The sequence below is a fragment of the Meriones unguiculatus genome, chromosome 2, assembly GCF_030254825.1.
Source record: "Meriones unguiculatus strain TT.TT164.6M chromosome 2, Bangor_MerUng_6.1, whole genome shotgun sequence".
Taxonomy (NCBI): domain Eukaryota; kingdom Metazoa; phylum Chordata; class Mammalia; order Rodentia; family Muridae; genus Meriones; species Meriones unguiculatus.
This window is the reverse complement of record NC_083350.1, coordinates 11,908,641-12,012,257: the sequence shown is the minus strand read 5'-3', so window position 1 is coordinate 12,012,257 and position 103,617 is coordinate 11,908,641. Positions and strand designations below refer to the sequence as shown.

At 42.3% G+C, this 103,617-nt stretch overlaps 1 protein-coding gene across 3 annotated transcripts; it reads left to right on the top strand.

The window, feature by feature from the left end:
• The first annotated feature begins 7,017 nt into the window (after positions 1-7,017).
• Epg5 (ectopic P-granules 5 autophagy tethering factor) lies at positions 7,018-102,491 on the top strand. 3 transcript variants are annotated; one of them, XM_060377010.1, is made up of 44 exons: positions 7,018-7,168; positions 17,899-18,822; positions 20,158-20,401; positions 23,499-23,635; positions 24,082-24,189; positions 25,279-25,352; positions 27,583-27,688; positions 30,734-30,848; positions 31,348-31,498; positions 32,552-32,707; positions 35,118-35,275; positions 38,986-39,140; positions 40,907-41,047; positions 41,305-41,469; positions 43,356-43,475; positions 44,244-44,503; positions 47,098-47,238; positions 48,358-48,502; positions 48,703-48,900; positions 49,554-49,664; positions 50,848-50,967; positions 52,451-52,617; positions 53,822-54,046; positions 55,543-55,666; positions 57,639-57,783; positions 61,806-61,977; positions 63,040-63,202; positions 72,865-73,007; positions 75,249-75,405; positions 78,097-78,291; positions 79,436-79,649; positions 80,200-80,348; positions 81,203-81,404; positions 81,939-82,011; positions 82,890-82,993; positions 84,647-84,822; positions 86,751-86,936; positions 87,415-87,624; positions 88,130-88,274; positions 94,085-94,327; positions 95,397-95,613; positions 96,283-96,498; positions 98,046-98,160; positions 100,572-102,491. In XM_060377010.1, exons 1-44 carry the CDS (start codon positions 7,109-7,111, stop codon positions 100,752-100,754), a joined length of 7,713 nt encoding a protein of 2,570 aa, XP_060232993.1. In that variant the 5' UTR covers positions 7,018-7,108; the 3' UTR covers positions 100,755-102,491. The 3 variants fall into 3 exon arrangements, with proteins under 3 accessions (XP_060232993.1, XP_021501163.1, XP_060232994.1); XM_021645488.2 differs by having other exon boundaries at positions 82,887-82,993; XM_060377011.1 differs by lacking the exon at positions 47,098-47,238 and having other exon boundaries at positions 82,887-82,993.
• Positions 102,492-103,617: the final 1,126 nt, after the last annotated feature.

Below are 103,617 nucleotides of genomic sequence, written 5' to 3'. Positions count from 1 at the left end.
TGGGTATGGCAGGCTAGCTGGCCTTCAAGCTTCTGGGGATTTTCTTGTCCCCACTTCCCACATGGTAGAAGCCCTGGGATTACAGGTGTGCCTTAGGCTTTTCTGTGCGTTTTAGGGATCCGAACTCAGGTCCTCACACTTGCCTGGCAAGTACTTTACTCACTGAGCCATCTCCAAAGTCCCTCATCTCTTCCTCTTCTCTCATAGGTCTAAAGTGCTTTCGTAGGGTCTAATCAAAGATACAATATACCTGCCACATTAAAACTTCATGAGAGTGGCAATTACCTAAGTGTTTAATAGAATGACAACAAAGAATAATTGAGAAACACTAGTGTAAGGTAATGTTAAATAGAATTTCATATGACATATCAGGCACTCTATATGTGGGACAGACTCTGTAGACTAAAGGGTAAACCCATTCTTGGGGTCTGTCTGGCAGGGAGGAGTCATTACTGTTTCCAGAGTGGAAGAGATTTGATGGGTTCAAGTCATTGGTTGATCTTTTGGAGGGATGGTAACAGGTTTAGAGTTCAGCCTCAGCACAGATGCTCAACAGTATAGAAATAGATCTCATGGGGTTTTTGTGTAGTCTCATTACTCTAATCTTGACCATTCTGTTCATGAATCTACCAAGGAAGCCCTGGAGTGGCCAAGAACAGAGTTCAGTGCAGTTGACTGCATGAGTTAATCCTAGTCACTCGGTTCTGCTTCCCCCTGCAGTAGGCGTGGCGACTCCCTTATAGGCACTAGTAAGATACACAAACAGACTCTCTCCATCAGTCCTGATTCGACTTAATGAACTGGGGTTGGTGGGTAGTGGGGGCTCCCCTATCTGAGGGATAGGAGAGGCGGGTGGGGAAATGGAGGGGAGCATGATTGGGATATAAAGTGAATAAATAAATTAATTAAAATTAAAAAAAGGTACAGACAGTTGTACATTTGTTGCACATTTGCATAAGCCCACCCACTCACTTCCTCCCTAGCTCTCTGCTTTCAGTCTTCAAACTTTCTTCCCTGTCCAGGCCACCAGTCTATGCATCGTTCCCCTTGGGTGGTGTCTCCGCCCCTCACTGTGTTGGTGACCAGCTGCACTGACTGACACAGCGTCTGCTTGTTTCAGCCCATCCTTGTTTCAGTCACTCTGGAGTTTTGCAGTTTGGCAGCAGGCCACATCCATGTAAACAGTGAATGCAGAACCAGGCTGTTCTTAAACTGTGCCTGAGTCCTTTCCTTCTCTGTCAGCTGGGTTGAAGGGAAGAGGCATAGATGGAAGAAAGGAAGGTAATGGCTGCATTTGCCTCACCTGTTGAAATAATGTACCCAAGGCTTGCCCACCACCCCCTTTTTGTGAAACAGGCTCTTGCTGTGTATCTGAGGCTGACTTTGAACACAGGAGCCTCCTGCCTCTGCCTCCTGAGTGCTAAGATTACAGGCAAGTGCCACCAGGCACAGGCAGAGTGCATGGCTTCTCTTACGGGACGGACTGCTGATGTGTTTGACTGAGGACTTGGGATCTGAAGAAAGCTAAAGCAATGTAGAAGTGACATAATTAATTTTCATATTCATATTTACTTCATGCTTTTTACAAAATCCATATCTTTTTTGGTGTTTGTTTATCTCTTTAAATGCTGCCACAGCGGCTTTCTGGCTTCTCCCTCATTCTCTGGGTGTGGTGCTTATGATTTCCCTCCTTGCGGCAACAGCAGCTGCTCACGCTGCCATCCTTAGAATTATGCTTGCCCTGGGTTTTTTAATGCTACTGATGTTGCATAAGCTCTTTAACCTGAATTCTTCCCTGACGATGCTTTAGAGGCCGCAGTTGTGAGGCTGTAACTCAGACACCATCACTGTTCTCCTCTGCGGAGAACCGAGACTTCTGGCTGGGTGGGAGCAACAGAAAGATTCTGTTGAACACTTCCAGATACTGCTTTTGGTGTCAGATGTCTTAGCTTGAAGTCACCTAGAAGGAAATCCTGAGAGGAGGATTTGAGAGCACAGAGTGTGTTTAGGAAGTGAGTACATAGCACAGCACTGGGAGAGGAAGTGAGGTCAGGATTAGAAGGGAATGGATAAAGAATGTGCTTCTCAGGGCTGCAGAGATGTTTCAGTCCATAAAGGTGTTTGGCAAGCCAGTCTAATGACCTTGACCTTTGGAACCTATGGTGGGAGGAGAGAACTGATTCCTGAGAGCTGTCCTGTGAGCTCTGTGCACATATATGTGCCAGGCTGACACAGACAGGCACACACACACCTTTTTTGACTTGTGCTGTTAAGTAAGTTGCCCTTGTGGGAGCCTGGGCACAGTCTGGAGAAAATTGGAAAACAGCACAAAGCACAGACCTGAGTTAGTCTGACCAAAAAATAACAGTGCCAGGTGCTTGTGTTAGAAAGTTGGAGCTTAGCCAGGCGAGGTGGCACATGCCTTTAAGCTCAGCACTCTGGAGGCAGAGGCAGGCGGATCACTGTGAGTTTGAGGCTAGCCTTGTCTACAAAGCAATCCAGGCCAGCCAAGGTGACACAGAGAAATACTGTCTCATGAACAAAAACAACAACAACAGCAACAAAGGTGAACTCTGAAGTACTATCAGTTGGATCACTTAAACAAAAGACATTCACTGTCACAATTCTGGGGCCTGCCATGAGCAATCAAGGTGTAGGCTGGTTCAGTCTGATTGATCACTATCATGGAAGGGTATGTTTCTCCTTGACTTATAGATGGGCACATTTTGTCTGTTCTCTTCCACGTGTTTTTCTTCTATGCCTGTCTTTCTTTCTTTCTTTCTTTCTTTCTTTCTTTCTTTCTTTCTTTCTTTCTTTCTTTCTTTCTTTCTTTCTTTCTTTTTTCTTTTTCTCTCTCTCTCTCTTTCTATCTCTCTCTCTCTTTCTTTTATTTTTCTTCTTTTCTTCTTCTTCCTCCTTCTCCTCCTCTTCTTCTTCTGGACAACAGTTCATCCTTAGGATCTCATTTTTCTCTGGACCACATCTGTAAAGATCCCATCTCCAAACAAAGTCTCACTTTGAGGTCCTAGGGGTTTGGATTTCAACATAAGCGTTTGGGGAGGAGACACAATTTAGCTCACAGACATATTTATATGTCACCTCCTAATGCCATCAGTCAAGGGTTGGTCTTGATTTGCCTTATTTTCCTGACGTACCCAGCCTGCCCTACCTGTGGCTGAAGTGGGCTATGAGGTAGAGTTGTTGGGCTGGGTACTGCATACTCAGAAAAGTAATGCTAGCTAAGTGTGGTGGTCCATGTCTGTAATCCCAGCATTTGGGAGCTTGAGGCAGGAAGATTAGTAGTTCAAGGTCAGACTGGGCTTCATGAAATCCTGCCTACAGAGACAGAGAGAGAGACAGAGAGACAGAGAGAGAGACAGAGAGAGAGAGACAGAGAGAAGTGTGGAGCAGGGATAGAGAGAATAGGCATGTAGCTCAGTTGTTAAGAGTCCTTGCCCAGTATGCATAAAGCCCTGGCTTTGATCTCACCATCGGTGTGGTGATATACACCTATCTCAGCATTTGGGATGTGGATCCAGGAGGGTCAGAAGTTCATGGTCTTTCTTTGCAAGTCTGAGGCCAGCCTGGGGTATATATATATATATATATATATATATATATATATAGAGAGAGAGAGAGAGAGAGAGAGAGACAGAGAGAGAGAGAGAGAGAAAGAGAGAGAAAGAGAGAGATGGGGAGAGGTACTTGCTGTGTCTGCCCCACCTTTGATGCTTTGAGGATGTAAATAACTTTCTTTTTTCCTCTCTCTTTTTCTTTCTTTCCTTTTTTAAAGTGGAGAAGATTGTGAAAGGGAGAATAATAAAAAGGACACTTTTATATGTTTTTCTTACTGTGGAAAGAAGTCTGTTAATGGAGGAAGTCACACCTGTGTCCGATAAAATGAATATGTGAGCCGGACACTTTTAATTTACATGCTAATTGACTCATGACACTGAAAACATTTTAGCTTAAATTAGTCTGATTCCACATCAGTTTCACAACATATATTTAGTAATCAGGATGATAAAATAAGGTCTCCCACAGGGAGCTGTACTGGAAGAAATTGACTACAAGACTAACTTCTCCGAAATCCTCCGTTGAAATTGTCACTACTGGGGAATGACACCAGAGATCCTGGCTGGGAACTTGGTAGAGGCGCTTAGGAAAGTTTCAGCCAGGCCTCCATCAGGAGCGCAGTAGCCTTCCTTTGAACCCTTTCCGATAGGCATCGGCTGACTTCCACATCATGCTCATATTAAAGTTTGCAATGTCATAAAGTAAGATTTATAGCCTTTTTATGAAAGACTGACTCCTGTTTTCAACTGGTTGAAAAATTTCTCTTGAGGTTGAAAGTGTTTTACTGTCTCAAAAGTTGAAATGAAAAGTAATTCAGCCTATTTAGAGGGAAATTTGAAAAATATTTCTAAAAATTAAGAACAAGACTGTCTGATTGATGAACAATTTTGCATCTATGATCTATCTTATAAAAATAGACCTACAGACTGGGTATCATGACACATGCTTGTATTTCTAGGACTTGGGTGGCAGAGGCAGTGGGATCTCTGTGAGTTCAAGGCCAACATGATCTACATTCATAATGAAACCCTGTCTCAAAGCAAAACAAACAAACAAAAACAAACAAATAGAACACACACATATATCTCCCCCCAATATACACAAGAAAGTAGGAGGACTATTTGGTAAGTGGAGAGGGCTCACTGGGGTTAGTTCTGCTTTGCTGGACAAGTCGTAGGTGGCACTCAGAGAATCTTAAAGACCAAAAGGAATAGAGGAAGGCAGTGAGGGTGTTGCAGACTGGGAGATGACCAAGAAAACGCAATGGATAGTAGCTAGGAATGGTGACATCTCTGTGCAGTTGCAGGTACTCAGGAAGCTGAGGCAGGAGGATGACTTGAGCTTAGGGAAATGATAAAAACTTTTGGATAAATATATCTGCCTTACTCAAAGTGTCATGTGGTAATTCACAAACATACCATCCTGTTTTCACTAATGAAATAAGGAAAACAGAATATATATATTTTTTCATAGGTTTCAGGAAGATACTGTGCCATTTTATATTTTAGATCTGAGTATCTGCATCTTGGTATTTGTGAAGATGGAGTATCAGAGGTGTATGGGTCCTGGAATTAATTCTCCAAGGATTAGTATATACAAGTGCCAGGACTACCATATCCATCCACTTTCTAGAGAACTTGATAACTTTTATCATTGTTGAGGATTTGTAGCTTTATGGCACAGAACTTGCCTAGCTGGAGTCCTGGGTTTTGTCCTTATTACTGTGAAACAAAATAGCTGTTTCCTCCAAAACTCCCACTCCAACCTGCCAAACTATTTAATATAATTCAACAACAAGACATCACAAGGGGCCAAATTAGCTCAGATAGAGAGTGTTTGCTTGATATACACGAAGCCCTGAGTTCAATTCACAAAGCCCTGAGTTCAATTCCCAACACCACATAAGACACTAAGTAAAGATTTACCTATAGGAAAAAAAAACAAAAACAAAAACAAAACAAAACAAAACAAAAAAGAAAAGACATTGGGAAAAGTGGTGCTTTCCTGTATCTCTAGCACTTGGGAGGCAGAGACAGGCAGATCTCTTAGTTCAAGTCTAGTTTGGTCTACAGAGTGAGTTCCAGGACAGCAGGGCTACACAGAGAAACCCTGTCTTGAGAGTTCAGAAAAGGAAGAGAAAAAAGGCACCACACAATTTGATTTCTGAAGTCCTTTTCTTTCCTTTTTACCTTTACTTTTTTTTTTTTTTGAGACAGGGTTTCTTTGTGTTGCCTTGCCTGTCCTGGACTCACTTTATAGATCAGGCTGGCCTGGAACTCCCAGAAATTCACCTGGCTCTGCCGCCATGAATTCTGGGATTATAGGCATGTGGCACGGCGCTTGGCTCTCAATTTTTATTTTATTTTATTTTTTTGGACAGGGTTTCTCTGTGTAGCCCTGATTGTCCTGTTACTAGACGAGGTTGGCCTTGAACTCAGAGATCTGCCTGCCTCTGCTGGGAGTAAAGGCATGTCGCCATCCCTGGTCCTTTCTGTTTTTCATGCCATAATCCTGGATTTTTCACCTTAGCGTACATCTGCAGAGTGGGTGGTTAGTCTTTTCCATGCGTTGTCTTATTCCCCGATGAAACAACTCATATCCATGCATTCCATTCATCAGATATTATCTACTGTTGCTTTGGCGGTCCTTGGAATGCTTCAGAGAAGGAATTAACTGAGCCCCAGGAGCTGACCTTCCAGGAAGGTAGACAGACTAATAAAGAGGAAAGCAAAGCATATACTTTAAGAGGTACTGCATGCTCAAGAAAAAGAAATCAAAGCTGTGAAAAGGAGACGAAGCCAACTTCACTTTTCCTTTGATTAAAATCTGGAATTGTCAATTGAAATAAAGTGTGCAGAATGTACACTAATTTTTCCCCCTTACATCTTTCAACCTTTTTGTCTGTCTTCTTCTGAGTATATGTACCTGTACTAGCCTGAAAATCTGTAGAGTAACAATAATATCGAGATGCATGCTGTTATCAAGGGGCTTTCACAAATTAACCCATTTAATCCTCATGACACTCGAAATGGCAGTATCCTCGTCCCGTCTACAAAACAGACTAGGGTGCACTTTGCATGCATATCAGGTTTCTTTCCGGAAACGTAATGTGGATTTAGGCTGACTGGAATTGGTTATCTAGGGATCAAATGCCAAGGCTTCTTCTGGCACTTCACGGTCAGACTTGAGCGCCTCTTTGCGGAGCTGCGGAGGCAGAGGGCAGCTCTGAGCGCCACCCAGCGGCCAGAGGCGCAGGCGCACGCGCAGGCCGCGGTTCCCAGGGCGTGGCCGGAGGCGGGGCGCGGGCTGGGCTAGGGCCGGGCCTCCGCGGGAATGGGCGGGACCTTCTCCGCGCAAGTAGTCCCCGGCTAGTTTGTTCCAAGCCGCAGTCCGTACCGGCTCCAGTTGCCGCCTCCCATGCCCGAGTGGCGGAGGACCGATCACGTGACAGCCAGGAGGCCGGAACTGGGCGGCTTGCGTGAATTGCAGGAGTTTGACAGAAACAGACGGCGACGTCGCGGAGGTAGAGTGTATGGCCGAGGCGGTGAAGCCCCGCCGGGCCAAGGCCAAGGCCAGCCGGACCAAAGGCAAGGTGAGGAAGCCCACGCGGGCCCTCTGCTCCCCGCGCGTCCCGTGGGGTCCCGTGGGGTCGGGCGGCTGCCAGGCCACTTAGCTGTCTCCCTGTCCTGACCTCACTGGGCTTTTTCTCTTATGCTCATTTTCTTGGCTTCCCACACCAAAGCCTGGCTTCGTGCGCCGGAGCAGCTTTTTTTCTTCTTAGCTCCATCTTTGACTTCCTATCTTACCGTCTGTAACATGGGAGCATTCCCAGCCTCTGGAAATGCACGGAGAAGGGAAGTCCTTCGCTCGGGAGGTATGGTTTGTGGATAGCAGCGATGTGTCAGTTCTCTTCGTTTTCAAAATTCAGGGCGACAGTGTTTTTCCTGTGAACCTGGTTGTTTATAGTGTGGCGTGAATTTTCAGAAATCAACGCAGGGCAGAACCCTCAGAGTAGGGATGGGTTTGAATTTTCTGGAGTGTTGCATGTCTTTAGTGTGGTTTTAAGTTGGCTTGTTTTTAGGCGCATTTTAGATTTTTCACTTTGCTCCTATATATTTGCTGCAGCGAACAAATTAAATTCTACTCAAGGTGGTGGTCAGACCTAACTATATCTATAACTAGTTTTTCGAGGCAGGGTTTCTTGGTAGCCCTGGCTGTTGTAGAACAGGTAGGCCTGGAACTCACAGAGATCAGCCTGCCTCTGCTAGGATTAAAGGCCTGCTCCATCACTCCTGGCCTATTTCTATAACTCTTATCTGTATGTTTAAATAAGGTTTTAACTCTGTAGCCCTGCCTGGCCTGCTCACCATGTACACTAGGTTGGTCTTGAGCTCCTAGAGATCTGGTGTGCCACCACAGCTGGCTACCAGTTCTAGATAACTTTTCCTTATCAAAACCTGAATTTGCACGAACTAAAAAGAAAATGAAAGTGGTATTACTGGTGTAGGAAATCTCCTTCCCTAGAATTGGTGATGTTCCTGAGCCCAAAGTATAACTTTGAAGTGTGTGTAGGAACAAGTTTTAACAGTGAATTATAGGAACTTCATTTAATAGAGTGTAAATGAAGTGTGTGGGTTCCTTTCTCTAAGGTGGTATGGAATTAGGCACATTAGAGTCAGAATTTTCTTTTTCTTTCTTCCTTTTTTATAGAGACAAGGCCTTGACCTCACTGTGTAGTCCAGGCTGACTTGAACCTGCTTTCTCATTCTAGAAATATTACTTTCAACACACCTTTATCATTTACGTTGGGTACTATAATCATTTAAAAAACAGAGAAACCCGTTCTGTGTTTCTTTCTGCTTTAGAATCTGCATATGCTGTTTCCTCTGCCTTATACCCTCCTAGTCCCTCTCTTGCTAACTACTGCCGCTTTTGGTGTGTCAGTTTAAACTGTGCTTACTCAAACCTTTCTCTTATCCTTGTGTCGCTCCCTCCCACAGTAGCATTGTGTGCCCGTTTTATGTCCCTCTTCGTATCTGTAACTTTGCCAGCCACTCTCTGCCTTAGACTGGGAACTCACTGAGAGAAGGATAGCTCCTGTTCATAGTGCCTTTTCATTACTTCTGTAGTCACCTGATAAAAGTTGGTTGGATTAAAAAATTAGGGCCAGCATCAAAGCACATTTCCAAGCTCTGTCCCTCAAGAATTTAGTAGTTTTTCTTCAGACTTGTATAAAAAACAAATAGAAATGTTCATGATACCAGCAGCAAGATATTCACACTTGCCAGTCTAAGAAAATAAATTGGTTTAGGGTGAGTAGATGCATCTGTTAATGCTGGCTGTTGTTTGGCCACCGTAATGAAGTCCTGTATCACTGAAACTTTACAGTGATATCTTTTAGATCCATCTATTTATGGATCCATGAACAGATTTCAAGGCTTAATTCAGAAGTGGATTGTCATGTGCTGTTGTGTTTGGGTTGCTGTGGCTTCTGGATCTGTCCTAGTACTTGGCCTACATTCCTCAGTGTTACATAGGTGACTCCAGGATGACAGGTTGTGGTTAGGTATCTGGTATTTACTATTGAATGCCCCAATAATGGTTTTATTCTTTTAGTATGATCCTTTGTAAAAACATTCCCCCAACTCTCAGTATCTGGACTTAATGTATCTTAGTAAATTTAGGTTTAGAAGAACAGAATCTTGGATTTGGATGTTCTCTGCAGGCTTAATAGATTTTGTAGTAAGGCAGAGTGGTGATACATGTGGTAATCGCAGCCTCTGGCTCCTGGAGAATTGTGAGTTTAAGGACAGCTGGGCTACATAAAGGGTTCTCAGTTAGTTTGGCACTATGTAATGAGTCCCTGTCTCAAAAAAGGTGTATCAAGTTGTGAATTCTAAAAACTAATACGAGCCCCTAGTTATCAATAGGATGGACTAGGGTGTTTTCTGCTTAACCCTTCTCACCCATCCTGGTGGTCCTTTTTCCCCTTGCTCTATCTTGTCTAGGTAATGGATTTCTTCTTTTGTTTCTTCTAGGCACTAATTGTTGTTGGAATAAAGTTGGGCTGTGCTATATACTTTTATTTAGCTTCTTTTGTGACTCCTGAGATCCAGTCATTATTGAATACATAATGCCCACTTAATGTTTCCCTCAAAATGATTCTAGGCATTTGGGATATAGGAGAAAACCCTCAGGCCTCAATGATGCTTCTAGTGTGGAGAAACCAAATAAAACCCAACTGAACACCACCCATAGGAATTAAGATATATGTTAAAAGGTGATAGTAGTGCTATGGAAAAAGAAAAATCATAATAAAGATTTGTGGAATATTTGTGAGAAGCTTGGGTGGATTGCAGTTTCAAATAGGTGGGCAGTGTAACCCTTATTTATAGGGATGTTTGTTTTGTTTTGAGACAGGCTCTCACTGTAGCTCAGGCTGTATTGGAACTCACTATGTAGACCAGGCTGGCCTTGAACTCAAGAGATCTGCCTGCTGAGTGCTGAGATTAAAGTTTGTTTCTCCACCATGCCTGGGATAAGGAGACTTGTAAATGAGGGTATTATGGATTAGAGTAGTTTACAGACTGTAAGGCCACTGCCTGCTCTGTTCTTGAGATTGTAATGAGGCAGTGTGGCTCGCTAGGGTGGAGTGAGTGAGCCGGAAGTAGATGAAGTCAGAAAGGCAGGCCCTTGTAAGGACTTTATAGTTTTTATTTTGTGACATTAGAATCATGTCTGGGCTTGAGCAGAGGAGGGTGACACATGACTTACGCTTCAAGGAAAACTCTGCTTGTTTGAGAACAAACTGTAAGGGGTATTAATGTGAAAAGAGCTCAGATTTCAAAGGGAATAGGAGATTCATTCTGGAATCCAGTGTAAGTGACTGTGGCCTAGGACCACAGATTTAGGTTACCTAAAATACTGTGTTCTGGTGTGGTAACAGTTTCATTAAGGTTTTCTAATTAATCAAAGAAAGTCATAAATCAAGTCATTTAAAAAATGCACCTGTGGGACACTAGGCAGTGAAGGGGGGAATTTGCTGTAGGCCTCAGATGACACTCCCAGCCTTAGGGGTGGTGGAATCCAGAGCTATGTAAGTTTTGAAATAAAAGTTTGTCAGTAGCATGGAGATGTAGCATGAGATATGTGAATCTAGTATTCTGGAGATAGCCTGAGGCTGAGATGAAAATTTGCCAGTAATTAACATAGTTTCAGGAGGTAGAGACCTGGAGGATCCAGAGGTGGAGACAAAACTGGACCACATAGCCCTTCATATAGGGCAGGGGTGTAGGTCATTTGGCTAATGTGTGAAAAGCACCAAAACAAGAGCAAAACAAACACAGGCATTCAGATGGAACTTAAGCAAGGAGCTGAATTGTTTCATTTTTGGGTTAATGTCTTTAAAAGATAGTAAGAAGGCTGGTAGGATGGCCCAGTTGCTAAGGGCATTTGTGTGCAGGCCTGGTGACCTGAGGTCAAATCTGGGAACACAAAGAAAGGAAAAAAGAGAACCAACTCCTGAAAGTTGTCCTCTGGCCTCCAGGCATGTACTGTGGTTCATGTGCCCCTCCCCCCACCTCGGTACACATGAACACTAATAACAGATCAAGACATTAAAAAAGAAGCGATCAGATCCAATTGCCCTCCATTACTAAGAGGTTGGGAAGAGAAGGAACAGAGAAATGGGCGTGAGAGCAAGCAGCTAGTGAGGTAGGCTGTGCTCCCACAGCCTTCTTGGGCAGCCTGGGCCCTAGAGCTGAATGAAGAATGTAGGAGGGAGAGATCAAATCAGCCAAATGCTGTGGAAGAGGGAAACGGGATTGGCAAGTGACAACAACAACACCAAAAAAGTAGCAGCCACTGGGACAGTGCTCGTAGTAAGACGCTCCACCCTCATAACACTTGGAAGCTGCCTTCAACCCAAATGGAGTTGCAGTATATTCCCACCTTACCATGAAAGTTCACTTCTGAATTATTTTTGTACATTCTGAGAATTAGGCAAATTTCTGAATGTGCCAGTGTCGGTATTTGTTGGGTAATGTAATAGCTTCATCTTGGAATTCCAGTACCTGAGACAGAGTTCAGTGTGCAGCAGTTGATTCTTATTCTTGCAAACTGCAGGTGGTTCCGTTAGCTCAAGAAACACTTACTAATCACAGAGTCAAAAATCGGAGGAAGATTGGATCCAGAGAGTCCTGACCTAGTCTCTGCTCTCTAGGTATCTGTCTGTTTGGGCAGGCAGAATGTAGATAGCCATCTGGGAGGGAGCTGGATCTGGCCTGACTGTCAACCCAGTATGTCTCTCTAGTAATCACTTCCTTAATTTTCCTTTTGAGCCTCAGTTTTAGAGACCTGCTTATTCCAGCAACCTGCTGAACATCACATTGACAAATGGAGTTTCCTTACTCATTAAAAAAAAAAATTCATATACTGTTTTCTTATTTATTGTTTTTGGCAGTTTGGCAAATTGCCTTTTGTTAGAGCTGTACTGTTGGCTGACCTGGATCTAATATTCAGCTGTTCCCAGTGTAGAATTTTGGAGATGCATATTGAGCCTTGAAATATCAGAGTATAAATTGTGGACAGAAACACAGGCAAATTCCCAGAAAGAGACAGTTTTGCTCCTCTCTGAGGGAATAGGGTGCATTAATAACAGTTAAGAGAAGTTATGAACACCAGATCTTCAGAGGCAGGCAGATCGCTGTGAGTTCAAGGCCTGGTCTATGAAGTGTTTCTAAGACAGCCAAGAGAAACCCGGTCTCAAAACAAAAACAAAAACAAAACAACAACAACAACAAAAGAGATATTATATGAGCTGGGTGCGGTGGTGCATGCCTGTAATCCCTGCATCCAGGGAGCAGAGGCAGGGGGATCTCTGTGAGTTCAAGGTCAGCCTGGTCTACAAAGCAAATCCAGGACAGTCAAGGCTACACAGAGAAACCCTGTCTTGAAAAACAGAGAGAGATGGGAGATGGGGGAAGAAGGGAGTTACATGGGGTCTAGAGAGGTGGCTCAGCAGTTAATAGCACTGGCTGCTCTGCAGAGGACCTGGGTTTAGTTCCCAGCCCCCACATGGCAGCTCACAACAGTCTGTAACTCCAACCCCAGGGGACTACACCCTCTGCAGCACCATGGTGCAAAGGCAAAGCATTCACACACATAAAAATAAATACATATTATTAAAGTTAAAATAATAATGAAGAAGTTGCCTGGCCCTGTGTCATGGGTGTTTGTGTGGCTGCTGAATGTTGGTAGCTGTAATCCTTTCATATTCTATTTCAAAAACATTTATGTTTTCTTTCAAGTATATCTAAATAACTTACTGTTTTGACCATTAATCTTTAAAAAAAATATTTTGCTGGACATTCAGAATAGAACTAATTAACAAACACAGACAATTTGTTTGATTCCCTTTCTTAAAATTTCACAGCAAAAACTAACCATTTCAGTGATTGCATTCAGGTTTCTAGTTTGTTTGAATGTAACAACTTTTTTGTTGTTGTTTATTATTTTTTGAGACAAATCTCTCTGTGTAGACTAGCCTGCCCTGGAACTCACAGAGATGAGTCTGCCTGTGCCTTCTGAGTGCTGGAATAAAAGTATAGCAGTACCATGCCCAGTCTTGACTGTAATAGCATTTTACAATGATATTTAAATAACATTTTCCATATTCTTTCTTTCTTCTTTAGCCTGGCCTACTTGGTTAATTATTTTTATGTGTAGTGTGCATTTTGTCCTTCTACCTTTGTGAGGGTTCTGGGTGTTCACTCAGGCCATCAGGCTTGGGCAACAAGTGCCATCTTGCCCAGAGGCATTTTTTTTTAAAAAAACTTTAATTGTAATTGATTGTTTAGTTACTTCTTTCCTTTGTGTTTTTGAGACAGGAATTCATGTAGCAGAGTGATTTGGAATTCTCTGTATCTGAGGATGAGTTTGAGCTCTTCATTATGCCCTTTTCCTCCCAAGTGCTGGCTGCACCACAGTGTCTTACTCATATACTTTAAAGGTTAATTTTTTTATTTTGAGACAGGGTTTTTTTCTGTGTAGCCTTGGCTGTCCAGGACTCTCTTGGTAGACTCACAGAGATCCGACTGCCTCTGCCTCCTGCGTGCTGGGATTACAGGTGTGTGCCACCTTGCCTGCCTAGCTTAAAGGTTAATTTTATTTTAAGATGATTCACTGATCATATTTTTTGTTAGCATTATTAATTTTACAAAGTAACGTGATATTTTCAAATGTGCATGTAACATACTTTGATCATATTTACGTCCTGCCTATCCAGTAGGTAGGTATTTTAATTTTAATTTTTATTTAAGGCAGGGTCTCACTATGTAGCTCTGTCTAGCGTTGAACTCACAGGGATCCACCCCTCTGCCTTCTAAGTGCTGGGTTTAAGGTATACTCCACCAGGCCTGGCTCCAACTTACCTCTTTTTTTAATTGCCCACTACTCTTGTTAATTATCTTTTTATATGACCATATCTTCTGTGCCACAGAACGTTTATCAAAACCAAGAAATTAACTTGAGTATAATAATGTTAAACTGAAAAATAGAACGTATTTGGATTTCAAGTTTTCTCCCTAAAACAGTTTTTATTTGTTGTTCCAGGATCCAGTCTAGAATCCCTAGCTGCACGCAGTTAGCACATCTCTAGTGTCCGTTAGCTTCTGACAGCTACTTAGCCTGTCCTCCTCTTCATTTCCATAACAGAATCATTCTGTAGATTGTCCCTCAGTTTGATTTTTCAGCTAGCATTTTCACATGGTAGCTTGAGGGTATGCATTGCTGGGTAAGACACGGAAATACTGCCTCTCTTGTAGTATTGTATCAGGGAGTATCTGAGGAATGCTTTACTGGCGATGCTAACCTTGGTTATTTGGTTGTGGTACTGTTTGCCAGGATTCTCCATTGAAACTCACTATTTTTCTTTTTGTAATTAAGAAATACCTACGACTATTTTTCTTTTGCCCTGGTTCTGGCTTGATCTCTGTAACATCTGTCATGCTTCTCTTTACTGTCGATTTGGTTTAAATAAGTCCCCCACGGGTTCAGATGTTGGAAAGTTGTTTCCCAGTACAGGATATTAGGGGCATGCCTTCTGAAGGAATTCACGTAGTTCTCATAGGACCCTGGTAGTCCTCAGGAGGGTTGTTATAACAAGCCTCTCCTCTTTGCCTTCCTGTCTCATGTTATAATCTTTCCCTGTTTCTGGAACTTCTGATGTTGTGATGCCTTTCAGCATTAAGTCCTTACAGATGAAGTACCATGTTTTTGAACTATGGTCACAGTAAACATAAGTACCCAGCCCTAAGTATTTTAGTGCCAAAATGGAAAATGGGCTAGCACATCATGGAGGTGTGATGGTGATTTTCTGTTTTTTTTCCATGCCTTGTATGTTTATCAGAGTTCTTCTGCATAAAGGAGTTGTTGTGTCCTACTCGTTTGATTAATTTTTTTATTGGTTCAGGTAAGTATTTATTTTAGATTTATAGGTACTTCTTTTGCAGGTTGTAATCCAGTGCTGTTGTTTTGTTTTGTTTTATTTGTTTGTTTGGGTGCTTGAGTAATTGCAGCCTTTTCTGAGTTTGGGGTGAACATGTTAGTCAAAATGAAGACAAATGTACTGGGTCTATGGCAGTTAAAATTGTTTTACTTTACTTAGCCTCTGGCAGATAATCCATTGAAACATTTCCTCTTCATTTTTTGGATCGTAATTTGTTGCTTATGGTGATATCTTTTTCTTTTCAGATTATACTATTGAATGTCCAAATTTAATGCACTGAAAAATGGGCAATACAATATATTAGAGCATTTCATGAAGTGGATCTACATTTCCTTTATTAAATGTGAAAATTTAGATTTTTTTTTTAAGGAGGAAGGGATTTTATTTTGAGTCACAGTTTGAAGGAGTTGTGTATGGTAAAGTAAGGCCTGGTGGCTGTGCTTGTGGCGGGAGTACGAGGCAGCTGTGGCGCCTGCAGGAGGGAGGGATCTACAGTGGACAGTGCTGGTGCTCAGTTTGTTCTGTTCTGTACCCAACCAAGGACTTTGCGCATGCGGTGGCCCTGCCCACGTTCATTACCAGGCCTCCCACCTCAGTCAGTTCTCTCTGTGAAGTCCTCACACACTGTGTACTGTGCCTGCTAGAGTGAGTCTGTCCCATCACCAGCCTGCTTCTTCTCAACTTGTCAACAAAACAGCATTTTAAAATCATAGCATTTCATCTGTGCAGCCTCCCAGTAGCTCATGGTCATCTCATAATTAAGGATGTATTAAATCAGTTAGAAATCTCCATAGTCTTGATCACTTTGAACAATATTCAGAAGTTGAAAGTCTTCTGAGAGTCTAGGCCATCCGTTAACTGTGAGCGCTTATAAACTAAAAACATGTTAAAGCCTCCTATATATAATGCATATATAATGGTAAACAGTCCCATTCCAAAATAGAGGAAAGCAGGCATAGGTCCAAGGAAAGATTGGTTTGTCCAAAGTTAGATATACATGAGCAGATCAAACACTAAATTCTGCAGGTACATCTCCCGCATCTGGGGCTTGTGGAGGAGCCATCAAAGACCCATCAGAACCAGCTTCAGGGACCCACCAGCTGTGTCATTTAGAGTGCATGTGACCTTACTCTTTGGCAAGCCCCAGTCTATAGGCTTGCTTAGTGGATATCTCAACTTCCTGGCATCTCCGTCATGCTGGAGTAGCCAATGTACCCAGGCTTTACCTACACAGCTTCATGCAATGTCATTTTCATCCCACCTCCAGGGAATTTATCCCTGTCATGTGTGTCGACAGGCCTCAGCTTTTCAGAATAATGGTACAAATCTCTATGACCTTCACATTCTTGCTTTGTTCACACCTGCAAAACCATTGCATTGTCTATAAAAACCCCATGGATAATGTTGCCGAGTTTGTGGCCAGCTTAAGATGGAGTCTCGTCACTTTCAGGTTCAGTTGCAGCAGCCTCTGTATGCCTTTGAGGCTGCTCAGTGAAAAAAGTTAGTGCATTGTTTTGAAGTTGGGAACCCCTGAGTTGTCATTTCTAGGTCAGGCTTTCTTTTTTTGGATCAGTTTACATGTTTATAGTTTGGGATGTCCCACAGCTGGGTTATTGTCCTTAAGGAAACTTTTTATATTGTCCCAGTGAAGTGAGGGAGGCTTCTTTCTAATGGCAGCAATTCCCTCGATTGATTACTGGTGCTTTCAAATCCAACTTGTGTATGATTCTGAATTCTCTGTCACGTATTCTCACTGAAATGTACATTTATTTATTAGGGAACTTGCGCAGACTCATGTGGAGAAGAGGAGGCATCTTTGGGAGGGCACATTTCTGTGAATGCATTTCATTTAAAGTACACATTTCTGAGTATGCTCAGTTAGGGTCATAGTTCAAGAAGAAAGCATGACAGAGAGAAGCACCCCCATCTGTGTTGGGTGATGTTGTAAAGGCAGTGAGGAGGTGGATTCCCTGGGTACATGACAGCCCATGTTACAAATGCTCAAAGGCATGGGGACTTGGCTGGTTGCTTTTGGTTTACATTATCAGTTGCTGACAACTGTGGTGGCCAGGCTTAACACTTTAGTCTTCAGAGGAGCTTCTTTGGGGTCTGTTCCTGGTTGTCACATGTTACTGAGAAACCAAGGTTCTCTTATTAATAAAAGAATTTAGAACTGGACTCAAGGGAAGCTCAAATGGCTGCTTAAATGGCTGTACAGATGGCTGCACAAATGACTGTGCAGGTATTTTCACTGTGTGTGTCAAACTTCAGAGCTTGGGGAATTGGTAGTTGAGCTGCCTTTCCCATGGTGCTGTCTAGGATTCAGTCTGTATGTTAAACCTACACTGGCCCTGGCTCCATCAATCCAGGGACCACAAGATCAAAAAGTTTTATTAGAGTAAGGAAAACTAAACCACAGGTTAGGTGACAGTCCCAGCAGCTACCAGGAGAGATAGAGAAAAGGTAATGTCTTTTAAGTTAGGCCTGTGATGGAAAGAGCTTATTAACAAAGGAAAAAGCACTCCTACGAATGGAGGTGTGACCTGGACACAGTGGTGCACGCATGTAATCCTAGCACTCTGGGAGGCAGAGGCATGCGGGGTCTCTGTGAGTTCGAGGGCATCCTGGTCTACAAAGTGAGTTCAGGATGGCCAAGGCTACACAGAGAAACCCTGTCTGGAAAGACTGGAAATAAAAAAAAAGGAAGTGAACTGAGGAAAGAGCCCGCAATATAAAAATTAGATGCTTATATATAGTTTAAAAATTCTTCATGCTAAAACCATTGGCTATTGTTATATTTTATACCTTGCTTTTAGGAAAAGAAGAAATATGAAACCCTTCAGACTTCTGATGAAGTTTCCCTTCCAGAGCAGAAAATCCCATCTCTAGCTTGTGAACTCAAAGGAGATGATCTGAAGGTGTCGGCTGATTCACAGCTCCACAGTGATGATGTCAGTGGATATAACGAAAGTGAAATGTTTGATATACCACTCACCTCCCTGACTGTAGGTGATGGAGGACCCCTGATATGCGACACAGAGGACCTAAAAGATAAAAGAGAAATTGGAGCCCATGATGGAGATGATGAAATTAAGTTGAAAGTCGATCCTAGAGACAATGTTAAAACTAAAGGTGATCCTGCCAAGGACTTTACAGAAGCAGAGGAGTGCACACCAAGATCATGTGGGGCTTCAGGAAGCACACTGCACTTTGATGCTCCCTGTCCTCTGCAGGAGATGGAAAGTTCACACATGAGAGAAGCTCAGACTAGGAAAGAAGATAAAGAAGCCCTTGGCTGTTCAGAGGTGCTTCAAAATGCCAGCTTGCACAGTTCTTATGAAGCCAAAGAAGTTTCTCAGCCACTCAGGGTGAAGAGACTGTATCCCGAGCTGCCAGCTGAGATTGCTGAAGTACCAGCCTTGGTGTCAGTGAAGCCCTTGCTCTGCAGTGAGCGACTCTACCCAGAACTCCCATCTCAACCAGAACTAGTACCCTTTACTAAAGAACAGCTAAGACTCTTGGAGCCTGGCTCATGGCTGGAAAATGTTGAGTCATATGTAGAAGAATTTGACAGCATTGCTCATCAGGACAGGCATGAGTTCTATGAGTTGCTCCTGAATTACTCACGATGCAGGAAGCAATTGTTATTGGCTGAAGCTGAGCTGCTTACTCTGATATCTGATTGCCAGAATGCCAAAAGTAGACTGTGGAACTTTAAGGATGAACAAATGGCTGTGCAGGTATTTTGACTGTGTGTGTCAAACTTCAGAGCTTGCGGAATTGGTAGTTGAGCTGCCTTTCTCATGGTGCTGTCTAGGATTCAGTCTGTGTGTTAAACCTACACTGGCCCTGGCTCCATCAATCCAGGGACCACAAGATCAAATGGCCACAGACATATAATGTGTGGGAGGGGGGCTGGGTAGGGTGATGGTCAGCAAAAAGCACATGCCTAGTCTAGGGGGACAGCAGCTCTTGATATACAGGTGACTCTTGTGTGTGATTGTGATGACTAGGATTGCTACATCTTAGGATTTTTCAAGAGAAGCAGGCATCTGGATTTTTGCATGAAGGATCCTAATTGGCAGCTAACTAAATACAAACATATGCAGGCATGCATTCTACACAGAGTCTAAGCCAGCAAACCATGTCTCAAGGTAAATTTCAGCCCATAGATTATTAATTTTAGATTTTGGCATAATGTTACAAATATGTAGTGAGTAGACTGTCCTGATTGAACAGTGATAAGGAGATAGGAAAGTCCATTGGATGTGACCCACCCTGGAGGTCAGAGCCACCATTTCCTAAGGGCCTGGGAGGATAACTAATAAGGGAAGCTGGAGAAGATACTGGTGACAGGTGTAATTTGCTGTCCCCCTTCATTTGTGAAGAGTCTTGTGTGTTTTTTTGAAGATTCTGTGGAGAGACATTTGTAAGCTTTTAAAAAGGGAGGATGGAGAGAATTAAAAGAACACTTTTAATTCTTGCAGAGGACCTTTGTTCTATTCCCAGCATGAATTTGGCAGCCAGTAACTCCAGTTCCAGGGCATCCATTGTCCTTTTTTGACAGGGCAGCTAGGCATGCATGTTGTGCACATACAAATGCAGAACAAACAGTCATACACAAGATAGATCTAAAAAGAAAAGAGAAAGGACAGAGAAGATTCCTTCTGAACAGAGCCATAGAGGTAGAGAATGAGGCAGATCTAGAAGAGCCATAGAGGTAGAGAATGAGGTGTCTAGGGCTTGGGCTATTGTGAAGTTGAGGGCATAGCACACTGGACTTGCTATTCTTATCACAGAAGGTAAAATAGAGTTGTGAGGGTTTTGTTACTGTTTCCCTGCTGGCGTCATAGGGTCAGTCTTTTCAGAGCTGGTCATGGATTCACGATTGGTAATGTTCTCTGACACAGCCGTTGTTTGCTAGTACTGTTTTGTGCGTACACTCTGTATGTACAGCATCGTCCCTCACTGTGACTATGAGCTCTTTATGGTGGGGAGGCCTGTGAGTCTGACTCCTGCTGCCCAATGGGATCAAGTGCAGCTGGTTTCATGTTTCATCCTTTATCTACCGGTAGGGCATCTGTGCAGATCAAGTGAAAGTGTATGGTCATCACCACTACCAGAGAGTAGAGATGAATGAAAATGTTCTGGGAGAACTGAAGAAGCTATTTGATGCCAAATCTGAGCACCTCCACCAGACCCTGACCCTCCATTCTTATACTTCTGTGCTCTCGAGGTTGCAAGTGGAGTCGTACATCTACACGCTGCTCAATAGCTCAGCTGGCCTGAGGTCTTTGGCAGTTAATCAGGCAGACCAAGGTACGTAAGCAATGAAAGCGCCCTCTACACTTAAATGTGACAGAGAATTGAGGGGCACAACCTGAGGGAGTTGACTAGATACCAGTTGCTTTCACAGGATCATTGTGTGCTGTTCTCCTTGCCCCTCAACTGTACTTTAGGAGTCAGCTCTGTTTACTGAGTAGTACAAGCCTCTCTTCCCGACAGCTAGTATTTCTACCCCTCAGCAGGCTGAAAAGCCGCCTCTCTGCCTTTGCCAAGTAGAGCTCCACTGGAGTTTCATCCCCAAACTAACCATCAGGATACCTTTTCTTTCTAAAACATGTATCATTATCATTTTTGTTACTATTAGGTTTACTTATTTTATGTGTTTGACTGTTCTGCCTGCATGTATGTCTGTGCACCACATGCCTGGTGCCTGCAGAGGTCAGAAGATAGAGTTGGATCCCTTGGAACTGGGTGGTTGTAAACTGCCATGTGGGTGCTGGGAATCAAACCTGGTGGGTCCTCTGCAAGAGCGGCATGTGCTCTAACCACTGGGCAAGCTCCAGCCCCTGAGCTCCTTTTCATTCTTCTGTTTTCTCCTGTACTTTATTTATTTATTTTGTTCACTCAGTTTCTTGTTTTCTTGTTTTTTAACTGATGCTCTGTAATGGTCTGAAATAGAGATTCTAATTTTTCTCTTTCTTCACGGTACTTACTTGCTTCCCCCTGAGCCCCACCCTCAGTCTTAGCATGCTTGCTAAGACAAGTACTCTGCCAACGAGTGCATCTTCAGACCACGTGTCTGATAGATTGGTAGAACTTTGTGGGGATGGTTTTGGGAGAGGGAAAGAATTTCTTTGGTGTATAGTTCAAACAGATACAGGATATAATCTGCTGGTCACGTAGGATCCTCATTCAGGATGTAAAACCTCAAGACCAGCCTCCGGTGGTCCACTTCCTCTAAAGAGGCGCCACTTGTACAGGTTCCATACCTTCCAAAAACCACTATCAGCTGAGTGCCAAGTGTTGAAGTAAATTAGGGAACATTTTTTGCTCTTGGCTATCTCAATTCAGTATGCATTCAGTTCAACTTCAAAAGTCTTTGACAGTCTCAGCATTGTTCCTGGCTCATCTAATACAGTTTCAAGAGCATGGTGTCTCTGTTTTCCTCTTTAAAAAGAAAAAGAATAAAGCTAAGCATAGTGGTGTACGCCTTTAATCCCAGCTCTCAGTAGGCAGAGGCAGAGGCAGGTGGGTTTCTGTGAGTTTTAAGCCAGCCTGGTCCACAGAGTACATTCTAGGACAGTCAGAGATACATAATGAAACCCTGTCTCAAAAAAATAAAACAAAACAAAAAACCCAAACAATAACAGAAGAGTGAGAATAAGAGAGATAGGGGAAGACAAGTGTGTGTGTGTGTATGCGTGCATGCGTGAGAGTTCCACAATGAGCAATGGTAGGGAGGCTACCTGAGTATCGTCAGAGTGCTTCCCTGACAAAATCCCCCAGAGAAGTCTTTAGAACAGTCCCAAGAACAAAAGAAAAATTTTGATATTTTGTAATATTTTATAGTGATGGGAAGTTCTGTGTGTGACAAAGAGCAGGGAGGAGCCAGGTATCATAAATTGAAAGCTGTTCAAATCATAGCACAGATTGCTCAGTTCTCTGTCCCAGACATGGCTGCCAGGAGGCATGGCCTGATTCAGGCTGTAGGATCTAGCTTGAAGGTATAAGACCTTATTCTATCAAAACCAGCAGGGTAAGCATCAACTCCTGTTGCTCCATGTCTGGGCATGTGGGGCTTGAGGTAGAATCACCTGGGCTCCAGAAACCCTGGGTAGCCCTGAAGTCTAACTCGACTACCTACAGCACTCAGTCTCTGTATTGACTGGCTCCATCTGCTCTGTGCCTGTAGCTTTCTGTGGTGAGGCCCCTGGCATCTTCGGTCCTGAGGTCTTCTTGCAACTTAGGCTGCACATTTCCATCTTTATTTGATTGATGGCCATGTAGTTCCTGGTTCCTCCTTGCAAGGAGTTTGACTTTGCCTTGTATTGTCCAGCCTTACTCGGCAGCTTTCAGGAACCCTGGAGCAAGACATCATGCCTCTCCTTCACTGCCAGCCTGCAATGTAGCTTGATGCACTTCTCTCACAACACAGCGGCTGTGCACCTCAGCTTACCCAGCATACACTTGCCTAGGGGGTTATTACCAGGAAGGAGGCTTATTGGCATTCTAATTTTTAGGCTCTCACCTAAATACATGAGCTTTTCACAAGGCAGAGTGTCTGATGTTTAGGGCTTTGCTCTCACTATTTTCTGTTATCTCTGTGCAGAACACTAAGTTTTTCTTTTTCAGCACTGGCTCACCTACAGCTTTAAGCTCACCTATTTCCTGGCAAGCCCATGTATTGTTCAAACCTTCTGCTTCCCTTGTTGCTCTCTTTCCCTGTTGACTTGGATAAGAAAAGTGAGCACCAGCTATGCTATATCTTGAATACTGCTTGTCTTGAGAGTTTTCTCTACCAAACGAAATAGTTTATCATCTTTTAATTCAGCCTTATTCCAGTTCTAAGGACATGGATAGATGGGCAGATTCTTTGCCAGAGTATCACAGGAGTGCCCTCTGTCCCAGTTCCCAACAGAGTCCTTGTTTACTTCTGAACACCTCATGAGCCAGGTCTTCATTGTCTATCTCTCTCTTAATACCCTGGTCTTCCAAACTTCCACAGAATGGCCCTTAAGTTCTGCTAATGTCAGTTCAAGACTTGTTCATCCTGTGGCTCTAAAATCTTGTGTGTTTATTTAGCATGTTACTTCCCAAAGGCATAAGGACCACGTTTATACTTATTACAGCAACAGCTCTGCCCCTGGCTGCCATCTCTTTATGTTAGTTGCTCTTGTGACAAGAGACAGCTTAAGTCAGAAGAGTTTATGTGGTTCTCAGTCCAGCGGGATACAGTCCATCACGGAGAGGAAGGATGGCAGCAGGAGCAGCTCAGTCAGGAAGCAGACAGCCTCTTGGGTTTTATGTGAACTAAGTGCTTTAAATATTTTGGTTTCTTTGCTTTAAGTGAAGAAGCTAAGGTCCACCTCCCCAATGCCATTATAAGGACTTGGTTAATCTCTCTTTATAGTTTCTAAGCTGACAGAAAGCATGCCCACTGATGTGTGTCAGCTAAAGGAGTGCATCAGCGTGTTGTTCATGTTCACCCGGAGAGTGAATGAGGACGCCCAGTTCCATGACGACATCCTTCTCTGGCTGCAGAAACTGGTAAGGGAACAGACACAGGTAGAGAACTCTTTCACTGCTTGGGTTCTTTAAGAATCATTTCTTATTTCATAAATTTTCTTCTACAGCTTTTCCAGCCAATTCATTTAATGACTTTTCTTTGATGACGACACATGGTTACAGGTTACTTTGTCTCTCTAATGAACTCTAGCTTTCCAGTCAGAGTTGAACTCAAAGGAAATGCCTGAGGGAAGGATGCCACACTTGAAGACTGGTTTCTGACTCACCAAGTGTCTGATTATGTTTGATGATGAATTGAGTCATACTAAACATGAGAAGAAAAGTGTCAGGATTTGGAATATTTAGGTGTATCGCAGAGGGACTTATGTCTGGGTACCCAAGAAATATCGCCTGCACTAACCACTGAATAAATGCTCTCTTAGCTTACTGTGTCCATGAACCTGTTACATGAATCCTTTCTTGTTCAGGTGTCAGTGTTACAAAGAGTTGGCTGTCCTGGAGATCACTTCTTCCTCCTGAACCACATTCTTCGGTGCCCAGCAGGCGTTAGTAAGTGGGCTGTTCCTTTTATACAGGTATGACGGTGATCTTTTGGCTCTTGGGGTGGGGTAGAAGCTTTACTTTTATTTTATTATTTATTTTTAAGTTTTCCTTAAGAAATATCTAAAACAGCCTACCCCAAGGTCTAACTGAGTGCTATTTAAATAAAAAATTAGAAGATTTATTTCTATTACATGTATGCTCTATGTGTCTACATGGGTTTAGGTGTACTGTGTGTGTATAGGTGTCTGCAGAGCTCATACAGTATTGATCTCCTAGAACCTGGAGCTAAAGGTGGTTATGAGCTTCTAAACTGAGTGTGGGGAACTGAACCCCCTCCAGAGGAGCAGTGAGTGCTCTTAACCACTGAGCTGGCTCTCCAGTTCCCTAAGTAAAGCCTTTAGGCCAGGAGTATATGTGTATAGGGGTTAGTGCCAGAACTGTCTGGGTCATCACAGTGAAGAAACTAGGACATAACTATGTAAGTTCAGATAGCTACTTAGCTTTGTAGCCTCACAAGTATTTAAATTGTTAAGATTTTGGTGCAGGACATCTTAGGAGGACTATTTTTTTTTTCTGTAGTAATTGACACAACTCTCCAAATTAATCTTTCTCACAGTACAATTGCTACAAATGAAATATAATCTGTTAGCATGGCAGAGAGATCCTAGACCTGTTAGCAACTCTCATACACTTAACCAGCTTATTTATAGTTTCTCTTTGCTGAGCAACTTTCGGCCATTTTTATTATTCATAGCAACTACTTACATAGCAGTAGGAACCAAAATGTATGCCAAATTCAACTCCTTTGTATTTTTGTAACTTTAGTGGCATGGAGCCTAAATCCTTTTGAAGAGAATGGTGAGGTTTTGTTTTTGTTTTTACTGGTTTAAGGCCGCAGTACTGCTCCATCCCAGCTTTGCAGATGTCTGATGTCAGCTGTTGGTTCCCTGCTCTTAGGCTGAGGGAGGGTACAGGCGACTTCTCCAACTGTGCCCTGTGCTTTGGCTTAGTTAGGTAGCAGGGTTAGCTTTGTTCTCTGACTAGCATCTTGGTTGTTAGACGCGTGTAAACCAGCTAGAGCTGGTTTTATACAGCATACTTTCTTCGTTTTCTGATTTCAGATCAAAGTGTTGAATAACCCTTCAGGGGTCTTTCATTTTATGCAGTCCCTTGCCCTGCTGATGTCTCCTGTCAAGTAAGTGTGGAAAAGCTTTGCGTGTTAGTAATTGAAATACTTCTATCAGAGATTGGGTTTCTTAACTGCCCACATCCAAAGAGAACTGATAAGGGAAGTACTGGCATTCCAGAATTCAATATTGAGGTTTTCTTTGGGGTTGATACCCCTACCCACAGTGATGCATCTAGCTGTTATTAACCATTCTCTGTGGCCCGCCTTTTAGTGGGTTTGTCTCTCCTGTGTATGTCATTGTGACAGGCGCCATAGACTAAGAACTGGTGTGTTCTTAGAAGAAGAGATTGGGAATATGTCTTAAGTATTGGTCTGTGGAGCCGTGAGGACTGCAGGAGTGCAGCGACCAGAGCTGAGTAGTCAAGAGACAGCTCCACAGTGGATGAGTTGGCCTTGCCAGTGGGTTGGATTTCCCTGGGTGTGGGTGTGGGTAGGGAGGAGAATGTGAGCAAAGGCCCTGAACCAGGTGTGCAGAGATCTGGGGCGTAGGTAACTGCAAGTGGTAGTAATAAAGGTAACAGGGGTGGGGGCTGGAGGGTAGAAGGCCTTGAAATTAAAGATGAACAGCCTACACTTGGTATGGCTTGCCTGTGAACCAGTGCAAGATTTTTTAAATCGAGAGTAGAAATTGTATTTAAGGAAGGTTAGACGACGTGTGGTGGAACACAGCTGTTCTCACAGCACTCTAGGTTGTATTTGGAGGGTCTTCAGTTCAAGGTCAGCCAGGGTTCCACCAAGCTCAATGTAGGGACTGGACTGGAGACTTAAGAGTATGTACTTCTTCATTGCCTCAGTGGTGGCTACAGACATTTGCTCTCCTGGCTCAGGATCCCAACCAATTGCGCAGCAAAATGACAGGCATGTTTTTGACTCCCGGAAGAAGGCAAAGCCCATTCATAGGCCACCTTGAACACTGTTACTACCTGCCTCTGGTCTGTATTTACTGAGCTGATGATTGTGGAGAAAGTATGAGAACCTAGATGCCTCTTCCTGCCAAACGATTTAGCTGATTAAATAAAGAATGCAGAGAAGGAGTGTGTCTGTCAATCTTATCTCTAGTTAGACATATCTGAGCCTGAGTGACAGGGAGGGATTGATAGCACTAGCAGAAGTACAGAAAGGACATACAAATGACACACACCGATTACCTGGGGCTCAGGACTACAGTTTTTCCCATTGGAAGGGAGTTACTTGAACACAGCGCTGGAGTCTGCAGGAGGTTTCTGGCTAAAGAGAGGAAGTCATACCTTTTCAGAGGTCTGCAAGCTAGCTTGTGGTCCAAGAGGAAACTGTCCTGGTTACATTGCTCATCAGAGGGAAGAGCTGCTTGGAAAATCCTGTTGTAGGTTTTCCTGGCCTCCATCCCTTACAGCTTGCATGCAGAAGCTGCTCCTGAGCATGGAGACAATGTTTGAGCAGGGTGTTTTGCCTTTATGTGCACTTTTTGGCCCCAAACAAATCCTCTCTGTCAACTGAATATTACCTTTTTATTTTTGATAAGATGTTTTTTTAAAGATTTAATTTTATTTTTAATCATGGGTACTTGTACATGTCTGTTTATGGGGTGTGCATGTGAGTGTGGATCCCATGGAGCCGGAGTACAGATCATTGTGAGCTACCTGACATATGTGCTGGGAACTGAACTTGGGTCTTCTGCAAGAACAGCAAGTGCTCTTAACCACTGAGCCATTTCTCCAGGCATTGTTTGAATTTTGGTCTTCTTTTTTGAAGTAGGGTCTCACTGTGTAGACCAGGCTAGCCTGGAACTTCTTTTCATCCATCTCAGACTGGCTTGCAATTAGTTATCTAGCCTAGGCTGACCCTGAACTTCCAAGTGCTGGGATTACAGGCATGTACTACCGAGCCTGGCTGCCTCTACCTTTTGAGTAGAAGGATTTAAAACTAAGCACTATTATTCCTGGCCTTAGTTCTTACTTATTTTCTAATTTATTTATTTATCTACCTACCTACCTACCTACCTACCTACCTACCTACCTACCTTGGCTGTCCTGGAACTCACTCTGTAGACCAGGCTGGCCTCGAGCTCACAGAGATCTGCCTGCCTCTGCCTCCCCAGTGCTGGGACTAAAGGTGGCAACCACCACTGCCTGGCGTTCTTTGCTTATTTAAATCCACTTGGCTGATTCCTGGCTCTCCTTTGGGATAGATGATTTGCAAATGTGCTCACATCAGCTTTCTGTGTTCACACGGTCAGATTCATGCTGTTGTCTTCTAGAAATCGAGCTGAGTTCATGTGCCACATGAAGCCCAGTGAGTGGAAGCCATCATCTTCAGGGCCAGCCTCAGGGACGTGGACGCTTGTAGATGAGGGAGGAGAAGAGGTAACTTGTGACTGCATTGTTCCCTTTAGAGCTCTTCTTACTTGCCAAGCGTCGTGGTAGGCATTCTCTCGTAAGTCTCCACCCTCCTGGTACCTATTAGGTGAGCACTGTTGGGACCGCGCTTTACAGGTGGGGACGACTGATGTGTGAAGGGAGCTAACTTGTCTCAAGTCACATGGTCATTCGGTGTAGGTTCTTCTGCCAGTAGGCCATCTTGACATCCTTCTGTAGATGTGTTTAGATGGCACAATCTGGAGTGGGAAAATGAAGTAGAGTGATAGTTGTGAAATTTTATATTAAGGTTTTATTTTGGATAGTAGCAGGTTCCTGGGACTAGGGTCTTACCTATAGACAACTGCTCTGAATAATTTTGATGGAAATTTAATGGTAAAATCCATCTTCTCAAGGTAATTTTTAAAAAAAATTTAAGATAATTCTCGTTAATATTTCTTTCCTCCACAAATAGTGGTGTATTTGTAAGGAAGTTTCCTTCTGCTCATTAGCAGTTCCAGAGCCTGATTCTGGCTGTGCTCCTGATTTGTTTGGTACATCAGCTCAGCAGGTAAAGGCATTTGCCACAAGGCCTGACGACCCTAGTGACCCTCCCTACCCACTTGGTGGAAAGAGAACTGACTTCTACAAATTTTCCTCTGACCTCCACACCTATGTGTCTATGACAGACACATCTTCCCCTCACCATACAAGTAAAATGTAAAGCTTGACCTCCACCTCAAATCATGATTTGATGTTCTAAGATGCTCTTTGACCTGAGTCACTAAAGCCCTCTGTGTAAGTAGAAGAAATTGGGCAACAGTCTCAGAGTGACACCCACACTGCTGTGGAGATCATGTCAGTGTATCACACCAGGGCCTATTCAGGATCGGACGCTGCCATTAATAGTTGTTTGTTCTTTATCACCTCTTGTGGCTTGCAGCAGTTGGACAGGAGGTGGGCACTGATGTGGGTAGAGAGCTTCTTAGGAGCTGATATAGATTATCTCTGGAAGATCGTAACAAAGCAATGTTTGTTTGTTTTTTTGCTTTTTCCTAGAGTTTTTCTTTTTCTTTTTTTTTTTTTGTCTGATGGGTTTCCTGAATTTAACCCAGGGATAGATTCTTCATTTGTGCTCACCTCTTGTTTAGCACTCAGTAAAAAGTTGAGTGGATTCAAGAACTTACAGAGTTGGGCATGATGGTACGTGCTAGGTGCTAGTAATTCCAGAATTCCAGCACTTAGAGGGGAGAAAAAAGAAGATTCTAAGGTGTAGGACAGCTTAGGTAGATAGGAAGATACCCACCCTTAAAAAAAAAAAAATCAGGCCAAGAGACCAACAATGAGAAAAAATAAAACAATTTGCCTTCCTAACAAAATAAGTTAAGAACCCAACAACACTAGCAGCAAGGGAGGAAAACAAAATAAAAGCAATCAGAAGAGCTGAGTACTTGACACGGTTAAGAGTTCAATTGGATCAGGAAAGTCTGTGAGGTGGAAGGCCCTCATCCACATCATTTGTTTCTTACCTCTAGGTCCACAGAAGGCTCACCTGGGCAATTTTAAAGCTTGCCAGGCCCACACATAGATCTAAGCATCTTAGAGCCTACCCAGACATTCAGCCAGAGGCAAGCACTATTGATCCAAGTAGAGTTTCTGAGGCTCTTGTTAGCCAGTATATACATGATACTGTTCCATTTCGTATTGCTTGATATATTTGAGGCAAGTTAGCATCATAAACAGGCTGAGTGAAGTGACAGTGTTGGAGGCTGAAAGCCTCGGTAGCACGGCGCAGGTGCTGTGGGGCTCCAGAATAGATGGCAGAGTGCAGAGAATCTCTTCAACACAAGGAGTGTTGGAGCTGGACAAGGTCAGACTTGTACTTTTGTAGCATCCTTTTTTATGAGAATTTGCCTTAGTTTATTTTAGACGAAGTACCGCCAGTAATTAAGGGCCTCTCATGAGGGTCATCTCTGACCAGTCACGCACTGACTCCCAGTACTCCTAGGTTTGTGCCGAAGCTCCTGATACAGGAATCAGGAGGAAACAGAACTAAAGTGTAGTGCAAACAGTAGATAAGGAGGGGTGTGCTCAGGGTGCTGTGAGTGAATTGCTGAATTGAGTAGTCCATTGTTGAGCAATACATTCACATCCTTCCCTTCTAATGTACTGCATATGGGGACACAAGTTAACTTGATTTCTTTTTAAAATTTTTTTATTAATTATTTGTTATAATTTATTCACTTTGTATCCCAGATGTGGTCCCCTCCCTCATTTCCTCCCAATCCCTCCCTCCCTTCCTCTTCTCCTATGCCCCTCCCATAGTCCACTCTTAGGGGAGGCCCTCCTCCCCTTCTATCTGACCCTAGTCTAAGGTGACTTTAGGGCTCTGTTGTCCCCTGAATGATCTTTGATCACAGTTAGTTTTGTCTTGCTCAAAGCAGAACCTGAGGCATCTGTAGCAAATACTAGCTGCTCCGTCAAAAAGTCTGTTGAACATGATTGTAGACATAGAGTTTTTTTTGGTAGAGTTGTTTTTTTGTAAAAACAAATAACTTCACCTGTAGTAGAATATGGTTGTTTAATTAATTGTTAATTTGTTGGAGCAGTGAGTCTCACAGTAAGGCTGTCACTCTACAAGAGGTTTGTTTGTTTGTTTGTTTGTTTTTGAGACAGGGTTTCTCTGTGTAGCCTGGGCTGTCCTGGAACTCATTCTGTAGACCAGGCTGGCTCCAAATTCAGAGATCTGCCCTCCTCTTTCTTTTGAGTGCTGGGATTAAAGGCATGCACTACTACCTCCTGGCTCTAGAAGAGTTATTTTTAATATTCTTCATGATAGAAATTTAATGGGTGCCATTTCAGGTTCTGAACAATGGATTTGACTTAGGTACATAAGAATTATACTTGAATTTCAGAAGACTTCCAAGTTGTCACTGGCTTTGAGGAAGAGTCTGTAAGGACCACGTTGTGACTTGAGATGATCTAGTTCCTGTAACCACAGATTGTAGTGTGATCTCATTGGCTAGCTGATGTGACTTGGCGTCTTCCTTTTAGGATGAAGACCCTGAGACCAGTTGGATTCTCCTTAATGAAGATGACTTGGTTACCCTTTTGGCTCAGTTTCCTTTCCATGAGCTCTTTCAACATCTTCTCGGGTTTAAAGCAAAAGGTAGATGAGCTTCTCTGAAAGGTGGTACTAGTACAGGCTCCACACAGGTGACCTTGGGTTAGCTGCCAATTGGGGGTTTTCCTGTGCCCACCTATGTAAAACCTCCTCTCTGTGTGTTTGTAACTTTTTTTTACTTCATCCTTAAATGAAGAAGGCTGACTAATGTATATGTTACCTAGGTTAACTACATTAATTTTTTTCTCAAGACCAGGTTTCTCTGTGTAGCCTTGGTTGTCCTGGACTTTGTAGACCAGGCTGTCTTCAAACTCACAGAGATCTGCCTGCTTCTGCCTTCCAGAGTGCTGGGATTATAGGTGTGTGCCACTATGCCCGGCAACTACATTAATCTTAATGAAGTTCCCTACTTGACTTTGATATTGGAGCAAGAAAGATGGGATTAATTCTCTCCCTCCTAGCTTTTTCACTGAATTATACACCTGTGTTCTGCAGTGTTTTGTCGTAGTATTTATTTTTCCCTTTTTATCTGTTTCACTTTTAGGTGATTATTTACCTGAAACAACAAGGCCCCAAGAGATGATGAAAATTTTTGCCTTTGCCAACTCATTAGTAGAACTTCTGGCTGTGGGATTAGAAACCTTTAACAGAGCCCGCTATAGGCAGTTTGTGAAGCGTATTGGCTACCTGATCAGGTAATGTTGCTGTTAGCGCATCTGTGCTGGCATCCCTCTGTCCCCTTGCTTAGACACATGAGGGGTCATGGATGTGTACTTATGTCTTCTCCCATCAGCTAGATGGGGGCTTTATAAATGTTCAGTGAGAATATTTGCTTAGTTAGTCAAGACTCAAGATTTGTTATGTGATTATTCTTAGCATTCTAATTCTCAAAGCTGCTGCTAGAGAGAAGGGCCAAGGAAGATGCAGGCCTTCACTTCCTTTGTTCTCTCTTTCTGTCCACGGCCTGCTCTTCTTTGCGGTTGCCCCTGATTGAACTATGAGAAATTGGCAGCAAATCCTTTTCCTAGCATCCTTCTTCAACTTCTTACTGTAATTTAAAATATTTAGAAAAGTTTTTTCAAAGACTGAAATAAGTTACATTCTGTCTGACATGGGAGAACTTCATGTATTTGAGTAAAAGGGGTTTATGGTTTTATTAGCAAGTATTTGAAAAATTTTTGAGTTTATGTAGTGTTTTTCTATAAATCAACTTTATACCCTTTTCTACATCTTCAGTTTTTTCTGTATCATTCTCTTTAGCACATACAAAGGATATTCTGTTTTTCCAACCTTTTCCCTCAAAAAGAAGTTCATAAAACTGCAAAATATCTTTTCCCAGTTTTGTCCTCCAAATTGAATTGATTTACATTCATTTATTTATTCGGCTTTATGAGGATTTATAGGATGCCCTTGAAGCCTGGGGTTGCTTAGAAGGCATGTGTATCTGTCCTGTGCCCTGCAGCTCACATGTAACTAAGGATAGTGATGAATGCAGCCCAACCTGGAATGTTACCTACAGTCATGTGACAGACTGCTCATTTTACTTGTTTATTTGCCCTTATGCCTTCCACTAAATGCATTACCATGAGGATTGGTTTTTTTATTGTCTCTATTAAGATGACCTTTAGAACTGAGCAGACAGTAGCGTGTAGTTAATATGTATTGAGTATGCTAGTCCTTCATGTGTAATGTAAAGGTGATACTGAATGAGTGACAGAAAAGTGCCACATTGTTTTTCTCATGCTCAGGATGACCCTTGGCTATGTCAGTGACCACTGGGCACAGTATGTGAGTCACAGCACAGGCACGGGGTTGACACTACAGCCCTACTCCATGGAGAAACTGCAGATTGAATTTGACGAGCTGTTTCTCAGAGCTGTCCTACACGTCCTGAAAGCCAAAAGGTAAGAGTTGGTGAGAGCTGGGAAGCAAGGTGACCATGAAAGTCATTGACTTAAGTAGGCCGTAGAGTGATGACTTAGTTTATTTCAGCTACTTTTTATCTTGAGTAAATTCTTGGCCTTCGCTTCCATATCTGTGCTGTACTTAAACCTGTACTTGTCCTCACACTCATCAGTATTTTGGAAACAGTCTCTGTGATAGGTAGTTTTATGTTAACTCATACAAACTGCAGTCGTCAGGAGGAGCCTCAGCTGAGAAAAGGCTTCCATAAAATTGGGCTGTAGGCAAGCCTTCAGGGTGTTTTTTAAATTAGTGATTGTTGGTGGAGGACCCAGCCCATTGTATGTGGGTTCATCCCTGGGCTGGTGGTCCCAGGTTCTATAAGAAAGCAGGCTGAGTAAGCCATTGAGAAGAAGCCAGTAAGCAGCACTCTTCCCATGGCCTCCGCATCAGCTCCTGCCTACGGGTTCCTGTTTGAGTTCCTGTCCTGACTTCCTTTGATAATGGGCAGTAGTGTAGAAGTGTAAACCAAATAAACCCTTTTCTTCCCAGCTTGCTTTGGTTGTGGTGTTTCATTAGTAACCCTAAGATAGCCTCCCTTTCATTAAGGTCTTTAAAAGGATCTTTGGTTCAAGACCCAGTGCTTTTCTTAATATTCTCCATGTATCTAAAAGGTCTCATGTAAATTTGTGATAATAATATTGCCTCTGTGTCATTGGTCTTTGCTACTTTGTGGGTTCTTCTTTTGTCTCCCTTCATCTCCCTGGTTTCATCCCCTATCACTAGATAGGAGAGAAAGAAGGATAGAGGGGAGAGAGCTAGAGATCCTTGCATAAATGCCAGAGCCCAGAGAGTGTTGGGAACTCCAAGGAAGAAGGCTGCTGCCCAATTTCTTTCTTCTTGGTTCTTTGAGCATGACGACCAACGGACCGCAACCAATCCCCTGAATGGCCACCGGCCACCGGCCACCGGCCACCCGCCACCCGCCACCCGCCACCCGCCACCCGCCACCCGCCACACCTCTGGGGGCCCTAGCATTTATATACTCTCTGAAAAGTTCCCAGGATTCCAAACGTCATGACACTATCACAGAAACCATCTGCAGCTGACAAAACCAGCGCTCTGTTAGAGCACGAGGCAAATCAGTTTCTGCAGACAGTCTGAAGCAGCCCCATATCCCCACACCTGGGATTAAAATGAAAACATATTATAATATTTCTGTGTTTTTAAAAGAAACCAAAGTTCCAGAATTGTTACTACACCTTTGTTTTTTTTTAAGGATGAAATAAATTGACGATGTTTGCTGTTGGCACTAGTTTTAAAACTTATTTTATTTTAGTTTGTTATGCCTCTTTCTCCAACCCAATCCCTTCTGACATCCCAGCACCAGGTAGGAGAGAAAGGTTAGTCAGGAGAGGGGACGTTGTTCTCTTTGGCTACTTCCTGCCGGTTAAGGTCATTAGGTTCCTTGGGGCAAGTCCAATCTTCATTTCAGGAGATCTTCAAGTTCTTCTCGTCAAAGTCCAACAACAGCAACCAGGAAGAGCAACAGCTTTCTTTCTCAGAGGCCCCAACACTCTCTGGGTTCTGACATTTATTCCCTCTCAGAGTTCTTAGAATTAAACTGTCTGCAGCTGGGAAAGAGCCCCTCTCAGAGCCCATACAGGGCACATAGTTTGTTGCTGTAGACAGTCTGAATCAGATCCATGACCCAAAACTTGAATTAAAACAAAAACATGTTTACAATAACATAACTGAGTTGTTAAAGACATCAAAACTTTCCACTACAGTTTGCAGACTGAGCATTTCTAGCACAGAAAGCTCAAGAATTAGGAACTTTTAATTAGCACTAAAAGTGTTTATGTCATAAGCACAGAATTCCACATTTGACTTCATGTAATGTGCACAAGTAAACATAGTAAAAAATTATTAGGGCTATGTTTATAAAGCATACAAAGATATCCACATATAATCATTGTATCTTGCTCATATTTGCTCCTTCTACCTCTCTGCCTGTCTTTCTCCCTCTTGATTGGTCTGTTTTCCCTCTCCAAATAACCCTCCTTCTGCTAAATAAAATTACATTGGTATATATGTACACATTTTTTTTTAATCTGTTCATCTTTAGTGGATGTCTAGTTCCTTATCTTGGCTGTTGTGAATCATGCATCAGGCTTTCATATTTAGACTTCAGTTTCTTCCATGGTACATGCTATTACATATGTGCAAATATTCCAAAATAAAAAATTCCAAAAATCTTATACTTTTGCTACAAAACATTTAAAATAAAGGATGCCTTTCTGTGTTTGTTGGAAAAGTTGTGGTATTGTGAGAGCTGATCTTGTTTCCACTTCTTTAGTGTGTTAAAGCTTTCTAATATATGTTTTCCCTGTTGCTGTTTAAAATGTGTAGACTTGGCATTTGGCTATTTATGTCTGAGATGCCTTTTGGCACGCTGTCGGTCCAGATGCTCTGGAAGCTCTTCTACCTCATGCACCAGGTGGAGAATGGAAACCTGCAGCAACTCTGTGTTTCCCTGCAGCCGGCCGAGTGCAAGAGGCAACTCCAAGGTACCTGATGGGCAGCTTCTCTCCCTTTGCGCATTTCCTGGTCCTGCTTTTAGAAGCAGCATGGTACTGTGATTTTGACATTCAGGAGACCGCTTCATTGTTTCGATTTGTTAGGTAGAAGGTGATGTGTCTCAAATACTGTTAGCTCAGTAATTTTGTGCAGTAAGCACAGTGATCTAACTTTGATGAATCATTTTTTTTTGCATGTGTAAAATTCTAGTCAGATCAACAAGTAATGTTAATTGCCTTGAAATTTGTTAAGGTTTGTGCCCAGTTTTTCCACTGATTTTTTTTCTTCCACTGATGTTTTATTTTTCTAAGTTGTGTTGATTTTATGAAGTAGGTAAGAGGTATATAGTAATTCTTCAAAAATTAATTTTAGTGAAAACTTTATTATGTTTTAATGCATACTAACCTTGAAATGCAGGATATTTGCGTTTTAATGTTTAAAATGTTCTTGCTGAGGACCAGGTTTGGTTCCCAGCACCTATAGGGCAGTTCCAGGGGATCCACCACCCTCTTCTGGCCTCCTCTGGAACTGCACATACCCATTGTACCAATAATATACATGTAGGTAGAATTTCCCCTGCCTATAAAATAAAAATGAGTCACTTTAAAAAAGTGATGAGCTGGACATGATAGTCCATGGTTTTAATCCCAGCACTTGTCTGGCCAGTATAGTCTGCATAATTCAGGACAAGTAGGGCTGTATACAGAGAGAGAAAAAGTCACACTACTTAGTTAGATACCAAGATATTTGTGCATTACCTTTCATATTAAGGAAAATATGGAAGAAAACAGAATACTAACAGCATTAAGAACATACCAGAATCTCTTCTAAATTTCTTATTTATTTATTTATTTATTTATTTGTGTAGCCTTGGCTGTCATGACTTTAGACCAGGCTGGCCTCGAATTCACAGAGATCCTCCTGTCTCTGCCTCCCTGAATGCTGGAACTACAGGCGTGAGCCACTGGGGCAGGGTGCCTTCCTTCCTTCCTTCCTTCCTTCCTTCCTTCCTTCCTTCCTTCCTTCCTTCCTCCCTCCCTCCCTCCCTCCCTCCCTCCCTCCCTCCCTCCCTCCCTCCCTCCTTCCTTTTTTTTCTCTTCTAAATTTCTAAACCTGCATTGCCTAAAAGAAAACATGCCTTTAATCTTAGCACTCAGGAGGCAGAGGCAGGCAGATCTCTGTAAGTTCAAGGCCAGTCAGATTTAGTGAGTTCCAGGACAGCCAGTGGTATGAAGATACTTTGTCTCAAAACAACAACACCAACAAAAACTCAAATGAAGAGAAAGAAAATCATGCTTTATAAAACATAAAAAAATAGACATATGCCGTTTACATGCATACACCTGTATCCCAGCATTCAGGAGGCAGAGGCAGGGGAATCTCTTTGAGTTCCAGGACAGCCTGTTCTACGAAGCAAGTCCAGGATAACCAAAGCTACACAGAGAAACCCTATCTTGAAAAACAAACAAAAAAACCGTAAAATCCCCCCATATTATTGGCAAAATTTTGCAGACATTTTTTCTTTATTCTTCTGTTTTCATCTTTTGTATATGTGTTCTATATAAATCTAGTTTTATTTGCCTTCCTGTTTTCAGTTTTTTTTTTTTCCTTGCACTTCTCTGCTTCATAAAATGCTTCTGCACTGTCCTGGAGAGGTGCTTGCATTGCTGTTTCATAGTTGAACGTGAGCTGTCAGCTCTGAGTGTGTTTCACAGCCTATTCTCTGGCTGCTAGTTTTGTGGGTGAAGTAACAGGCAGATGAGAGACGGTCCTTTGCAGGGGCGGAGGGTGGTTAGCATGATATCTGACTCAGGTTAGTCCTTGTTAGGTTTCTTTGTAGTGCCATCTTCCTTCCCAAGTACTTTCCATCTCCAGGCTGAATATAGTTCATAAGTGGGCTTTATGCCCTTATCTTTTTGTAAAACTTTTGCTTTCAGTGCCTGATTCCTACATGTATTACAGTTATCAAAACTACCTCTAAAAGTGACAAGGTGTAATGCTGGAGTCTGAATCCAGTGACTTCAGTAACCCAGGACAGAGGTGTGGAGTTGGCATAAAGGAAGATCTCTGACAACCTGTTGAGGTTTGACCAAGTGGCCCTGAATAGCTCGAACTGTCTTTTTTTTTATACAGTATTTTAAAACATTCAAACAAATTCAGTATCATATTTACCTTTAACAATTATCCAAAAAATCTTAACATGTACCTTTAAGTTTCCCATGTCTGGTCAGTAATTAGCCTTTACCCAAATCTAAGCAGTAAAGTATTACGATCCAGATGATTATGTCATAGCCAAGCACACCTGACTGCAGTAAGCCGAATGATTACCTATCTAGCCAGGCTCAACCGTTTGAATTTTGTGCAGGTGGGCAGCAGGCATGCAGTTTCAAACTAAAAATAATTAGAATCCAAGAATAAGCCTTCAACAGCAGTATAGCCTTTGCATCCTATCACAGTCTAATTCAGTACGCTCATTATATATTTTAAGTTGTCTTACATGCTATTTTTGTATGTCTAGTTTTACAGTATGGTGCTACTCTATATAACTCTTTCATAGAGTAGAAACTAAGAGTTAACATTTTTTTAATCATCCCATATTGTTTTCTTCCTTTTATGTAAGCCCTTGTCCAAGGCAAGAATGAATCTATTCAACTCACATTTCTTTTAAGAGCATGGCAAACTTTATTTACTAACTTGTTCTGAAAATGAACTACCTTGTCCTAAGAATGAACTCTTCACTGTTGATCTTTAGGCCCTCTCTTAGGTCCTGTCTATCTCTTTAGAGCTCTATCTTCTCTTCACTGGTTTTGAACTTTCTCCCACTCCAGTGTATTGGCATACTTAGGTCCGCAGAAGAAGTAGTTGACATTTCTAAGCCCTTTCTTTCTTCCTCAAATATTCTTATAAATTTTTTAAGACAGTCTACTAAGGAATCTTTTTTAAAGGTCTTGGCCAATCATGTTTTGCTTAACCTTTAAATAAGCAGGAATCATGAGCCTGTCTCCCGAGGGCTGTCGCAGTCATTCTGGATATCATTCCCACTGGTCCTTGCCAGGTGGGAGAGAAGCTCCTTGGACCTTGCCTCCAGGAGGTCACTCACGGAACACAAATGTACTTTTCCCAGGAGATGCAACATGGCTCCTGCCAGTGTAATATTGCTTACACAGAAACCTCTGAGGAGGAGGCTGAATGGGTTATGTCCTGTTTGTTATAGGCAGTTTCTTGCGCTTAATCTTAGTTTCTGTGTTTGGAGTGCCATGCTTATACTGAGTAGTTGCTGGCTGTGACAGTTACAGTATCTGCATTCCTGTGGCTGAAAATGAGCCGTGTGCCATGAGGGTGTCAGTGACACCTAGTGACAGCAGTAGTGCTTTGCACTGATATGTAATTTAATTCTCTGGGTCATACTTCGGGTTTGTACCATGTTCTCTGCCCCACTTCATCCTTGAAAATAGTTTTCTGAGAGATGAGGCAGGTGTTAACTTTTTGCTCTATATTGTATTTCTGTGATTTGGAGTTTCAGGCCACATGATTAAGGTTCTGAGCGTGTAGGGATCTATGTTGGAAAGGGGAAGATCTTTTTTTATCTTTAAATACTTGCTAATTTAAATTTTTTATGCCATCATTCTTTCTGATAGTATAACTACATATATGAACCTACTTCTGCATTTTATTTTATTTTTTTGGTGTGCACTTGCAGACCCAGAGCATTTTGCGAGCTTTGAGAAGTGTCTTTCTTCTATGAACAGCTCAGAGGAGATCTGTCTTCTGACGACCTTTGCTCAGATGGCTCGGGCCAGAAGAACCAACGTAGATGAAGACTTCATAAAAATCATCGTTTTGGAGATCTATGAGGTCAGAATGTGAAGTTTTATTGTGATTGCGTTCTTAGGGCTGTCCATTCAGTCTTGGGTATTGCTTTTAAAAAAGTGTGACTTACTGAGCTGCTGCCTGTGCTTATGGGTGGGCTGGAGAATCAAAGCAGCATCATTTACTATAGGGAATTTTGAAAAACCTGTTTTATAATTTTAAAATCTGTTTCCCACTACTGTCCCTTGACATTTGATGCAAACTTTTGGTAAGGAATAAACAGCCAGTCTAGCACACCCCGCCCTTACAGCTTTTAATGTGTTTGCTATAGCCACACACCAAATGCTACTCTGGTGCTCCTTCCAGAACATGGAGACACCACTTCTAGGTCACTTCATTTTTTTAAAAAAAGATTTATAGAGTGTTCTGCATGCATACCAGAAGAGGGCAAGAGCTCTCACTGTAGATGGTTGTGAGCCACCATGTGGTTGCTGGGAATTGAATTCAGAATAGCTAGTGTTTTTAACCTTTGAACCATCTCACCAGCCTATAGGTATGGAAAGAAATGGATTTATTATTATTTTTGTTTTGTTTTTTGAGACAGGGTTTCTCTGTGTAGCCCTGGCTGTGCTGAAACTCACTTTGTAAACCAGACTGGCCTTTGCCTCCTGAGTGCCAGGATTAAAGGTGTATGCCACCACCACCTGGTGAAAAACTTTTCTTTTCTTTCTTTCTTTCTTTTGGCTTTTTTGTTTTGTTTTGTTTTGTTTTTTGAGACAGAGTTTCTCTGTGTAGTCTTGGCTATCTTGGACTCCCTTTATAGACCAGGCTGGCCTAGAACTCACAGAGATCTGCCTGCCTTCCCCACATGCTGGGATTACTGTTGTATGCCATTGCTCCTGGATCCAAGTAATTTTTAAATGAGAGTGTAGAACAAACATTGAACTTGGAAGAGAAGTTTTGGTGTAGCTCTGCTATTTAGTTGCCCATCTTAAGCAAAAAATATAACTTGCCAGTATGCCTTTCTTTACCTCATTTATACAATGGCAAGCTGATGTGAGCTCCTTGCCTTTCTTAAGTTCCTTCTCTAACAGGAGAAATGCAAGGATTGCAAGGATCTCACCTCCTTGAGATCCCAGACCCTGAGGTGATGTGCAGTTAGGGCAAAACGCATGGAAATGTTGGATACTCAGGTGTGGCTCCAGTAAATCCCCCCTCCTTTGAGGCGTGTCATCAGTCAGCAGGCACAGCTGTGGTGCTCATTTGTAAGCAGGCACAGTGAACTCCTGGAGATGGTGGGGGTTTGTCTTGGAGGACAGTCCTGTACTCCAAGATTTTAGAAACTTTTATACTTAGGTTTTTATTTTGTAGGAGAGATTGTATATTTCTATGAAATGTATTTTTTAAAATAATTGTGATTTTTCTCAAATTAATACGTTTAGATATTCATTTGTTTTATTATGAATGAGAAGCTTTGTCTTTTTGAGATGGGATCTTGCTATGTAGCCCAAGCTAGCCTCCAACTCCTGGACTCAAATGATTCTCTTGGTTCAGGCTTCCAAGTGTCTGTGGTTTCAGGCTCATGCCCACTGTGCTTTGCCACATATACTTGAACTCATGGTTGTAAACAGTTGCCATTTTTCTGTTCTCTCTCCTAACACCTTCCAGCCTCAAGGTAGATAGTTTGTTATTTCTGACAAGTTCTGAGATTTGATGTGAGATTATGTCTTGGAAGGAAAAAAATCTATGGAAATGTGTTTTGATTGTTAATTAGTATTAAGAGCATCATTTCTTCCCTACGTCTCATTCAGGTATCTTATGTTACCCTGTCCACCAGAGAGACTTTTTCAAAGGTTGGTCGAGAGCTTTTGGGGGCCATCACAGCTGTTCACCCTGAGATTATTTCTGTCCTTCTGGATAGAGTGCAAGAAACCATTGACCAAGTTGGAATGGTAAGAGTGCTGACTATCATTTTGAAATCATCCTGATGTAGCTGGGTGTCTGTGGCACATGCCTTAATCCTAGCACTTAGTCCACAGCTCTTTTGCTTATTTTGTGGTATTGTCCAGAACCTTCACAAGTATGGCCTGTACAAGTGGGGGTACACGCTTGTCTTCCCAAGAAAAGTTTGCAGTTTATTAAAGTATTTTGTCAGGCAGTGTTGTTCCTGAGTCTTAAATTTAATTATTGTTGTTTTCTTTTCAAAAAGGTTTCTTTATATTTGTTTAAAGAATTGCCATTGTATCTTTGGCAACCTTCTGCCTGTGAGATAGCTGTGATTCGGGATTGGCTATTGAATTACAGTCTGACAGCAGTGAAGAACAAGTTGGCCTGTGTGATCCTAGAAGGACTGAATTGGGGATTTACTGAACAGGTATGCCATTTCTGAGAAACAGATTTTTGCACGTATCTGTTTTTAGGAAAGCATTTTTTTAAAGCAGTAACGTCTCTTTGTGCCACCTGCTGGCCTGGAACTTCTCTCAGCTGTGTTAGAGTTTAGGCTTCTCTCTTCCTCCCTCTCCTCTAGTGGGGATTGAACCTAGGACTTTGTACATGCCTGGAAGGCACTCTACCACTGAGCTATATTCCCCAAAGTATCTTTCCTTTAATTCTGTTTTGTGTGGTGAGCATCTTCTAATGCATGTGTTCTATGTTAAGATACATGTTCCGTTGCCTGGAGTTGAGAGTTGGTGAAGTGCTTGCTGCAAAAGCATGGGGACCCAAGTTCAGCTTTGGCAGCAGGTGCTGTCATGTCAGCACAGGAGAGGTGCACACAGGTGGATCCACCATGGAGCTTGCCCACCAGGGGCCTTCACATGCGCGTGCGCGTGTGCACACGCACACACACACACACACACACACACACACACACGCGCACACACACACACACACACACACACACACACACACACACACGCGCGCACACACACACGCGCACACACACACACACACACACACACACACACACACACACACAAAAGAAAACCTTCCGTTTATCCTTAACTCATTTCAATGTGCTGTTTAATCTCTGGCTTCTTAGTTTCCTTCTGATTCTATGTGCTGCCCCAGGTCTCTCTGCAGTCTGTCCTGTATGTCATCTTCAGAGTTGTTTTTTTTACAGTCTACCTTATATATGAGTTTGACTTTGCTCTGATCCCAGGTCTATAACCTCTTGACAGTGTGACTCTGAACAAGCTTCCTAAACTCTGAGCATCAGCTGCCCATCTGTAGGCCTTCCCCATGGAGTTATTTCAGAGAGACATAGAAGCTGTTGAATTTAGTTCCTCCCTTTAGAATTATTAATAGGTATTATTAAGGGTTTGCTATTTGTCAAGTCTCTTAGGAGGCACGCTAGTGATTTTGACTGGTATAGTTTCCCACCTCTTTACCTGGGTCTTATTTATTAGGTTATTTGTTGATCAGAATATGAGCATTTGGCAGAGAGCGGGGAGAAATTAGCTCTCTACAACTGTCAGGCATCTTTTGTTTTGAGAAAATCACTTAATGCTGGTGGTTGTCTTGTGTGGTTTGCACTCATGGAATGGTGTTCCACAGATGGGGAGACTGAGAGCCTTTCTCATGGGGTGTTTCTGCTTCCTGGGGTTCCTCTGGGCCTTCTCTCACTGAAGAGCTGTGGGTGAAAGCCACAGGGGTGTTTCTCCAACTTCACATTTTCCAGCCTGCAAATGGAACACCTTAGCCTCCCATTTCCCAGATGTCTGCATGTAGATACCCCTGAGTGTCTGCTCCCTCCTAGAGAATGGAGTCTTTGGAAACTGCAGAGATGGCTATTTGGAAATACTATAGGTTACCTTAGGCTTGAAAGTCAGTATTGACCCATGTTTTTGAGTGTAGTACTTTCTTCGATGATGAAACAACAAATAAGAATGTAGACTTGATGTACTAAATATTCTCCCGTGTGCTTAATATTAAGTAACTTTATGACAGGTGGTGTTGCTCTTAACCTATAATCTAGGTTCTTTAAAGCGATTCTAGGCTGGGCTGTGCAGTTCTGTTTAAAGATACTTGTTTGGGAGGCTTGGGGATAATTGTTTCAATCTTGGTGCAGTATAATTGTTCTTTAGATTTGAGGGTCCCTCCCCTGTTGTCATTTCATAATTTCACTTTAAGGAGATAAAACATTTATCTTTTGAATCCAAAGCCTTGTTTTACTGTTCTGCATTTGTTGTTGTTTAAAAAACCATCTACTAAATAAGGATAGTATATTATATTTGTGATTTTTGTTTGTTTTTTCAAAAGGGTACCCTTCATTTGGACCAGGCATTTCACACTGAAGTGGCATTGCTAGTTCTTGAGGCTTATCAGAAGTATCTAGCACAGAAGCCTTATGCGGGGCTGATTTCTGAAAGTATGAAACAGGTACTCTTTTTGTGTTCTGAGAACATAAATCTTAATTTAAAAATTGCCTGGGAAGATAAAATTATAGTTTTGATTTTTTTTGGACAATTCATAATACTAAATTTAATTATCATAGTTTTTAAATATTTTTTCTTTAAAAGTTGTCTTTTCTTTTGGAGATATGGTCTCACTATGGACTCCTTGCTGTCCTGAAACTCACTATTTAGCCCAGCCTGGCCTCTAAAGTCACAGAGATCTGCTGCCTGGATCTGCCTCCTGATTTCTGGGATTAAAGACGTGCCCAACCACACATAGCAAAAGCAATCTTTTGTGACCATTAGTGTGTCAGAATTTGGCTGGAGTTATAGAGATATGTTGGCACTCCTGTACCACTCAGGAGAACTGAGTGACATTTGAAAAATCTTTGCAGATTGGTAGTTAAATTATTGGTGGCTTGATATTAGCTTTTTTTTTTTTTTTACCAAGAAATAAGCAAATGATATCAATAAGGCTCCCAACTCTGATAGAATGAATGTATAGCACAGCGGTCTTGAGTATCAACCTTTATGTTATTCTGCTTGTGCTGAGATCGAGTTCACAAAGCAAGTAATGGAGTGGGGAATGTCTATGGGACATTGCTTTAATACAGTACAGCAAACACCAACTGAAGGGCAGTAAGTGGTGCACTCTCTTCCCAGAGCATTATTGATCACAAAGAGAGGGGGCAGACGAAGTTACTGGTTTAATTTGTATATGACTAACATTATTTAAAATGAATGATTGTTTTAGGTTTCATATCTGGCCAGTATTGTTCGATATGGAGAGACTCCTGAGACCTCATTTAATCAATGGGCCTGGAATTTGATCTTGAGGTTAAAATTACACAAAAATGATTTTGGAAAACAGCAGAACTGTCCAGTTGTTCCCTTCTCCAGCACGGTACCTGACATGACAGAATCACCCATGTTTCACCCTCTCTTGAAGGCTGTGAAGTCAGGCATGCCCATTGGCTGTTATCTTGCCTTAGCTATGACAGCTGTTGGCCACAGGTACTGTTTGCTGAGCCTTCAGGGTAACTTGTTTGTACGAGTGCTACAAGAATCTCATCTTTTCACATCCCACTCATGAGGCCTTCATTAATCATGTGGGGGGGGGTTAATTAGGGTCAAATAATGAGCCTTGTTGAATAGTTTATAAAGGGACAGTAATACCCATATTTATTCCTGTTCATTTGTCAAAACAAATATGTAGTTATAACTCATCTAAAGCTTCCTTGTAGAAGGTTGGGACTCTTCTTATTCCTTTGTGTGTCTACAGACTTGTACTCAACAGATACTCAATAAATGTGATTGAATGAAAGAATGCAGGAAGGCACACTTGGTGGGGAGGAGGTGAGCTGGGGGAAAGAGGACATACTTTTTACTAAAGCTGAACAGAGGTGATTGGATGGGTGGTAGGACAAATTGAAAGCAGGTAAGAGAGGGTGGTTGATATAGAATGTTCCAGAAGGACGAGTGGTTATTTAGGCCTTTAGGGTTGTACTTGTTACATAGTTCCCCAAACCCTGGGTTCCTCACCTCTAAGATGGATAGAGATGATTGTATTGACTGGTTTTATGAAGCTTAAGTTACTCACAGTACTCATTACATCCTCAGAACAGAATCTTTTTGATTCTTTAACCATAGTCTTCCCAAGTTGTTTCATGTTTTTCTAGTTGCTGTATCTATTCTGTGACTGCAGTTCTTATTCATTGCTGAGTTCTTTCTGTACATACTGATTACTGATGGGAGTGAAAGGGAGAGTAAATGTTTTCCTTTGGAATTGGTTCCATAGCTACAGTCTATGGATTGAATAGAAATAACTCAAAACAGTCTGGGCTGGGGCTTGGGAGTAGAGTAGACAACTGTAACAATATGGAGAGTGCAGGGAACAATAGAAAGTCACCCAGAATCGTTGCCATGCTAAGAATTGTTTTTAAAATATATTTCTTAAAATTTATATTGTTTTAAAAATTTGTGTGTGTGCGCGCACATCATAATATATGTAGAACCTGTGTAGGCCACAGTCTGTGGATCCCTTGGAACCAGAGTTATAGGCCTGAGATGGCTGTTAGGAATACATCTCTTAATCATTCCAGTCCTTTATTCTGTTCAATATTTTTTCTTTTTTCTTTCTTCTTAGGGGTTTTATTTACATAGGCTATAAAATACATATAAAAAAATATATATATAGTTTTCTATTTTTGTTATTACTATTATAAGTACTTTCTACATGGCAGCCTTTGCACTTTTTGTTTGTTTGTTTTGTTTGTTTTTTGAGACAGGGTTTCCCTATGTAGCCTTGGCTGTCCTGGACTCGATTTGTAGACCAGGCTGGCCTCAAACTCGCAGTGATCTGCTTGCCTTTGCTTCCAGAGTGCTGGGATTACAGGCATACACCTATGCCCAGCTGCCTTTGCACTATTAACTTCTATTTTTTGGAGTTTCTTGTTTTTTGTTTTTGTTTTTGTTTTGTTTTTGGTTATTCTTTTCTCTCTCTTAAAGTAATATAGGGAAAGTACAGAATAAAGAAAATAGGAAAAAGTCCCTTGCTTCTACTGCTCCTATTCCATGAGCCATCTGATGTAATGTCATCTCTGAGTTTTTTTTTCTTTATCTAACATATCTTTTCTATTAGTTATAATCATGAGAATACAGTGTTTTTACTGAGGAAAAAATATAATATTTTTCACTGAGTATAATTATAGCAGAAATGTTTTTTTCATGTTGCTCTTGACTGTCATGTTTATTATTATTATTATTTTGGTTTTGGTTTTTTTGAGACAGGGTCTCACTATGTATAGCCTTGGCTGCCTGGACCAAGCAGTTTAGACCAGGCTAGCTTTGAATTCATAGGAACCTGCCTGCCCCTGCCTCCTGGTTACGGGCATGTGTATTATTTGAAAATGATGCTTTAAGATTTTCATTGAATATATTTCCTCTAACTTAAGTCTTCTGCAATAGTATTTTGCATTTGGAAGAATGAGTTTTATTTTTATATAGATCAACTTTTATTTTTTATATTTATCCAAATAAATAATTATATTTCAAATTCAAACTAAAAACAAATCTTTTAGGTCAGTTAAACTAAAAAGAAGCAGTAAAATGAGAAGATACAAAATGTAGTTCAAATGAGTTGGAAAATGATGCATGTACTTCTACAAACAAAAAAAAACAACCAACAAAAGAAACAAAATGACTATTGTTTATTGTTCTTCAGTAACATTTGTAATAAACTTTTCCAGAGGAAAAGAAAATCTATGGACACACTGTGCTCTAGGTGACAGTCTGAGCTCACAGTCTAAGCGTTCCTTTGCTGCAGTAGCTTCTGGGGTACTTGAGTAGGGGGTGCTTTGGCTTCTCATCTTGTCCCTGGGACGTCGAGCAGTGCTCTCAACTCCTGTTTAAGGAGATGAAAATATAGATGACATTTTAAGAACTCTGTGTTTTTAAGTTATGACTCTAGTAGTTCTTTGTGTAGTTTATTCATAAAAAAGTTTGGATAACTGAGATGATCCAGGTATTGTAAGCTTGTATTTCATTGGAGGATTAAAATTTTATTAATGAGGTACTTAGTGCTTACATTCCCCTTTCCTTTCCTGTAGCATTGAAAAGTTCTGTGCAGAAGGCCTCCCGCTGTTGGGAATTCTGGTTCAATCAAGGCATTTGAGAGCAGTGGTTCATGTCTTAGATAAGGTTCTACCTGTGTTCTACCCTTGCCAGTATTACCTTCTGAAGAATGAGCAGTGAGTATATTCTACTGATAGAAACGCCCCAGCCAGTATTTTCTGGTCTAGAGTAAATGAAAAGGGAATGGTATTTCAGTAGTATTTTGTTTCTTTGGTTGGTTGGTTTTTGTTTGTTTGCTTGTTTGTTTTGTTTTCCCCTCAGTTTATAAATACATGTGTTATTTTCTAATACATTTGAACTGTATTTTTTAAATTGCTTTTTTTTCAGTTTAATCGATTGTTTTCTTTTCTACTTTGTTTGTTTCTTTTCTTTTTTTTTGAGACAGGGTTTCACTGTGTAGTCTTGGCTGCCCTGGCCTTACTTTGTACCAGTCTGGCCTCGAACAATCCACCTGCCTCTGCCTCTCTGAGTGCTGGGAGTATCAGTTTTCTTATACAATGCTTTTGATTCAGTATTTCTCAGAGTTACTTGCTGATGAGATATACCTGAGATAGCTAATTAAATATGCATTCCCACAGTCCAGGAGATTTGACCTTAGTAGAAAGGGTTAGAGTTGGGCTACTTTTAAAAAATTAAAATTAGCATCCTGCACATTTAGTTTGGGAACTAAATAACTTGGAAACATTCCTGCTTAGAGGTGAAGGATATAGAGGAGGACAATGATATCTCAGGGTATTTTCTTCCAGTTCCTTTTAACTTGTCTGTATTTATGTGATTTGGATTTGTTCATTACAGTGCAGTAGAGAGATATAATTCCTTTTAACACACATTAAATACACAGAATTTATTTTTCTGAAGTCTTTGAAAATTTATCAGAATCCCTAAGTAGCACTGTTTTCTAAAACTGGAATCAATTTAACATTTTTCTCTTTCCTCATAAGTAATTGTCTGTTGAAATGAAAAGAGCTGTGGGCAGAGCTCTTACCTAGCACACTCCTGGCTCTAGGTCCATCCTAGACACCATCTACCCTTTGCTCAGAGTCTGCTGTGGTGGTCCATGCCTGTAAGGTATTCAAGGGCAGTTTCAACAACATAACAAGTTAGAGACTAGCTAGGGTCCTTGAGACCGTGTCTCCAAACAGCCCGAGGAAAAGCTAGCAGACAAAACCCCACCCAGAACTGCTGTAGTTCTGCCTGAATGGAAGATAAGGTGTGAGGTCCTTTGTGCTCCACAGGTTTTTGTCCAGCCTGCTCCTCTTCCTCCACTTGGACAGCGGTGTTCCTCAGGGGGTCACCCAGCAGGTCACCCACAAGGTGGCACAGCATCTGACAGGAACCAGCCATGGGGACAATGTGAAGCTTCTCAACAGCATGATCCAGGTCAGGGCCCATATAAATCCCTTATGTACTTTTCTTCTTCTCACAGAACTTGTGGCCATGAGATCTGGGTACTCCAGTCTCCTGGCACAGGAAGGCTGGTAGGGTGGGGCTCACATGGGAGTGGATAAATTTGTAATGTTTTAACAGTGGGAGGGAGGGTGGTTGTTAACCTTGCACATCACAGAGCTGCTTCTTCACAGGCACACATATGCTTAAGCACTCAGCCTAATGAAGTAGGTCCCGTGGCTGTGCTGGAATTCTGGGTCCAGGCTCTCATAAGCCAGCACCTGTGGTTCCGAGAGCAGCCCATCCTCTTCCTCATGGACCACTTGTGTAAAGCAGCTTTTCATCTGATGCAGGAGGATTGTGTGCAGAAATTGCTCTACCAACAGCATAAGGTAACTGCAAGAAAATCTCGGCCACTGATGAGATGCTAGATGCTAAAAAGGTCTCCTAAATAAACAATTCCTGGTAATAATCTGTGGCAGCCCTTTTTTTATATAAATCACACCTTAATGTTGTCTTACCTCACTAGTCATAGTCCACTGGCATAGATCCCAGGGAAGACACAGAGAAGTAAGCCGAGGGCCTAGAGAGAACAATCCATGTCCCTGTGGTGCACCCTGGGACTGCTGCAGACAGTCCATTCTTGAAATATTTTTTTCGATTAGTATGTATACATTGTCATGACAGCCAAGGTAGTATTTTCATACATGTAAATCATGGACTTTGATGAATTCCACCAGATCTTTAAAGAAGAACTAACTGTAACACCCTTCAGACTAGTCCACAAAATCAGGAGGAATATTAACAAACTCACTCTGTGAGCTGGTGTTACCTTGACACCAAAAGCAGTTAAGGGGATGATGAAAGAAAACCACAGGTGAAGTCCCCGATGAACATAGAAACAAAATACTTGAAACTGAATTCATCCACACACCATGGAATCTGTCTTGTTGGAACCTTCCATTATAGAGGTAACTGCTGACACCCTTGGAGGCGTCAGAGACTCTTTCAAAGACTCTTCGTTTTGTTCTCTTCCCTGATGCAGAATGCTTTGGGTTACCACTGTGACCGGAGTCTGCTCTCCTCTTTGGTGAGCTGGATTGTGGCCGGCAATATCACTCCTTCCTTCGTGGAGGGCTTGTCCATGTCCACACAGGTATGATGCTACTAAGAACCATTTTTGTGAATTTTAATTTTGTTACCATCCTTACTGAGGTTAGCTCAGGGGCTGAGTGGAGAGAAAGCAAGAGTGAGTGTTAGGAGTAGTTGGCCCAGGCTTCGGAGTGATTTTGCCATTTTCTAGCTCTGCGCCTTGGGCTGCTTGCTTATTTGTCTGTCGTCAGTTTCCTCAGTGTCAGTTGAGAACGTAATTGAAGCTGTATGTGAAGCACTCAGAACAGACCTTAGTACTCACTATGCTTTGGCCTTGCTGTTGTCAGTAGTGGCAGCAGCAAAAGTTTCATTATGACCTACCTTAGGCAGCATAAGGTCACATTTGTTTCATCCTTAAGCACAGTGATATTTTTCGGTTTATCAGCTGGTCCTCACTGATGCCTGCTCACACGTCCTCTCCAGTACAGCACTCTAACCCCAAATGCAGTCCTCATCATTTTCCCCCTAGAACAGTGGTTCTCAACCTTGGGTTGCGACTACTTAGGGGGTCAAATGACCCTTCCACAGGTGCCATCTAAGACTACTGGAAAACACACATATTTACATTATAATTCATAGAAGTAGCAAAATTACAGTTATGATGTAGCAATGAAAATAATTTTTTTGGTATTTTCAAGACAGGGTTTCTCTGTAGGCTTGACTGTCTTGGGCTCACTTTATAGACCAGGCTGGCCTTGAACTCACAGCAGTCCACCTACCTCTGCCTCACCATGTGCTGGGTTTAAAGGTGTGTGCCACCATGCCCAGCTAACAAAAATAATTTTATGGTCATAAGGTCACCACAGCATGAGGAACATATAACATTTTAATATAACATATAACATTTTAATATAACATGCATGTTATATTAAAGGGTCGCAAGCATTAAGAAAGTTAAGAACCACTGCCAGAGAAGAATTTAGCACTTTTCAGTTACTTGTTTTGTCTAATTGTGTACAAGAACATAGACACATATTAAGTACGTAGGAAGTTCCAAAGCTTAATATTTGTTTCTTGAGATTTGTATGTGTATGTTTTGCAGTGCTATAGACCGTTTGCACATGCTAAGCAAATGCTGTATCATATATACTATAACTTCACCCTAGAAAAGATTTAAGCTTGTGAGCAGGATCTGTTCATCAGTTGGAATTAGTGGCTTCTTTACTTCCCCTTTGTTTGATGTGTAGGTTTGGTTTGCATGGACTGTGTTGAACATGGAATCCATCTTTGAAGAGGACTCTCAGCTCCGAAGGGTTGTTGAAGGCGAATTGGTTATAAATGCCTTTACCCCTGACCAAGCTCTAAAGGTACTGCCTGAGTTCTGCATTTGAGTTACAGGAGGTGGCTTACACTCTTAGCTGAGCCACTCACTGTAAATGTTAACTCCTTGCTTTCCTCGGCGGAAGTTCAGGAAGTGCACCTACCATTCAGCATCTAAAATCCGGTGTAGCACAAAGGTGTGCTGGCCTCTGAGGTCCCCTCCCTGTCATGGAGGAGTGTGCTCCTAGAACAAATGTAGCTTGCTGTTGCTGTGAATTTCTGTTGCTTTTGTGTCCCGAATGTATCTGGAATCCCTTGTTAAAACTTGTTAAAGATCAGATTCTTGATGCTTGCTTCCGAGGTTTTGTGTCTCAACCCGGACTGGAATGAATTTGTTTAAAAAGCTGATGATCAGTGTGTGAAGCAGGCTGGGCTAAGGCTTTGATGTAAAGATCTACTGGAGGAGCCATAGCAGAGATGTTTTCAGGTTTCAAACCTGCCAAGGAGTTCTTCACTCCCTAAAAGCCCTATTAAAACCTAGATTTTTAAGATTGATAAAATTTGACAAATTCTTTTTTTTTTTTTTTTTTTTTTACATACAGCTGCTTTGTTCTATGAAGTTAAAATTTTATTTGTGTTTGCTAGCATATACTAGGGATCATAATAAATTTTATCATGGCATTTCATAAGCACCTCTACTATATTTTGATCATGTTCCCCCCATTCCTCATTCCCCTCCTGTCCTGCTGGTCTCTTTTTCATTCCAGCTGGTTCCTTTTCATTTTACTGTCCTTTTTTTCTCCCCAGTGACCCAGTGAGTTTAATTAGGTTTATTTACAGGAGCATGAGTGCCTTGCCAGTGGCTATTCAACTGAAGGAAATAAAAAACAACAACAACCTAAAACCCCAAGTTTTTCTCTTTCTCCCCTCCATCCACAAGGAAGGTTGGGCCTTTAGAACTTCTCCTTCCTCCATGAGAGTATGTTGTTGGAACCAATGTTGTGCAAATGTGTCCAGGTATAGCTGATGTGGGGTCAGGAATGCCACAGCCATGTCATGACTGGGAAGAGAGTATGATATTTTATATGTAAAGGAATTTCAGAGACGGGCGTTAGGTTAGTTTTAGAATTTTGTTGTTGTTTGTTTGACACGGGGTCTCAGGTATTGACACAGGGTCTCAGGTATTCCCAGGCTGTCCTCCAGCTTTCAGTGCAGGTGAAGATGACCTTGAAGTTCCGACCCTCCTGCTTTTATGTCTCCACTTACTGCAGTGCTGGCATCGAGCCCAGAGGCCCCAGGATGCCAAGTGACTGCTGTCAGCTGCACTCCATCCCAGTGTTTTAGATGACTCTTCAGGTAGATCTGGGTTCTAGGCTCTTTTAAATATCTTCACACAGAAAACTGGGCCCCATGTCTTGCTTCGAAGAGGTTAAAATGTCAGCCAATGGGCTTGTAAAATGTCCTGAGGACTTTTTTCTACTGAAGTAAAAGCAAAATGTTTAAAGTGATTTTGACTATGCTCATTTGTAGAAAGCCCAGATCCAGCTGAAGCTGCCCATCGTCCCGTCCCTGCAGAGACTGCTGATTTATCGTTGGGCCCACCAGGCTCTGGCCACGCCTTCTGATCACCCTCTTCTGCCACTCATTTGGCAGAAGTTTTTCCTCTTGTATCTTCATCGCCCAGGACCACAATATGGGTATGGTACCCAGAACTGTAGTGAATTCCTGGCAGCTCATTCCTGTGTGTGTGCTGTGGAGTATGAGTCACTCTCTTCTGACACAGCAAGGACTGTGCTCAATACTTGTTAGCTTTGATCTTAATGGAGTTTGGGCTGTCTTGTACCACTTTCTCTTAATGTTAAGGACAGCACCTAGGAACTGGGTAAGGTTCAGCAGAGAACCTCTGGAGGTGCTTAGGGAGAGAAGATGTTCCAGACTGAGGCTACATATGTGACCTCTCTGAGGCATGTGTAAGGGCACCTTATGAAGAGTAGTGATCTAAGAGGGTATCCCTGGGGCTGTGCAAGGGACGTTGATGGTTTTACTTAAAAACAATGTCTGGCCTGTTGAGACTGTATGCTGAGATGAAGCCCTGCTCTCCAGCTCCTGCTTAATTCCCAGCTCCACGCCCTTTCCTTCACTCCTGTGAAACATAAAGATGCTGACTTTTGGTTACCTCTATTTTCTGTTAGATTTATAGTTCTTCAAGAACAGACTGTCTTTATTTTCCAGGTGGTGGTGGTGACCTGACTTTTTAGTGTTTCGTTCTTTTTAAAGCTGTTTCTGTGTGGTAGTTTTCCCTTATCCCTAGGGATACATTCCAAGATGACCTGTAGATGTTTGAAGCCTTGGTTAGAGCCAAACTCTGTATACTCTGCATATATACCTATGATAAAGTTCAGTTTATAAGCTAGGCATAGTAGAGATAAACAGCAGTAAATAGTAAGAGACAAACATTACAAACATACTATTTTAGTACATGTGCTGTCAGAAAGAAAGCTCAGTTTAACAGTAATCAATCAGTAATAAAAGTTGATTAAAACATACATTGCTAGGGCTGGCAAGATTGCCCAATGGGTAGCAGTGCCTGCTGCACAGGCCTGATTACCTGAAAGCCAACTCCTGAAAGCTGTCTATACTTTTGCCATGGCATGTGTGTACCTGCACTCAGACACACAACACACACACACTTACATATTGCTTATTTCTAGAATTTTGTTTGATATTTTTGTACCGTGGTTGACTGTGTATTTAGAACTATGGAAACAGAACCAGCTGAAGGATACTCTATACGCCATCTCTTTGGTTTCTTAGAATAACCTCAGTGGTATAACAAGGTAATTTGCTATTTGACTGCTGTGTTGTACCACTTCAAGCATTTTCTGCTTACATCTTTTCAAGGTTACCTGTGGATGGTTGTATTGGAAGAAGGTTTTTTCGAAGTCCCTCGCATACCAATCTGTTGAAGGACATGAAGCGACGCCTGGGTGAGGTGGCCGACTTTCACTATGCTGCAAGCAAGGCCCTCCGTGCTCCAGCAGAGGGCAGTGAAGGGGCGCCAGAGCAGCGTGCTGGCGGCACCGCTGGTTACCTGACTTCGCCAGAGCTGCACAGAGAACTAGTGAGGTAAGATGGCTGTCTGCTCTTGTTTGTGGCCAGACACTGTGCAGGTTGGCTAGCTTTGATACAGAGTTAGGTGTGACTCTCAAATTGTTAGTTTGTGTTTGGAAGGTGGCTTTGACACTGATTGACCTGGACACATTTTTCATGGGAGATAGGTCAGTGTTTGGATGTAATTGTCTTTAGTGTTTGAGTCTGAGAATAATAATCCAGAGGGCTAACACCCTTCCCTTTCCCTAATGTGAAAAGAGAAGCAAGCCAAAGCAAATTGATCCTAGCAGCCATGCAACACCAGAACCTTTAAATAGCTGTTTAAAGACAGAGGTGACCAAAAGAGGGTTCTTGCACTCTGAGATCCTTGACGGGATCCAGGGCTTTACCAATCCAGGCATAGATTGGCATGTCCCTACGTGTTTGGAACTTTGTAGTGAGCCAGTGTTGGTTAGTATGATTTCTGCCTGTAAATCTAACTTAGTGCTTAAGGTTGCCTTAGAGCACGGCCTCATAAAACATGGCTGTTAGGCGTTATCCTCAAGCATAGAATACCTTGGTGAGTGAGTGAGTAGACCCACGGCCCAGGCTTGCTGTGGCCCTGGGCCCTTGGGGGCTCTTAGCATTAGAAGGTTTTCTTTTGGAACATCTTAGGTCTTTGATATTCCCTCTCCCTCTCTTCAATTCTCTTTCTGTGGAGTGTTTGGGAAATGGCCATCCATCTTCCTGAGTCACACACACACATATACATACATACATACCATACATACCAGCCTTGTCTGTGTCTCTGTTCCTTGACACACTGTCCTGGTGATAAAGGAGGTGATTTTCCACTGTGTTGCCCAGAGCTACCCGAGGCCTTTTGATTATTTGTGTGTGCCAGGTACTTCTCTACGCTGTTCTTCAAACAATGCCTTGGATACTAGCGATCTCAGCTAGTAGATAGATGTGTTCTTTGAAAAAGCAACACAGATAAATTGTTAAAATATATTTAAAAACAAAGACTTATTTTATAACCCCAGCTTTAAAAAAAATATTCCTTTTTAATGAGAGCAAGGTACACAGATTGTAGTTTTTATTTATGGTTTCCTTGAGATTGGCGTGGCTATTGCTGTTAGTCTAGTGAGTGCTTGCAGTCAAGTAGAAACTAGCTTTTGTTATTTTCCAAGCACTGAGGCTGACTTTGTCTGACTTGATGAGGACAGCAAAGCTGTGAATTCGGATGCTGGGGCCGTGGTATAAGCACTGCTCCAGGCACTTACTCCTTCATCACTGACAGGGCTCTCAGAGCCCCTCTCAGACCTTCTGCTTCAGCGAATTCTGAATCCTATGGTAATGATGTGTGAGGTGTTCCTCTGCGAGTTTCTGAGGAGAGGCATTGGCTGCCAGACAACGTTTCTTCATGGAAGCCTTTCTTTACTCGCACATGGTGGTACCAGAGTTCTTAGTAAATAAGAAACTTCATTTGTCTATCTTTTTACATTTTATGTAATTGTGTTTTTATCTTTTAGGCTCTTCAATGTATATATGTTATGGCTGGAAGATGAAAATTTTCAAAAAGGAGATACCTATATTCCTTCTTTACCAAAGCATTATGATATTCACAGGCTAGCAAAAGTGATGCAGAATCAGCAGGTAAAACTGTGACAATGCCTGTTTTTTTTTTTTCATTTCTAAATGTAAATTGACCTGGCCATAGTCATTACCCAATAGTAAAACTGCTCACTGTTACGGGATGAGTGGTCACACATAGTCATTCTGGTGGGCTTTGTCAGTGCATATCTGAATCTTTTGACAGGATATTCTTCCTTAAGTCTCCAGCTCAGAAATGGCCTCACCTGAAGCCCCAAGCTTGTTCTAGGGCTTTTTGTAACCTGAGGAACACAGCCTTTGTGCTCTTACTTATTCTAGCTGTGACCAGCTGAGTACTTAAGCAGCCATCTCTGCCATCAGATGCCTGAAGAATGAATTCCAGGTCTGTCTACAACATACATCATAGGTCATAGGTCAGCTCAGGAAGTGACAAAGAGGCTTCCTTCTGGAGCCGCCGCTTGGTTCAGGTTCCCATGTGTCCTAATAGGTTGTCTTTTTGGCATACAGCAGAGTCTTTGATTCTTTTTCAGCCCTAACTTCGAGTCTCAGTCTTCTCTGAGTTTCTGTAGCTAGCCTGGGAGGAGGCAGGAAAGCAGGAAAGAAGGCCTTTCTCATATCTTTTCATGTAGGGTGAGTTCTGGGAGCTCTTGACCCAGACGTAGAGCCTGCTAATTCCAGTTGTCTTATAAATACCATTAAGATTTTTTATTTTTATTTTTTACGACTTATTTTTATTTTTTGTATAAGAGTGTTTTGACTGCATTTAAGTCTGTGCAGCCTTGCAGGCTAGAAGAGAGTGTTGGATTCTTGGAACTGGAGTTGCAGATTGTTGTGAGCTGCCATGTGGGTGCTGAGAATCAGACCTGGGTCCTCTGCAAGAGCAAGTGCTACTCAACAGCTAAGCCATTTCCCTAGCTCTGAAGGTTTTGTTTTTATTTATGTTTACAGAGTGAATCAGGACCTACATTTTGAGAACGGTTACTGGGTTTCTTTAATCTATGAGTTTTATTCTTTTTGTTTGTTTGTTTGTTTCCTTTTTTCTGTTGAAGAAACTGGCTAGTTCTGTCCATACTGTTTTTACATTTTAATTTTTGCTGATTTTATAGATCAGCAAAACATATTTTGTGGTGTAGCTTAACATGTTTTCTTGTCTCCAGTATTTCTTGTAAATTTTTATGAATTTAATCTGGCCTAATTTAATCTAGATTAATTTATCATTCATGAATTTGTTCATTGTCTTGTTCTGTTGCTCAGGTGGACTGTCACTCACTATATAGCCCAGAAGCCTTGACCTTGTAGCCATCATCTTGCTTTAGCCTCCTGAGAGCTGATATTGTAGGTGTGAGCCACCATTGCTGGCTTCAGTATCTTTCTTTCCTTCTTTCTTTTTTTTTTTTTAAACATTTTAAAGATTCATTTTTATTATTTTTAATTATTTTAAATTCAAATTTATTTTTAATTGTGAGTGTGAGTGTGTGTCTGTGTCTGTGGTGTGTGTACATTCATTCAACTGCCTACTGAGGCCAGAAGCTTTAGATCACTGGGGCTGGAGTTACAGGTGCCTGTGAGCTGTCTAGCATGGGTTCTAGGAACTGAGCTCAGAACATGAACAGTGTGTATTCTTAACTGCTGAGCAATCTCTCTGGCTTCTGTATTTATTTTTAAATCTTACTTTAAACCGTGTTCTATTTTCTTTATATGTCATCTAACGTACATGATTTACTAGCCTAGTAGTGTGTGTGCATATGTATATATGTTATTATATACATATATGTCATTAATATGCATAGTGAGGCTGTTTAGCAGCTGTTTTTTCTTCTAGTCATGGTATCTAAGAGAAAAGTTTTGCAACAGCTGTTAAGATTGCTAGTGGTCATTCCAGTGCAGTTCACACTGTGCTGGAGACCTAGTGGATCCCCTCATGTAACCGAGTGTCTCACTGAGGTGAGTGCATACTTGTATGTGTGAACATAAAATTCATCTGCTGACGTTCCAGTGCTTTGTTCTACTCTAGGACCTGTGGATGGAGTACTTGAATATGGAGCGCATACAGCATGAGTTCCAGGAGACAGTTGGTTTGTGGACACAGGCTAAGCTTGAGTCCCATTCCGTGGCCTGCAGCTCTTCAGCACAGCTGGATTTCACTGACCCTTTGCTGGGTGAGTCCTGTGGCATCAATCCCTTTGAAAGAAGGAGTGTTTGAATCAGAGTCATTGAAGGTTAAGGTTTCCATACTTTATCTCTCCAATGAGAATTGTGCTTTAAGAGTTCCCTGTTTGAAAAAAAAAATCAATAGAAATAAAAAACAAACAAATGCATTTTAAGTTGCTGAGGAAAAATGAATTCCATGTTTACTTGTCTCCTACTGAGGGATAGAACCCAAACCCTGAATGTCATAAGCATGACTGGAGGCAGGTGGCTCAGGGCAGCAGGACAGCCCTAATGACTCATGGAGCGTTCAAGCACTCTGCTCTCTTATCTTGCTGCCTTGCTGTAAGTGGCATCTGTCTCTAAATCAAGGTGGCACTTACGTTATCCTCTTTGCTCATATTGCAGTAAGCTGGAAGGGAAGTATTCTTAAAAGAATTGCTTCAAGAAGGTGCCCATAGACTTTCTAGCTACAGATTGTTGGCTCAGACCTAACCACACATCTGTCTGCAGTTGACAGCGAGGGCCCAGGCTTATGGCTTTGTGCAATGCTTTAAAAACATACTTTAATTACAAAGCTGTTTTTTAAAGTGTAACTTTAAATGTGGTTAACTTGGTTTAGAGTTTTAATATACAGAAATTGAGTTTTTTCTTATGACTCTCAGGATCTGGAATGGAAATGCTTTAGATTCACTCATCCTCTCTATCTTTTTCTTATGACTCTCAGGATCACGGAATGGAAATGCTTTAGATTCACTCATCCTCTCTATCTTTCTTTCTCTCTTCTTTCTTTTCTTCTTTTGAGACCTGGTCTCACTATGTAGCTCTGGCTGGCCTGAGCTTGCTGTGTAGTTCAGGAGGAACTCACAGATAGGCCCCTGCCTTGCCTCAGGAGTGCTGGGGTGATAGGTGTGCTTGTTCAGAGGTTGCTTGTCGCTTGCAGCTCATTTTCCTAGAAAGACAGTGTGTTTAAGTTATCACTGCAGGCCAGGCCACAAAGACTGTTTAACCTACAGAGTTGCTGCATATGCCCAATTTTAAAACATGGAAAATTGTATTTGAGTTTACATTTAGCATTAATTATGAAATGTAGTTTTACATTGTAGAACATATAATAAAATTACAAATTGTTGCTAACATATTATGATTACAGTATAATAAAACATTGAAGTGATCAATGGAGAGGCAGGAATACTCTTTTATTTCAACTTTGCCACTTGTTAGTTAGGTAAGGAGCCCCCCAAAGGAAGAAAAAGACCCTCTCTGGGCTTCAGTTCACTCATTTGCTGAACAGTTTCATCCAGGCCACCAACATTTTTTGAAATTGCAACATTTCTCTCCTTGTTTTCATTTAGTGTGCACATTAAAAACAAACAAACAAACAAACAAGCAAACATAAATCTGTATGGAAAGGAACAAAAGCATGCCCTCAGTTTGCCTGTAAACATATTTATTTCCTAATGTGAACGTTTGCTAAACGAGGCACACCAGGCTAGCTCTAGAAACCCTTGTGCTTCTGCGGTTTCCCATCTGTAGAGCTCGCACACTGCCTGAGAAGTGCATCCTTTATCTAAAGTCAGGTCACTACAGCCCAGTGTATGCTGTCTCCACTAAGCAGGTGGGGTCTACATGGGTCACAGAGCTGGGAGGTGGCAGCGTCTGGCTGTAGAGATCTCGCTCACACTCAGTGCCCTATTTCTCAGTTCTAAGTAACAGTTATAGTTTGAAATTCCAGACATATGCTTGGATTTCTATGTAAATTGAAGATTTTCTCAAATAAGATTATGATAACATAATTAAATAGGATTTATCAAATGATTGAACATATAGTTGAAATTGTAGGAAAGATTTGACCAGTGCTTTTGTGATACCAGGCCCTTTTTCTCAAATTGTTTTGTAGACTTTAGTATTTTCGCCAGTTTTGCTCTATAGTGGTGATTATAATTAAATATGCCCTGAATTTTATTTTTCTCTTTTGTTGAAAAAATTCCCTTGGCTGGGCTTGGAGGTGCGTGCTTGGAAGGTGCACACAGTCGGACCGCTATGTGTTTGAGGCTAGCTTGATCTACGTAGTGAGACCCTGTCTCTAAAACAACAGATTAATAATAACAACAACAACAATAGTATGTAACCCTATTTTTTCTTTTATGATAAGTTATACTGCTTTTGAAAGAGTCCTTAGTTTTTCTCTTTACATTGTAATTTATAATATCAGAAATCTTATCAAATGGAAACTCTCCAACTTTACAATTTTCATGTAAGGAATGACAGTTTTAGAGGAAAAAAAGCAAGCTATACCTGTCTCTTTTGGAATGCTAATTCCATCTGTTTGGGGTGCAAGTAATACAGATGTTGTCATGGAAGTCATGGATAGAAACTTTGTTTTTACTTTTCAACAAGAATAGAACATTCACTGTTGTATCTTGAACAAAATGGAAATTCACAGCAGTGCCTTAGGTTTTGTTGACAGTTTGCTGACTTGAAGTTCCCTTGACCTTCCCCTTTCTTTTCTGTAGCATTGGAAGGAATTGGGAGTTGAAAGCATTGGTCTTTATGATCTTCAATTCCCCACCTACATCGGTTTGTGTGTAGTGTGGTGAAGATGGAGGGAAGTAGGCATTTGTATGTGGCTTTCTATTAAGAATAGAAACATTTCGGTTTGAATCAGTCTGAGACCGTGTGGTCACTGCAGAGTCTACAGCCCCAACACCTTCACTTTTCTTCTGTAGTCTGAGCTGCTTATTATAAGTCATTTTCTAGTGAGTCATGTTCACCATCTGGCTGTGTATTCACAGGGCTTTATGAGCTATTTTCGTTCTTTACACGTTATCTTTCTTACTTAGAACCTGGCTGAATTTTAGATATTTTCCTGCTCTATTCCATAATGTCCATTCCTTTCTCACTCGTTTCTGTAAAATTTCTCAGGATAGTGGCATTAAACTACCTACCTCCAGGTTGGTCCCAGCCATCATCCAGATGAGAACTGCTTAAATTTGCTCAGTTGAGGCCTGTAGAGATGGCTCAGAGGTTAAGAGCACTGGCTGCTCTTCCAGAGGTCCTGAGTTCAAGTCTCAGCAACCACATGGTGGCTCACAACCATCTGTAATGTAATCTGGTGCCCTCTTCTGGCATGCATAACACTGTATACATAATAAATAAATAAATCTTTAAAAATATTTGCTCAGTTGATGACCATATACTAATGTAAGTTCAAACTAGCATGTCATGCAAGACTGTTTAGTAATTTAATATCACAAGCCTTTGCTCTTTCTTTTAAAAAATGATTTATTTTTATTTGCATTGATGTACTGCCTGCATGTATGTCTATGTGAGGGTTTCAGATCCCCTGGAACGAGAATTACAAACAGTTGTGAGCTGCCATGTGGCTGCTGAGAATTGAACCCAGGTTCTCTGGAAGAGCAGTCAGTACTCCTAACCACCGAGCCATCTCTCCAGCCCAAGCCTTTGCCCTTTAGCCAGTAGATTATAAATTCTGTACATGTTGTAGGGGCAAGAGTGTGCATATGCGTGCGGGTGCATGTGTGGAAGCAGAGCTCAACCTTGAGTGTAAGTCTTTGCCCAGTGTATATTTTGAGACAAGTCTGTTGGCCTGGAGCTCACTGAATAGCCTAGTCTGGCTGGCCGGCCAGCCAGTCCCAGGTATCCAGCTGTCGCTAGCTTGCCCTCCCTGGAAATACAGATGTGAGCTGCTGGGCATAGTCCTTTCTTTTTTATGTTGGTTCTTGGTATTGGACTCAGGTCCTAATGTTTGCACAACCAGTAGCTGATAGATTGATTATCTCTCCAGCTCTGTTCCTGATCACCTAGCTCCTAGTGTCCTATTATTAGGCTTGTGGGACTTACTCAAAACCTGAAAGAACCACACATTTAACCCTCCATTCAACCATAGATTAAGGGACTAGTCTGAAAATCTCCAACATTATTTATCAGAGTGAATAGGCCAGGGCTCTGTCTCCTTGGTGTGTTACTACCCCATAGTACCCATTACTGAGTAAATATGCTATTCTTTCAGCTAAAGAAAGGGTCCTAAGCAACTTACGGAAGCACGAGGCTCCACAGCCTCCTCTTGTTCTGCACCCTATGAGGCCTCCTGTGCCACCCATTTCCCCAGCTGTGCTGTTGAGTCAGAAGGACGCCACCCAGCTGATGTGTGCAGACCTGAATCTGCTGCAGCAGCAGGCCAGGTAAGACCAGGAGACCTTGGGGACGATACTTCCTGCTTGTTGCCTCATCAGCTGTGCTGACTTGGTTTGGGTTGGCTTCCTCCTCAGCGCTCTCACCACTGCAGGCAGTTTATTCAACCGAGTCATGACAAGTCTTTTTTTGAAGTTTATGTCTGTGTGTGTTTCTAGTGTGGGAATGAGCATGAGCACAAACACCCACAAAGGTCAGAGGCGGTGACCTCCCGAGCTGGAGCTTCCTGAAATGGGGGCTGGGAACCAAACGTGGGTCCTGTGAAACTGCAGTGCCTGCTCTTTACTGAGCCACCTCTCCAGTCCCCGTGACAAGTCTTTTAATTTTATGTTATGTGGCACTCTCATACACTGTCATCTTCACATAATTCCTGTGGGGTTGTTTCTGAGGTCAGTCGTTCTGCCTGAGACATTTTATGCTTCCTTTCAGAAAACTGTCTGATACCAGAAAGACACTGTTAGAAGGGGCAACATGGGGCTTACATTTTTGTTCACTGCCTTGCCTTCTGCCTTCTGTGTTTTTAGAAAGCTGGCAGAGGTGCCTGGTCAAAGGGTAGGAAAGTCGTTTGTTTGGAGTTCACAGGGCACATTCTGAAGAGCCCGCTCGCTAAGGTTTGGTTCTCAGTTGCGGTCTTTAGGGTACACATGGGCAAGTCTGTTTATTAACAACAAACAGCGTTACAGATCCTCTGTGAGTCAGTCCTTTTATTGACAGTTTTCCTTTGGCTGCATTTGAGTCAGGCATTTGATGCTTGTATGTTGTATGCACACATGAGCATTTGCTTGCTAATATATTATTGACATGCTGTGTGCCCCCCTCTCTTTCATGCATGTGTGCATGTGTGTGTGCACGTGTGTTAATGGAGTACTGCACTGGAAGTTACAGAAGGTTGTGAGCTGCCATGTGGGTGCTGGGTATTGGTGCTGAGTATTGAGCCTAGGTGCTCTGGCAGACCAGCCAGCACTCTTGAGAGCTGAGCCATCTCTCCAGCCCCTTGATCCCTTTTTATAACCTTTCTTGACTTTGTTTTCCCACATGGGGTCACTTTTCAGAACTGCGGCTCTCCGGGAGTCGCAGCAGGTTGCCTTGGATGGTGAGCTGTTGGAGACAATGCCCAAACAGTACATCAACCGTGAAGAACAGACCACCCTGCATCTGGAGTGCAGAGGCAGTGGTGGAAAGAAGTGCCAAGGAGCAGCAGTTGTAACGGTTCAGGTGAGGTTGTTTAATATCTTCATAATTTAGAGAATTTTAATTGAGTCCCTTATATTGGCATACTAGTGAGAAAGATCCAAAGAACATTTGACCTGTGTCCCAAAACATGTTCAGAGGTTTATGGAGAGTGAAAACACACGGAGAGCAAACTAAGTTGTCTTCAGTTTCCCACAGATAACAACAGACTTATTTTTGTGCAAATGTAGCTTCAAAATACATTCTGTGACAGATGTGACCTGCAAGAAAGTACTTAGTGAGGAGTTCCAAAATGAGGACAACCATTTGGAAGGTTCTCAGAAAGCTTAAGTTGCTCCTCCTAAGATTTTGATGATGGTACTTTGGGAATAGTTAGGAATAATGGAATGGGTTTCTGTGTTGCTGTCCAGGGCTAGACCAGTTAGTTTCAGGTGTTCTGGGGAGGAGTGATCAGGGTTCATGTGGGAAGATTGTCTGTAGTGATCACAGGGCTGAAGTTCATGGTGTGGGTAGCAGGCAGCTAAGGACAAGTGTGGAAAGCAGAGTGTTGGGCAGATAGGTAAGGAAGATACATAGCAGTCTGTTTAGAAACATCCAATTGCCTATCACATTACACTGGAAATAGAGACAAAAGTTGGTTCTGAGATGTTGTTAGTTCAGAATGGGAACTGAGCCCAAACTAGCCTGTGTAGCACTTACCTCATCTCAGACTCTGTATGAACCTTTTATATAACTCTTTGATTCTCATATCAATGTAGTGAGCTGTGCATTGGTTATCTTCATCTATGTGCACTTATCATCTTTATTTTCCACATTGTGGGTGTGCCTCACCCCTCTGCAGATGACTTCAATAGCATTACCTGAGCTGGAGATGGGACAGTTGGACATAGGCATGCCTGCTACTTGGCCATATTTGTGTGAAAATACTTTTGTTAGCTTTAAAAAATTGAGTCATTTATTTGCTTATCCTTGATTGTCTTTTAGAAATCCCCACCCCTTCCTTTTCAAGTCCACTTCCTAAGCAGTCTGTTTTTAGCCATTTAGCTTTATTCACTCTCTGAGATATATGTGGTCATACTGTCCCTCATAACCCTGTTCTCTGTCCACGTATTCCTTTCTTTAGCCTGCACACTCATTGTTGCAGCTTGCATTTTGAGAGGCCTTTTCTGGTTAGGCTGACAAACCTTTCCTCTCATAGCAGCTTGTTCTTAATGTGTTGTAGTAACTTGTTCTTTATTCCCCTGCCAGACAGAATTCTGTGGAATAGTGTTCCTTATGCACACATATATCCTGTGTCTATATCATCTAGGGCACCTTCTTTTGCAGGCTGAAATCTGGAATAAATCAGCGAAAGCCACTGGCATACCACTTGTCAGGTTATGGTAATGAGGCCGTGTGTGTCATTAATTCTATGGCTGTTAGAAGATTTTGAGGCACATGAGATCAGCGACATTGTCTTATTCGTGTTGTCATGCTTCACAGTCAGCATGTGTTTGTAGGAAGCTGCAGTTTATACCATCCACAGTGCGTTCTCCAAGCTGTCTTTAGGGACTTGTGGAGAGTGCTTAGCTATGAACTATGTGGACGTTGGAACTTTTTTCTAGTAAGTTGTAGCCCTTCTTTGCTTATGGTTAAGTGGACTTTTTGGTCCACTTAGCATCTAAATGCACTGGGTATAAATCTCAATTGACCCTTTCACTTTCACAAGGTTTCTGTCTCATTCTTGAAGAGCAGAAGGAGTGTTGCATATGATAGCCTGCCTTCTAGCCTGTTAGAGTCCTTTATAGTCCTTGCACACCTTGGGGTTCTCTTAGGCGCTTTGCTTGCAGTATCTCACTTACTTTTCACAGACTGAGGGTGAGAAACAGGTTCACTTCTGCTAACTTTCCAGGTAGCACAGCAATGTCATTCAGTTAGAAATCAGCACATATCCATCAAAAGTCAATTTTCAGTGTTTTTGTTTTTAATTATTATTTTTATGTTGCTGGGGATTGAACCCAGAGCCTTATGCGTGCTGAACAAGTGGGTTATTACTGAGCTACTTCTCCAGTCCTCATATCCACCTATGTTCAGGACCTGTGTTCTTCATATTCAGTCCAAATGAATGGACTACCAGTCCATTCATTTGCTTTAGCTTCAACTCTCCATTCTGCAGACGAGCAGTGTGCTCCAATGGAGTGGATAATGACAGTACGATTTCACTTTAAATGAACACATGCATTACTTTCTATCAGAGTCTCTGTCATTATAGAATCCATGATTTTAGTTGAGCATTTTGTTCTGCATCAGTTTCTAAACATTAGTTTTATGGAAAAATAATTTTACAGTCAACCTTTTTCAAATGTAATTTTAATGGTTCATTTATAAAGATTTCATATTACCTCATTTTCTTAATAAAGTTTTTTTCTGGATATTTCCAGCGTCAGCAAGTCTTTGAACTTGTGTAGCTTCTTTGGAGTGTACAAAGGCTGAATGTGTTTATGAGAAGTGAGACGTGTTTCTTCTGTGGTCTCCAGTTCCAGCAGTCGCCTTTCATCGTTCAGTGATATTCCTAGAGGAAATGGAGTGATTTATGAATGGGTTCTTTTTGTTGTTAGTATTGTAGGGCATATTTGCTAGACCCAGGATTGATTTATTCTCAAGTGAACAATTTTTCCATCCCTAGAAATAAAAGGTGGAAAAGACCCACTGAGGGCCTCCCATTTTTGTAAAACCTTGTGAAAGGACATGCTTTGTCCAACTTTTTTGTCTCATTAAAATTACTAAAATGGAGGGGTTTCCACCATGCAGCTTTGATCTATTTTCTCCAGTTTCTTGGTATTGTGAGATGGAGTCATTCACTTCTCATATCTGTTCTTAGTAAGAAAAGGAATCTTTCCACAGTGGTGGGCAAGTATGAAGACTTTTGTGCAACATTGGTGAGTCTTATATAAGTTATTGTGAAAGGGAAAAAATAGGTATGCCCAAAGCTGTGCTCTGTGAAACACACAGGGCCATTGCCCTTCAAGACTTTAAATATAGTATTAATGTAGGATCTCATTTAATTAAGTTGAGAAATTATGTTTGTAGCATCTACAAAGAATGTATAATTTTTGCAGTGGTAGTTGAAGACCATTTCTGGGCAGGTAGATATAAAGAGAAGGTTTAAATGCTACTGTTCACCCATGTGAGTGAGAAAACCATGAGAGAATGAGGGATGCAGAATTCTACCTTTCAGGTTATTTTGCTCTTTTCAGCACTCTCAGCTGTGCTTCAACCTTAATATTAGCCTGTTTATTGGGGTCCCTCCAGTTCATTGCCCCTTGCTCTGTATTCTCACTCTTCTCTCTCAGTTCCTCTAAAATTTGTCTTTAAACTTTTCCTTTCTGGTCACCTGTCCCTCTTCAACTCTAACAGACATTATAACTCTGTGTGTGTGTGTGTTTGTGTGTGTATGCATGTGTGTATGTGCATGCCTTGCTTTGTTTTTTAGCTTTTTAAACTTTATTTTATTTGAGGAGTTCAGGCCTCTACCACCCTTTTACCAGTCCTTTAGCCCTACATAAGAGAAAGAAGGTTAGTGGGGACAGGGGCCGCAGACCCTTTTTCTTTTCCCTGCTGTTTAGGGTTGATGGGTTCTTCAGGGGCTATACCAAGTCTCTGCTAACAACAAACGCAGACAGCAGTCTTCTCCATCTCTTTCCTCCAAGCTGCTGCACCACGAAGAATCTTTGGTCTCTCCAAATTACCACCACACCCTCTCTTTCTGGTCTCTGAGAGTTTATATCCCTCAGAGTCCTAGACCATGCCCCTCTCTGTGCTGCATGAGGCAGGCCATTAATAGACTATACCCTGCAGGAGGCAGTTATCAGCTGTGGACAGATTAAAGCCCAAACTAAAATCCCACACTTGGGATTAAAAGAAAAACATATTTACATAACATAACCGTTTTTTTTTTTTTAACAACCAAATCTTCCATTACACCTTTTTATCTTATTTAGTTCAAATTTAATAGAAAAAAGTGCAGAAGAGGTTTTGCATGGCACTCAGTGGCCAAGTGTCCCTGTTTTGGACATCAGACTGGATGGAAGCATGTGCAGCTTTCAGCCAGCCGAGTGCGTTTGTCACTTATTTGTCAGTGAACTACAAGGGCTAAATCAGTGTCAGATTCTCTTACACAAAGTCTCCAGCAGAAATTCCATTCACTATGATCTTTCTCATGTGTGATAAAGAGGCTTTGAAGGAGATGAGCCTTTAAAACTTTGTAATCTTGAGGACTGCTGTGCTTAAGGGCTGATACAAGGGGGTATTTGCAGGTCTCAGTCTTTCCTTGTTTCTTGGGTCTTTGCAGTCGTGCAGATATGAAAATCTACAGAGGCACTACTCACTTCACAGTTGGCGTGCTAACATTTTCTTCCTCACCACAGAAGTAACGATCCCTGAAGGGCACATAAATGTGAACTCTAGAATAAAAGAATACAGCATGGGCAGTTCGCATCCCCCAACACCCATGTAAATGCAAGGCAGATGTGTAAGCCTGCCCCGGTTCTCAGTGTTTGGGAGGTAGCCACAGGGAACTCCGTGGAGCAAGCTGGATAGCAAGATTAGCCAAGTGGTCAAATTTTGGGTTCAGCTGAGAGACCTTTTCGCAATATGAAGTGGAGAGTTACTGGGAAGACACCTGATATCAAACTCTGGTCTCCATATGCATGTGCCCTTGCATCTGTGCATGCTTGTGCACAAATGACTCATGTACCCTGTGAACATACATATGTGTGTACTGTATACATACACACGTGCCAGACAAAGTAATAATCATTAAAAAAAAAGAGCACAGCGCATTCTTGTTTGTGGTTAGGTAGGCTATGCCTCTGTGATGACCTTCTGGTCAAATGACTGTGGCCTTGAAGTTGGACCCATGGTGCCCAATTTAGAGCATTTCCTGAAGGCGTTTTGCTATCAGCAGTTGTGACACAGAGTTCTTCTAGTTAGAAGCCACTGACACCAACCAGGAAGCGACCTTCCATCTATCTTTGTGGTGCACCCTGAGCCTAGGATATCCTGTGCATGTATTCACAGCCGAAAAAGAATACCAAAAATGCGGAGATAAAACCACAGTCAGTTAGAGAAAGGCTGTGTTAGCAAGTACCTCAGGTAGGGAAGACATAATTTTTTAAAGGATAGATTTTTAAAAGCTCTATCCTTATTTCTCATATCTTTACTAAGAGTCAGACTAACTTAGCAGAGACTAATCTGTTGGCCAGTTGATCTTTCTTTGATGTGTTCTTGATTGGGTTCATCCCCCTCCCATACCATATTGATTTAGGGAAATTGCAAGTATACATTAAATGGATATCATCTTGGCAAACTAGCTTCCTTTCCCAGTGCTCCTTACCCACTACCCACCAAGAGGTTTCTTTTAAAAGATGCTGAGGACAGAGAGATGGAAACATCCTGACCATAGCTCAGGGTTCCAGGGTTCTTCAGCCTGGGAGTGGAGGGCAGCTAGCAGTCTGCAGGCTCAGTGCCATCATCTGTGTGTGGACTCCTGGGAAGTCGGAGGTGCAGTGGGCTTGGGCAGATCTTGTCACAGGGACCAAAAATACAAAAGAAATGAACAGTGAAGAGAGGCAAGATGTTCTCAAATGAGGGGCAGAGGAGTGAGGACAGTCTGAGAGTGGGGAGAATAGAGTCCCTCCAGTGGTACCTCTCTGAGTGAGTGTAGGGTCCATCACAGGATATAAGGCAACAGGCTGCTGCATGGAGAAGGGCACCTGGGACTAGGGAGGGGTAGATGAGGGAAAGCAGAGAACAGAAGGGCAGGAGGGGAGAGAGGCTCTGAGTCAGGAAGGCCAGTCTCAAGGAATATCTCAGACAATGTCCCAAGTTCTCGAAGCTTTGGAACACTTGAGGGCAATAAGAAGAGTGTCACTTGGAGCTGGTGTATTCTTGAAGAAGGCTGGAGGGGCCTGATTGACCTGCTATGTTGTGCTTCTCCCCACTCTGCATGGGAGCTAGAAGGTTTTGTGGCCAGTCAGCTCAACAGCTCAGGTGTCTCTGCCTCCGAGGCCCTTGCTGGACTTGGTCCCTCAGCCCCACCAGAGTGAGTTGAGGTTCTTTGGTGTTCTTGCCTTCTCTGTCCAGGGTCTCTGGCTGCTTGTCTAGCCCAATGTGAGAGAAAGCATTTGGGGAGAGCTCTGGTACTAGGTACTAAGTTCCTGATCTTGCTTTGACAACCTGCTGGCTGTGACTGGCCTTGTCTGGTCCCTGTCCTTGCTTCTTTAGGACCTCAGCTGGAAGACAAAGCTGCAGCTGTCATTGTTATTGTCTCAAGTCAGATCCTTATTTATTATCATGGGGATGGCCCATGTTTGAGAACTCTTGTGGGCTTACTTCTTGTTGTTGTGTCCACCTTAGTCTCAGAGACCATCAAACATGGTTGTCTTGGGGGGCATTTTTACTTGCTGCTGTTGCTCTTAGGTCTTGGGAATGCAGATGTGATATTCTTGGGCATATGGATGATGAACTTTATCTGCGCAGTGACCTTGCTTTGCTTGGTGTATACAGCCCAACTCTTCTGCTTTCTGCACGAAGGAGTGGCATTCTTGGCCTTCTTTGCTACCATCTTATTTGACACAGCGGTAGAGGCCTTGTAGATGCTGATGATATCCGGTTGCCTATGAAGAGTAGGTGGTTGGAAGTCATGGTTCAGGTTGTTGCTGATCACTTTGGAAGAGGCAAGGTTTCCTAGGAGGGAGCCATGTTTACAGGTCCTGGCAGGGCACCACCTTGGTGTACCGGACGATGGTGATGTTGCCTTCCACAGCTCCTCTCAGCTCACTATGGTATCCTTGTTGAGATCTATAATGCTTGTCTTGCTCATGAGGACCTGAACCCAAGCCCAGCATGGTGGTATGCTTGATGGTAAACTTGCTATCTGGTCAGGGATGACCTTGAGCTTATCCTGGGATTGCAGGTGTGTGCCACTGTGCCCAGTTTATACAGCACCAAAGGTTTTCTCTATCCTAGGTATACATTGCTATTACATCCCTAGCCCTTCTGAAGCATCTCTTAAAGAACACCAACCCCTCATGTTTTGATCACACACACACACACACACACACACACACACACACACACACATACTCACACACACTCACACACACACACACTCACACACACACACACACACTCACACACACACACTCACACACACACACTCACACACTGACTCCACACACTCCCCAACCTTAACCTTCTGTGTTCTCCCCATCTAACATACAGGAAAAGCAAATATTCAGGCTACATGTGTGCATAAAGAGGAAGATACAGATGCTATTAGCAAAAACATTTGTCATTTTAAACAAAATATACACAATTTTAAAACAATATAATAAAATACAGAAGAGTGGAGTAGTGAGTGGGACAGTGGGAACTGCTATGAGGGAGTACAAGCATGGGCCAGCCTGTGAGGAACTGTGTGTAATTCTCAGTTTCTGACACAAAGTGAGACACTTAGAGGGCCTGCTCATGGACGTACGAGTCAGTCAGAACTTGTCAGAACAGTCAGAAGTGCAGGGAGAAGAGTCATGTTGGGAGATGACGGCATCAGAAACTGGTCACTTCTAAGTGGACCTAGTTCTTCTGTGTGTGCACGATATGAGGACAGCCTCAAGGGCCATCCACCTTGCTCTTTTGAGACACAATGTCTCACTGGCTGATGCTCACCAAGTAGGCAAGACTGCGAGGGGTTCAGGATCTGTTTGAGCATAGCCTCATGCTGCACTTGGGTACTAGAGTTTGCACTCAGGTCCTCAGGCTGCATGACACGTTTTACCAACTAAGGCTCATCCCCACACCTGCAATGGATGGAATCCTGTATAGAGGCAGCATGCCTCTGGAGCATGCTGTTAACTAATGCAACATGATGCTTGTGCTTAGTTGGATCCAGGAGAGCATGTTGATCCTGACTTGTGTCAGCCTCTGCCTCTGCCTTAGCCCTCTGTCCCAATTCCCTTCAAGAGAGAGAGGAGGAGGGACACCTCAGCAGGAGAGGTGTTGGTTCTTCTTTTAATTTTAAAATGAAGTTATTTATTCACTTTACACCCTGATCGTAGCACCCTCCCTCCTCTCTTACTGGTCTTACCCTCCCTCCCTCTTGTCCTTTTGACCCCTCTTGCCCCTCCTGTTCCTCAGAAAAGGGGAGCCTCCCCTCCCCATCCACCTCAGCTTATCAAGTTGCATCAGGACTGAACACATCCTCTTCCCCTGTGGCCTGGCGGAACAGCCTCACCAAGGGAAAGTGATCAAAACCCAGGCAACCAAGTCAATGTCAGAGACAGCCCCCACTCCCTTACCAGGGAACTCACATCAAGCCTGAGCTGCCCATCTGCTACATCTGTGCAGGGCGCCTAGGTCTAGTCCATATATGGTCCTTGGCTGGTGTGTCAGTCTCCACAGGCCCCTCTGGGCCCTGGTTAGTTGGCTCTGTTGGTTTTATTGAGGAGCTCTTGTCACCTCCAGGTCCTTCTATTCACCCCCTGCTTTTCCACAAGACTCCCTATGCTTTGCCTAATGTTTGGCTGTGAGCCTCTTCATCTGTTTGGATCCGCTGCTGGGTAGAGCCTCTCTGAGGACAGCTATGCTATGCTTCTGTTCATAGTGTCAGGGGTTGGCTTTCTCCCATGGGGTGGGCCTCAGGTTGGGCTAGGCATTGGTTGGACATTCTTTCAGTCTCTGCTCTATCTTTATCCCCAATCTACCCACAAAAACTTTGACCAAAATTTACCCTTCCTACAAGTTTTTGATGGGAATTTGAATAGGCGAATGTAAGAGAACTAGAACATGTTTTGTCAGATATTCTTAACGTTGATGAGTTAGTTCATAATATCAGTTTATAAGTTAGACACAAATTTTGGTGTTTTTGTAAGAAAATGCATTTAAGCGAGATGTGGTGGCACATATTTGAAGTCCAAGCACTGGGGAGGTGGAGATAAGAGAATCAGAAATTGAATGTCCTTCTTGGCTAAATAGTGAGTTTTAGGCCAGCTGGTGTTATATGTGACTTATTTCTAACACACACACACATGCACACACGCGTATACACATGCACAAATGTAAAAAGAAAATTATTTTTAGTTTAAATTTTATTCTATATAAAACCAAACCAAACCTGAGCTCTGTAGTAGTTGCCCTACTCCAAGTGACAGGTGAATGTAGAGCCTGTGTTTGGTAGGCAGGAACTCTTCACACTGTGAGCTGCACTTTCACCCCTCATTTTGACTTTTTTTTTTTTAAGAGTCAGGGTTTCAATGTGTAGCACAGGGTAACCTTGGACTCATGATCCTTCTGCTTCTATCTTTGTGTGCTAGAATAATCTTTGAATAGTTTCTGACATATTTTCTCCATTCACTTAACATTCAATCACACTTTGAGTGAGATTGTTTTATTGACTATAATAATATTCTTTTCATTATATGCTACTGTACTTACAATAAAACACCTGTTCTAGATAACTTGATAAGCTGTTAGGGGAAAACAAGACTGTTGAGGCCTGGGTGTGGTAGATCATATTTCTAATCCTAGCACTTGGAGGTTAAGGCAGAAGTATTGCCATGTATTTGAGGCAAGCCTGGGCTACAGAGTAAGACAATTTCAAAACAAAAACAAAAACAAAAACAAAAACTGACTCCTTGAATTGTTACTAGTTTGAAGGCATGTACAAGAATGAAGCGGTAAGCCAGCAGGTCCATGTTCTGCAAAAAGAAGTGAAGCAGTTCCAAGCCGAAGCTGCTCAGCCCCCGGCACTAAACGTTGTGGAGGCTGCGGTGCATGCAGAAAACCTGATCACGTGAGTCCTGAAGGCCTGTCATTTCAAAGTTGGCTTTGCTGCTGCTAGTAATCATGCATGTCACCTTACCTCTTCCCTGCCTCAAACACCGTGTCGTTTAGTATGGAAATCAGCAAAGTAGGGCCTTTGGGTCCAATCTGACTAGCTGTTTTTCTGAATAGTTTTATTGGAACATAGCCATCTCTGTTCTTCGTGATGGCTGTGACTTACAAGCCTCAACAACAGAATTGGCTATTTGTGATGCTTGCTTTATGGCCCTCAAACATTAAATAGTTCCTATCTGGTTCTTTCCAGAAAAAGTTTGCAGATGCTTGACCTGTAGGATGACACTGTGCACTGGAACTCAGTGATAGGGGTTTACTTCTCCAGTTAACACTGGAGTCATCCTCATCTGGGAAGTTAACATTGTCAACTCAAATTATAAAGTGAAGTTCACCACAGTTACTCACAGGGATGAGGGCTTTTTAAAACTTGCACATGGCCATTGTGGTTTTCTCAGAGAGCTCCTGACATATTTGTCTTCCCTAAAGCCAGTGGGACAAAGCTCAGAAGAATGAATGTTACCTTAATTAAGATTATTTTACCTTGTAGCAGGCCGTTGATCCCTTTAGCAAATTGGGGTGATGTGCGTGGGGCCTGGGAAGGATTATATCACATTAACCTCAGGTTGGTACTTTTACCACTGGGATAGTACAAAAACATGAGCAATAGAAGGAAATCTTAGGAAAAACATTTAGATTTATTTGTTTTATGTCTATTAGTGTTTTTCCTACATATATGTACTGTTGGTATAATGTTCTTTTGAAATGTATACACCTTATCCTTGTTCATTCAAATGCTGACTTTTCTCCCCTGCTCTCTGGTTTCAATCTGGATATTGCATTGTGATACTTATTCTAAGCATCAACTGCCTCAACTTTGTGTAAACATAAACATGCAAGATGCTGGAACAGATGTGTCAATGTCTTAGCATGCTGAAGAATGAATTCTGTCAGGTTTGATCCAGCATCTCTGGTGTCCAGTTCTTTTGTTCTGCAAACATATAATTTCTCACAAGCATTATAGAGTTCTAAAATTATAAATGTATGAGATGTGCAAGACGAAACTAAACTGTAAGCCAATTTTATCTATGCAATTAAAAGATTAGCACAATACATTTTGAGGATATTATAACCAAGGATTTATTGGCCAAGTATTGTTGGAGGTCTGGAGACATATTTTATGTCTCAGTCAGTTTTAGAATTGTTCCCATGTAAAGGGATTAGCAATATAAGTTACCATTATTTTTGAACATACAATCATTATGTTGAAATCAAAACAAGGTTGGATAGATCAAAATATCTTTTTGGTCTCTTGCGTGCCTGTTGTATTAGGCCAAGCTGCTACCTATTTCCCATTAGAGAGACAAGCTGGTTGCCTTGAGCAATAGAAAACACATGTTTTAAGTAAACTTTATATAAACTCCTTTTTAATTTAGAATACAAGCATACCGTAGGTATCTTGTACCTGTTTTGGGGTTTAGCCCTACATTTTTATATATGTTGTAGCTATTTGTCCTGTCCTCGCATGTTCCAGCATTCTGCTCTCCCAGCCTCAGCTGCCCTCCTCCCTCCACTGCCTCCCATCTTCTGTCCCTGGCTCCTCCCTCTCTTCCTGCTTCCTTTCCTTGTTCAACGTTGTGGCTAGTTGCTTTATTTTGGCATGTTTACACAAAGTTGAGACTGGTGATGCTTAGAATAAGTATCACAATGCAACGTCCGGATTGAAACCGGAGAGTGGGGGAGAGAAATCAGCATTTGAATGAACAGGAGTAAGGTGTATACATTTCAAAAGAACATTATACCAACAATGTACTTGTACCACTTGTGTATCTGGTGCTCATCTCACCCTTTTTTTGCATTTTAAAATGTAGAGAAATCAACATTCTTATGTTTAAAAATGGAAGGAATACAAAAGTCAAGTAACTGAATTACATACACTACATGAAAAACCTTAATATGTGTCAGAATTTTAATTGGTCCTTATAATGGCAGCTGACTTTTATTTCTCCTGGGGAAGTATAGAATCAAATATGAATTGTTGAGTAGTTGATAAACATTTACCACATGTACTGTTTTGAAGTGTTATTTGCACAAAGCTCTGAAGACTTACAGCTATTGCCTGAGGAGTGTAGGAAATCAGAGACATTTGAGAATATGGATTCTTTGTGTGGACAAGTATTGTGTTCACAATTTCCCACAGGGCCTTAGTGAATGCCTATAAGTTGCAACCCACACCTGGTGTTCAGAAGATTGGCATTAGCCTTTTCTTTACTGTTGTGGACTATGTGAGTGATGAGACCCAGCGCCATCCTCCCACAAGGCAATTCTTCACTTCATGCGTCGAGATCTTGGGACAGGTAAGACTATGCATGCAGACAGTGAGTTCCCTGGCTTATTTGTATCAGTGCATCTGTCTACATACAACCAGAAGCCTCTTGAGAACTGTCGGCTTCCTATGGTGTTGGTAGAATTTTGGTATAGAATGTTGCTTCTTCTACAAGAGAGATTAAATTATTTGTGTTTGAAAGGCTAGAGAGACATCAGATTTTGGCATAGGTTGTTGATATTAATAATAACATTGCTAAAGTTCTTTTACTATCTGAAAAATAGTTTCTAATTAATTTTTAAAGTTTGTCTTCACACTGACTCTATATAATTGATACCATTCCTATCTGAAAATGATCACAATGAGTGACTCCTATTGCATAGCCTGTAATCCAGCTACTTAGGATCCCAAGTTCAAGGCCTGCCTAAGGCCACAGAATAAGTTCTAGTGCAACCTGAATGAGTTCTGGGCAACCTTGTCTCAAAAAGTTAAAAAACAAACAAAAAACAAAGAAGGTAGGAATCGTAACTCCATGGTAAAGTACTTGCCCAGCAGGCATGATCCCCGGTATTGCTATTTATTTTAAAAAAAAAAAAAAAGTTCTAACTGACCTTGAAAGATGAAGCAACTTCCCTAAAGAATGCAGCAGCTGTGCATGTTGGGGCTAAGATATGAACCTAGGGCTTCTGACAGCGTCCAGTGATGCTTTCCCCTGCCGCTGCCTCCCAGTTGCTGTTCCTGCCACCATTTCTCTGTTTTGTGTAAACAGAGCAAAGGCAAAATATCCATCCAGATTTATGTGTGCATCATAAAGGAAGCCCATGTGTGAAAAAAATCGACCCTTGCTACATATTGCATCCAAGTGTAATCCAGCAGTAGGTCACCTACAAAAGGGATACTGAGCAGATACAACCCCCCCTTTTTTTTTAAAGATTTATTTATTCATTATGTATACATTATTCTGTCTGCATGTCTGCCTGCACACCAGGAAGAGAGCACCAGCTCTTATTATAGATGGTTGTGAGCCACTATGTGGTTGCTGGAAATTGAACACAGAACCTTTGGAAGAACAGTCAGTGCTCTTAACCTCTGAGCCATATCTCCAGCTCTATAACCACTTTTTGTTAGTTTGTTTTTCTCGGGCAGGTGCTCCACCACTGATCTGTGTCACCAGCTGATAATCATAAAGTTAATATGCGCTTATTATGGGCCATAAAGTATAGAAAACAAAAAACAAAAAAGTTCTCATTCTAAACACCTGGGAATACTAGTAATATGGTTATAATTTGAATTATAAACATGCTCTGTCATTCTTACCTCTAGATGGGTGTTTACATATGCATTTTAGACAGGTGTGTGCTAACTTGTGTATACTTAAGTGTATCTTTTTATTTTCCCTTGCAAATAAAGTACAGGCCAGTGGGTTCACATCAAATGTCTGTTCCATGATAAAGACATACTGTAACATACTGTGCTCACATATTTTGGATGGTTATTTTTCTAGGTGTCTCTTTTTTCATACAATAAGGCTGAGATAATTATTCTTACAACATTTCTTTGCTATTTTCTGAAAGTGTGTTTCCTATATCAAAGGGATTTGATGTAATTGTATTTATATTTTGTAGCACTAAATGTATTTGCTCACTGTTCTGCTGGAAGGTTTGCAAATAGTTATACTATCATAACTAATACTAGGAATTGTTCTTTTTAAAATTTTGTCCTTTTTTATGGGGCTGAGGATTGATCCTTAAATTTTAGCTAATCTGAGAAGGAAGCAGAATGCTGCTCCTTTCAAAATTTGTATTGCTCATGTGCGTGCTTGTGTGCATGCCTGTGTGTGTATGCACGGATGGAGGCCAGAGCTTTATCACATTTTGACTTGAGACAAGTTGTGTCACTGAATCTTGAGCTGGCTTGGGATCTTCATGTCTCCACCCTAGACCTCTGTCAGGTCCAGGCTCACGACGCACAGCCACCGCAGCTGCTTTCCATGTGAGTGCTTGAGATTAAACTCAGGTCTTCAGGCTGCTGCAGCACACATTCGTCTCCTGAGCTGGTTCCCCGTTCTCTGTATTTCAAGTCTTTTCAAATTATGTGTATTTTGATATGTTTATGGGCAGTGTGTGTGTGTGTGTGTGTGTGTGTGTTGCTGCTTATTTTTCTTTGTACTTTTTTGGGTTTTGATTTGATTGAAAGAGTTCTTTGGAGAGTTATTCTAGTTTTTGGAAAGCAATATAAGGATGTTTTTCTATTTCATTTTATGACTCTTTATCTCACTGAAGTTAAAATTTTAATATAGCCACACCCATGAGCTCTGCTTATTATTATTATTGTTATTATTATTATTTGTGATCAGCCTTAGCAAAGCTTTCCTGACCCTGAGACTGCTTAGAGAGCCACTTAAGTTCTTCTAGTGCATTTTAGCCTTTAAGCCACATTTATTATTACTATTATTATTATTATTATTATTGACAAGGTCTTACTTTGTAGCGCTGGTTGGCCGGGAACTCACTATGTAGACCAGGCTGGTCTCAAATTTACAGAGATCCCCTTGCCTCTGCCTCCCTTGTGCTAGGATTAAAGGAGCATGGTTTTAGATATCTTTTTATTTTATATTTTCATTTACAAAAAAAACATTTTACCTTATTAAGTACCCTTGAAGACTGTCTGCCTATAAAAAGAGGGAAGGGATAACTGAGTGCCAGCTGTCTGTCCTGCCCAGGTGTTCATCAGTGACACTAAATCAGAGTGCAGAAAGGTGCTACAGACCATCCTGAAGAACAGGCGGCTCTGCTCTCTACTTTCGCCTTTCTTCACACCCAATGCTGCGCCAGCCGAGTTCATCCTGCTATATGAGAAAGTGGTGAAGTTTCTGAGTGAGGACAACAGCGATATGATTTTCATGCTGCTTACCAAGGTACCAATGACTCTGCCCGTGAAAACTCAGAAATGGCTGCTGCCTCCCATGCCACAGAACCATAGAGACTTGCTTCTAGTCCTGTCTGCCCTTTACAGATTGCATGATCTTTGAATAGTCTTACCTTGAATAGTCTTATAGACTCCCCTTTGTGGCAGGGCATTGACTGTACTGTATGGACAGTATATAGGTAAAATCTCCAAAGGATCGATTCCAAGCTTTCTTAAAAGCTTAGCATAGTCCTGATACACTCCTAAAGAGGAATTTAATAATACTTTTAAGTTTATCTTGAATTTGTGCCTACGTTGTTTGATCTGTGAGTTATATGCCCAGCTCGCTCATATTTTGAATAAAACCAGTCTAAGTAAGCTTCCCTTGTGCTCGTTTTGAATAGAGCAAGGCAATGACTTAAATAGTCAAGAATGTCAGCACCTTTAGTTATGCTTCTGTGATATTTATGAAGCAGTGGAACCCTGGCATTCTTTAGGGCTAAGTGACTGACCACAGTCTGTAACATACACGAATGAATATATTTTATAGTATGGAACGTTGGAAGATTCCAGCAGTCTGAATTTTTATAAACATAGGTAGGTATGTAATACCACTAAAACGTGGATGCTAAATAAGTTCATAGCAGGGCTGCTTGCTTCTCACACTAACAAATGAGGTGAAACTTGGAAACTCTGGTCACGTCTCAGGAAGGAAACTTACTATAAAAAGACAGAAATGTACGGGTTTTTCAGAAGTAGAATGGAGTTGTAAATCAATAGTGAATGTTTAGTCAATTGTGTTTTCTTTTCTTTTTTTTTTTTTTTTTTGCGGTGCTAGGTGTCAAACCTAGGGCTGTGAACATGCACAGTGAATGCTCCACTTCTGAGCATGTCCTTACCCAATCCTGAGTAAGGTTATGTTTCAAGAGAAGGTTGTGGAGCTAATGACATTACCTCCGAGCGAGCTCAGAGAATGAGTAGAGGCATGCTGCTGTCACCATGCCCATTGCTTATATTCATGTACATTTGAGTTTCTGTGTTTGTAAACAAGTAATTGAAAGATTTCTTTGGTTTTTAAGTTTGCACAGAGCTCTCAGCTTCATCTAATTTTCTAATGTAAACAAAATGGCCTCTTGTTTCTGTTTCTTTTTTAGTTCGATGTTAAGCAATGGTTAGCTGCCACTAAACCCCCTCTGTCTGATCGCACCAGGCTTCTGGAGTCCATTCACCTGGCACTTACCGCCTGGGGCCTTGAGCCAGATGAGGACATTCTGATGCCCTTTAACCTTTTCTGTAAACACTGGACATACCTCCTACTTTATCAGTTTCCTGACCAGTACAGTGATGTCCTCCGGCTGCTGGTGCAAAGTGAGTGTCTTCATTTGTCATGATTGGTAAGATCTCAGTGAGTATTAGACAGCACATTTACCACTCCGTAGATGCCACTGAAAAATGTTAAAATGAGGCCAGAGAAATGGCTGAGCAGGTAAAGTGCAGGCCACCCAAACCTGATGAACCAGGGTTCAGTTCCTAGAAACCATGATGGAAGGAGGAAATCAACTCCCCAAAATTGTCCTGTAATCTCTGTATTGAGTGCTGTGTTATGTGTGTGTACCTGCACTCACACTTATCTCTCTCTCATGCACACATGCACTCACACTAATACAATTTATCAATCCGATAGGAGGGTGGGGTCACTCCTACCCCCACCTTCCAGCTCCAATGGCTTCAGTGGAGCTCACGCCCAATGAAGTCACTTTTGTTTGAAGTCACTTTACTTTGGTCTCCTTATACCACGTATCTCTACAAATTTGGTTTGGATCATCATCATCATCACTTTGTAAAATACACATGTTTTTTGATTCAGGTTGAAAAGTGGTTTGGGGAAAACATAGACCTGCTGTCTCCCTTTCTCTAGGCTCTGCCGAACAGCTGCTGAGTCCTGAATGCTGGAAAGCCACTTTGAGAGCCCTGGGTTGTTATTCCCGGAGCAGCCAGGAGGGGGCAGCCTCTGTGGAGAGCTCTGTGCTTCACACTGCCTCAGATGTTCTCCTGTCTGACAAGCAGGTGTGTAGCTTTTGATCTCTGACAGCTTGTGCATTCTCTTCCATTTCCTGTGCTGTGAATTTCTAAACAATTGTAACACATTTAAAAGCTGGTGTTTTTTTTTTTTTTTTTTTTTTTTTTTTTTTTTTTTTTCTGGGTGTGTATGTGTATATGTGTGTGTATGTGTGTATTACATAAGAGCTGCATGGTTTTCTTTGACTCCTGCTTCCTCTGTCCCCTTTGTCTGGACTGCTTTTCTCTTATGCTCCTACATGTAGTTTCCTCCCCGTCTGAACAGAATGAAGCCAGCATTCTGCTTCCTAAGCGGAATCTCATTCCCTCCCTAAGCTCATCTCATTCATCTCTGAGATCACTCAGTGGGTCTCCATGGTAGGTCCAGCAGAGCCCTCCATTTTAATCAATTTTACTTGTGGTGGCATCACATAAGGGAAGTCAGGTGTGGTAACACACACCTGCAGTTGTAAGTCAGGAAGCTTAAGCTTAGGCCCTTTGAGTTTGAGACCAGCTTGGCCTGTATATGAGACCTTATCACTAAAAACAGACAAAAACAACCTCAAAAATAAGGAAAAAAGGAGAATTTGTTTGAAATAAGGGTTCCACTGCTTTAGTTTTAAACCTACTAATTTTTCTGTCTCTTTGTAATTCTGTCAAAGTCTGTATTCCCATCCCAGTCTATCATAGCACTGTGCTCTGAAAGGCTTGAAGGCCTGCCTCAGGGGAGGAGTGCTTTCCTTAGTTACTCCTGAGGTCCTCAGTTTCATCTCCAGCAACAGAAAAGAAGAAAAGGGAGTGGGGGAAAATACGACACCAACGTAGACTTTAGTGAGTGGTTTTTACTTGGTTGTCTCTTGCAGGTAATGGAGACGATACAGTGGCTTTCTGACTTCTTTTATAAGCTTCGGTTATCCAAGTTGGACTTTAAAAGCTTTGGATTATTCTCAAAATGGAGCCCTTACATGGCTGATGTAAAGACATTCTTGGAATATCTTGTGAAAAGGCTGATTGATTTAGAAATAGCCTCCTTGGCCCAGGACCCAAGTGCCAGCAGCAAAAAAGGTAGTATGCCTCCAGTGTGATGGGAGTAGAGGGCTGTGCCCTTCTGTTAGAGCAGCTTTGAAGTAGACATATTAAGAGAGTCTTCTCAAATGTCAAAGGGACAAATAGAAAAATGTAGTACTGGTGTGAGTCCATATACTCATCACAACTGTATTATTTCACAGCGAGTATTGGATGTTTGCTGTAGCTTGTCTATGCCTTTCTTTGGTGGAGCTGTGGTACAAAGAGGTGTATTTCTGTCTCCAACTCCTTCCTGTCACTTACCTGGGTTACAGCAATGTTCTGACTCTGAAGCATTTGTCTTAGAAATGTACATTGTAAAATTATCTGTGACATTGTGCTATAATAAAAATTCAACCTAATTCATTATAGCAAATATAAATAAAGCATGCATAGTTGTGCTAACCATACTGCGTCTGTATCAGCAAAGGCTTGTACAGCAGTGAGGAGCAGATTTTGTATGCATTTCGTATAAAATGCAATCAGCGGGCAGAATGAGAACCCTCCTTGTTTCTAACAGTTGTGCTTTTTCAGTGCTGCGATCCCTGCACTCACAGATCATCCAGCTTTTTAAGCCCTGGATCCTGGTTTTAGAGGACACCAAAAGGTACATAGTTTTTCATATATTCAGACATTTTTTTGAATTTGTTTAATTAAAGTTCTGTTTGATAGTACAGGTCATGATTTCACAGCTTTAATTTTTAAACAGTGACATTTAAATTGATAAAATATAAACGTCAAGGCATTTTGTTTCTGTAATGATTCATCTGGGCGTTCAGTGATGTTATCTTGATATTAATAAAACTGAACCACTAATTTCCAATTTTCCACAGTAAGGAAGTTGAATGTGTTTTTGTGCCTAATTTTTTTTTTCATAAAGTAGCTCTAAAAATATTGGCCTCAGCATTTTCTGCTAACTCAGCTCTTTTGGGAATGAAGTTGTATATCAAGTTATTGGGTTGAGGATGAGCCTCTTAATCATGTAACTCTGCAGTTAGATTAAAGCATTGTATCCTGAGCGTTTAGAATATGTGGCGATATAGAGTCATACAAATGCTATCAATTGTTCTATGGATGCATTTTCTGTAAAAGTATACAAATAAATTAGATAAACTTAGTTTTGTAGAAATTACAATAGGACAGATGTCATGTTTTATAAAGAGTCCTTAGAAACATCAATATCTTACTCAAATCTTCCAGCTGGTTCGTTAGCGCTAAAGCTGGGCCAGACCTCACATCGTCTTTGTATCAAAGTTCTTTTAAACCAGGGGTGTGTTAGAAAAAGTTTGAAAGGCTCTGGACCTTTCCTTTTGCTAGTGGGGTTGTCAGTGTCAGTTGGTGTTACGCTTGCTGTTTGCCTCCAGGAGCTTGTAGCTTTGAGTGTGCTTTGGGCTCTGATGCCAGAGGCTTCCCACTCGCCAGCAGACACTTACCTGAGCCTGTGCACTTCCGCTCTGAGTGTGTGTTTCTTTTCCTCTGAAGTAGCCAACAGCGACATTACCCCTGGCTAGAGAGTGACACTGCAGAGGCCTCCAGCATCGTGCAGCTCTTCACTGACTGCGTCGCCTCACTGCATGGGAGTTTTAAAGGTAGGAAGGTGTCATGGCTACCTGCTTGTGCCTTTCCTTCAGCCTCGCAGTCACTCTTTCCTTGTGCTTCCTCTTTTCTTTAACTGGAAGACAAAGAAGCTGGCAGGAGACAGGCCTCTGCTCCGGCTCTGACTCGAGCTTTGTGAGGTTCTCGGAGTTACGCCTGGTTAATATTGCCAGCTACTAGTTCTACTCTAGAACTTCTTTGCTGGTTTCCATAATGACTGGACTGATTTGTACCCTAACTCGGCAATACATTTTTTTCTCCGTGTGCCCACATGCTTACCCCTTCCTGTCGCTCTGTGGAGGTCTATGTTGAACACCTGCCTGTCATTCTCTACCTTACTTTCTGTTTGTGAGATAGGGTCTCTCACTGGACTTCTCCGTTTTGGTTAGCCCGGCTGGCTAGCAAGCTCTACAGAGCTGCCTGGACTGACTCTCCCACATTGGGGTCACAGGCATACGCTGCTCACACACATCTCTTATGTGGGTGTTGTGAAGCTCAGCTCTGGTCCTCATGCTTGCACAGTGGCCCTTTATTCACTGAGCCATCTTCTCAGCGCCCCCATCTTTCTAATAAGAGGTATCCTACCAGCTGGAGAGATTGTTCAGTGCTTAAACACTGGTGATTATGCCAGAGGACTTGGGTTCAATACCCAGCACTCCCATGATGGCTCACAACCATCTGTTGAGTCCAGTTCCAGGGGATCCAACGCCTCCGTACCTCTGTGGCCACTGCACACAGGTGTTCTGTGGTCATAGACACATGTGCTGGCAGCACCTCCCTCCACATCAAATAAAAATAAATGAAAAGCAAGTGTGAAGCGATAGTTCATCATAACTTAATGTGTGAGCATGTGCGTGTGTGATTTATTTGGACGCTGAAGGACAGCTTATGGAATTTGGTTTTCTCCTTCTACCTGTGGCTTCCAGGAATCAAATTCTGGCTGGCAGGCTTGGCAGCGAGTGCTCTCAGCTGGTGAGCCATCTCGCCTGCCCCGTCCTGGTTTACTTTGTGTTTTTGTAATATTTAGTGATGCTGAGTATGTCTTTTTATGTACTTGTTGATCATTTTTTTTAAAATTTTTCATCAATTACACTTTATTCATTCTGCATCCCCCCATAAGCCCCTCCTTCCTCCCCTCCCAGTCCCACCCTCCCTCCTCCCTCTGCTTGCATGCCACTCCCCAAGTCCACTAATAGGGGAGGTTCTCCTCTCCTTTCTGATCTTAGTCTGTCAGTTCACATCAAAAGTGGCTGCATTGTCCTCTACTATGGCCTGGTAAGGCTGCTCCCCCCCAAAGGGAGGTGACCAAAGAGCAGGCCAATCAGATTATGTCAGAGGCAGTCCCTCTTCACATTTATGATTTTTTTTGAGAAGCCTTGCAATATTTCTTTTGAGGGATTCTTTCAAAATACTAAGTGAAGAAAGACGTGCTAATGGAGTGAGATTGGGGTACACGAGAGGGCAGCAGGCTGTAGAGATGCATTTGGGTTAAAAGGCCATTTAGAACCTTTGAAGAAAAAAGCTAACCAGTTTGAGAATCTTAGACTTTTAAGTTCTTGTTAATGTTTTATGTTAGCATTTCTCCCCCCCCTTTTTTTTTTAAAGAAACCAAATGCCTTGAGCTGTGTTTTCTTTTGAAATTTTAGACAAGCTGTTGCCAGGTGATGAAGGAGCCTTGCGTTTGCACCTGCTGCATTACTGTGAAGCATGCACAGCGCCCAAGATGCCCGAGTTCATTCTCTACGCTTTCCATAGTGCGTACCAGAAGCTCCAGTGGAAGGACCTGCACCCTGACCAGAGGCTCATGGAGGCCTTCTTCAAGGTTCGGCCTTCAAGGCTTTCCAGCGTGTGCACGTTGTGTGTCAGTTTCTGGGACATCTTATGGAAAACAGCAGCCTGTGGGAGTCATATAGCTGTGTTAATGGATGATTTGGAAACATCTGTTAAGCCAGTTTTGAGACCCAGAGAAAGACTTTGCTTCTAATATGTTGTTTATCCGCTAATTTTAGAAACGAAGTTGTGTGAGGTCTGGCTTACTGACTGTGTCTTGCTCAGTCCTGCTTTGTGTTTACTCTTCTAGGGTAATATTGTTAGAACTCCATACTTGTGAATGTTGTACGAAAGCAAAGTATGAGTTGGTAATTAAACTCTAACTTGATTTCAGCGGTTACGTAACCGAATAGGTAGATAGTAAGAGATAAAATCATGTCACAACCAGTGACACATCATGATTCCGGAAGGACCTAAAATAATATGAAGAAGGAGGGGCCAAGAAATGTGCGTGTGACCCTTTGTAGTAGAAAGCCACAGTTTCAGGAGCCTCAGGGTGACTTTGGCAGCAGCCAGGAGTTGATGTACTCCTCGCTGATCTTGGCTTGGCTTTTTATGACTGTTTCAGTCCATTTGTTCATTAGTCATCAGTTCATTGGTGTTTTCTCCTAACTTAATGTCATATTTATTGTTATTGAGTCATTTCAGTGCTTTAATTGATACAGATCTATAGTTATTTATGATGATTACTAAGACACAACTCTTATTTACAATGACTGTAAAATGTACTGGAGCCTTCTGGTATTTTTTGTGAGCCCTACCCAGTCTTGCGCTTGACAGTACTGCCAAGCTCTTCTGCAGTTGCGCTCTAAGGAAGCTGATTGTTTTCAGCAGTTGAGGCACAGGTCCTGAGTAGATACTTAATCAACATTATGAACATATGAGAGTACCTGGGCTTCATGACCTGTAAGGCAGCGTTTTAACTGAGAGGGATGCCTTAGAAGACCATTTAAACTGTGCATAGTCTGTCAGGAATGATGCAGGTTTTGTCTCTAGCAGTTTTGCTCTAACAATTAGTCTTGACCTGCCCAGAAGCTGAGAGTGTTTTAAGTAGCAAGGCCAATGGCAAGACTAGAGAACAGATTATAAAGGGCGAATTGTCTTCTAAGAGGGAGCAGATGTAAGTTGCCACCAGATCTAGTCTCGTTGTTATTTTATAAGTAAGGTAGAGCTTTTAATATTAATCTTTAAAAAGAGTTTATAGCACTGTATTTATTAATATGAACAAATTAGAATTAATATAGGCTATAAAATAAGACTCTCAGATTATGTACTTTATAGTACACCCCAAGAAAATATCAGGATGGAGTTTAAATGTTAGATTTTAAAGACCAGTCATATGGAGACATTGATAAACAGCATTTTGTTGGAAGTTCATATTAATATTATGTACCCCAGTGTGGTCATTCCCTTAGTGTCATTTTAGGGACATCTTTATGAACATCTGAAGGGAGCTTGCATACCCCTGCTCCCAGCACATACCTGGGAAGTCATCAGCTCTTGAGTGTGACAGTAGTGGTTTTGATGCATCCTGAGGGTTGAAAACCACTGGCTAGTAGAGCTCAGCTTTTCTGCTGTTCTAGCTCACCTGAGGCCCCAACACTTCAGCAGCTCCAGTGCTCTGGTAACCGGGAGTTTCTGTCCAGTTGGGGTCAGAGAAGGTCACGCTTCTGTTCAGAATTATTAAGAGTAGATATTGACATGCAAATAGGCAAGCTCAAGAGTATACATATACTGGACCTGGAAGGAAGTTATGACTGTGGAATTAAGTTTAGGTAAGGGGAGATTATCAGTGACTATTTACAGTCTGGGAAAAAAGTGGTCTTTTAAAAATAGTATAAAATATGAAATGCTAACTTATTTCCATTTTCAAGATATATCAAACAACTAAAGCAAGATACTGGTTTTTCTTCACTTCAGGTGGAGCGTGGAAGCCCCAAGAGCTGCTTCTTGTTTTTGGGGTCTGTCCTTTGCAGAGTCAACTGGGTTAGTGTGCTGTCTGATGCCTGGAATCCTACTCCCCTTCCCGAAACCCAGAGCATGGTTGTCTGCCTCCTTTTCATGATGATTTTACTGGCAAAGGAAGCTCAGCTAGTCGACGAGACAGTAAGTCTGGGGGTCTCAGATGAGCTTTGGCATCTTAGCACACCACTGTCTCCTAATGATGTGGTCAGGTGTTTCCCTAGCATCTTGTCAGTCTGAGTAGACGCGAGACATACGAGCTGCACCTCCAGCTACATGCTTGCTTTCCGGGATAGCCACAGTCTAGGTCTAAATAGCCAAGATATCTCCATTGAATTAAAATAATATATTTTACTTACTTCTGGTCAGTCTGCTGTGTTTTTCTTGAAGTCAGTGTCGCTGTGAACCTGAATTCCTGAGTTCCCCTTAATTCTTGTAGATCTTAATGCACTTTTGCCATGACCTTGACTATTGCTTTCCTTTGATGCTAACTTGAGTATGTACTTTCTTGTTTCCTTAACTTTTCTCTTCTTACTATAAGCTGTCTCACCACCCCCCAGACTATCTAGAGCCATATATTTCTGGGGAAATGAAGTTAGAACAACCTGTCTTCTGTTTATAGGATTCACCTTTACTGAGTCTCCTTGGACAGACAAGCTCACTCTCGTGGCATCTTGTGGATCATGTGTCATATCAGAGTGTGCTGGGTTATTTCAGCAGTCACTACCCACCATCCATCATCCTTGCAAAGGACTGCTCTGCAGAACAGATAGTGAAGCTGTTAAAAGTGTCTGCAGGACTTTCTGTCCCTGCTGATGGCCAGAAGCATCTTGTAAGTTGATTTAAACGTGGTGTTCCTTAGGGCCAGAGACCATGATTCTTATGACTTCCTCAGCATGAAAGCTGGGGTGTGTGCCACCTGTGCTCATGGCTTCCTGGGTCCTTTGTTTGAGTTTTCTCATCTAATTGCAGTGACCCAGGTGGACCAGAGGTCAGAGGGGTTGAAGACAGCGGTGGGCCGACTTTAAAATCAGAGAGTCTTAGCAGGGAGGGTGAGGAGTGTAAGCTGGAGGTTTGAGTTAGAGTAGATGTGAAAGTTTTGGGGTAAGGTTTGACAAGTGAATCACTGTTTAGTTAATGTCACTGTTAATGCAGTGGAGTCTACATTCTAGTCTCAGTGCTGTTGTTTTGACAGCCACAGGCACATGTTTTGAGCCATCCAGATGCAGTCTTCTGTGGCTTCTGGATCTGTTCAGTACTGTGCTGTGCTCCCCAGGAATGTTCAGCTGACATTTTTCACTCAGGTTCCTTTGACTGATCCTTCTCTCTCTTGTCAGGACATAGTTCCAAAATGCCGTGCTTTCACACATCAGGTGGTTCAGTTTCTCAGTACCTTGGAACAGAATGGAAAAATCACCCTCCCAGTCCTAGAACAGGAAATATCTAAGCTCTTAGATGACATCATTGTTTTTAACCCACCTGGTAAGTGACCACTGAAGCCAAATCCTCATTTGGGCAGTGATTCCTTCTCTGTGTTAGGCTTTGTGAGCTGAGGAAGATGTCAAGACCATTCATTACCAATCCAGACAGTCAGTGTTCTGGACAGAGGACCAGCTGGGGGCAGACAACAAGGTTAAAATTTGGGGAGAAGTTGATCCTGGCAGATGTGGGTGTGAAGTGACGTGGGTTGAGGGTCATGCTGGATAAGCACATTAAGTGATGTAACAAGAGACAGCCTGGAGGAAGCAGTGTTTACAGGGGCCATCTCTGAAGTAGAAGTTCAGAATCATCTGCTGGCGTTAAGAAGTTTTATATGGAGAGCTTTGTTGCTAGCAAGTCAGTGGAGTAAACATCCTGCCAGTTGCTTCTCCTGCTGAAAACAACCAAGAATGCTCAAGAAAATTAAAACCAAAATTTATAATCTTGCAATGATTATCACTCTCAAGGGTTTTTGTTTTGTTTTTAAGTTCTTATTTCTCAATTTTTTTCCAGTAACATCAGGTTAGGGTCCATTTCGCACTGTAAATAATGAATTTGCTTCAATGGGCAGGACTTCCAAAGCTCTTACCATTCTCATGGATATAAATACCGAGTCCTGTCATGAGAAGTAAGCAAGCCTCAGTTCTAGTCTATTTCAAAAAATTTTAACCTTATTCAAGATAGTTAAAAATAACTAGCGAAAACCATGCTTATTTACTTGCTGAGACATATTTTCTGTCTCTTTAAATTGTAAAGTGAATTTGTTCATTTTCTTGTGTGCCATTTTCTTTTCACCTCTCTTCTTTTTAAAAGACCCATTGATAGTACCAATATGTGTACTTATTTGAAAACTGAAGTGACAAAACAGCTGTCATCAGGACCCTTTAAAGGGGGTTTTCCTTACCTTTATGGTTAATTATAAGTAGTTTTTATTCTGTGTAAGTTGCTGTAGAACATAGAGCATGTTGCCAGTGATGATGGAGGTGGAACTACTGTATACCAAATGACTGATGTCTAGGAATTACGTGTTTGTTTTCTCTATGTGCAAAACTTGGAGAATACAGACTGTGTTCTGATAAGTAAGATATTTATTACACCATCTTGACATATATGTATGAATTATTATTTTAATTTTTATTAAAATGTTTATAGAATATGTTTTGATGTATATTTTGCCCTTCTTTCTAATTCTTCCCAGAGCCTCCCCACCTCCCCACTCACCCACCTTCCTGTTCTTTCTTTCAAAATGAAAAACAAACAAAACGCTCTAAACCAAAAATCAAAAAAATTAAACCAGTAAACAGATAATGCTTAAACAAAGCAAAATGAAACAAAAAGCCTACAAAAGAGAAAAAAAAAACCCATGAAGTTCATTTTGGCTGGGCAACTATTTCTGGACATGAGGCCTGCCCTGGAGCGTGGCTGATATCCCGGGACACGCCATTGGAGGAAATTGATTTTCCCCATTGCCAGCAGCCAGCAGTTGCAAATAGCTTGTTGGTTAGGGATGGGACCCCTGTGTCTACTCCTTCTCAGTTGTGGGACCTCATCTGGCCTGAACCTGTTCAGGCTGTAGTTGTGCTATCATAGTAGTTTTGAGATCATATTTCCATCAGTCTGTTGTGTCTGTATGACACTGTTTCCTTGGAGTCATCTACCATCTTTGGCTCTTACAATCTTTCCGCCTCTTTTGCATAGTTCCCCAAGCTTTGAGGTGAGGGGTTTGATGAAGAACTCCACTTAGGACTGAGTGCTCCGAAGTCATTCACTTTCTGTACATTGTCCAGACTGGGTCTCCCTGTTAATCACTGCAAGAAGAAGCTTTTCTGATGAGTTTTGAGCCATACACTGTTCTCTGGGTATATCAGTGTGTCATTACGAGTCATTTTATTGCTACTTGAGCAGAGTAAGAGTAGGAGGCCTGAGATCTATCTAGTTTCAGATTCTCGGCCACCTTAGCAGTGGCAGGTATGAGTCCCATGCGTGGGCCTTAAATCCAAAAAAGAAAAATATGGCTGGTTATTCCTACAACATTTGTGTCACGATTACACCTATATATCTTGCAGTAGGTGATTGTTGTAGGTCACAGGGTCTGTAGCTGGCTTGGTGGTTTTACCTCTCTCCTCTAGCAGTTCACAGAGTACCTTCCAGTACTATGAACTAGTCAGCAGGGGTGAAGTATCTAGTTAGGTGCCAGCTCAACTTCGCTGTGTTCAATGACGTAAGTTAAGTGTTGTCCTTAGTAATAGGGCCTTACCATCAGGTTGTGGAGAACAACTAACAACCTTGGCAATATTCTGTGATATTTGGGGGTTTCCATGGGACTTTTATAGCCAAGACCTGAAGGTGTAACTCATTCCAGGCACTGAACGTTTTACTTGGTGGCATATCTAGTTGGGGCATTGTCTTTCCTATTATTTGGTGACTCCATTTAGATTTTTCATATATGTATATATCTTAGGAAGCTTCTAGAGTTTCCACATCTTTTAAAAAATATTTATTTTATGCGTGTACATACAGCTGTACACCAGAGGGCATCAAATCCCAGCATTGATGGTTATGAACCACCATGTGATTGCTGGGAATTGAACTCAGACCTTTGGAAGAACTGACAGTGCTCCTAACCTCTGAGCCATTTCTCTATCCCCCACATGTTTTTTTCATAAATCTTTTAGTGTTAGTTATCTCTGCTCTCACATCCCTCTCCTTAGTTAATCCTTCTAACGTAATTCCCCGTTTATCCCTCCACAGCATTATATTCTAGTTTCCTTTCCTTGGGAGATCACATTCTCTCTCCTAGCCTCTTAGATGGTATCTAACCTCTGTGGTTATTCAGATTATAGAATATTTACTGAAAGTTTAAAAGCTAACGCACACATATTAGAGAAAACATGCAGCATTTTGGGGTCTGGGTTATTTTACTCAGGATGATTATTTCTAGCTTAAATCTTGCAAATTTCATTATTTCGTTGAATAATATCATTCAATTATTCAGTGAGTACTATTTCATTGTGAAAATGTACCACATTTTCATTATTCATTCATCAGTTGATATACACCTAGCCTATTTCAAATTTCTCACTATTACAAATAAAGCAGAAGTGAACACAAGCAGGTGCCTTTTCAGTAAGGCATAGAGACTTTGGGTGTACACCTAAAAGTATTACAGCTGGATATTGAGGTAGATAGTTCCCATCGTCTTGAGGAACCTCCACATTGATCTCTGTAGTGACCATACCACTTTATGCTCGCACCAGCAATGATGAATAAGTGTTTGCCTTTCTTCACATCCTTGCCAGCATGTCTGGTCTCCTTTGTTTTATTTATCTTGGCCATTCTGATTGGGGTAGGATGAAGTCTCAGTAGTTTAATTTGCATTTTTTGATTAAATGTTTAACATTTAACATAACATTAACTTAACATTTAACATTTCTTAGCCGTTTGTGTTTCATCTTTTGAGGACTCTCTGCATAGTCTGTACCCAATTTTTAAATCGGGCTGTTTTCTTGATGGTCAGTTCTTTTAGTTCTTACTAACCCTCTATCAAATGTGTAGAACATCTTCTGGCTTTAGAGTCCTCATTGAAAAGTCAGGGGTTTTCTAATTTTTCCCCCTTAATATGAGATTTGATCTCCCCCCCCCCCCTGCAGCTTTTAATGTGCTTTTAAAATTCTGTACATTTTAGTGTTTTGATTATGCTGTGTCATGAACATTTCTTATCTGGTTTCACTTGGTGTTTTATATGTTTCCTGTACCTTGATAGGCAAATTTTGCTCTGTAATTTTGACAGCAATATTTTCTGTGCCTTTTACCTGAGTTTTTTCTTCTTCCTCTATACATATGATTCATAGGTTTGTTATTTCAGAGAGGCCTGATTCCTGGACTTTTGTGCTGGCTTTATTTTTTATTTCACATTTTAACATTCTCTTTGACTGAGCTTTCCATTTCTTCAACCTTTTCTTCAAGAGCTGAAATTCTGACTTCCATGTTTTTAACCTGTTTGTGAAACTTACCTCCAAGTTTTTTTTTTAACAAATTCTTTTCTTTTTTTTTTAAAGATTTATTTATTTATTATGTATACAATGTTCTGTCTGTATGTACACTTTCATGCCAGAAGAGGACACCAGATCTCATTACAGATGGTTATCGAAATACCCAGATCACAAGTCCCCAAACTACCAACAGGCTTTGAGTCCAATGCAAAATACACAAGGGTCTTTTATTACAAACTCGAGCTGGGTGGCTGCCCTTTACAGAGACAAAGGGGCAAGCGACCCCCAACTCTGGGAGAACAAGGTTTTAAAGGGACAAAATGCAAGCAGGGAAGTGCAAGTTTTGGCGTTACAGGATTGGGTGAGAGGGTCTCTAGGGGAGCTGACCTTTAAAATGATTGGTTTGTTTTTAGGCACCAAGGCGCAAATGGTCAGGCCCGGCTACCTGGGGGACATCTGGCCCCCAATACTGCCCTGTTATATGCAGGTTAGGCTGTAGCAAGGGGAAGGGGGAGTTAGCACATTCCATGGGCTTTCTTAGGAGCTATGTGACCCCAGTCACACTCTTAGGTTTATCTGGGTGGGGAACTGCTGCTGGACCTCTGCTCTGAAAGGACTGTGAGCTGATGATTTTGCCACAGTCCCAGGAACCTCTCAGTTATGAGCCACCATGTGGTTGCTGGGAACTTAACTCAGGACCTCTGGAAGAGCAGCCAGTGTTCTTAATCTCTGAGCCATCTCTCCAGCCCTCTACCTCCAAGTATTTTGTTTGACATCCTGAGTTTTTAATTTTTAGTTTTTTTGTGTTTTTTTTTAAATTAATGATTCTATTTCTTTGCTAAATTCTATCATGTCTAGAATTATATTAATTATTTCATTCAGCTTTTTATATTTTCAGTCTTCAGTAAGGAATTTATTTGTATCCTTTTTAAGGCCTTGAACATATTCATAATGACTGTTTTGAAGCTCTTGTACTATGCTTCAGCTAAATTGCTTTTCTCAGGGCCTGTTGCAGTAAGGTTGTTGGCTTCTGGAGGATAAATATTATCTGGGTTCTTCATATTTGTAGTTTGTGCTGGGATCTAGACCTCTAAGGTTAAGATGCTTGAAGTGTCTCCATGTAGATATCTGGTCTTCTCGTTGTTGGGTAGGTGTTCCTTTCTTTGGTCACCATTGCCCACTCTGGATCTCAGCCAAGTATGGTGACTGTGGAGTCCCTGGTAGAGAGTATTCCTGTGGCTCAATGGGTATCATCAAAGGATGGAGACAGGCTAGAAGAGAAGGCTAAAGGAGGGCAGCGGGAAAGAGGATGGAGGGGCCAGGGTCTGCATCAAGAGGTAGGATCCCCAGGAAATGGAGGCAAGGTGGGAGTAGGGGACTCCTGCTAACAGGCTGCAGCAGGACTAAGTAAGTCTATAGAAACAGGAATGGAGGACAGGTAGGGTAGTAAAGACAGCTTAACTGAGTCACCAGCTACTGTGGCCACTGGGGTCCCTTATGGTGAGAATGATTCTGTGGGTTGGCCAGTGTCACACCCTACTTACAAAACCCAAGGGTTGTCAGACCCTTCCTGAGGTCCCCTGCAGTGGGAGTGTGAAGACCCTGGACAGCAGCTGGTGCGGTGGCACACACCTTTAATCCCAGCCCTCAGGGAGGCACAGACAGGTGGATCGCAGTGAGTTCCAGGCCAGCCAAGGCTACAGGGAGAAACCCTGTTTCAAAACAAAACAAAATAAAAACAAACAAACAAACTGCTGTTCTCATGACCAGTTTGCTGTCCCTGTGCCAGAGGTCTGAGTATGTGCCTATCTTTGCCTTTAGACATGGACAGCCAGACCCGCCATCTGGCCCTCAGCAGCCTCTTTATGGAAGTCCTAATGATGATGAACAACGCAACGGTTCCAACAGCAGAATTCCTTGGTGTCGGTATTCGGACTTGGATTGGCCAAAAAGCACATGGGTTGGTAGTGCTGCCCCTTTTAACAGCAGCCTGCCAAAGCCTTGCGTCAGTCCGCCACATGGCAGAGGCCACAGAAGCCTGCATCACTGCCTACTTCAAGGAAAGTAAGAGGACATTGTCTTCTTCCTGTTACATTGCTCTTTTTCAGGAAAGATAAAGCCTGTCACCAGGGATAGCTTTCCACTCTGCCCTAAGGCATTATATTGTTCTGATTCTTTCTGTGAGGAATTTCTCACATCATACACACACACACACACACACACACAGACTATACATACACACATGACACAGACACATGCATATATATATATATATATATAGTCATACAAATACGCACAGCCAAGCACACACCACACACATGCACAGACATACACATATACGTACAAACACATAGCACACACACATACACACATACACACATACACAACAGAAATAGATTTATAAGAGGTAGTCAACACCAGAACATGTGGCCCATGTCTCTTGGGTTCAATCGTATGTTTCAAGAAAGAAAGATGACATTGCTTTAGATTATTAGACCAAACATGTTATAACAACAAAGTCAGTTTTAAGTCAGTTTTCAAAACAAATGCTGTAAACCAGAATTCATAAAATAATGAGGGTGTTTTGGTGAAAGGAGTTTTCATAGAGATCCTTTTATTTCTTCTTGCCATGGTTTTAATTAAGATTTATCTATTTTTATTTTCTGTGTATGAGTGTTTTGCCTGCATGTCTTTATGTATAGCATATCTGTGCCTGGCACCATGTAGGCCAGAAGAGGGCACTGGATTGCTTGGAGCTGGAATTACAGATAATTGTGAGCTGTCCTGTATGAGTTGAGAATGAACCCAGGTCCTCTGGAAGAACAGCCCGTGCTCCTTACTGCTTGAGCCGTCTTGCCAGCCCCCCGTCATATGTTTAAACCTATCATAAAAGGATCGCTTTTTTGTGTTCTTCATCCTTTTATTTGTTCTTATTTCCTACCTCTAGACTCTGGAGACAGTGATTAAGAGCAGCTCAGAATAGCCCTTCTCAGCTTTGAAATTCAGATATGAAATATTACTATAGACATCAAGAAAGGATGAATACCAGCGTGAGGTGAAAGTGAACACAGTCATTAGGATTCTCATGGACATGAGTATATGTTGACATTTCCTCTTGCTGTTCTTTTCTTAGGCTCCCTCAATCAAAATTTAGGATGGGGCCCCATTCTGGTGTCCCTTCAGGTTCCCGAGCTCACCATTGAAGAGTTTCTGCAGGAGTGTTTAGTCCTGGGCAGTTGCTTGACTCTCTATGTCTACCTGCTTCAGTGTTTAAACAGTGAACAGACTGTGAGGAACGAGATGAAAGTGCTTCTCATCCTAAGCAAGTGGCTGGAACAGGTGTACCCCAGGTATGCCTGCCCGCTGGCTGCTTGCAGACTTGTGTGAGCTTTACTCGGGGTGCCCAGTTTAGGTAAGCATATCTTCAAGAGCCTAGGACCCAGTGATGTGGAAAAGTCAAACAGGTCTTTCAGGGGCAGTAACATATGCTTGGCAAAGACTCTTAGTTTGCTGAGCTGATTTTCTGAGCAGAGTTTTTATTTTTATCTTCTAACACAAGTATTTTGAGAGCCCAGCCTTCAGCTTTCTTATAAGTAGAGGATCGAGTGACAGAGAACACACAGTCCAGCATGTGGCATGTTCAGTAAATGGTAGATCTTACAGCCCCATTTTTTTATTAACATTTTGCTAATTCGATTTTTTTCAAATTTTAATTTCTTAAATTTTGTTTTCACTTAGTGTGTCTGTGTGTAATGTGAGTACTTGTGGGTTCATGTGTATCATGGTGTGTCTGTGTAGAGGTAGAACAACTTTTGTCAGTTCTCTGCTTCCACCGTGTGGGTGCTGGGGGTCAAACTCAGCTTGTCAAGCAAAAGCACCTCTACCCACTGAGCCATCCTGCTGGCCATGGTGTATGATTTAAAGTAATAAATGTCTCCCTTCCTTAAAACTCAAATGTGAGTTTCTGTTAAGTGAGAGGGAAAATACTTATATTTTGTTTGTTCCGGCTCCCTCCCCAGTTCTGCACAGGAAGAGGCAAAGCTGTTTTTGTGGTGGCATCAAATCCTGCAGTTGTCTCTGATTCAGCTGGAACAGAACGACTCAGTCCTGACAGAGTCAGTCATCCGGATCCTGCTCATGCTGCAGAGCAGGCAGAGCCTTGTGGCCGAGGAGAGGCTCAGCTCCGGGATTCTGGGGGCCATTGGGTTGGGCCGGAAATCACCTTTGTCCAACAGGTGAGGAAGAGCCTACTCAGACAGCTGCCACTGATGGAAGGTGCTGTGGGAATAGGTACAAAGATCAGGGACTGTTACTTCTTCATATTCTAATTTATTTTTTCTTGATTTAATACAGCTTTGTTTCAAAGGTGGTACCATACCTCTTGCTATGTTTTGACTCTGCAACTTGACTGTATTGCTGATTTCATTTTGGTTTTGAACCAGGGATGATGAATTAAAATACCTTGGTTCATTGTTTCATTGTGGTCACTTGGTCCCCTTTCTGTGAGTTTAGGGGATCACAGCCTGTGAGGGACTTAGTGTAGAACTGTTACGTCATCGTAGTAAAAGTATGACAAACAAGTCTGGGTTTTGTGACTTAAAAATCCAAGGCATGGAAGAATCCATGGTCTACCGTTCTGTCTCAGGTGCTTTCTTCGTTACGGTTTCTTTCTTTCCTCTCCTTCTCTCTCCTTCCCCCTCCATTACCTCCCTTCCTTCCTCATGCCCAGCAATCCTTTTTCTAATCTATAGGACCAACTACATCATGGCTTTTTTTTTTTTTCCCAAATCCTCATCATTATTGAAAAGAGGCCTCAAATTGTGTTGTCATGCATTAGTTTTACTTAAATTTGTCCAAATGTCTTGTTTTGAATCAAGTGCTTTTCTTTTTTAATTATGGTAAAATATATCTAACCTAATTTACTTATAGTAGCCGTCTTACTGTGTATAATTCAGTGATATTTACAATGTTATTGTGGCCATTTCTAGCTCTAGAATATTTTCATTACCCCCACGTCAGCCCCATGCTCCCAAGTCACTTCCATTTCCTTCTTCCCCTACTCACTGACAGCCATTGATTGACTTCATATTTAAATCCTTCTTAGGACATTTATAGAAATGCACTGTATGATATGTGGCCTCCAGGCTGGAAATGGTTTCGAGAGTTCATCTGTGTTGTAGCATGTGTCAGTGGGTCCTTGCTTATTTTTATTTACTTGTTTTGTGGTGCTGAGGATTGAACTCATGCATGTGTGTTCTACAACAGCGCCCTTCCCTTTCTGTGTCTGTGTGGCACACACATGAGGGCAGATCTTTCATATTTCATTTATCCATTCAGAAGTTGATGGGCATTTGGGTTGCTTCCGTCTTTGTTGCTGTTGGAGCTAATTCTGCTATGAATATTCATGCATAAATTTTCACTTCTGTCTGTCTTCAGTTCTTGGGTACATACCCAGGAGTGGACTTGCTGGGTGGCATGGCAACTGTTTTACCTATTAAGGTGGTGCATATTGTTTTCTGTAGCACTGCCCCCACAGGGTTTACATAACCACCAACAGTATTCAGCTGTCCCAGCTGTTCCATGTCCTTACCAACACTTTTATCCTAGAATCTGAACGGGCACACACTGTTTGGAGAACTATGGAAGAAAAGATTAAAGTACTGTTTTTGAAGTATCTGGAAGTGGAGTTACATTGTTTTCTTTTAAAGTAGGAAATTGGGGTTGTATTTTAAAATGTTCACTTTAGTAGTCTCTCACTTCTAACCTCTTGTTAACACCCTAGGTTCCGAGTGGCTGCCCGAAGCATGGCTGCCTTCCTGTTAGTTCAGGTGCCTGCAGAAGACCAGATTCGTCTGAAGCCCAGCTCTGAATTACACCTGACCCCAAAAGCTCAGCAGGTCAGTAACAGCAGCCTTATGGCTGGATGTTTCCTGGTAAACCTCCTCAGAAGGGAGGTGGCAGCTCTAACCTATACCCTTCAGGCCTGAGGTTCTGCAGTAGCACGGGCCTAACTCCCTTACTGTGCTCATCTCAGGTCTTAAACTGATTTTCTAAACACAAGCCTAGAGCTGTGAGGAGGCAAGGGCAGGGCAAGCTGGTCTAGGGCTGACCTTGGTGCTGGAGAATGTGATAAGTGTGCTTCCTGATGCCAGGACTGGCCTGCACAGAAGAGGGCTCGCTTTACAGGAAGGACAGTTGGATGAGTTTTCTCAAGAAACAACAGCACTAGTTCCTGTTTCATGGGACTGAAGAGTGACCCCTGCAGTCTGGTGCTTGAGCGTATACTGGACACATGGATGGCTGTAGGTCCTTGGTCTGGTTTCTGTAACTTGTTTTACCCTTCCCAGGTGGCTGACCAGTGTAGAGCCACCCTAAAACAGTGAAATGGTGGTTGCCATCCTGAGTGCCTGCTTACACTGCGCTCTTCTAACACTAGTGTGTTAACATTTTCACTCATTTCATAACAACCCTGCAGCAGACAGTGCTGACTGTTCTGATCTTGTAGATCAGGAAACACCGAGAGAGAGAGAAGTGAGGCAATTTGTCCCAGTTCAGACAGTAGTAGGTATTAGGGCAAGGGTTCATGCCACTGGTCTGCCTCCAGGCTGCTCTCTATTTTCCACTCTGCAGGATCCCTGACGGGGTGAGTGCTTGGGGTGTGTGAGGATCAGAAGCTGTGTGTAGTGGTGTACACTTTTGATCCCAGCACTCTGGAGGCAGAGGCGGGATGATTTTTGTGAGTTCAGGGCTAGCTTGGTGGCAATAGGGAGTTCCAGGACAGCCAGGGCTACATAGAGACACCTTGTTTCAGACAACAAACCAGCAGAATGAGGGTCAGTTACTGCAGGTTCTTCATGGGGATCAGGATCAGGTACTTGTCAGTCACCGTTGGAGTCCTGATGTCTTAATGAAGCCTCACAGATGGGCAGGGGAGCCCTATGTGGGCAGCTGGGGAGTCAGTGAGATTAATTTTTGGTGCATTTGAGGAGACCTCAACTGTCCTGTGGCCCTAGGACCTGGAACATCAGGATTCTGCTGTTATTGTGACCACAGGTCATGGGGGCCCTTCTGTTAGGCGTGACATGCTGCTTCTTGACGTGTCTTGCATACTGTCAGGGTTTTCAGATTTCAAATGACTAATCTTGGGGAAACTCTTACAGTAGATCATTTAGGGACTAATTTTATAAAAAACAGAAATATCTTATTTCTAAAACTTGTACTTATGGCTGGCATGATAATTTATTTCTAAGATTCTAGCTATTTACTATACTAAAGAAAATCTCCCTCTTTGTGTTCTGGACCAAGCAAATCCATATATATATATATGGACATACACACATATATATGTACACACACACACACACACACACACACACACACACATATATATGTATACACACACACACACACACACACACACACACACACACACACACACATATAAAATGCCAGAGGTCCCAGAGCTGGAGGGGGAGATAGGGCACGTGTGGTAGCTGTTGTGGTGTTGGGGTCATGGGTATGTCTTCTGAATCTCAGAGGTGACTGACTTTGGGCAAGTGAAAAACACAGCTCCTCACCTCCTGGGATCACTGTTTGGAATTTTTGTGATTTTTGTTTTCTCCATGTACTTTCTTTCTTCTCCTACAATGAAAGAAGGAGAAAAAAAAAAAGAGGTTATACAGCTAGAGAATGCTTTCCTTTTTTTTTTTGTTGCAGGGGTTGTGGGAATACGTGTCTCCTCCAGGTCCGCTCTGTCTCATGGAGGAACTTGGCCTGTGTGCTTTGTTGGCCGCATTGTCCACAGCCTCATTTGCTCCCAGCAGCACTTAGCAGCTGCTGCATTTGGGATCTCACTCACCCTGTTTCCTCTGATGGTACCCAACACCCAGTTGCATATTCACCCTAGTGAGGTGCAGCTGATGCCTGTGGTTTTCTGTTGGGCTCTGAGAAGAGAGGGAGTTGGCATCTAGTGGAGAAGAGCCTATTGGTGGGACCAGGGAGAACAGGGACAAGGCGGGAAGGGAAATGGCTGTGGTAGTTGAGGCAGGGAGTAACAGTAGCTTGCTGCAGTGCCTCGTGGCAAGGAAAGGCTGGGAAATAACAGCACAAAAGAGAAGGCCTCAGAGGTCAGAATAGTTACCTGTGGCCTCCTCTCCCTCCTCCTGCTTGAGTCACCCAGCGCCTGCCTTCCAGACTGCTACCTTTTCTCAAGGCCCAGTGGAAGTAGGTAATGATGTTAAGTGCTGTGTGTGCCGCAGTCAGGTTGTGCGCGTTCACAGAGTAAGTCACCCTGTCATTCATCCTGTAGGCGCTGACTGCTCTGGAAGCCATGACCCTGAGTAAGCAGTATGTGGACTACCAGGATCAGATACTGCAAGCTGTCCAGTTCATAAAGCACCCTGGCCATTGCCTTCAGGATGGGAACAGCTTCCTGGCTCTTCTTGTTAACTGTCTCTACCCAGAAGTGCATTATCTGGACAACCTACGGTAGTGGTGTGGAAGCCCTTGAAGCGCTGTGTGGCCCTTGTGTTTACCTCAACTGTGCTGTTCTCGTGTTCCCTTGTTCAGTTTCACTGCAGAGCTCAGTTCTGCCAGGAACTCAGCTGAGGTGCAAGATGGGAGGCAGTAGATAGCTCTGGGTGTCTGGTCACCTCTCACGGTCCAGGGACTTTTTAGTGTTTATGTTTGTCCACAAGTGACACTAAGTTCCACTGAGCACAGAACCACTCACATTTGGGGAATGTGCCAGTCAGCTCCCTAAGAGCTACAGAAGAGTGTGTGGCATGTCTGCTCTCTGCCTCCCTGTTTGTTTAAAGGTCCAGACCCCTCTGGCAGATCTGGCCACTCTGGGAGTCGTGAAGAGCTCTCTTGTACTCCATTTGTATTCTTCTGACAGAAAGGAAATCAACTTGGGACATTTCTGCATTTCTCAAATGTGGGGGAACACACCAGCTTAAAATTATTATGTTGTTTCTCTTAGAGTGGAGAGGATACACTGAATTAAGTCAGGAGTGGCTGTCCACACCTGTAATGTGAGCACCTAGGTGACCGAAGTGGGCTGCTTACATGGGTGAAGCAGAGGCGTATGTCAGAGTGTCTCAACAAGCTAAACAAAGAGGCTGAACTAAAATGAGTCCTGTGGAGACCTGCCGCACGCAGCTTGACCGCAGCGCAGAGGCGGCCCCTGCTCTGGAAGTGTGCCTATCTGAATTGACGTGACAGCTGTGCGTGTGTGCAGCTGTGCGTGTGTACAGCTGGGCCTTACTTGGTCCTTGTAGTGTGAGCACTGGATCCCCTTGAGGCTCCTCATTCACATCAGTGCACTGGCCTTGTGTGTGTGGGCATTCCCAACTCTTGACGTGTCAGGGCTGTCTTCAGGCCCTACTGTCAAGGGATAGTAGGGGCTCTGGTCTCACAGACACACTAGAACACATGTTCAGGGAGAAGGGGCCAGGTCAGGGGAGTTTGAGAAGTTTGGCTTTTTCCAAGTAGCTCCGTGCCTTCTGTCGTTGCTGACAGTCCATATTGCCAAAGCCCATCTGGCTCTGTTCCCTTGACATCTCTTGCTCATGTCACTTCCCGCAGGATTGGCAGTTTGACTTCTGTCAATATATGCATACTTCTGAAAATGGCCCCAAATGGATTTTATATGTCCAGCTTACAATATGTGTCTGTTTTTATGGGTTATGGCCAGAAATACCGTGTAAAATCTCTGGGTGTCCACCAAGAGCCTTGACTAAAGGTGGGGTTATACAGCTGGTGGGGCGTTTCTCCCATGTTTGGAACCTTGCACGAACTCCTTTTTGGACAGAGCGTTCTGCCTAATGGACATGCCTTGGAGCACTGATAAGGGCGTCCCTGTTCAGTGGGACAAAGTGTCATTGCACAGAGATGTGTCTCAGCCTTCTTTATTTTTCCTTCTCTCTGCTTTCCAGATCAGTCATCCTCACTCCAGGTAGAAGAAAACTTTAGATTCTGTGAGCAGGAAATGCTGTGTTTGCATTGTTTCTCTAAGGAGAACCAAGTTACCAGAATCCTAGAATGTGACATGTGTGAGTGATAGTGTACAGTGTAGAGAATCAGCTAATTTTGGAAATTTATAATATTTGTAAATTTTGTCTGTAAAAAGTATAAACAATAAAATCAACCTTTGATTGTAACTGATGAATCTGAATTGAAGGCTGATGTAGATTTTTATGCCTGATATTAAATTTATTTGGTCTTGTAACTGATTGGTAAAAGTGCCGCTTTTTCATCCTTGTTAACATCTGAGAGTTATTTCCTCAGATTCTATGAGAAGCACTACACTATGTGCTTTAAAAATATGTCATAATTCAGAATAAAGGGAGCAGGCTTGCAGCTGGCTTGCTGTGTGAAAGATAAACCAGGCTTTGCTAGGAAAATGGTTCACTTTCAGAGTGCAAGGCCATGGTATCAGAGACAGTGATGGACACTGGACGTCCTTTTCAACAAGTAAGGCCACGGCCTGAGCAGTGTAGAAGGCAAACCATCACAGGGCCAGAGGCTCCTGCAGTGCAACATCCAGGCCTTCCCAGGAGCAGAAGGGGAGTGTTGGCTCTCCAGGCATTGCCCACCACCTCAGAGTGCACACCTGGGGCAGAGAGGTTGCTCTGGCCTCCCCTCTCCCTGCTCTACAGCCCACTAGAATAGGTGACAGCAGGGTACAGTGCATTGGGGCCTGTGATGGCCAGCACCTACCACACACATTTCTAAAGCTCTCACACACTTGACCTTGGCTCTGAAAACGACCCGTGTCTTGCTGGTTAAGCCTCCACCCCTCCTGTGCTGTGCCCAAGTCTTCTGTTTTTCAGCAGATGTGAAGTGTAGACACTCCCTGCAATTAGCCAGCAGTCTTGCTCCTCCAGGGCCAGCCAGCCTCAGCTCTAGTGTATCTAAGCTCTTTGTCCGAATCAAGGATGATACTGGTTTTTTATTCTAAAAATTACTTCTTCTGACGCAGGAAGTCAATGTCTTCTATCATGGACAAAGTTGGGGCACATTGAATACCTTGGTTCCCTTAATGGGGATCCTCAACTTTTCCTCCACCTGGCCAATGTTGGCCGTGCCTCAGCTATGCCAGGGCTTTCTGGTTCTGCTTATCTTGAGCTAGAGTGGCTCCTGATGTCCTTGTGTCTTGGTTGTGGATCTGCCTGGAACATCTAGACAGGGCCTGTTCTCTTTCTCTCAGTATACCTTGAGACATTTTCTTCTGTCACATCTCTGACCCATTTTGCCCCGCCCTTAGTCTGGGCTAAATGCTCAATCCTTAGTTCTCTTTGAACATGATGACCAATAAAACTGCTTTTGGGGGCAAAGTGCCCAAGTCAGACCAT

Excerpts from the sequence above, each read along its gene's own strand:
- Epg5 (XM_021645488.2), top strand. The coding sequence starts at position 7,109 with ATGGCCGAGGCGGTGAAGCCCCGCCGGGCCAAGGCCAAGGCCAGCCGG. Across the intron at positions 23,636-24,081 it reads TTCTCTGGCTGCAGAAACTG|GTGTCAGTGTTACAAAGAGT; the intron begins GTAAGGGAACAG and ends TTTCTTGTTCAG. Across the intron at positions 41,048-41,304 it reads CCATTGACCAAGTTGGAATG|GTTTCTTTATATTTGTTTAA; the intron begins GTAAGAGTGCTG and ends CTTTTCAAAAAG.